Source organism: Aegilops tauschii, chromosome 7 (genome assembly GCF_002575655.3).
Source record: "Aegilops tauschii subsp. strangulata cultivar AL8/78 chromosome 7, Aet v6.0, whole genome shotgun sequence".
Classification (NCBI taxonomy): domain Eukaryota; kingdom Viridiplantae; phylum Streptophyta; class Magnoliopsida; order Poales; family Poaceae; genus Aegilops; species Aegilops tauschii.
In genome coordinates this window covers 225,865,237-226,009,415 of record NC_053041.3, presented here as the reverse complement: position 1 = coordinate 226,009,415, position 144,179 = coordinate 225,865,237, and the positions used below count along the sequence as shown (strand labels likewise).

General features: G+C 46.7%; 1 protein-coding gene and 1 pseudogene across 1 annotated transcript; both read right to left on the bottom strand.

Annotated features, from left to right (window-relative positions):
• Positions 1–53,194: 53,194 nt before the first annotated feature.
• LOC109746635 (uncharacterized) lies at positions 53,195–55,089 on the bottom strand. Its single transcript, XM_020305747.4, has 3 exons — positions 54,763–55,089; positions 53,757–53,831; positions 53,195–53,643 (listed from the first exon to the last, which is right to left on the bottom strand). The coding sequence occupies exons 1-3, from the start codon at positions 54,931–54,933 to the stop codon at positions 53,590–53,592; spliced, it is 300 nt and encodes a 99-aa protein (XP_020161336.1). The 5' UTR covers positions 54,934–55,089; the 3' UTR covers positions 53,195–53,589.
• A 2,538-nt stretch (positions 55,090–57,627) lies between these two features.
• Positions 57,628–113,169, bottom strand: LOC141027057 (uncharacterized; annotated as a pseudogene).
• Positions 113,170–144,179: the final 31,010 nt, after the last annotated feature.

Below are 144,179 nucleotides of genomic sequence, written 5' to 3'. Positions count from 1 at the left end.
CCATGTCTCGTGCCAGCGCTACGCAATGTGCGGCTGCCCAAGGATTTCAAGGGCACACGTAAGGTGCCGAATTATACTGCCGGTTTATCCCTGAGGCATGGGTTGAGAGTTATGAGATGGCGATGGAGATGCTGGAAGTAGATGATGCGGCATGTGCTAAATATTTCACCATGATGTTGGAAGGAACAGCTCGCACTTGGCTGAAGAACTTGTCAGCTAACTACATCGGATCATGGGTCGAGTTAAGAGCCCGGTTTATTCAGAACTTCAAAGACACGTGCAAGCAACCCATGTCAATTGTGGACTTAGCTGCATGTGTCCAGTAAGAAGGAGAATCAACAACCCATTGGGTGCGTCGGGTTTCGGAAATTTTGCATTCATCAGACCGCATCAACGCTGATACAGCAGTTTTAACGTTGGAAGGAAATTGCCGTTTTACACCTCTGAAGTTCAAGATGAGACGGCTCAAACGTCATTGCAATGACATGGGAACCCTTATGGCTGCTCTGGTGAAGTATGCCGACTCTGATAGTACCTAGGACCCCGAGTCTGACGATGACAAGACAGGGAAGGGAAAGAAGAGCGGCAACACCAAGGGGTAGCAGCATAACCCGGCGGGTCATGGAAACAGCGGTAAGCGTAAAGCGGATAACAGTTTAGATTTTGTGGCTAATACCAACACGCAGGACAAAGGCCAGCGTCGTAAGGGTAAACCGCCCCCGCGTGGCGGAGTGCCAAGTCCCAATCCGGAGTGCCTGTCTTATCTGTTAAACTAGCCTTGCCCGAGCACGGGTCACGGGATAAGCCGGCCACACACCTCTGGAAAGATTGTTATATTATGCAGGAGTTCAAAAATTCAGACTTTCGGTATGATCATGGACCGGGCGGCAGTTCAGGCCCCGGATCTCATGGGCCGGGTTATGGTGGAGGTAGTTCCGGTTCAGGTTTTCACGGTAATCAGAGCGGACAAGGCAATCAAGGTAATAAGGGCAACCAAGGTGGTTATAATCATCAGGGGAGTCAGCAGCAAAAGCAGCAGTCGGGTTACCAGAGCAACCCGAAGCAGTTGAATAGTGGACAGTACCATGTCTTCACCACGAGCCTGTGCAAACGCGATCAGAAGCTGCACAAAAGGGCAGTGAATTCGGTTGAACCGGCGGTGCCCCGTTACTTACGCTGGTCTGAACAGCCTATTGTATGGAGTCGAGAGGATCATCCACCTCGGGTTGATAATCCGGGTCATCTGGCATTAGTGGTGGCACGTCAGGTTGGAGGTTATAAGTTCACCAAGGTACTCATGGATGGGGGGAGTAGTATCAATATCCTTTATTATGAAACCTTCCATCGCATGGGGTTAACAGATAAAAATCTTAAACCGTCCAACACGGTCTTCCATGGTGTAGTGCCTGGTAAATCGGCATATCCTGTTGGTAAGACAGCTCTGGAGGTGGCTTTTGGAGATGAGCATGACTCGAGATCAGAGACATTGTCTTTTGAAGTGGTGAAAATCAAGAGCCCGTATCATGCCCTGTTTGGATGACCGGCTTATGCTAAGTTCATGGCGAGGCCCTGTTATGTCTATCTGCAGCTCAAGATGCCGGGCCCTAAGGGGACCATCACGGTGCATGGGAGCCGCAAGATAGATTTAGAATGTGAAGAAGGTGACGCGGTGTATGCTGAGTTGGTTTGTGCAACAGAGGAGTTGAAATTCTACAAGGACAATGTTGATCCGGCGGATATGACTTCTTTGAAAAAGCCAACTACAGAGCATGAACCGGCCTTGAAGTTTAAATCGGTTGATGAGACTAAGCTTGTTGATTTCGTTCCTGGCGATTCATCCAAGCAGTTTAGCATCAGCGCTAACTTGGATCCATAATAGGAAAGCGCGCTCATCGAGTTCATCCTTGAGAACCAGGACATCTTTGCGTGGAAGCCTTCTGACATGCCAGGTGTACCGAGGGAAGTCGCTGAGCACACACTTAATGTTGATCCCAAGTTTAAACCGGTCAAGCAGTTTCTTCACCGGTTCAATGAAGAAAGACGCAAGGCTATTGGTGAGGAGGTAGCCAGGCTCTTGGCGGCTGGGTTTATCATCGAAGTGTTTCATCCTGAGTGGTTGGCTAATCTGGTGCTGGTACTTAAGAAGAACGGCACTTGGCGTATGTGTGTGGACTACACAGATCTCAACAAGGCTTGTCCAGCAGATCCTTTTGCCCTCCCTCGTATTGATCAAATCATTGATGCCACGGTGGGTTGCGAGCGTTTGAGTTTTCTGGATGCGTATTCTGGTTACCATCAGATCAAAATGGCAGTTAAGGACCAGGAGAAGACAGCCTTCATAACTCCCTTTGGAGCCTTCTTCTATGTGTCTATGCCCTTTGGGCTCAAGAGTGCCCAGGCGACTTCTCAGCGTTGTGTGCAGAATTGTCTTCGTAATCAGATCAGCCGCAATGTTCATGCTTACGTGGATGATATTGTGGTAAAATCCAGAAAGGAGGAGACATTGATACATGACTTGAAGGAGACCTTTGATAACCTCCGGGTTTATAAAATGATGCTTAATCCGGCCAAGTGTGTCTTTGGTGTACTGGCAGGCAAGCTCTTGGGCTTTCTGGTGTCTAACAGAGGCATCGAAGCTAATCTGGAGAAAATCAAGGCTATAACTTCTTTGGCTAAACCGAAGTGTATCAATGATGTTCTACGCCTGGCAGGCCGGATTGCCGCGTTGAGCCGGTTTATCAGCCGCCTTGGGGAGAAGGCTATCCCCTTATATCAGATGCTGAAGAAGACGGATAACTTCGTCTGGAGCGACGCCGCCAATGAAGCGTTTGAAGACTTAAAGCGGCAGCTAGCCGAGCCGCCTGTCCTTGCTGCTCCTATTAATAAAGAGCCTTTGCTGTTATATGTGGCTGCTAATGCCCGAGCTGTCAGTGTGGCTATTGTGGTGGAGCGCAAGGAGGCCGGAAAGGAGTATCCGGTTTAATGGCTGGTTTATTACATCAGTGAAGTACTTATTGAGTCCAAGCAGAGGTACCCACATTGGCAGAAGCTGGTGTATGGAGTTTTCATGGCGAGCCGGAAGCTTAAGCAATATTTCCAGGGTCATCCCATCACTGTGGTCAGTTCTGCTCCTTTGGGAGATATAATCCAAAACAAGGAAGCAACTGGTCGGGTTGCCAAGTGGGCTATTGAGCTTGGGCCTCACGGGTTAAAATATGTGCCCCGGACGGCGGTCAAATCTCAGGCACTTGTGGACTTCATCAATCACTGGACAGAGTTACAGGGCCAGAAGAGAAGCCGGATCATACTTATTGGACTATTCATTTTGATGGGTCCAGGCAATTGGAAGGCTCGGGGGCTAGAGTCGTATTAACTTCCCCACGAGGTGATAAGTTTTGTTATGTTCTCCGTTTAATGTTCACTTGCACTAACAATGCAGCTGAATATGAGGCTCTACTCCACGGTCTTCAGATGGCTAAGGAGATGAACTTAACCCGGGTTAAGTGCTTCGGTGACTCGGACCTGGTGGTTCAACAAGTGTCTGGTACTTGGGATTCCAAGGACCCACTCATGGCAGCATATCGATGAGAGGTGGACATTGTTGCAGGTCACTTCAAGGGTTATCAGGTTGATCATGTGGACCGGCGGAAGAACGAAGCAGCGGACGCTTTAAGCCGTTTGGGTTCTCAACGTAAACCGGTTCCACCCAATGTTTTCCTGGATGTACTGCATAATCCGTCAGTCAGGCTCCCTACAGAGAAGGATTTGGCTGTTCCTGATCCAGAGGCTCAGTTGGTGGCGGCTCTCCATGTTATCCCGGATTGGACGATCCCATATTTGGCGTATATGAACCGGGGAGAGTTACCAGAGGATGAAACCTTGGTCAGACAGATAATTCGGCGATCAAAGTCCATGACTATTGTCAATGGCGAGTTACATCATTGCAGTGTAACAGGGGCGTTTCAGCGTTGCGTATCTCCTGAAGAAGGCCGTGAGATTTTGCGTGAGATCCACGAAGGGGATTGTGGTCATGACGCCGGTTCAAAGTCATTGGTAGCTAAAGCTTTTCGTCATGGCTTCCATTGGCTGACGGCTCATGCTGATGCGGAAGACTTGGTGAAAAAGTGCGACGACTGTCAGAAATTTTCACGCCGAGCTCATGTTCCGGCCCAGGAATTGAGGATGATTCCAATCACTTGGTCGTTTGCAACTTGGGGGCTGGATATGGTTGGGCCCTTTAAGCGATCCAAGGACAAGAAGACCCACCTTTTGGTGGCGGTTGATAAGTTCACTAAGTGGGTGGAGGCAGAACTAGTCAGTAAGTTTGATGCAGCTACGGCGGTTCAATTCATCAAAAAGGTGATTTTCTGGTTTGGCTTTCCACACAGCATTATAACTGATAATGGTACCAATCTGTCCAAAGGTGCTATGAAGGAGTTCTGTCAACGTGAGCACATCTGGCTTGACGTATCATCAGTGGCTCACCCCCAGTCTAATGGTCAAGCAGAGAGAGCCAATCAAGAGATCTTGAGAGGCATCAAGCCCCGGCTTATGGTTCCTTTGCAACGGACGCCAGGTTGTTGGGTGGAGGAGTTACCTTCTGTGTTATGGAGCATCAATACCACGCCCAACAGATCCACGGGTTACACACCTTTTTTCATGGTTTATGGAGCGGAGGCAGTTCTCCCTAGTGACATCTGTCATGACTCGCCTCGTGTGGCGGCGTATGTTGAAGCTGACAATGAGAAAGCACGACAGGAAGCACTTGACCTGTTGGATGAGGAGCGTGACATTGCAGCCGCCCGTTCGGCGATTTATCAGCAATATCTGCGTCGTTATCACAGCCGTCGGGTTAGAACCAGAACTTTTCAAGAAGGCGATCTGGTGCTCCGACTCATCCAGGATCAGACTGATATGCACAAGTTATCCCCGCCTTGGGAAGGACCCTTTGTGGTCAGCAAGAATCTGCATAACGGGTCATACTACCTTATAGATGTTCGAGAGCACAAAGACTCACGTAAATCGGAGGAGGAGACCCACCGGCCGTGGAATATCGCTCATCTTCGTCCTTACTATACTTGAGCCATAGGCTCTGCTTATGTACATAGTTATGACAATGTATATATTATGATCAATATAATAAATCAGAGCCTCAGCTAAAGCGGGGTATCTGTTGTTTTTCTTACATCATGTGTGGTTACATGGGGGCTTCTATTTCATAAAGCGGCGTCCGGTTTACCCCTTGATTCAGCTTATAAAAGCTTTATATAAAAATCACTTGGGGGCTTGGTCGTATTTGAACCATAGTCACACCTCTTGATCGGCTCAAAGCCAAATTACTTCGGGGCCAAAGAGAGTGTTGCAAAAGAACAACTCAAATAGAGGCACCCACTGAGCACAGCTCAAAATATTGCTTGGGGATTCTTTGCTATCGCAATGAACAAAGAATCTACACTTGTAATAGGCTATCAAGCCACGGCTTGGAAGCCTGGTGTATACACCTAAAACCCCGGGTTAGCCTGCCTTTTTAAGTAAGTCACTCCGTCCAGGTAAACCTGGTATGACCCGCCAAACTTTGACAAGTCAATCTCATAAGACCCTGAACTTGTCAAAGTTAAAACGATGATTGGTTAAGGATTGAGGACCATCTTGAAAGGCTTTGTGAAATGGTTTAACTCAGTGGCCTGGCAGCCCATGAAAAGCCTCGAATTTGGGGCTGGCAGCCCGTGAAAAGCCTCGACTACAAGTTTTTATATGCTTTTATTTGCCAAGTTTTTTCTCTTATTGATGACATTTATAATGTTTTGATAAAACGGCGTTCATTAACCCGGCTTGACTTTCAACTACAAGTTGTCGGCATATGATCAGTTATAATCCGGGGGTTATTAACCCGGTCTGGTTTCGGCTATAAGTCGCCAGAACTGAATATGGATAAACCGGTGTTTATCACAACCCGGAACGATTTTATCATAAACCGGTATAATATGACAGGAGTTATTATTGCTCCAGATTAGTGTTATCACCCTCACTACAACAGTTGGCCAGCCAACATTATGATTCAAGGTCACAGGTATCAATTATTTTCATATTTGATTATCTTTTCACAGCCTTGGTTATAAACCCCGGCTATATATCTGGGCATCATGAGCCGTCCAGCAGTAAACCGCCAGGACACTATCAACTTCTTGTGTGTAGGAATAGCTTGAATAAATCGCTACGGATTATGAACATCATATGTCTTAAGCATGGCGGATTAGCAAGTGTCAGGCACAAATAAATATGCACGATGGCATAGCAGACCAAGTGTTTTAACTAGCCTATTACAAGGCGTTTTAGTGCCCAAAAGGATAATTGTTTCTCGACAAGCATTGCAGCACGCGGAAGACTAAACTGGCCTCCAGATCATGATTCCTCACCAGCTTGACTTGACGGTTGCGGATCACCTTGCACCGGTTCATCATCCTCCTCTCTACCAAGTGGCTGGAAGTCAATGGTTGCCCAGTCGATCCCAGTTAGGGCTTGGAATACAGCTTCATTGCTTATAAGGGTGGACGGTTCAATGTCAGGGGCATAGGTGTGATTACGGATTGGCGGGATAAGATTTTGCGCTTCAGGGGTTGGTGCAGCAACCCATTTGTTTTTGTTGTCATAACTCGCCTGGTAATATGAGAGATCAGCTTCTTCAGCCAATTGACAAGCCAGTGGACGTACCTCCCGGTTTATGGCTCGGAGGTCGTCATTGCCAAATTCTGATCCGTCTTCTTTTAAGCTGGGATAGCCTTTAGCCACTTCCACCGGATCAATGTCAGGCACCCATGCTTTTGCCCGGGTTAGTGCGGTCAGAGCACCCGCCCTTGCAGCAGACCTCTTTAGCTCTTCTACCCGGGCAGGCAGCATAGACAACCTTTCTAAGGTTTCCTTGATTAAAGTGGGGGGAGGCTTGTTGTGTGAAGCGGTACAGATGATCCGTTGCCCGCCGGTATATAACTTCTCTATAAGAGTATAGGCAGCCTTCAGCTTCTTCTGTACGTCAGAGCCCAGATGACTAATGCGAGCCCCTGCATAATTACAAGCATCAGTAAACCGGCAACGTATGGGAAGATATGTTGAAAATGTGAAGCAAGGATGTTTACCAAACACAGCAGCCGTCATGGCATGTATCTGCCGCTTTACGCCAGTCAGCTCATCTAATACCGGTTTAAGAGCTGCTTTTGCGTCCTCGGCTCTTTTTTGCAAAGCAGATTTTTCTGTGTCCCAATCCGCCCACTCCTTGTTGAAACTCTCCTTCAGTTTTTCCATAGCAGCTAAAGCGCTGGTCAGCTCATCCTTGGCCTTGGAGGTTTCGGCTTGCTGGGACTTGATGTTTTCTTGAAGATCGGCGGTTTGAGTTTCCTTTTTGCTCAGTTCAGGCTATAAGAGACAGACATATCATGAGTTGACCGTACATATTTGAAGTACCAAGCACATAACAAGTTATGCACCTGATACTTGGGGGCTAATGCATATTTGCTTGTTCTCGGAAATTTCTACAAGTCCCAAGCACAATACAAGTATTACTCTTGGCACTTGGGGGCTAATGTATGTTTGCTCAAAGTAACGTTATGGGTATCCTTCTAAAAGTTCCGGTTCATCTTTATAACCGGACCTTGGGGACTACACTGGCGAAAGTTATAGTATTATAAAAGTACCGGTTTCATCTTAAAAAGATAACCCGACCCTTGGAGGCTAAAAATGCAAAGTCAAGATATTACAGAGTACCAGTTCAGATGAGTATCATAAACCGGCACTTGGGGGCTACTGGAGTTGATATTTGAATTGGACATAAGAGAGAAGCAGTTATGCGGTTACCTCATATCGATCCTTCATCGGATTTACCAAACCAGCATCATAGTCATGACTTGTATACAGACGGTTCAAGAAGCCAGAATGAATCTATTGAGCGCTGAGGTGGGCATAGCCTGATAAATCGGCATTCCACTTGCCTTTGCCGATAGCAGAAAGCTCGTCCTTGGCAGTGTGCTTTGATTAAGCGACAGGATTGCCAGGAGTGGTGTGGCCAATGCCAGTAATCATAATATCATCTTCTTCACCATCAGCGGCCTTCACGGGAGTCGATGGTTCGTCAGCGGCTTTCTCTGGACTTGCCGATTTATCAGTGTCGCGGACTGGGCTTGTCGGTTTATTGGACTGGCCCGTTGGATCAATTTCCACTTGATCAGCAACAAAGTCATGATCCTGCGGCGGCGGGCCATTAAGCATGGCGTCAGCGTTGGTATCTTCCGGATCTGGAGTCTTCTCCAGTTCAACAGCTGTATTGTCGTCAGCCGGTTTATTTAACCGGGCCTTCTTACTGGGTCTGGGTTTAGCACTGAGAAGAACAGATATAAAAGATCAGTACAGTATGCAAAAATAACACATCAAGGATAAAATCAAGTGCATAGCTCACCCAGGAACTGTCTTGAGGGTTGGAAGTTGTGTGGCCGTTGACTCGCCAGAGGATGAGTGAGGTGTTCCCTGATAATTCGAATCAGACGGATTAAGAGGCTGTCGGAAACAACCCGCCTTGGGGCAAGAAGTGTCAAGAGTATAAGAGACCTCTAATCGATGTTTCCGAACCGGAGTGTTCGGTAAACCGGCTGAGGTAACTACCTGGCCGCTGTGCCGGGTTGTGCGATGGGCCTCATGTTGCTTCTTCTTCAAAAGAAAGTTTGGGTCCAAATGAGCAAGGGGGTGAGAAAATTTTACTTTCCGGTTTGCTTGACGGATTGTCTGAGTTGGCAGAGGATCTGAACTGGAGGAAAGAATAATTACCTCTGCATCCTCGGCTTGGCTGCCTTCAGCGTCGTCCTGATAATAGTCATTGTCAATGAGGTGTATGAAAAATGAACCAAGGGAGTCAAGTTCTACCTCTGAGTCCGGATTAGCTAAGTCAGCATCAGCATTTGGTTCACAAGACGCAGTCGTCCTCTTCTTGGCAGGTTTCTTAGTAACCTTGGTCTTCTGGCGAAGTGTCTTTGCCGGTTTGTCTTGTGGTTTTGCCGGTTTATCCTGTGGTTTTTTCTTCCAGAACGGATCATTACCCTGGCAAAGATGAACAGAATTTTGAGAGAGTATTTCAAGGGATTAAGCTGAAAACAAAGGAATCATATGATTCTTACAGCTGGCGGTTTGTTGGAGGTGCAGAAAGGACTTAATCCGGTCTGGCTACAGACAGCCTCCGGTTCATTCAGTATCTTCTTCACAGCCTCAGTAACTTCAGCATCTGTAAGCTGAATATCAACGCGTCGTTGAGGGTCCTTCAAACTCCCAGTGTATTCACACATTAAACCGGGGCGTCGGCTTAAGGGAAATATGCTCCAAGTTATCCAACAATGAGCAAAGTCAAAACCTGTTAAACCATTTGCCATGAAGGCTCTAAGCTTTGACAGTTGTGGAGCATAGTTGGACCTTTCCTTTGTAGTTAATCTCTGAGGAAAGGGATGTGTATTGCTAAGACGGTGAGGGCGGTAACCTGGCAAAGGATTTTCATCAGTCGGAGATGTGTCTTTGCAATAAAACCAGGTCTGGTTCCACTCTTTAGGGTGACTGTGAAGCTTGGCGTGAGGGAAACTGACATCCTTCCTCTTTTGAATCGCCATTCCGCCGAGTTCAGTATTGGGTCCATCTGTGAACTCTGTGCGACGGTTTAAATAGAAGAAATCCCTAAACAATTCAGCTATGGGTTCCTCTTGAAGATAAGCCTCGCAAAAGACTTGGAAATGGCAGACCTTGGACACAGAGTTTGGATCGATATCTTGAGGGTGGAGCTGAAAACTGGCAAGCACATCTCGGAAAAACTTTGAACAGGGAGGGCTAAAGCCTCGACACAGATGGTCAACGAAAACAACTACTTCTTCGTCCTTGGGTTCAGGAGGATTTTCCGGACCAGGGGCCCTCCAGTGGATGACCTCTTTCTTGGCTAAAGCGCCAGTTGCGACACATCTGTCTAATTGTTCTTTAGTGACCCGGGAAGGAACCCAGTTGCACTCATAGACTTGTTTGGCCATTTCAATGGAAAGCTGAAACATGGTTATTGCCGGTTTAAGGTTTATGATGGACAAGTATAAAGCGGTGCAAGAGCAGAATAAAACAGAAATATGTACACATTGTTAAACCGGAATCAGACATGGGAGATGTACAAAGATAAAGCGGCTTGGCGGTTCAACAGGGGACTAATGGTACCTACCGGATCATCATTTTTCTATGAGATTAAACCGCCTACTCTGGTATAGAAGATACAGATCTAAGATGCATAAGTGAAGGAAAAACAAGTTTCACAGCCTGGCATGGTAATTTCAGATCTACAGTGCGTTGGAAAATCAAAATATATTCTGACCTAAAGCGCAGGTGCTTAAGCAGTTTCATAGTTCCAGATGAGTTTTTCTACCCAAAGCAGATGTTCTAATGAGGAAAAAGGAGTTTTAATTACAAAGGCACTGGAAAATATTAGATCTAACTCGCCATTTGTACTACTGAAGAGGAACAGGGAAGAACATCTCCAAGAACTTCGAAGAACTCCGATAAGTACAAACCCTAATGATAAGATCTAGGGTAGAAGACTTACCAATGTCAAAAGAACAGCGGATAGGCGCCGCGGCTTTCTGGTACGATCAGGTTGATGCAACGGCCGTTGTTGAGGCAGATGCGAAGATCTAAGGTGGCGGCAGAACTCGAAGGTTCGGCCGGCGCGAGGAAGAAGACGATGCGAAGAGGCACGGGGGGAGGGGGGATGGAAAAGACCCCCTGGTCCTATTTATAAAGTCAAAGGGATAAGTGACATGCGCGAGAATCGAGGAGCCCAAAAGTTAGATATATGGCAGAGCTGTCGCCTCGATTGTCGGAGGATCATTAAGGAAGGTGAGCTGTATGCAATTTTTAATAGCAGGTGACATCATGGTGGTTTATCATGATTCTGGAAGATGACATCATGGCGGTTTACAAGATTTCTGTGAAGATGATGATGCGTTGAAGATTGACATGAACCAGTTCAAATCAATCTGGGGCCTAATGTTGGGGATATTACTACTGGGCGTCAACCGGCCAGGAGAGGCCGGGTTATCCCCATAATGGATTATTGTATCTTAAGCCCATGAAGATAAAGACAGTGGCGCTTTATGAAGGCCCAGGGCCCAAAGACGGTTTAAGGTCTGTAGACGTAAATAGACATTGATTTGTAAACTTGTGTTGTAAGATAGAAAGAGAAGAGACCGAGCCGAACACGTTTATGAGCCGCCTCAGGATCCTGTAAACCGACGGGCGTTAACCCATGTATATAAGGGGACGACCCGGCGGCGGTTTAGGGACAACAAAGAACAACTCGAGAGCCAGGCATAGCGAATTCGCTCCCTGGTCATCGAAACCCTAGCAATTCCACTCCAACTGGACTAGGCCTTTACCTTCACCGCAAGGGGCCGAACCGGTATAAACTCTCTGCATCCCTTGTCCGCTTTAACCCCTTTAAGCTAACCCGTCGCGATGGCTCCACGACTAAGTCCTTTCTCTAGGACATCTGCCGTGACAAAACCACGACAGTTCTCCTAACAAATCTTTCAATGATGAGTTTGCCGCACTAATGACCGAGAAGTTTGAGATGTCTATGATGGGAGAGTTGAAGTTCTTTCTTGGGTTTGAAGTCAAGCAAAGAAGAGAAGGAACATTCATCAACCAAGCCAAGTATACCCAATAGATGCTCAAGAGATTCAAGCTAGATGATGTAAAGCCAGTCAAGTTTCCCATGCCCACCAAATGCAAGCTTGACAGTGATCCTAATGGTAAAGCGGTGGATCAAAAGGTATGTCATTCCATGATTGGATCCTTGCTTTACCTTTGTGCATCTAGAACAGATATCATGTTGAGTGTGGGAATTTGTGCATGGTTTCAAGCCGCACCTAAGGAAAGCCACTATGTGGCGGTCAAGCGAATCTTTCGATATTTGGCTCATACCCTAAACTTTGGCTTATGGTATCCCAAAGGAGCAAGCTTCAATCTCATGGTGAAAGCACAAGTGCTCCCTGGGTGACTTTGGTAATTAATGTCAACATATCTCTTGTTGGACTAATGTTTTCACCTAGTATATTTCAGATAAGTTCAACAATGGAGTGGCATGGACAAGAAGATGTGGAACCCCTTCAAGATGATAAGGACAAAGGATTGGCTCAAGCTCAAAGCTCAAGACTCTGCATTTTCTATTTTAGTGATCCAAGATCACATTGAGTCCATAGGAAAGCCAATACTATTAAGAGGGGGTGAGGTGTTGCTTAATGGCTTGCTTGCTCAAAGTGCTTAGTGATATGCTCCAAAGCCCTCAACCATTTTCTCACATCCACATATGTCCCAAACAAAAAGTCAAACTCGGCCCCACCGAAACTTTCTATCCGGTGCCACCGAGTTCTCTTGACATAGCCACTGCCAGAAACCCTAATCAATTCAGTCTCACCGATGGGATCTCGGTCTCACCGAGATGGGCTTGCAAACTCTCTGTTGCCTATTGCAATAATTTCGGTCTCACCAAGATATGCAATCGGTCCCACCGAGTTTGCTTGGCCAACTCTCTGTTTGCTTATTACCCAAATCGGTCCCACCGAGTTTGTGTAATCGATCAAACCGAGATTAGGCTTTACCCTAACCCTAGCACATCGGTCCCACCGAGTTGATCAATTCGGTCCCACCGAAATGCCTAACGGTCAAATTATGAACTATATCGGTCTGACCGAGTTCTCTGAATCGGACCCACCGAGTTTAGTAAATTGTGTGTAATGGTTAGATTTTGTGTGGAGGCTATATATACCCCTCCACCCACTCTTCATTCATGGAGAGAGCCATCAGAACATGCCTACACTTCCAACATACATTTTCTGAGAGAGAACCACCTACACTTGTGTTGAGGTCAAGATATTCCATTCCAACCACAAAAATCTTGGTCTCTAGCCTTCCCCAAGTTGCTTTCCACTCAAATCATCTTTCCACCAAATCCAATCCTATGAGAGAGAGTCGAGTGTTGGGGAGACTATCATCTGAAGCACAAGAGCAAGGAGTTCATTATCAACATACCAGTTATTACCTCTTGGAGAGTGGTGTCTCCTAGATTGGTTAGGTGTCACTTGGGAGCCTCCATCAATATTGTGGAGTTGAACCAAGGAGTTTGTAAGGGCAAGGAGATCGCCTACTTCATGAAGATCTACCCAAGTGAGGCAAGTCCTTCGTGGGCGACAGACATGGTGGGATAGACAAGGTTGCTTCTTCGTGGACCCTTCGTGAGTGGAGCCCTCCGTGGACTCGCGCAACCGTTACCCTTCGTGGGTTGAAGTCTCCATCAACGTGGATGTACGATAGCACCACCTATCGCAACCACGGATAAAAAATCTGCGTGTCTCCAAATTGCGTTTGCACACTCTAATCCCATCCCTTTACATTCTTGCAACTTGCATGCTTTACTTTCCGCTGCTCATATACTCTTATCATGCTTGCTTGATATGTATTGTGAATGTGTGAACTTGTGCTAAAACTCCACTTCAACTTAAAGAAATTAAAAACTGCAACTTTTCTTGCTAGGAGTCTATACACCCCCCTCTAGACACTTCTTCTCGTTCCTTTCAATTGGCATCAGAGCCTTGGTCTCCATTGCTTTGGTTTAAACACCTTTGGAGGAAGATGGATGTGTCTACATTGGGGAGTCTTAGACATAGAGTGCCTATTCTTGATGGAGAGTTCTTCCATGAGTGGAAAAATGAGATGCTTGAGATTTTCAATGAATATCATTTGAACAAATACATTACTAGCCCTTGTGCACCTCATATTGACCCTTTGCATCCCACACCCGATGAGGATCTTGATATGATTCGCAATCTTAGAACTATCAATCTTATCATTAGAGGATTGCCCAAAAATTTGATTACTAGCTTACCTACTCTTGATTGTGCCTACACTATATGGAGATTTCTTGAGGAACGATTCCCAAATTACTCCTTGAAAAATCTAGACGAAATTCTCCATAGGTCTGTAGCCTTGAGTAAGATGAGTACTAGTGATCCTAAGTTTGATGATTGTCTATTTGAGCTTCGTGATATCATGCGTGCTAAAGGAGATGTTGGAATTATTAGCAATATCATTTCCGAAGTCATTAGAATCCATAGAGATGAACATTGTTACGGTCATACTTCTAATGAATTACCCTCTCTAGGAGTTGATCAATCACAAGACGATATGGAACATGGATACTATGATGAGGATGATGATAGTGACTATGATCTTGATGATGCGATGAGACACTTTGGTCTTATGGCTAATCTTCGCGGCTACATGGCTGGAGGAAAGTAATGGGTCCTTGATAGTGGATGTACTGATCATATGACCGGAGACAAAGATATGTTTCGTGGGCTTGCTGAAAACGACGGCCCTCGAAAGTATGTCACTTTTGGTGATAACTCAAAGGGTAAGGTGGTTGGCCTTGGTAAGGTGTCCATCTCACACGATAGCTCCATACAAAATGTCATGCTCGTTCTCGCTGAATCTCTTGGGTACAATTTACTTTCAGTATCTAGACTTGCTGATTTCGGTTTCAATGTCCTATTTACTGAAGTAGACTGCCAAGTTTTTCAAAGAGACAATCATAAAATGGTCTTTACCGGTATACGTAGAGGTGATCTTTACATTGTTGATTTCACTAAAAATGCTCAACCTAGAACTTGCTTAATTGCTAAATCTTCTAAAGGCTGGTTGTGGCATAGAAGGCTAGGTCATGTGGGCATGCGAAATCTTGATAAGCTTATTAAAGGTGATCATATCCTTGGAGTAAAATATGTTATATTTGACAAGGATAGACTTTGTAGTGCTTGTCAAGAAGGAAAACAAGTTGGAGGAAGTCACCCCGTGAAGAACATCATGACCACGAGAAGACCACTCGATCTACTTCACATGGATCTCTTTGGTCCCAATGCCTACAAGAGTCTCGGTGGTAACTCATTTGGTCTAGTCATAGTCGATGATTTTTCAAGATTTACTTGGGTGTTCTTTCTTGATGATAAATCGCAGGTCCAAAAGATCTTCAAAAACTTCGCTAGGAAGGCCCAAAATCAACTTGAAGTGAAGATCAAGAAGGTTCGGAGCGACAACGGAGCAGAGTTCAAGAACGCAAATGTGGATACCTTTCTTGACGAAGAAGGGATTTCACACGAGTTCTCGGCTACGTACACGCCTCAACAAAATGGAGTTGTTGAGAGGAAGAACCGAACTCTTATTGAGATGGCAAGAACGATGCTTGATGAGTACAAGACTCCAAAACACTTTTGGGCGGAAATGGTTGAGACAGCTTGTCATGCAACAAATCGCTTGTATCTTCACAAGCTACTCGGCAAGACGGCATACGAGCTCCTCACCGGTAACAAACCCCAAGTTGGATACTTTCGAGTATTCGGCTCAAAGTGCTACATTCTTGATAAGCATCATCGTTCTAAATTTGCTCCTAAATCTCTTGAAGGTTTCATACTTGGTTATGGCTCAAACTCTCACACTTACCGTGTCTACAACAATTTCACACGAAAGGTTGAAGAGACGGTAGATGTGAAGTTTGATGAATCTAACGGCTCGCAAGTATAGCAATTGCCAATTGATGTAGGAGACAAAGACCCTTCGGAAGCAATCCAAGACTTGTCTATCGGCAAGATTCGTCCAACGGAGGTGAAGGAGAGTACCTCATCCGTCCAAGTGGAAGCTTCTACCTCACGACAAGGTGAACCAAGAGTTGACATGGAAGCATCCACGAGTGGGACACACCAAGACGAAGAAAACGAGGACGTACACCAAGATGAACCTCATCAACCTCCTTATCCACCACGACAAGAGAACGACAACGTCAACAATGAAGAAGGCCAAGAAGAAGAACAAGATGAAGAAGATGTTCCACCCCGACCCAAGCAAAAGCTCCCACGAGTTCGAGCAAGAGTCACCAAAGATCATCCCGTCGAGCAAATCTACAATGATATCCAAGCCGGGAGAATCACTCTCGCTAAAACTCATTTGGCTAATTTTTGTGAACATTATTCATTCATCTCTAGCATTGAACCTATGAAGGTTGAAGAAACATTAGAAGATCCGGATTGGATAAATGCCATGCATGAAGAGCTACACAACTTTGAGAGAAATCAAGTGTGGACATTGGTCGAGAAGCCCGACAACAACCACAACATCATCGGTACCAAATGGGTGTTTTGCAACAAGCAAGATGAAGATGGTCAAGTCGTCCGCAACAAAACTCGTCTAGTCGCCCAAGGCTACACTCAAGTCGAAGGTATGGACTATGGTGAGACATATGCCCCCGTTGCTAGACTTGAGTCCATTCACATCTTACTTGCTTATGCTAATCACCATGATATCACCTTGTACCAAATGGACATTAAAAGTGCTTTTCTAAATGGTGAAATTGAGGAGGAAGTTTATGTTAAGCAACCTCCTGGCTTTGTCAATCCTAAGAAACCTAATCATGTTTACAAACTTCACAAAGCTCTTTATGGTCTTAAACAAGCTCCTAGAGCGTGGTATAAATTCTTGACCAAGTTCCTTATTGAAAAAGGGTTTGAAATTGGAAAAATAGATTCTACTCTTTTTACTAAAAGGGTTAATGGAGAACTATTGTGTGCCAAATTTATGTTGATGATATTATATTTGGTTCGACTAACCCTCATTTTAGTGAGAAGTTTGGAAAGCTAATGTCGGAGAAGTTTCAGATGTCTATGATGAGTGAGCTCAAGTTCTTTCTTGGTTTGCAAATCAAGCAAACTAAGGAAGGCACCTTTGTTTCTCAAACGAAGTACACCAAGGACTTATTCAAGAAGTTCAATATGCAAGAATGCAAAGGTATGAATACACCCATGCCTACTAGTGGACATCTTGACTTGACTAAGGACGGTGAACCGGTTGACCAAAAAGTTTACCGCTCTATGATCGGTTCATTGTTATATCTATGTGCCTCTCGTCCCGATATTATGCTAAGTGTGTGCATGTGTGCACGATATCAAGGGGCCCCCAAAGAATGTCATCTTAAGGATGTGAAAAGGATAGTGAGATACTTAATACATACACCAAATTTTGGCATTTGGTATCCTAAGAGGTCTTCTTTTGATCTTGTTGGCTATTCCGAATCGGACTATGCCGGAGACAAGGTTGATAGAAAGTCCACTTCGGGTACTTGTCAATTTCTTGGTAGATCTCTTGTGTCTTGGTCCTCCAAGAAACAAAACTCGGTATCCTTATCCACCGCCGAAGGGGAATACATTGCCGCCAGTTCATGTTGTGCTCAATTACTTTGGATGACCCAAACTCTGAAAGATTATGGGATCAATGTGAAACATGTCCCATTGCTTTGTGACAATGAAAGTGTTATTAAGATTGCTCACAATCTCGTGCAACATTCTCGAACTAAGCATATTGAAGTTCGTCATCATTTCATTAGAGATCATGTTGCTAAAGTGGACATTGATCTTAAGCATGTTTGTTCCGATAAGCAATTGGCGGATATATTCACCAAACCGCTTGATGAGAAAGTATTTTGCCGTTTGAGAGGTGAATTGAACATCATTGATGCTTCAAACTTGGAGTAGAAACTCCATTTGGATACATGCAAGGCATGAATCTATGACCAATCCTTGATATTTCTTTCATGATGCTATTTACATGTCTTGGATATATTTGCACCCTTGTAGGTACTTGGATGAATCTAAATCTATGAGATTCCAACCCACTCACATCTTGAGCAATCTCTACATCACGACGTCTCTACAATACGGTGGTTGATGACAAGGAAGCATGAAACCCTTCAATATATCCTTTGACAAATTATATGTATAAAATTATGATTGTCATTTTGGATACACAAGTGCTCTTCCTTGCAAAACTAACCCATGTAGGTAGATGAACTCAAATTACAAGTGGTGCTCCCAACTCTTGATGAACTACATCAACCTTGAGCAACCCACACAAGTTCAACTACATGATCAAGATCAACACCACCACCCAAGGTATGTTATTCCATCTTAGAGAAGCTTTACCCCAAGACATGGGTCAAAGCAGCTCAACAAGATGTGAATACATCAAATGCTTAAACGAAAAATGGTAACCCCATTGTGAGCTTAAACGATGAGTATGACTTATAATCAAGTGCTCTCACTTGACTCCTTAGTCAGTATACTCTAACATAGGTGACTTTGTCACCGCCCAATTCTAGATGAAGTTCTGTAGTGTTTCTTTGAGTTTTTGCATTTTGTCCTTTGCATATTTATTCCCTTTTCTTTATCAAAAAAAAACTTCATCTAGATTTTATTTTCTTTGTTCTGTTCTGCATTCCCTGCATCCAATTCATTGCAAATCTTTCAGCTAATTCCTTACAAATCCTTGTGAAATCTTATTTGACTAGTGAGTTGAGGTGACAAGTGTTTTCTTTGTGATGAACTCGGTCACACCGGTTTGTTGTTTTCGGTCCAACCGAACCCTTTCGGTGCAACCGAAGCACACAACTTGGTGCCACCGATTTCACTACAGGAAAGACAACTTGCCACTTGTTCCTGCATTCTTTTTGCTCCATCTCCACTCAATGATTCTTGTCCTCTACCAGCATCACATTCGACTTGCTGCTTTGCTTTGTGACTCAAGGACCAAACCCATTTGTAACAAACATCCAGAAGAGCCCTTCTTGGAAATTGATGTCAAAGGGAGAGAGAGAGATCACATCAAAGCTTAATCATTTCTATAGGGGGAGAGAGAATACTCAGGGGGAGAGAGTTCTTCACAATGAGAAAGAAGTATCACATCAAAGACCCCAGATGCTTGGTGTTCAAGAGGAGAGAAGTCACATGTCTTTAAGAGGGGAAAGACATGTTCATATTTGATTGTTTGCATTTGCTCTTTTTTTTTCTTTGCTCTGATTTTCTGTTCCCTATCTTCTCCCAGTATCCCATGCAAGATTCAGGGGGAGCAAGACATCTAAGGGAAGGAAATCCTTGAATTCATTGCATATCTTTACCTTTGGGGACATGTCTATATCCAATAGAGTACTCTGTACTCACTCTCTACATGTCATCCCAATCTTGGTACTCTTGTGGTTTCTTTGTTTGCTCTGGCTAGTAGATGTAGCTGTGTTATCTAACCTTGTTTACTCAGGTTCATTCCTTCCTAAGCCAACTCAAGACCACAAGGTAAGTATATGCATCACACTCATGTGCATGAGGATTTCTTGCTGATGTACATACTGTTTGCAAGAAGGACTCATGAGCATGAAGGTACATTTCCTATACTCAGAACATTTGCTCTGATGCATATAGCCAAGATACATGTAACACATTGCTTACTCTGACATGCTTATGCATTCACATGCTCCTATATTCCATATTTACATGATTGAATACATGTAGGGGGAGCCTATGCATGTTACATGTCTTCCCAAAGCTTTACTTGTTATTCTCTATATCTTTATCTAAAGCTTTGATGTATGTTGTCATCAATTACCAAAAAGGGGGAGATTGAAAGCACAAGTGCTCCATGGGTGATTTTGGTAATTAATGTCAACATATCTCTTGTTGGACTAATGTTTTCACCTAGTATATTTCAGATAAGTTCAACAATGGAGTGGCGTGGACAAGAAGATGTGGAACCCCTTCAAGATGATAAGGACAAATGATTGGCTCAAGCTCAAAGCTCAAGGCTCTGCATTTTCTATTTTAGTGATCCAAGATCACATTGAGTCCATAGGAAAGCCAATACTATTAAGAGGGGGTGAGGTGTTGCTTAATGGCTTGCTTGCTCAAAGTGCTTAGTGATATGCTCCAAAGCCCTCAACCATTTTCTCACATCCACATATGTCCCAAACCAAAAGTCAAGCTCGGCCCCACCGAAACTTTCTATCCGGCGCCACTGAGTTCTCTTGACATAGCCACTGCCAGAAATCCTAATCAATTCGGTCTCACCGATGGGATCTCGGTCTCACCGAGATGGGCTTGCAAACTCTCTGTTGCCTATTGCAATAATTTCGGTCTCACCAAGATATGCAATCGATCCCACCGAGTTTGCTTGGCCAACTCTCTGTTTTGCTTATTACCCAAATCGTCCCACCGAGTTTGTGTAATCGGTCAAACCGAGATTAGCTTTACCCTAAACACATCAGTCCCACCGAGTTGATCAATTCGGTCCCACCGAAATGCCTAACGGTCACATTATGAACTAAATCGGTCTGACCGAGTTCTCTGAATCGGTCCCACCGAGTTTGGTAAATTGTGTATAACGGTTAGATTATGTGTGGAGGCTATATATACCCCTCCACCCACTCTTCATTCGTGGAGAGAGCCATCAGAACATGCCTACACTTCCAACATACATTTTCTGAGAGAGAACCACCTACACTTGTGTTGAGGTCAAGCTATTCCATTCCAACCACATAAATCTTGGTCTCTAGCCTTCCCCAAGTTGCTTTCCACTCAAATCATCTTTCCACCAAATCCAATCCTATGAGAGAGAGTTGAGTGTTGGGAAGACTATCATCTGAAGCACAAGAGCAAGGAGTTCATCATCAACACACCATTTATTACCTCTTGGAGAGTGGTGTCTCCTAGATTGGTTAGGTGTCACTTGGGAGCCTCCGTCAAGATTGTGGACTTGAACCAAGGAGTTTGTAAGGTCAAGGAGATCGCCGACTTCGTGAAGATCTACCCGAGTGAGGCAAGTCCTTCGTGGGCGACGGCCATGGTGAGATAGACAAGGTTGCTTCTTCGTGGACCCTTCATGGGTGGAGCCCTCCGTGGACTCGCGTAACCGTTACCCTTCATGGGTTGAAGTCTCCATCAACGTGGATGTACGATAGCACCACCTATCGGAACCATGGATAAAAAATCCGCGTGTCTCCAAATTGCGTTTGCACACTCCAATCCTATCCCTTTACATTCTTGCAACTTGCATGCTTTACTTTCCGCTACTCATATACTCTTATCATGCTTGCTTGATATGTATTGTGAATGGGTGAACTTGTGCTAAAACTCCACTTCAACTTAAAGAAATTAAAAACTGCAACTTTTCTTGCAAGGAGTCTTTTCACCCCCCCCCTCTAGAAACTTCTTCTCGATCCTTTCACATGGGTTTCTCGTACTCGGTTTGGGCGGGAGATTGTGTGGTGAGGAAGTCAACTTTCAGAGGGTGCCAATTTCTTGGTCGCTCTTTGGTGACTTGGTCTTCGAAGAAGCAAAATTGTGTGTCCCTCTCGTCCACCGAGGCCGAGTATGTAGCCACTGCAAGTTGTTGTGCACAATTGCTATGGATGAGGCAAACTTTAAAGGATTACGGTGTCACTTGTGACAAAGTGCCTCTTCTATGTGACAATGAAAGTGCTATCAAGATTTCCCACAATCCGCTGCAACATAGCAAGACGAAGCATATTGAGATTCGTCATTATTTCATTCGGGATCACATCAAGCGTGGAGATATTGATATCATATACGTCAACACTCGAGAGCAACTAGCGGATATTTTCACCAAGCCTCTAGATGAAGCAAGATTTCGCGAGTTAAGGCATGAGCTAAATATCATTGACTCGAGCAATGTGGTTGGATCTAGGCACACCCCACCACACTCATCATTATATCTTGTTCTAGATGTAGGCATGGACATAGGGGAGTGTTGTTCTAATGAACTCTCCCTCCCCCCCCCCCCATTATGCATAGATTGATCAAATCTTTCACATTAGCCATTTTTATGGTACTTGTGCTTCAAAGATGAGTTTTGGTCATGGGCTCAAGGTTAAAATCTTCGCGGTGCCATACCAATTGACTCAAACATAGGTGGCTTCGGCCACCACCCTCTCCTTGAGAGGTGTTTGGCTTTCTTTGTGTTTGTGCTTTGAGTCTCTCTAGGGGTGCTTCTCTTGTTTGGTTGTCTTTTGCTCTTGGAGTTGCTCCCTCTATTTGTTAGTGTTTCGTGTCTTCGTCTTTTGCCTTTCTCTCTTTTGTTGCATAATCCCTTTTCCTTTTTCTTGCTTAATTGCCGCTGGAGCGGCACTACCGCTGGGGCAAGGCGGTACTACCGCCGGTCCAGGCGGTACTGCCGCTCTAAGGCGGGGCGTGGGGGTATGAATCGGGCAGGGGGAGTTTCCAATCCCCATACCCGTTTGCTCTCTCCCACTTCTCTTCCTCTCTCTCTAGCGACAAACAAGCAGTGGTGGGGGTGCCACCGAGCCGCCGTCTCCGTGCCGTCTTCTGCGTTTCCGTCCGATGGGATCGTTCCCCACCTTATCCTCTTGCCATGGATACCGGTATTGCCTCTGCTTTCCTCTCCCTTGATTCTCTTCTTTGGATCTAGGCTTTAGGGAAATATTTTTGACATTCATTAATTTTTGGCCAAATCGAGGCTTGAGTAGGCATAGAAGTCTGCTAGACTAGGTGGATTGGAGATTGGTAGGAGAAATTTGAATTTGCACCCCCGGTAGTATCGGATCTAGCAGCGGCAGTGGTCAGACCTCTGTTCTCTGCCTCGGGTGGTACTACCACTCCCCTGGAGTGGTACTACCGCTTGTAGGCTGCAGTACCACTGCCTAGGAGCGTTACTACCGCTCGGGATGGATGCCGGCTTCCACTTTCCTCGTACTAATCTATGATTCTTTTTGCTTCTTTCTGCTGGCTTATGCAATGTTCTTCTTTTGCTTTCCTTGTTGTGTGTGGGTTCCAGGTGATGGCAATTCGGAGCAGCCAGCCCGGTGCATCAACCCCGGGCGTCCTGGAGGGTCAAAGCGCTATCACACTTCTGAGACGGCTGCTGCATCATCAAGTGCTCAACCAACGCAGCCCAAGCCTCCTTCCAAGCAAGTTGCGAGCAAGCCAAAGCCAAAGGTCAAGTCTGTGTCAGAGATGTCTGCTAAGGAGTTATGTGAGGCTCGTCGCCTCAATCCGTATTCCCAACCTCAAGAACCGGCTCTTGTCAACCGCCCCTTCTGGAACCGGCAGCAGTGGTCTATCTACTTTGATGTGCTCAAAGCAAAGAACTGCCTCTTTGTGAGTGTCCGTTCCATTGTCATTCCTTATTTGGAGAAGGATCGTGCCTACTTTGGAGAGGCTCTTGATATGTGTGCTCAGCTGAATATTGTCAAGCTCATGGAGTTCAACAAGGATTTTGATGCTGGCATGGTGGCTCAATTTATGCCACTGTTCACCTTGGCACTGATGAGGAGCGGACCTTGACTTGGATGACCAATGGTAGACTTCTCTCCGTCAAATGGAAGGCTTTCATGGAACTTTTGGGTTATGAAGATCAGGGGCTTGACAACCCGGTTGGCATTCGCCCCCACAAGGAGGCTACTTCTACTAACAAGTCTGCTCTTTGGTCCTATAGCACGGTAAAGGTTCATCCTTCACAAAGAAGACATATGAGCTGTTTCCCTTTCTGGATATTCTTCATCACATTTTCAGGCACACTCTTTTCCCTCGTATTGGGAACTTGGATCAGGTTCATTCCTATCTTGTGGATATGTTGCTCTTTTGCCAGTATGAGAAGGATGCAAACACAGGAGATTCTTTGGATGTTTCACATGTCATGTGGTCGGAGCTCCTCTCTGCCATCACTAAGCGCAAGTGCCCCATCTATGCCCCCTACCTGATGCTTCTTATTGAGAAGGCATGGGCATACACCTATCCGGATGTCAGATTAGAGACCGGTGACTTGGTCTCTCATGAGATTGTTCGACTGAGACAAAAGGAGCACTGGGGCACCCCTGTTCCAGAGACTGAGACTCCCTTGGGAGATGATTATGCTGAGGCCGATGATGATGATGATTATGAGCCCTCTAGAGTGGAGCCATCTTGGGCTAAGAGGCTCAAGCTGAAGATGAAGAAGTTGTTCTGTATGGAGGCTCACGGACAGTATATGGTGCATGTGTCAGAGAAGAAGTCTCGCAGCCATCAGAAGGTTCTTTTGTGTCAGCTGGGCGCAGAAGTTGCCAGTGGGTCAGAGGACAAGATCACTGACAAGGAGGAGTGAGTCTCTCAGCATTGTCCATGGACGGATTCAGACACCGATCAGCCTGCTACCACTGCCGATGATGGAGGCGCGGGCGACCACGCGGAGCTGTGATGATGGGGATCTTCAGCATTGCTATCACTTGTGACCGTAGTAGCACTGTAGGCGTCCTGGGAACGGGGGTACCCAGACTTGCCTGTCTGCAGCTCGTGGCGTGGCTCCATCAACGGCCCGGTACGGCCCAGCTTCAGCAGCAAGAACTCAAGACCCTCGCGAGGGGCCAAGCCTCGCGAGGCGGACGACACCAAGACCTCCCTGTGGGCGGCCTCACTAGGCTGGCTCCAGAGGAGTGGAGATATCTATGCAAGGAGCACCTCGCGAGGTTCACATGACATGAGCCATGACGACCAAGGCCAGGCGGGCGCGAGCGGGCGCAGCGTACCAGTTTCCCCTTTGGTGCCAAGGAGGCAAGCGCAGGCGCGGAGTCCCAAGGTACCAAGGAAAGGTTTCCTTATCGGTGCAACAAGACCAGCAGGACGGCAGGACGGAGGTCATCGTGGAGCCCACGGCAGCGTCACCACCAGAGCCTTTGGCAGGCGGAGACTACTTTTGTTAGGATAGCTTGTACTAGTTGCCTCCCTTCAAATTTGGCCGTTGTGGGATCCCTTCCCGCCTACATTTTGGAAGAGGACCAGGGCCTCTATAAATAGGACATAGCCACCACTGTAGAGGGGGATCTGATCATCTGATCTGGGATCGGAGCCATTCCATCCGAACCACCTCACCATCTCATCGAGCTCAAGAACACCTCACTTCCTGAGGTTGTTCCATCCACTGTACTAGTTTGCCCTTAGCCCCTCGAGGAAATCCACCACAAAACTGGAGTAGGGTATTACACCGCAAGGTGGCCCGAACCAGTATAAACCTCCGTGTCTCTTGCTCTTTGGGTTCATCGAGCTAGGTTGTGGAATCATTGGGTAGGCAGGCTGGGGAGAGAGAGTTCTTCGTGCGCACCCCAGAGTTCGAACCTCTCAAGGGTCTGCGGAACCCCGAATCCGACATTTGACGCGCCAGGTAGGGGTGCGCCGAAGCTTTTCCTCTGTCAATCCATGCACCACTGCTCCACCGCTTCCATGGTTGATGCTTGTAGAGCCCGTGCTGAGCGCCGAGCCGCTCTCAACGCTCGCGTCGCCCAGACGGTGCCCGTCGGCGGGCCTCCCCATCGCTCTCCATCACCCGCTGCCAACGCCGCCACCGGCCCGACGGGGAACGAGCAATAGGCTTCGTCGCTGCACCCCTCTGTGCAGCGGGATGGACGCACCGCCACCTCGTCGCTGACTCCGGCCGGCTCGTTGTCCCACACTCGCCGCGGGCCCGCGGACGCGCAGGCTGCGCTTCTCATGGCGCGCGAGCTCCTGCGCAACCGCCCCGTCGACGACCTCTACGAGGACTGGCTGGACCGCATCGCCGAGCTCGTCAGCGCCGCTGGGGGCTCTCCTGCACCGTCCCTCTCGCTGCCTCACCTGCCTCCTGTAGCGGGCGATGTTGCCCATGGAGCATCTCCGCCACCTCCGTGTCAAGACGTCGATGTCGCCCAAGACGCGCGGCCCCGCGGCGCGACCCACCGTGCATGGCGCCCGCACGTGAAGAAGGAAGCTGCCAGGAGGTCCCTCGGACGCAAGAAGATGCTCCTGCACTCCAAGCACCACCACGTCAAGACCGCGCGCCGCCTGCGGTGGCGGCGCGTGGGTACCAAGACCAAGCTCCGCCTCCACGATGGGCTCCAGTGACTATAGCGGGCTATCGTGCCTTCACCCCTGAGCTGCACAGCGTCGTCTGGCCCGGGAAGTTCAAGCCTGACCTGCCTCCGCGCTACGACGGCACCCCCGACCCTGCTGAGTTCCTGCAGCTCTACGAGCTAAGCATCGAGGCGGCCAACGGCGACGAGAAAGTCATGGCAAACTGGTTTCCCATGGCTCTCAAAGACGGCGCGCGCTCGTGGCTCCTGAACCTGCCTGTGGGATCGATCTTCTCCTGGGGTGAGATGCGTGAGCTTTTTGTTGCCAACTTCCAAGGCACTCGCGACCGCCCGCCTGCCGTGGGTGACCTACGGCGCATCAAGCAGCAGCCAGGGGAAACCTTGCAGAAGTACATCCAGCGCTTCAACAGCGTTCGCCTCAAGATTCCCAAGGTGACGGACGAGGCCATCATCTCAGCATTTATTGACGACGTCCGTGATGTCAAGATGAAGGAGGAGCTTGCCATACACGAGGACTTGTGCACGGTGAGGGAGTCCTGGACTAGGGGGTCCTCGGGCGTCCGACCTGTTAGACATGGGCCGGACTGATGGGCTGTGAACATACAAAGACCAAAGACTCTCTCCCGTGTCCGGATGGGACTCTCCTTGGCGTGGAAGGCAAGCTTGGCGTCCAAATATGATGATTCCTTTCTTTGTAACTGACTTTGTACAACCCTAGTCCCCTCCGGTGTCTATATAAACCGGAGGGCTTAGTCCGTAGAGGATAGATAATCATAGTCATACAGGCTAGACTTCTAGGGTTTTAGCCATTGCGATCTCGTGGTAGATCAACTCTTGTAACACTCATATTCATCAAGATCAATCAAGCAAGAAGTAGGGTATTACCTCCATAGAGAGGGCTCGAACCTGGGTAAACATCATGTCCCATGTCTCTTGTTACCATCGACCTTAGACGCACAGTTCGGGACCCCCTACCCGAGATATGGCGGTTTTGACACCGACATTGGTGCTTTCATTGAGAGTTCCACTGTGACGTCGAAAAAAGGGTTGATGGCTCGCCTTGTCGTCAAGGAAAATATCACCTCCGGAGGAGCCCTGGCCCCAGGCCAAACCATCCGGCTGGGCGGCTTCATCATGACCGCCTGTTCGGCCGTTAAGCCAACGATGACCTCTCGAGTCATCGAAAACCGCCTTCGTGTTGACTCCGAACACTCCAAACGGATGGTTCCGACGGAGTTATCGTCTTTAAACGAACTCCTAGATCGCATCGCCGCCTTGGGGGTCGCTGTTGGGATCTACCGTAGGGTGCGTTGACTGCAAATTAAAATTTTCCTACGCGCAGAACAACCAAGAACATGCTACGGGAGATGGATCACAGTTCGTTACCACTAGACGCGCAGTGCCGTGTAGCGGAAGAAGAGTTGGGGCAGCGCGTCCGTGTGGATCGTCTCCTCCTCGTCCGATCTCCCTCGAACAGCCAATCGTCGGATCCCACGTACAAGTTCGCCAGAGCGGCGTAGGTGCACTGCCTCTAATGGTATCCGCGCACACACCGTGTGGCGGACTGCTTGGTCCGATCACACAGTTGGCGACGAGTGGAGGTGTCTATTCGCAACACATGCAAACCCTAGTGACAGCGCCGAAACGATCAATCAAATGAGTGTGCCGCACCTCCACTATATATAGGCATCTGTCGCGGGCTCAACTCTTAGGCCTCGCACAGATCCTAAAGCCCATAAGTCTACTCGGCCTCAATCCGAATACATCTCGGATCTCATCCGATCAGTGTCCTCGTATCCGGCCTCGTAGGTTCCTTCCCTTAAGCGCGCGACCCCTTAGGTTCAAGCCGGCTTGGTCGCAGTTCGGATCACTTCCGAACTACGGTTGGTAGCGGCCTCTAGCAAGGCATGCCGAACACCAAGCAGACTATGAAGCTGGTTAGCGAACATGTACATCACACTTCCATTCCTTTTGCCACACGATATATGTTGTCGAGCTCAAGGCGAGTCTGTCATCCTTGTGCTAGCCCGGCCTCTTTCTCGTTCTAGTGATGTCGACCACTATCCGGATTATCTCATAATCCTTGTCGCATGGCCATGCTTATCCTGGTCGGATCACACGAGGGGCCCAGAGTATATCTCTCCTGGTCGGAGGGGAAAATCCCATCTTGCTCGACAATGTCTCGCAGCATAGGTCTGGACAAGCCTGAAACCTACCTTTGTAACTACCTAGTCACGGAGTAGCGTTTGGTCGGCCCAAAGCAAGTCTGTCACCATCCCGAGTATATGTGCCAGCTCAGGTCTTAGGACATAGAACGTATGTTGTACTAGAGACTCACAGATGACATATCGCTGCGTCCCATAGTTGGGTCTGTCCGACTCGGACCTTATGTCGACTCGGATCCGACTATGTCGAATCCGACCAGACCTTTCCAAGCCCATATTATCCGGTTAGCATCCAATGCTCCATGGCTAGTGATACCAAGCCATCAACCGTGTCATATGCTAGTCTAGTTGGCTGCGCGTCCACACAGCCCTTTCGACTAGGGACCTTTTAGGACAGTTATCATACAATGCATAGTCCCACAAACAAGTCACGTACTTGCTGATACACATCATTGGTAATGTCCAAGGACTATCTTTATTCATAAACACATAGGAAATATCATCATACATGATTGCCTCTAGGGCATATCTTCAACAGTCGCTACAGACTATGATCGGATTGGGCTTAAACCCGACGAGAGAGAAATTAAAACTCCACCGATCACCCACCAGATAGTGGTAGTTGAGGAGCAAGACGACAACTCCTCCTCTATACTGAGGACGAACTGTGTTCGGATCTCCGAGCTCGAGGAGCCGGACACCTGCCTCCGGAAAGACATAGCCCGCCCTCCGAACCTAGAATCGGACGACGGGCCTGAAAAACTAGTTAATATCCCGGAGCCCGAGCTATTAAGTTCGGAAGTTCTTCAAACTCCGGATTCCAAATTGGGTCGGGGTTCGGATTTAAAGCCACCCACCCACCCAGATAGACGCGATCTCACGTACATACGGCAGTAGTCTCAGGAAACAGTCCATGACTTTTGGGCCAGATTCCTCCTTGGCAAAGACAAGATTAAAGATTGCCGCGACGAAGACACAATCTCCGCATTCCGCAATAATTGCACGGATGAAGGACTCCTCAACGCCATCAATCGCTGTCGCGTATTACACTTCGCTGACTTGGCAACCATTGTACAGAAGTACTGCACAATGGAAAGCGCCTGGAAAACTCAGGCAGCTCTCTGGGAACCACCGGTCTCCACTCAACCCTTCGTCCGGACAAAAAGGGTGCACCCTCGCGGTGCACCAGATCCAATAGTAAAGAAATCTAAGCACATCACGGGGCGCGGAACCGTTCTAGAGGGATGGCTCGACAGGCCATGTAAAATACATGCAACACCGGACACCATACCAACCCACAGCCTTAGAGCATGTTGGATACTCCGGCAAGTGGCCAAGAGCGGCGAGGATCTCCTCACCAAAAATACCCCAGAACAACACCCCCCGGAGGATGACGACCTCAGAGTTTTAACGGTCTTCGAAACTTTTGCTTCAAAAAATCAGCGCAAAAGGGCACTCCGCGACCTTGCCGAAGTCTGCCAAGTCACGGCAATAAACCCCTGGAATGACACGGCCATAACTTTCAATGCCGGTGATGAACCAAAATTCAGGACAGTCCGGGCACCAGCCGCCTTGGTCCTCAGTCCAATTGTCGACGGATTTCGGCTCACCAAAGTGCTCATGGACGGCAGCAGCGGATTAAACCTCATCTATGAGGACACGCTTAACAAAATGGAAATAGACAGGAGCCGCATCGAGCAAAGTAGCACGACCTTCCGAGGAATTATTCCCAGTCGGGAGGCACGATGCACCGGAAAAATCACACTCGATGTGGTATTCGGCACGCCGGAGAATTATCGGTCCGAAGAAATAACCTTCCAAGTGGCCCCTTTCAACAGTGGATATCATGCCCTATTAGGGCGAGATGCATTTACACGCTTCCAAGCTATACCTCACTACGGGTACATGAAGCTCAAGATGCCCGGGCCCAATGGTATAATCACTCTTGCCAGTGATCCAGGCATAGCACTCCGCGCTGAAAATAAAACCGCATCCTTGGCCCTCGAGGCACTATCTAAAATACTCGCGGCCGAAGAGCTAACCGCGCTATGCTCTACAGTGGATAAGGATGACGTAATCTTGGACAAACGACCCAAATACACCTCCTTTAAACCAACAGATGAAATAGTCAAATTTGAAGTGCACCCGACGGACCCCAAGAAGACAGCATCCATCGGGGCACAACTCGACCCGACGGTCGATGCCGCGCTACGAGAGTTCCTGCATGAGAACTGGGACATATTCACCTGGCACCCTTCTGATATGCCAGGAAGCCCACGCAGGTTGGCTGAACATAGCCTCAATATATTAAAGGGATATAAACCGGTCAAGCAAACACTGCGGCGTTTTTCCGAACCTAAACGACAAGCCATGGGAGAGGAGCTAGCCAAGTTACTGGAGGCCGGATTCTTCAGAGAAATAAAACACCCAGACTGGCTAGCAAACTTGGTGGTGGTACCAAAGAAGGATAAATCCTGGCGCCTGTGCGTCGATTTCAAAGACCTCAACAAGGCCTGCCCTAAGGATCCCTTCCCCCTCCCTCGCATTGATCAGATTATTGATGCAACCGTAGGACACGACTCACTGTGCTTCCTCGACGCATACTCCGGATACCATCAAGTCAAGATGAAGGAGTCCGATCAAGCCGTAACGGCATTCATTACCCCATATGGGCCTTTCTGCTTCAACACTATGCCTTTCGGGCTCAAAAACGCTGGCGCCACCTACCAACGCATGATTCAAACATGCCTGGAGAAACAGATCGGCAAGACAGTTGAAGCATACGTGGATGTCGTCGTCATAAAAACCAGGCACGTCGAGTCATTGATAGATGATCTGCGTCTCACATTCGACAACCTCCGTACATGTGACATCAAGCTCAATCCGGAAAAGTGTGTTTTCGGCGTCCCCGCTGGAAAACTGCTAGGCTTCATCGTTTCCAATAGAGGAATTGAGGCAAATACAGCCAAAATCTGAGCTTTGTCACAATTGGCTACGCCAACAGACCTTAAATAGGTCCAAAAACTCGCGGGATGCGTGGCAGCTTTAAGCCGCTTTATCTCCAGATTGGGAGAAAAAGCATTGCCACTCTATCGCCTTCTCCGACGCACCGACCACTTCGAGTGGACGGACGCGGCAACGGCCGGACTGGAGGAAATAAAGGCCCTTTTAGCGAACAACCCAATCCTGGCCGCGCCGAACGTCGGCGGGCCCATGTTATTATACATATAGGCAACACACCAGGTGGTGAGCGCCGTGCTCGTCGTTGAGCGAGAGCAGGACGGACACAAATTCCCGTATCCACTGTCCTCACACCATGCAAATCCCGATACCCTCACTACCAAAAGCTAGCATACTCGGTCTTCATGGCATCCCGGAAGCCGCGACACTACTTTCAAGAGTGCTCGATTACGGTGGCTTCCGAAGTACCACTCAACGACATAATAAACAACCGTGATGCCATGGGCCGGATTGCTAAGTGGGCCATTGAGCTCCTTCCATTCGACATAAGATACAAACCACGCCGCGCCATTAAATCCCAAGTACTGGCTGACTTCATCGCCGAATGGACAGAGGCCGAACTCCCTAAAGAGTACGACACGTATTCCAACTGGGTTATGTACTTTGATGGTTCCAAAATTTTGGCGGGGTTAGGGGCGGGCGTTGTCTTAACGTCCCCCACGGGAGACATAGTTCAGTACGTACTCCAAATATTATACACAGACTCCAACAATGCAGCCGAATATGAGGCCTTGTTGCATGGGCTTCGGATGGCTGTCTCCATGGCATACAATGCCTGGAAGTGCGCGGGGACTCAAACCTCGCAATATCTCAAATAAATGGAGATTTCGATTCCAAAGATCCGAAAATGGCGGCTTACCGCAACGCCGTTCTTAAAATCTCGGCCCGTTTCGAGGGGCTCGGGTTTCATCATGTGGCTCGAGAAAGTAATCAAGCGGCGGACGTCCTTGCTCGCATCGGCACCAAGCGCGACCCCATCCCACCTAACATCTTTCCGGAAAGGCTTTCCAAGCTGTCTGTGGTGTGGCAAGGGGAGAGCGGCAACAACAATCCAGACCCGACTATAACCTCAGATGCTGAACACACCGATATCATCGGGGGCTCAGCCACCGAAATAACACCGTCGGCCCATCTCATAATGGCAGTCATTGCCCCATGGACCGAACCCTTCTTGGCCTACCTTAATAGGCGAGAACTCCCTGAGGATCAGAATGAGGCTCGCCGCATTGTCCGGCGCTCGAAAGCCTACAAGGTTCACGATGGAGAACTCTACAAGAAAAGCGCTACCGGAGTACTCCAAAGATGTATCTCCGAGGAAGAGGGGCGGCAGCTCTTGGCTAAAATTCATGCCGGTTTCGGTGGTCACCACGCCGCGGCTCGTGCCCTTGTAAGCAAGGCCTTCCGTACATGTTTCTATTGGCCGACGGCCCGAGCAGACGCACAGGACCTTGTCCAACATTGCGTCGGATGCCAGCTTTTCGCCAACCAGAGCCATATGCCACCTACCGCTCTACAAACAATCCCCATCACTTGGCCTTTTGCGGTCTGGGGGCTTGATATGGTTGGACCCCCTTAAAGGAGGAAGCCATAAGAAAAAATATCTGCTGGTCATGGTTGATAAATTCACTAAGTGGATAGAGGCCAAACCAGTTAAAACGGCCGAAGCCGGACCAGTGATAGACTTTATATCCGGCGTTGTACACCGTTATGGTGTCCCACACAGCATCATCACCGATAACGACTCCAATTTCACAGCCGATGAGGTGAAAAACTGGTGCGCCACTCTGGGCATTAAGCTCGATTACGCCTCCGTCTATCACCCGCAAACAAACAGTCAAGTCGAACGAGCCAATGGTCTTATTATGAGCGGCATCAAGCCTAGACTAGTGCGGTCTTTGAAAGAATCAGAAAAGCACTGGGTTGAGGAGCTCGACTCCGTACTCTGGGGGCTGCGGACCACGCCCAATCGCACTACCGGATATACACCTTTCTTCATGGTGTACGGCGCAGAGGCTGTGTTACCCTGCGACATTATTCATGACTCACCTCGAGTGCGCATGTACGAAGAGAGAGAGGCCGAGCTTGATTGGCAGGATGGCTTAGATGCCCCGGAGGAGGAGCGCGACATTGCAAAAGCCCGTTCCGCATTTTATCAACAGCAGACTCGCAGGTATCAAAGCAGAGAAGTGCGGGCCAAGACTTATAATGTTGGCGAACTTGTTCTACGCCTGCCGGAGAAGAAAAAGGACAAACTCAAGCCCAAGTGGGAGGGTCCCTTCATCATTGACGAAGTTCTCACCGGAGGAGTGTACCGCCTGCGTGATGCGTCAGACAATTGCCTAGAGCCGAACCCCTGGAATGCGGCCAGACTCCAAAGATTCTATGCCTAGCGCCGAACTCTTTGTTCGTCTCCTTCTCCCTATTGTTTCCATTTCTTTTTCCTCTCTTTTTGCTTTTTCCTTTTTAGCCTTAAAGCTTTTCGTGCGGCTAAACCGTGCACCTGTGACATACACATCCTCAAATATGTACGTCAATTATACCTGGGGGCTTCTTTGACAGAAGCTTATTATTGTTATTTTCGAGCATCAAGCTCATCACATATGCGTGTTTTCCCCATATGTACCTTTTCTTCGCCATTATATGCATCGATATGACTTAAGTTTTGGCCAAGCTGGGTTGCCTAGCTCCTGTGCTTATGCCCTACATTCCCGTTAGTTCGGCTAGGGCATAAAGGGAGCACCTCTGCGATTGTTACTGCCGGGTCATCCGGATGTGTGCCTCAGACTGGGTGAAGCTGAAAGCTAGCGTTCTTAAGGGAATATTCGGTCGGCAAACTAAAGATGTTTTTACATTCATTAAAATATGAACCCCCAGATGTTGAATATACTGCGATTTTTTCAGTCACAGTTCGGACATGCACATTAACGCATGTACACCCGGGGAAAGGAACCCTTAACGGAACTATTCTCTCAGGAAGATGTTTCTTACAATCACAATGTAATATAACATAGCTAGCCGGATACAACTTGTCTATTCAAGCAACTATGACCCCTATGCCTGGTTTCCACGCATACCCTGGTCTATTTTGCTGTATTCGGAAACACTCTGCACCTTCGGGTCCAGAGGTCGAAGCGAAAAGGTCTGCCATGACAATCGTTTTACAATCCGGCTAGGGACAAATACGTCAAGGAAAGTACATAGTCACTTGGACTCATAAATTTCCTCCTCCATACCGTCCAACAGGTTGTCTAACTTAATCCTGTTGGGAATATCTGGTGGCTACTTCTACTTAGTCATATACTAAATTCACGGGAATTTCTTTCCCACCTGACCCTAGAGGTCCGACCCGGGCCATATGATTTGGATCAAGCTTGGTATATCGTGTTTTCACCATGGCCCAGGCTTCTCATGCACCTTCCCGGAAGGCCGATATCTTCCATAATCGGAAGCGCCGCCGTGCTCCCTTGAATAGTTGTATAAGCTCCTCCATCCTTCCTGGAGGGGAGGCGGATGGCCATAAAGCCTTGGCAACACTTCACATCGCCTGCCGAGCTTGCTCGTGCATTTGCGACAGCTCTTGTAGCAGATCGCCCGAGATTCCGGACATCTCCTCTTCGGGACGGTCGGTCAGCATACCTACAGATATAATTCTGTCAGTCCCTTTCATATCCGAGCTACACGGAGGTAAGGGTGATCACATACCAAATATGCCGCCGTGCAGCCTCTTATTTTCCTTCACGGAATCAGCCAGCTGGGCCCGTACATCTTTCAGTTCTTCGCCCAGCTGGGTGTGGGCATCCTGCAGCTTGTTTTTCTCAGCTCTGTCTCGTGTCAGCACACGTTTGCCCGCGGCCAGCAGTCTTTTGGCTTCTTGTTCTTCCGCTTGGGCGGCTTTCAGTTGCTCCTTCAGTTGATCTGACGATCCTACCATAAGATGAGAAACAGTGTTAGCATTGCCGGTATATGATTATGTTTTCTCGGGAGGGGAACATTACCAGGTGATGCCTTCTTGGATTTCTCCAGTTCGGCAGTAGCAGCAGTTAGCTGGGTCCGACACTTTTCTAGTTCCTGAGACAACAGGTTGTTCTTTTCCGTCAACACCTAGTTATACAATGATCCTTAAATCAGTTGTATCAACTGTTTCAAGTCTCAGGGGCTACTGGTATATAATTATCAGTTTTGTACAATAAACTTACTGATACGTCTCCAACGTATCTATAATTTTTGATTGTTCCATGCTATTATATTATCCATCTAGGATGTTTTATATGCATTTATATGCTATTTTATATGATTTTTGGGATTAACCTATTAACCTAGAGCCCAGTGCCAGTTTCTGTTTTTTTCCTTGTTTTTGAGTATCGCAGAAAAGGAAAACCAAACGTAGTCCAATTGACCTGAAAATTGACGGAGATTATTTTTGGACCAGAAGAAGCCCACGGAGCATCGGATATGGACCAGAAGAGTCACGAGGCACCCACGAGGGTGGGGGGTGTGCCCCACCCCCTGGGCGCGCCCCCTACCTCGTGGCCGCCTCGGAAACCCCCCTGACTTGTTCTCAACGCCAAAACCAATTATATATACAGAAACCCCCAGAACATAACCTAGATCGAGAGTTCCGCCGCCGCAAGCCTCTGTAGCCACCGAAAACCAATCTAGACCCATTCCGGCACCCTGCCAGGGGGGGAATCCCTCTCCGGTGGCCATCTTCATCATCCCGGCGCTCTCCATGACAAGGAGGGAGTAGTTCACCCTCGGGGCTGAGGGTATGTACTAGTAGCTATGTGTTTTATCTCTCTCTCTCTCGTGTTCTTGATTTGGCACGATCTTGATATATCGCAAGCTTTGCTATTATAGTTGGATCTTATAATGTTTCTCCCCATGTACTCTCTTGTAATGGATTGAGTTTTCCCATTGAAGTTATCTTATTGGATTAAGTCTTTAAGGATTTGAGAACACTTGATGTATGTCTTGCATGTGCTTATCTGTGGTGACAATGCCATATTCACATGATCTACTTGATGTATGTTTTGGTGATCAACTTGCGGGTTCCGTAACATTGTGAACTTATGCATAGGGGTTGGCACACGTTTTCGTCTTGACTCTCTGGTAGAAACTTTGGCGCACTCTTTGAAGTACTTTGTGTTGGTTTGAATAGATGAATCTGAGATTGTGTGATGCATATCGTATAATCATACCCACGGATACTTGAGGTGACATTGGAGTATCTAGGTGACATTAGGGTTTTGGTTGATATGTGTCTTAAGGTGTTATTCTAGTACGAACTCTTGATTAGATCGATCCGAAAGAATAACTTTGAGGTGGTTTCGTACCCTACAATAATCTCTTCGTTTGTTCTCCGCTATTAGTGACTTTGGAGTGACTCTTTGTTGCATGTTGAAGGATAGTTATATGATCCAATTATGTTATTATTGTTGAGAGAACTTGCACTAGTGAAAGTATGAACCCTAGGCCTTGTTTCCTAGCATTGCAATACCATTTACGCTCACTTTTATCGCTTGCTACCTTGCTGTTTTCATATTTTCAGATTACAAATACTCATATCTACCATCCATATTGCACTTGTATCACCATCTCTTGACCAAACTAGTGCACCTATACAACTAACCATTGTATTGGGTGTGTTGGGGACACAAGAGACTCTTTGTTATTCTGTTGCAGGGTTGCTTGAGAGAGACCATCTTCATCCTACGCCTCCCACGGATTGATAAACCTTAGGTCATCCACTTGAGGGAAATTTGCTACTATCCTACAAACCTCTGCACTTGGAGGCCCAACAACGTCTACAAGAAGAAGGTTGCGTATTAGACATCAAGCTCTTTTCTGGCGCCGTTGCCGGGGAGGTGAGTGCTTGAAGGTATATCTTTAGATCTTGCAATCGAATCTTTTAGTTTCTTGTTTTATCACTAGTTTAGTTTATCAAACAAAACTACAAAAAAATGGAATTGAGGGTGCCTCATATGCTTCATCTTTTTAATATCTTTTATGAGAATAAGGATTCCGATAATTGTGCTCAATTGCTAGAGGAAGAATGCATTAAAATTTTTGGCACTAAATCTTTGAATGATGAGCATGATTGCAATGTTGTTAGTATGAACTCTTTGAGTATCCATAGTACTAATGATGATTGCACTAGTCATGATGAAAATGTCTCTTATAAGCATGTCAACTTTTGTGGAGTGCATAGAGTTTGCAAGTACACACCAAATAGGGAAGATAGATTTTGCAAGAGGCATAAGTATTTAGAAACTAAATGGTTGCAAGAAAGGATAGATATTTGTGCTGAAAATTTAAAATTTCTTTGCCATCCTTGTGAACTTTGCAATGAACGTGATCACTTAAATCTCCAATGCAAATTGTTTCGTGATCAAATCGTGTCCAAAAATAGTGATGACTTGATTTCCCTTGCACATCATAATGAACTTACTTTGCTTTTGGGTTATGAAGAAATGAAACGTATAACTAAGGATATGCCAGAATTTGTCCTTGATAAAGTTCTTGATTTTGATCTAGAAGAAATTTTTATGTATTGTGCGGTGAATTGCATTGAAAATCCTTATATTGCCAATTACATAAAGAAAAGAAAAGAAAAGAAATAGAAGATGAAGAGAATACTAATGAAAGGGAATAGACTTCCCAATATCCTCCTATTATTTCTTATGATGAATCAGGTAACGAGGAGGAGCTTTCTATTCAACCAATCTCATTAATAAGGAGCTCAAAAAAGAGGGTTAAACCCACACATGATGTGAAGAAGAAAAAGAAAAGATGGAGAAGCAAAGGTAGAAAGGTATCCCTCCCAAATTATGTTGCTCCTATTACTCATTGTGATGATGATAATTGCTATACTATTGGTGCTATCCATACTATTAATGATGAGAGTGATTATGCTTATGATATGAAAAGGCCCAAGCTTGGGGATGCTATGTTTGATGAGAATGACATGTTTGAGAATATATTTGCTGCAATTAATGTTTGTCCCAAGCTTGGGGATGCTATGTTTAATGAAGATGATATTTTTAGCCTCCCAAGTTTTGATGAGCAAATTTATCATGATGATAGCATGCCTCCTATTTATGATGATTATTGTGATGACACTTATGCTATAAAAAGTAGTGATGATTATATTTATAAAACTTGTCATGATTATGATTACCCATTTTCTGAACATTACTCTTTTAATGTGGAAACAATTTATAGTATTCGAGTCTCTTATGATACTCCCACTATTCCGAATGAGAAGAATTTTGCTTATGTGGAGAGTAATAAAATTTCTATGCTTGTAGATCATGAAAAGAATGCTTTAGGGGATGGTTATATTGTTGAAATTATTCATGATGGTACTGAAAATTATTATGAGGGAGGAATATATGCTTGTAAGAATTGCAATAATATCAAGTTTCCTCTCTATGTGCTTAAAATCCTGAAGTTATGCTTGGTTTGCTTTCCTATGCTAGTAGATTCTTGTTCCCATAAGTTGTTTGCTCACAAAATCCCTATGCATAGGAAGTGGGTTAGACTTAAACGTGCTAGTCATATTCTTCATGATGCTCCCTTTATGTTTCAATTCTTATCTTTTATGTGAGCATCATTGAAATCATCATGCCTAGCTAGGGGCATTAAAACGTTAGCGCTTGTTGGGAGGCAACCCAATTTTATTTTTGTTCTTTGTTTTTGCTCCTGTTTAGTAATAAATAATTCATCTAGCCTCTGGTTAGATGTGGTTTTATGTTTTAATTAGTGTTTGTGCCAAGTAGAACCTTTGGGAAGACTTGGGTGAAGTCTTTATGATCTTGCTGTGAAAAACAGAAACTTTAGCGCTCACGAGATTAGCTGCCATTTTTTACTGGAGAGTGATTTTAGGTTGATTCTTTTTGAAGATGATTAATAGACAAATTCCTCAGGTCCACCAATTTATTTAAGAATTTTTGGAGTTACAGAAGTATTCAAATGATACAGATTACTACAGACTGTTCTGTTTTTGACAGATTCTGTTTTCTATGTGTTGTTTGCTTATTTTGATGAATCAAGGAGTAGTATTGGAGGGTATGAACCATAGAGAAGTTGGAATACAGTAGATATTACACCAATATGAATTTAGAATGAGTTCACAACAGTACCTAAGTGGTGATTTATTTTCTTATACTAACGGAGCTTACGAGTTTTCTGTTAAGTTTTGTGTTGTGAAGTTTTCAAGTTTTGGGTAAAGATTCAATGGACTATGGAATAAGGAGTGGCAAGAGCCTAAGATTGGGGATGCCCAAGGCACCCCAAGGTAATATTCAAGGACAACCAAGAGCCTAAGCTTGGGGATGCCCCAGATGGCATCCCCTCTTTCGTCTTTGTTCATCGGTAACTTTACTTGGAGCTATATTTTTATTAACCACATGATATGTGTTTTGCTTGGAGCGTCATTTTATTTTATTTTGTTTTGCTTGATGTTTGAATAAAATACCAAGATCTGAAATTATTAAATGTTAGAGAGTCTTCACATAGTTACATAATTATTTAACTACTCATTGATCTTCACTTATATCTTTTGGAGTAGTTTGTCATTGGCTCTAGTGCTTCACTTATATCTTTTTAGAGCACGACGGTGGTTTTATTTTGAAGAAATAGATGAAACCTCATGCTTCACTTATATTATTTTGAGAGTCTTAAACAGCATGGTAATTTGCTTGGGTTATAAATTTAGTCCTAATATGATGGGCATCCAAGAGGGATATAATAAAAACTTTCATATAAAGTGCATTGAATACTATGACAAGTTTGATTCCTTATGATTGTTTTGAGATATGAAGATGGTGATATTAGAGTCATGCTAGTTGAGTAGTTGTGAATTTTAGAGATACTTGTGTCAAAGTTTGTGATTCCCGTAGCATGCACGTATGGTGAACCGTTATGTGATGAAGTCGGAGCATGATTTATTTATTGATTGTCTTCCTTATGAGTGGCGGTCGGGGACGAGCGATGGTCTTTTCCTACCAATCTATCCCCCTAGGAGCATGCATGTAGTACTTCATTTCGATAATTAATAGATTTTTGCAATAAGTATGTGAGTTCTTTATGACTAATGTTGAGTCCATGGATTATACGCACTCTCACCCTTCCACCATTGCTAGCCTCTCTAGTATCGCGCAACTTTCGTTGGTACCATACACCCACCATTAGCTTCCTCAAAGAAGCCACCATACCTACCTATTATGGCATTTCCATAGCCATTCCGAGATATATTGTCATGCAACTTTCCACCGTTCCGTTTATTATGACACGCTTCATCATTGTCATATTGCTTTGCATGATCATGTAGTTGACATCGTATTTGTGGCAAAGCCACCTTGATAATTCTTTCATACATGTCACTCTTGATTCATTGCATATCCCGGTACACCGCCGGAGGCATTCATATAGAGTCATATTATCGAGTTGTAATTCATGAGTTGTAAGTAAATAAAAGTGTGATGATCATCATTATTAGAGCATTGTCCCAGTGAGGAAAGGATGATGGAGACTATGATTCCCCCACAAGTCGGGATGAGACTCCGGACGAAAAAAAGGGAGAAAAAAGAGTCCATCAAAAAAGAGAAGGCCCAAAAAGACAAAAAAACAAAAAAATGAATGAGAGCAAAAGAGAGAAGGGACAATGCTACTATCCTTTTACCACACTTGTGCTTCAAAGTAGCACCATGATCTTCATGATAGAGAGTCTCCTATGTTGTCACTTTCATATACTAGTGGGAATTTTTCATTATAGAACTTGGCTTGTATATTCCAATGATGGGCTTCCTCAAAATGCCCTAGGACTTCGTGAGCAAGCGAGTTGGATGCACGCCCACTTAGTTTCTTTTTGAGCTTTCATACACTTATAGCTCTAGTGCATCCGTTGCATGGCAATCCCTACTCACTCACATTGATATCAATTGATGGGCATCTCCATAGCCCGTCGATACGCCTAGTTGATGTGAGACTATCTTCTCCTTTTTGTCTTCTCCACAACCACCATTTTATTCCACCTATAGTGCTATGTCCATGGCTCACGCTCATGTATTGCGTGAAGATTAAAAAAGTTTGAGAACATCAAAAGTATGAAACAGTTGCTTGGCTTGTCATCGGGGTTGTGCATGATTTACATATTTTGTGTGATGAAGATAGAGCATAGCCAGACTATATGATTTTGTAGGGATAACTTTCTTTGGCCATGTTATTTCGAGAAGACATGATTGCTTTGTTAGTATGCTTGAAATATTATTGTTTTTATGTCAATATTAAACTTTTGTCTTGAATCTTTCGGATCTGAATATTTATGCCACAATAAAGAAAATTACATTGAAAATTATGTTAGGTAGCATTCCACATCAAAAATTCTGTTTTTTATCATTTACCTACTCGAGGACGAGCAGGAATTAAGCTTGGGGATGCTGATACGTCTCCAACGTATCTATAATTTTTTATTGTTCCATGCTATTATATTATCCATCTAGGATGTCTTATATGCATTTATATGCTATTTTATATGAATTTTAGGACTAACCTATTAACCTAGAGCCCAGTGCCAGTTTCTGTTTTTCCTTGTTTTTGAGTATCGCAGAAAAGGAAAACCAAACGGAGTCCAATTGACCTGAAAATTGACGAAGATTATTTTTGGACCAGAAGAAGCCCACGGAGCATCGGATATGGACCAGAAGAGTCCCGAGGCAACCACGAGGGTGGGGGCACGCCCCCTACCTCGTGGCCGCCTCAGAGACCCCCCTGACTTGTTCCCGAAGCCAAAACCTCTTATATATATACAGAAACCCCCAGAACATAACCTAGGTCGGGAGTTCCGCCGCCGCAAGCCTCTGTAGCCACCAAAAACCAATCTAGACCCGTTCCGGCACCCTGCCAGAGGGGGAATCCCTCTCCGGTGGCCATCTTCATCATCCCGGCGCTCTCCATGACTAGGAGGGAGTAGTTCACCCTTGAGGCTGAGGGTATGTACCAGTAGCTATGTGTTTGATCTCTCTCTCTCGTGTTCTTGATTTGGCACGATCTTGACGTATCGCGAGCTTTGCTATTATAGTTGGATCTTATAATGTTTCTCCCCCTCTACTCTCTTGTAATGGATTGAGTTTTCCCTTTGAAGTTATCTTATCGGATTGAGTCTTTATGGATTTGAGAACACTTGATGTATGTATTGCATGTGCTTATCTGTGGCGACAATGGGATATTCACGTGATCTACTTGATGTATGTTTTGGTGATCAACTTGCGGGTTCCGTAACATTGTGAACTTATGCATAGGGGTTGGCACACGTTTTCATCTTGATTCTCTGGTAGAAACTTTGGGGCACTCCTTGAAGTACTTTGTGTTGGTTTGAATAGATGAATCTGAGATTGTGTGATGCATATCGTATAATCATACCCACGGATAGTTGAGGTGACATTGGAGTATCTAGGTGACATTAGGGTTTTTTGTTGATATGTTTCTTAAGTTGTTATTCTAGTACGAACTCTTGATTAGATCGATCCGAAAGAATAACTTTGAGGTGGTTTCGTACCCTACAATAATCTCTTCGTTTGTTCTCCGCTATTAGTGACTTTGGGGTGACTCTTTGTTGCATGTTGAGGAATAGTTATATGATCAAATTATGTTATTATTGTTGAGAGAACTTGCACTAGTGAAAGTATGAACCCTAGGCCATGTTTCCTAGCATTGTAATACCGTTTACGCTCCCTTTTATCGCTTGCTACCTTGCTGTTTTTATATTTTCATATTACAAATACTCATATCTACCATCCATATTGCACTTGTATCACCATCTCTTCGCCGAACAAGTGCACCTATACAACTAACCATTGTATTGGGTGTGTTGGGGACACAAGAGGCTCTTTGTTATTTGGTTGCAGGGTTGCTTGAGAGAGACCATCTTCATCCTACGCCTCCCACGGATTGATAAACCTGAGTTTATCCACTTGAGGGAAATTTGCTACTGTCCTACAAACCTCTGCACTTGGAGGCCCAACAACGTCTACAAGAAGAAGGTTGCGTAGTAGACATCACTTACCCGCATATCTTTCAAATGCTGGTCTGCGGCTCTGGTAAGCCCGTCTCAAGCAGGTCGGATGTATGCATCCGCCGAGCTAAAGGCATCGAAGGCCTGTTTTGTAAAACTGGGGTCGTGAAGAACGTCCCTCCGGCGCCGATGACCCATGGCGCTCTCCACTTCCGAGTTGGTGACGGATGCATCGTCCGAATCCTCGGCCAAAGGACAATCCGGTGTCGCTCCCATATCAGCCCCCGTCTTTACGGCAGGGTCTGGAACCTGGCGGTTGGGAGTGTGACCGGCCGGACCCCCGGACATAGTCCGACGAACGCTTTTCTTGATAAGTCATAGTTGGATGTGACTGCCAAGGGGCATATTTATGAAACCATACCTCTTCAGTGAGGGTTCGGTCGTATCTTCGTTTGCTTTCCTCTTCGAAGGCTTGCCCGACGTGGGCATCGTCCTCTTTGAAGTTGCCTCTGGTACAGCATGACGCGCCGAGCACCTCCCCTTTGGAGCACGAGACAGTGCGGTGGGTGAGGCAGAACGAGGAAGCTCTTTTGGGGATGTCTCCTGGTTACTTACGTGGGAGGCAGGGAGAAGACCGGGGTAGTCGGTGGTGATGGCCACTTTCGTGCCGTCATAGCTCGCCTGGTAGAACACCCCATCCTCGAGCACCACGAATATGTCTGGATCCTCTTCGAATATGGGGTCAAGGTCCTGGTTGTGGTCCTCTGGCTGTGGGGCGGGGCAATATAGCCCCTTGGTGATCTTTCGTCATTCTTGTTACAAATGGACGGATTAATGTTCATTAAAATTGACCCAGGGAGTAAAATGAGGGGTGCAGCGGGGTTGGAACTCACCCAACTAGGAGGATTGTACATGGAGAATCCATCTCTGCGCTTGATACGAATAAATTCCTCTTCCTCCCCTTTGAACAGCTCGGTCAATATTTTTGCCAAAGCGGCGGGGGTGTCCGGACCCTTCCGGCCGCAGCGGGAGGCGTCGTCTTCCCCATTATAGTGCCACATGGGAAGCCCTCTGTATTGGAGCGGTTGGATCCCCCACACTATGGAAGTCACCATTACCTCGACTATTGGTAATCCGGACTGGGCAAGCGTCTTTATCTTGCTCACCAGTTGGCGGACTTCCGCACTATCTTCCTCCTCGAGGCTCCGAGGGCGCCAGCTGTGGTGTTTCTTCAATGGAACACTTGCGAATTCGGGAAGACCCATTCGGACTGGGTCTGGAAGGGCGACGTCCTCAATATAGAACCATTCGGAAGGCCACTCTTCGGATGCCTTCTTTGGTGTGCCGGACAAGTATCCGGTCCCGGCGATGCGCCATACCTCGGCTCCGCCCACTTCAAATATTGATCCCTCTTGGTTATGAGGGATGAGGCAGAATAGCCTCCTCCACAATTCAAAATGGGCCTCACAACCCAGGAATAGCTCACAAAAAGTGACATAACCCGCGATGTGCAGAATGGAGGCAGGAGTGAAATTGTGAAGTTGAAGACCATAATACTCCAGAAGTCCTCGAAGGAACAGATGAATTGGAAAACCGACACCTCTTAGCAGGTAGGGAACGAAGCACACTCGTTCCCCCCTAGATGGATTGGGGAAATTCTCAGCTTGAGCCCCGCCGTTGAAGGAAGTCAATCCTGCTCGAACGGGGACTAGATCCGAGGGGGGAAGAAATCCCTGTGTTTGCAGCTTCATGTGGCACCCCGATCCGCATGGAGCAGGGGGCCTTCGCACGTCAGCCCAGGATAACACCTGCGCACGACAGGTCCATGATACAGCATTCCAAGTACAAGAATATTCATCAAATACATGTGTATATGATTACATCATTGATGAATACAATTATCTAGCATAGCCCTAATGCTATTTAAATGGTAGCGGAAATCTATTTAAATGGCGGTGGAAGTCTTGGTTTGACAGCATAACAACTCTGGCTGGGCTCCATAACTCACAGCACTGGCAAGATTACGGCCTAGCGCAACGGAACAAGCGAACAATCCAGGCAGGGCCTACAAAACTGGCATGACACGCCAGGTCAGTACATTGAATGTACTTGCAAGACAACCAAATACATAGCATCCAAACAAGCCGATGACAAAGCAAGAACCAAGCGCATGCAACAATCTATCTCATATCAATTACTAAACACGGCATGATATAGATCAACTAAGCATGAACAACATCATAGCCTCTACTAACATGGCATATCAAAACAGGCTTCTAACATAGCAGTAGCAAAACGTAGCATATCATCTCCCTCATGGCATAATCTAGCATATCAATCAAGCATGGCATGGCATCATGAAACTATGCTGAATATAAACTACCGGTCATATCCAATGCAGACATAGCATGTTAACTTTATGCAACTATCTCCTGTTCTGCCATGGTTCTTTAAATGCAAACATATTACTCATGCAATGCAACCAAACTTGTGCACCGAGTCCCTCGGACTCTCTTACCAATGGGTTGCCTCGCAAACGAACTGTGATCATGACGAATCACAAACGGAACCATACTCGGTTCAACGGGTTACCTCGTAACCAAACGGTGATCACTCACGGATCACAAATGGAACCATACTTGGTTCAACACTCACCGAGACCTCGTCTCGTGATCATATCAAAACATCGCCGTGACTTCTCACGACTATCCCATAGTCCAAGTCACCACATTCTTGTTATCACATATTTATTTATCAACTTAGTTATTTCAGGTTTATCCTCCATTTCGACCAAGACCTGATAGTGTGACCTACTACGAACTATGTGGCTATCGATAGACTTTATAAACACTCTGCAGTGGTAGCGCACTGTACCCACACCACGGAACCCATGGCCTCGTCATCCCATTCGGGTGGACCAACGACATTCCGACAAAACCGACCTACTGCCATGACACTCTCCCGGCCACTCCGATCAACACCCCTTTTGGGTTCAGTCCTCGGTGGCCCCGTGCCTACCAAAGACACCAACGGCCACCGTCCTGGCAAAACATAAACGGTCCCAAACAGGGACATGAGCTCAAAAACAAACCCGGGCACACAAGGCTTATGTCCGCCTAGCTGATCAGGGTAGCGCGCGCCCATAACCTTCCATCGTAGGAGGCACCGGCGAGAGGCACGACAATAGATCGCATTAAGGCCTTCCCACAAAGGCAAATGTGGCTGCACTGAAGAAGTTCGATTTGGTGGCACTACGACTCGATCCCATCGATGACGGAGGAGGTTTGTTATTATTAAGTCATCTTATTAACTTCTCAATCATCATGAGCATATTTAACATGAATGCAACAATGAGCATGCAGCATACAAATGCATGGACAAAATGTCAAACTTCTCAAGTGCACAACTATAGCATAAAGAACATGACAATACCAAGTACTAGCATATCAACGGTGCATTACAATCATCATAGCATTTTATAACGATGACATGAAAATAAAGTAGAGTAGTGACATGGCATTAACAATAACAACATTCTAATTAGCATGGCAAAAGATATCGTGAAAACACAAGCATGCATGATAAGCATAACGAAATAACTGTAGACGAAAACGATAAGAAACAACTGCAACTACACACACACAAGGTGCAAGCAAAGTCAACATGCAAGTTCGGGGCTCATGATAAGAGGTTGGCTTGCCTGGGGGTCAAGAAATACTCCGGGAAAAAGTGTGGAACGATCGCGGAAAGATTTGCCGGAAACAATTCTCTCTCGGAGGGGGCTGTTTACGGGCAAGGGCAAAATGGTAATTTTCACTATGTGAAAACATTAGGAAAATGGTACCAACGAAAAGAGCTCGGCGAACAGAGAACATGAGCATTGGAATCACCTCAATCGGAGTTACGAGTGGAAAGTTGTGGCCATTCACTTTTTAGGCAGAAAAGAGGCTTAAACAGTGAATGTTCACAAAATAAGCATTTCGGCGGGCGGGCTGAAAAATAGAAAGCGCATTCTTAGAAATACGCCTTTGGATAAGTGAAAACGCATTTTGATCTAAAGAAGCACGAGAATACGCTTTCGGACAACTGAAGACGTAATCCAGAGGATTACGCCTCCACTTATCCACGTCAGCGTACCTGGTCAACGCCGCTATTAGACTGGCGGGTGGGGTCCGCGCGAGGTGGGGCCCGCCTGGCCCTGGCTTCTTCTTCCTCCCGCTCGGGATCGAGCGTGGCCGAGGGAGGAGATCGCCTCGACGGCGATTGCCGGCGCGTCCGGCCACGATAGCGGACGGGCGACCTACCCAGGAGATCAGCAGAGAGAGGCGCATCTCCGGGTGGTGGTCACTGCCGTTGAGGAGCGCCGGAGAAGGGGCTGTAGGGCCCGCGGCGGAGAGGAGCTTCGGCCATCGGTGAATAGGGTGCTCCGGTGTGGGAGAGGGGAGGCCGAGGCTACGGGGCGGCTCGTCGGAGCATGGGGGATGCGGTGGTGGTGAGGAAACGGAGAGGAGGGCTCGGGGGTGACGGAATCGATGGAGGCCCGAGGCGGCGACCATGGCGATGGTGGTGGTCGGGGAGCGACTCCGGGGAGAAATGAGGAGCGTGGGGAGGCGTAGAGGAGGGTGGGGAAGCTACTGAAGAGCTCGAGGGGGTCGCAGGCTCCTAAAATAGCCGGGGTGAAGTTTGACCGAGCCGAGTGCCGCCGGGCAAGTCCGGCCAATGCCCTGGCGGCCACAGCGGTCACGGGGATGCACGGGAAGGCGACGAGGGGGAAGCGGACGAGCGCCAGAGGCTCACGGAGACAAGTGACACTCAGAGACGAAAGGAGGAAGAGGACAGGGGTGGGGAAGAAGACGAGCTCACGGGCACGCACTGCTCGGTCGTTGGCACGGCTCGCCGGAGAATAAAACAGAGGGGGAGAGGGATCCAGGGGGAAGACGACGTCGAGGGGGAGCTGTTGGGCATCAAGGAGGAGGCCAGAGCCGGTCGGAGCAGCGCTGCCGACGAGAACAGTGGCAAGACCACTGTTTTGGCTGGCTGCCCACGTGGTCACCACGGACAAGGCGCGCTCTGGAGTTTTTACTGATGCCAGCTCATGTCTACCGCGTAGTCCATCGAAGATAGAGTGTTATTACGGTAAAGAAACGGGCAGAGACAAATGGAGCTGAGTAAACTAAGCTTCACAAGTTTGCTGTTGCAATCTTGACCACATTCTAGAGATAAAACCAGAGAGGTTAAAACGTAAAATTGATGTCTGGTAGGCTTAGGGTAGCAAGGACTACGGTTCTGGGAATTATGAGGTTATTAGGACAAAGATTTAACATAGTTGCAGTACAAATGCCAAATCTGGTCCAGAAATCAAATGATGAAGAAGCACTCACTAGGAGTGATGGATTGAGCTAGAACTTGGCAAAGCTTTATTATTAGGTCATATGTAGATGCTGCAAAAAGATCATACCAAATGGAGTTGCCAAATTGGTACTTGTTTCACAAGCATCTCTTCTGTCCAGAAACTTGAGAAAAATCCTCAGGGCAAATGGCTAACTCAAATGAGCCAAAATTTGTTGGAGCTAGGTTATAGGAGTAGGAGAAGGCTTGGGAATATTTTCAGCCATAATGGAGCAAGATAAAATACACTTGCTTCACAAACTGAAAAATTGGACAGAAAGCAAGAATTGCTCCTGTGCTCACATAGTTCAATGAAATGAACTGAATTTAGGTGGAGGCTAACGATTTGAGATACTTGAGAAGATGGAAAAGTTTCATCCCATTTGGAAACTCTATGAAGGTACTTCCTTCACAAAGTTACAATCTGGTCAGAAACTTTGAAAAATTGCACAGGGAGCTAGGAGGAAGGGATTGAGCTCATCTTTGGTATACATGGGTGACTTATCAATGTTAATCACCCTGCCAAATTTCAGCTCAATTGGAATTAGGAATAAAGCACTTCCTTTACAAAATTTCGGAGAAGGCAGAAACTTGCATTGGATCATGTGCCCAATTTTTGAACTGAGGAACATAAGATGAGGATGGAACTAGTGATTATATAGCAAGTACAAGCTCCACAATTTATGTGGGAATTTTCTATGCTATAGAAATAGTAGTTCCTTTAGAAAATGGCAGGATTGAAATATTGGCATAAAATAAGAAAAGGCAATTTTCCTTATTTAATTATGGCCAATATGTTTGCCAGAGCTTGGATTAGGCATAAATATCAACTCCACCCATTTTCATGAATTTAGGAGATGGCTAGCTATGCATTTGGATTTTATTCCTCGGAAATGCAAGAAAAGGAATAAATCATAATTCAAAATATTGCATGGGACTTAGCAATATTTTTGCATATCCAGGGTTTACAAGGATAGGAGGGTCTCTGGGAACAGATGGGATGATCAACAGCTCAAGGAAAATGATAGCTCCTTTGTAATCACAAAGGCCATATTCAGATTCCAACAATTTGGAATTAGGGTTTGAGAGGATTTGAGGTGATACAAATGAGGTCTTGCCCACTGACAAAGACATGAGCAAGGTTTTGCAAGGTTGGAAAATGACAAGAATTCTTAGAGTCATCCAACAAACTCAGGAGAAAGATTTTGAAAATGAGTGCCAGGAGAGAATAACAGCACAAAAATTGATAACCCAATTTTGGGGCTGTTACACTTCACTAGCTGACCGTGGGATACGGAACATCTCTCCCAATCGCCTTTTTCAGGGCCGTGGGGATGGGAGGAAGAACTGGGAGCACTAGCCATGTTGGAATGGTCTCTCCTAGCAAACTCGGAGAATTTTCCGCGTCATGTGAAGCGGATCTGAGATCCAATCCCTTTAAATAGACGCTTTCCTTACATGGCAAGGGTGTTATACGCAAAATGTACCCTGACCTCTCATATTCGCTCGACACGTGGAAGCTAAAGCAATGGATGCACAGAAGCCGAGGGGTATGACATTAAATGAAAGGCCGAATACAGCTCTTTGAAGTCATCGAAGGAGGAACCTGCCTTGCAATGCCGAAGACGATCTGCGCGCCGGACACCCCGTCATTGAAGCCTGGTTCAGGGGCTACTGAGGGAGTCCTGGACTAGGGGGTCCTCGGGCGTCCGACCTGTTAGACATGGGCCGGACTGATGGGCTGTGAAGATACGAAGACCGAAGACTCTCTCCCGTGTCCGGATGGGACTCTCCTTGGCGTGGAAGGCAAGCTTGGCGTCCAAATATGAAGATTCCTTTCTATGTAACCGACTTTGTACAACCCTAGTCCCCTCCGGTGTCTATATAAACCGGAGGGCTTAGTCCATAGAGGATAGATGATCATAGTCATACAGACTAGACTTCTAGGGTTTTAGCCATTACAATCTCGTGGTAGATCAACTCTTGTAACACTCATATTAATCAAGATCAATCAAGCAAGAAGTAGGGTATTACCTCCATAGAGAATGCCCGAACCTGGGTAAACATCGTGTCCCCTGTCTCCTGTTACCATCGACCTTAGACGCACAGTTCGGGACCCCCTACCCGAGATCCGCCGGTTTTGACACCGACACACGGCTCTGGAGATGTTCAACATGGCGACCAAGTGTGCGAGAGCTGAGGAAGGACGCCTCTCCCTCCTCGAGCTCCCAGCTGCCGACCCAGAAGACAAGAAGGCTAAGACCAAGGATGTGAAGCACAAGGGAGCGGACGTGCTCGCGGCTGAACCAGAGATGAAGCGCGGCTGCGACCACCCGGAGTCGTCCAAGGGCAGCCGCCCGTTCTGCGCCTTCCACAACGTACACAGCCACAACACCAATGACTGACAGGAGCTCAGGGCCATCCGCGACGGGCGCTTCGGTCGACGCCCTGAGTGCAATGACCGAGGCTACGGCCATGGAGGAGGATGGAGTGGAGGACGCTGGGACGACCGCGGCCCCTGCCAGGAGTGGCGCGACCAGCCTCGTGAGGACCGCTAGCAGGACTAGCCTCGCAAGGGCGCCTGGAGGGACCAGCCTCGTGAGGACCGTCCTCAAGGAAAAGCTGGCCTCCCTCCGCTGCCACCACCACCAAGGAGGAATGACGATCATCATCAGGACGAGGGGGCTGGGGGCTTCCAGGAGCCGCGAACCATCGCTTGCATCTTGGGCGACGCGCAGGCCCCAGCCTCTCAGCGCATCATCAAGCAGTTCGCCCGTGAGGTGAATGCGGCCCTTCCCAGGCTCGAGGCCACGCGTCCGCTCAGGTGGTCCAAGTGCACCATTACCTTCAGCTCCTCTGACCAGCTCAAGTGCGCGGCAACTACCGGCGCCCTCCCGATGCTCTGCTCGCCCATCATCAGCAACGTCCTTGTCACCAAGACCCTCATCGACGGCAGCGCAGGGCTCAATGTTCTTTCCATCGATACGTCTGACCGCCTCCGAGTGCCATATGATCAGCTGCAGCCGACCAAGCCCTTCTCAGGAGTGACCGATGGCTCCACCACCCCGATAGGGCAGATCCGCCTCCCTATCACCTTCGGCAAGCACAACAACTATCGCACTGATTTTCTTACTCTCCATGTGTAGTGTGTTTCACTAGTCTTGGTGATAACGCTTGTAGGACATGAGCACCCAAGACTATAGCAAGACCATTGTCTTGTCCCAGAACTTCTCTGAGTCCTATGTCGAGGACTCCTAGCCTCCAACCAATGAGCACATGCCTTCAGATTCAGATATCTTTGAGTGGCATTCTAGGCATCAACATTTTGTGCTGGCGATGCCTAATGTTACTGCTACACATAAGGCAGTCCTCAAGGCCGGGAAGGAAAATATGTCTGGTAGGAGGAACACAATGAAATGGCAACTATTTATGTCCAACTTTGTGCTTAGCAAGATGTGTGAGCTCATATCTAGTGGGATGAGGACCGGCAAGGGCTTTAAGGAGGTGCACTTGATTTTTTTTGTGAAGCAGGTGTTCAAGTTCTTTGGCCAAGAGGTCACCTCGACCCAGGTTACAACCACCATAGAAAGTGTAAAGCTAGATGGATCCAAGTGTCCAGGCTGAGAGACCTTAGTGGCGCACAATGGGATTAGGACACCTACAATTTTCTTGGAGTCAGAGCACTACCAAGGCCACACTACTCTTAGCTCATATACCACTTGTTTAACTTTCTCTAACATGCCAATCACAAACTAACCATACAATGTTTCTTTGTTAGGACCACCCTAAGGACACAAAGTTCCTCAACATTCCCATCCAGAACTACTCGTAGATGCAACGAATATTCTCATATGGGATGCCTACCGGCAAACATACCATGGGCTCCAACGAGCCTCTCGGTTCGCCTATGCCTGAGTATCCAGACACCAGGAGTCAGAGATCATCGTCCTTGATGGTCTTGAGAAGACTGTTGATCACGTTCCTATGATTGATAGGAAGAAGAGGAGAGGTATGATGGACAAGAAGGACCATCGTCCTTGATGGTCTTGAGAAGACTGTTGATCACGTTCCTATGATTGATAGGAAGAAGAGGAGAGGTATGATGGACAAGAAGGACCATCGTCCTTGATGGTCTTGAGAAGACTGTTGATCACATTCCTATGATTGATAGGAAGAAGAGGAGAGGTATGATGGACAAGAAGCTCAGCATCTTTCGCAACATGAATTGATAGGAAGAGGAAGAGGAGAGGTACGATTGACAAGAAGCTCAACATCGTTCACAGCATGAATGAGGCCGTCAAGGAGGTGGCAACTGCCATTAGGGAGAGCAAGCATGTCGACGTCCACCCTTCCCTATACAATGTCATCATGGAGCTAAGGTGGCTTCAGTCATGAGGTTCTGATGACGGCTCTTTAGCCACCGCTGGACAATAGTGCACAAGGCCTTGGATTTGTTGGCTTGGGGGACGACCATTGAGTGCTCTGGCTTAGGACTTGTCTGGCAAACACTACTACTAGTGATGAAGGCGCACATGATGATGACATCTGATGATGTACATTTTGTGGTAGCTAGGGCTTGAAAATTGTGCTGACTTGCATATTTTGATGAGGCGGTATATGCTAACTGTAGGGGAATCGTGCTACGCAACAAAAAAATAATTGTAGCTCAGCCTTTGAAAGATGCTCATAAGAACAGTGTATCTGGGTATGTGTACATTCCATCTCTCTCTAAACACACTTGAAGCACCTAATGCAGAGATGCATCAAAAGAAAATACAGATTTCTTCCGGCACTTCTGTAATCGAGCAGTATCATGCTACACACAAACAATTGCACTCCCATCATAGACAGTGGATTTATTATTTAGCATGTTGGAAACACTAGCACAGTAGCAGTAGCAGTGACGGTCACAATGCACGGATTGTAGCGTCTCCATACACCGATTTCTGAACATCTAGCACTTACACATTTACATTTCCAGTATGATTCCTCGTGTCTAACAAAACGGTATCCGTCCAAACAAGCAGGAAACTCGAAAGATGAACACTAAATTACTCAAAACGAAGAGACTCGCGACAACAAGACCTGGCTTGCTAGCATGAGGAAGCAACCTTTTTGACGGTATATGCTTATCATGTGGTAGCAATCAGGCTTGCAGAAATCCCATATTGGGACGTTGCCAGTCAAACGGACGCCGCATTTGTTACAGGATGTTCCCAGATGAACTAGTTGTCAGACTTCGGAGGATCCTTCTTCTTCCCGTAAGTTAGGCTAGTGTCCTGGTGACATTACATGCAGTAGTAGATAAGGAATCAACTTGCAGAGCCAGTGAATGGAATAGCTTGTTGTCTGGGTCTCAGGGATCTAGTGAAAGTGAAGATACAAAGGTTACCTGGGGGTCAGGAATTGGCTTCCGTTTCTCGACATAACGGTATGGATCGGAGGCAGCAGCTAAAGCAGCTCGTTCCTGTGAAAAAAGGCATATACTACTATCAACAGAGTGGAAAGAAAAATCACCAGATTAAACATAATAGCAAGAGTGGAGAAGCGTGAAATATTAACATAACACTGCAACAATTTGAAGTAATTTGGTGCAAAAACATAGGTGGATGAAATGGAACGAAAACAGACAACTCTTATCAAAGAAAAATTCAGATAAAGAAAAGTAATAAGTAATAACTGCTTATCAGGATAGATGAGACATGAGTAACCGCTAGAACATTTGGTTCTTTTACCTGTAGATAAACAAGGGTGTCTTACAGGAGGATGAAATTCCTAAATCATGCTTTTGAATAGAACAAGTGACTGTTTAAACAGGACAACACACAGCAAGTGGCAATTCAGATTATCATTTTCAATATGACACAAGAGCTGAACATAGCTGTCCCACTTTTATAAGAGGATGCCATTTATTCGCTCTATTTGGTTTGACACTAATAATATTTCCATGAACGAAGTGTTTATCAAAATACATCATCAAATTATTCTTGTTGGAAGGACATATTAAGATTCACAAGTTTAACTCCCCAAGCAACAATAGCTCAACCATGTAAAATGTCATGACAGACACTAGCCGGCTGTAATTTCAATGGTGTTTCCTATGGTTTAAGTTTGGCAGACAAAATGAAGTTGACAAATAGTCGGTCCCTACCAAAAGCAAGACAGCAGCATCAATTCCAAGCAAGCCAACGCACAGTTCCTGCTAGTTAAACGAAAGCTCTTGAAGACAGTATACACGCATCATTTCGACAATTTCCTGGAATTAACTAAACGGGCATGTAGAGATGTGGGCAACTGCATCTTACGGCGATCTCATCCCAGAAAGCGACATGCCCAGACTGATCCATCCAATAGAAGACAATCACAGCGGTAATAAGAATTAGCAAGGGGAAATCAACCTGCTGCTCCTTCTGGAGCTGGCGCGCGGGTCGGACCCAGAGGTAGTAGGCGAGGGTCCCGGCGACGGCCCAGGAGGCGACGTTGGTCCAACCGCGCACGCCGCCCAGCGCGTTCCCCACGAACGACCGCGCGCTCCCGACCCTCCGGCTCCACCCCTTCGCCGGCACCATCTGTAACGCTCTCCGAGACCCTCACCGGCGGGCGGCGGCCTATCCCCGACCGCTTCCTCGTGCGTCGCCGCCGACTCCCGAATCTCTGACCCCTCTCGATCGCCTCTGTGTCTCGTATTGGCCCGCAAGAAAGGGAACGGAATGCTACTGCGCGATGTAACAGAGTGGACGGCCCATTTGATCTACGAAGAACTAGTTGGTCTAGAATTTACCAGACAAAGTCCATGAGAAGCCCAACTCGAGGGCTCATACTGGGCCTGAGCCCATTGTGAAGGTATTTATTTGTGTCTGTCAGCAACTCAAGGGCGATGGACGGTATGGGAGCTCCTAACCGTTTCGCGTTCTGGCGCTGAAGCGTCGCGCTACTGGGCCGGCCCAGGTGAGCTTCGACTGAACACAGTAACCACGACGCGAAAAAAGTGAACGTGAAGAAAAAGCGCGATAGCTAGGTTTTGAACTCAGGATCGCAGGCATTTTTCTCCAAAACCTAACGCGAGAACCACTACACCAATCAGGTTCTGCTGTTCTGTAACTTGGAAAAAGTTCTACTTAACCGTTATTTAGTGAAACATTAACGTAAATCTGAAAATTAGTTGAAAAGTTCATTGATTTTGAAAAAACAAGTTCATCAATTTTGAAAACTAGTTCACCATTTTTTTAAAGTTCACAAAATTTTAAAACCTTTCATCGATTTTGAAAAAAAGTTCAGCAGTTTTGAAAAAAGTTCATAGAATTTTAAAAAAAGTTCATCGATTTAGAAAAAAGTTCATGGTATTTGAAAAAAGCTCATCAAAATTAGAAAAAGTTCATTGAATTTCAAAAAATTTCATCGGATTTGAAAAACGTTCATCGATTTGAAAAAATAGTTCATTGATTTAGAAAAATAGTTCATGGAATTTAAAAAAAAATTATCAAATTTGAAAAATGTTCATCAAAATTGGAAAAAGTTCATTGAATTTGAAAAAAGTTCATCGGATTTGAAAAAATAGTTCATCGGATTTGAAAAAATAGTTCACCAAATTTGAAAAAAAGTTCATCGATTTTGATAAAAGTTCATCGAATTTGAAAAAAAGTTTACGAATTTGATAAAAAGTTTGCGCGTTTAAGGAAAGAAAAAAGGAAATGAGAAAAGAAAATGAAAAAAGAACAAGAAAAAAAAACACCCAGAAACTGACCAGCGAACGACCTAGATAAAGATTAAAAGAATGTTAAGAAGTTACTGGGCACAAGCGTGTCGTTATCCTGGTGGTTTGTGCGCTGCACTCTCAATCGATCGATGCAAGGTTCGATACCTCGGTTGCGCACCTTTTTTTTTGCCTCGAATAATATTATTCAGAAACGGGCCGGCCCAGGTGGCGCGGGGGTGTGCGCCCGTTTGTGCCGTTGCCCGGGCGCAACGGGCGCCGTTTAGGAAATGCCGGACGGCATGGTCCCATCATTAGAGAGATCTCCTCTCGTTGTTCCTCTCTTAATTGTAACATCACTTTGAAGGTAGAGCAGTAAATATAGATGCCGATAGACTAGCAAATTTTTCATACTCTCTGGATCAAGGGCGACTCGTGTGGTTGCTCCACCCTCATGATCCTTTTTATCCCACAACATGTGGTTTTCGTGTAATAAAGTTGGTTTAACCCCTAAAGAAAGCAACTCAAGGGCGAGAAGCGATGAAATACTACGGGAGCAAGCAGCAACGTCTACAAGCAGGCCGAACAACCAAGCAAAAAGGGGTGGGCCGAGGCCCAGGCGCATCCAGAAGGCCCATGCCCGTGTTGCAGGCCCGGAATGGGTTCGGTAGGCCACCAATTATATAGCTCACCGCCGGCAGAAGACCTTGGCGGAGAAGGAACGGCCTCGAGCGAGGAGAGAGGAGAGGATAGGTGTGGCTGAGAGGGAGCTAGTGTGTGTGTGTGTGTGTGTGTGTGTGTGTGTGTGTGTGTGTTCTGTCGTCCTCTTTCTCCGTTCAAATTCGTATATGTAATCGAATTGAGTACACTGATGCCATATGAATCAATAGATAGATCCTCACAATTGGCACCAGAGCCATAGATCCTGGCGTCGCTCCTTCCTCAACACCGCACAACACCCGTCTCGCTGACCGCCACCGTCGGGAATTCATGGAGAACCTGTCACCGTCGACGAAGTCCGTCTACGAGTTCCTCAAGGCCGACCTCGTTGTATCACTGGATGCGCGATTCAAGCGTCAAGATGAGGAGGTGGTGCAATCAGTGTGATCGATCGTCGGTGAGCTCACGACCAGGTTCGATGACCTCAAGCTGTCGATCGGAGTGGATCTCGACGAGCTACGCTCTGGTATGGACCGTGGCTCCCCCGAAGTGCCTCCAACTTGAGAAGGACCAGCAGCGACCTCACCCACAGCTTCGGGAAGCGGCGAGTCAGGCCCCGATGGGCACCAGATTGCGACGGCAAATAGAGGAAAGGATTACGTTCCCTATGTTCCTCCCCCAGCGCGAGGTATGAGATCCGGCCAAAACTCCATCACTGCTTTGTGTATTGCTGAAATTCCCCGAGAATCTGCTGATCCGTTTGGTCATGGGCCGCGCATCAATCTTCCTCATTTTGACGGCTCCAACCCGCGGTTGTGGCAATCCCGCTGCGAGGACTACTTCAAGTTGTGCGGCACACATAAGTCGCTATGGATTCAATTTGCAACTACCTTGTTTGAAGGGCCAGCAGCTAGGTGGCTGCAAGCAGTTCAACGGCGAGCTCCGAATGCATCATGGGAAGAGTTCTGCCGGCTGTTACAGTGTCGATTCGGCAGGAATCAGCATCAAGCATTGGTTTGTAAGCTGCACTCGATCTCTCAGACTGGTACAGTAGAGGATTATGTCGAGTGATATGTCTTCAACGTATCTATAATTTATGAAGTATTCATGCTGTTATATTATCTATCTTGGATGTTTAATGGGCTTTATTATACACTTTTATATGATTTTAGGGACTAACCTATTAACCTAGAGCCCAGCGCCAGTTTCTGTTTTCTCCTTGTTTTAGAGTATCGCAGAAAAGGAAAACCAAACGGAGTCCAATTGACGTGCAACTTGACGGAGATCATTTTTGGACCAGAAGAAGCCCACGGAGTACCGGAAGTATGCCAGAAGAGTCCCGGGCTGCCCACGAGGGTGGGGGCGCGCCCCCTGCCTCGTGGACAGCCCGGAAACCCCCCGACGTGAAATCAACGCCAACACCTCTCATATATACCCAAACTTCCAGAAAGAAACCTAGATCGGAAGTTCCGCCGCCGCAAGCCTCTGTAGCCACGAGAAATCAATCTAGGCCCTCTCCGGCACCCTGCCGGAGGGGGCCATCATCACCGGTGGCCATGGAGGAGTATCCCGGAGAGGCCATCATCGCCATGAAGGCCAAGGACCAGAGGGAGAACCTTTCCCCATCTAGGGGGGAGGCCATGGAGGAGGAAGCACAAGGGGGAGAACCTCTCCTCCTCTCTTCCGGTGGCGCCGGAGTGCCATCGGGAGGGGAATCATCGCCACGGTGATCGTCTTCATCAACATCACCATCATCATCACCATCCTCATCTCTTTTACGCGGTCCACTCTCCCGCACCCCGCTATAATCCCTACTTGAACATGGTGCTTTATGCTACATATTATGATCCAATGATGTGTTGCCATCCTATGATGTTTTGAGTAGATATCTTTTGTCCTTGGGTTGATTGATGATATAGATTGGTACGAGTTGTATGTTTTATTTTGGTGCTGTCCTATGGTGCCCTCCGTGTCGCGCAAGCGTGAGGGATTCCCGCTGTAGGGTGTTGCAATACGTTCATGATTCGTTTATAGTGGGTTGGTGAGTGACTGAAACACAAACCCGAGTAAGAGGGGTTGTTGAGTATGGGAATAAAGAGGACTTGATGCTTTAATGCTATGGTTGGGTTTTACCTTAATGATCTTTAGTAGTTGGATGCTTGCTAGAGTTCCAATCATAAGTGCATATGATCCAAGTAGAGAAAGTATGTTAGCTTATGCCTCTCCCTCATATGAAATTGCAATGACGACTACCGGTCTTGTTAATAATTGCCTAGGACAATTCCGCACACCGATCCACCATTATTCCACACTCGCTATTTATAATATTTAGTAATATATTCTAACTTTATGATAACAACACCTACTTTTATATTTTAGCTCTCCGATATCATACAAAGTTATCCTCTTCATACCCACAACGTAGTTTTATTTCTCATTGCTAGTTGGAAGCAAACGTTCGGTGTACGTAGAGTCGTATCAGTGGCAGATAGGGCTTGAGAGAATACTGATCTTACCTTTAGCTACTTGTGGGTTCGACACTCCATACTTATCACTTTCGCCTTTGGAAATTGCTACGATGATTCCCTGCACTTGGGGATTATCATCGAGCAGTTTGCAGAACTATATGATCAGCTCACCGCATATGAAGCTACTCCTCTGACGGTGCATTATGTGACCAGATTTGTAGATAAATTACAGCCACAGGTCCGGATGCAAGTAGCCCTACAGCAACCATCAGACTTGGATGCTACCTATGAGCTTGCTTTGCTTCATGAGTCAATCACTAACAGCACTCCAACAAACAGCTCAGTGACAACGCCGCTCAATTTTCTCGCATTCGGTCTCGACAACCAAGCCAACTCCCTCGATGTCGACTGAAGATCGCCGATCTAGTTCTGAAAATGTCAAGCAAGGAGTTCCTAAGGACAAGTGGAGTGCTCTGCATACTTACAGAAGGGCCAAGGGACTGTGTTTTGTCTGTGGAAAAAAAATGGGGTAAAGGATCGTCAATGCAAATAGTCAGTGTCCTTACATGTTGTTCATGAGATGGTTGAGTTTTATCAGTGCACAGCTAAAGAAATCGCTGATACTGATAGTGAAGAAGAGGTTAATCTCATGGCACTTTCTGATGCAACCCAAGGCAGATCAGCCCACAGCAAGGCCTTCCAATTCACTGTAGTTTTGCAAGGCCAGCCGAAGAATTTCCTCATTGATTCCGGCAGTACCCATTCATTCTTGGACACCAACACTATGGTCACTGTATCTGGAGCTCAACCTTGCACTCTTCTTAAGGTCAAGGTGGCCAATGGAGCTATACTAAGCTGTGCTAGCTACATTCCTGATTGCCAATGGTTTATTGAAGGCACTCAGTTGATACGTCTCCAACATATCTATAATTTTTTATTGTTCCATGTTGTTATATTATCATTCTTGGATGTTTTACAATCATTTTATAGCAACTTTATATCATTTTTTGGGACTAACCTACTAACATAGTGCCCAGTGCCAGTTGCTGTTTTTTGCTTATTTTTTACTTCGCAGAAAATCAATACCAAACGGAGTCCAAACGCAGCAAAACTTTTTGGAGATTTTTTCTGGACCTGAAGACACCTGTTGGGCCAAAGAAGTACTAGAGGGGGATCCGAGGGGAGCATAACCCACCAGGGCACGCATGGGGGCCCAGGCGCGCCCGGGTGGGTTGTGCGCACCTCGGCTGCCTCCTGCACCACCTCTTTGCTCTATAAATACCCTGGAAATCCAAAAACCCTAGGGGAGTCGCCGAAACACATTTCTAGCCACCGCAAGTTCCAGAAACACTAGATCCAATCTAGACACCATCACGGAGGGGTTCATCATCCTCATTGGTGCCTCTCCGATGATGCATGAGTAGTTCATTGTAGACCTACGGGTCCTTAGTTAGTGCTAGATGGCTTCCTCTCTCTCTTTTGATTCTCAATACAATGGTCTCTTGGAGATCTATTTGATGTAAATCTTTTTGCGGTGTGTATGTTGGGATCCTATGAACTTTGAGTTTATGATCAGATCTATCTTTTTATCCATGAAAGTTATTTGAGTCTCTTTGATCTCTTATATGCATGATTACTTATAGTCTCATATTTCTTCTTCGAATCTTTGATTTAGTTAGGCCGACTAGATCGATTTTTCTCGCCATGGGAAGAGGTGCTTTGTGATGGGTTCGATCTTATGGTGCTCAATCCCAGTGACAGAAGGGGACATGAAACGTATGTATCGTTGCTATTAAGAATAACAAGATGGGGTCTATTCCTACATGAATAGATCCTGTCTACATCATGTCATCATTCTTATTGCATTACTCCGTTTCTCCATGAACTTAATACACTACATGCATGTTGGATAGCGGTCGATGTGAGGCAAACTTACGATGCTGACAAGCTGGTTAGGTGCCGAGTTGGATTAGACAACGCAGGTTTCAGTTTAAGAATTGGGAAGAGGTTAAGAACCTAGTGGAATCCACTACAAGGGGAAGTACTAAAGTGAAGAAAAGCCCCAATTTTGGAGAAGCAATGGAAAGAAGCAGATGGTTAAGCTAATGCAGCAAGAAAAAGGATGCAGCAAGTGTCCAAAAATCGGATATGCCCGGTGAAAATTATAAACAAGGCTGAGGAAGGACAAGGTTGGGAGCTAGGACTTCGGAGGTGAACAGTCCCTCAAAGTAACCCTGTATCAGAGATGCTAACTGGTCATTACCTTCGATCCTGTTACCGTTTGAGTCATTCAGAAACTTTATAAGTAAGATGCCGGAGAAGCGACGAAATATACGAGATCACAAACGTAGATTGTTTATCGGGATTCATTCTAACCAGAGTGAGCTCACGGACCACCTTCGAATGAAAGTGAACTCTCTTCCTCCGATCTCTATAATGGGTCTCCAACTGGCTCAGAGATTGCATTTGCCCTTAACCGGTAACCTCCTTTGAATCCTTCGCTCCCGGCTGTGGGTTCTTCACAATTAGCAGGGCCCCATTTTTGGGCGGCTCTGACCGAAACCCATCTTTGCCATCGGCGTCTTGACATCCCACTTTGTTTTTTCGGTTGGTGCTTTCTTTTCAATGAGGGAATGGCTGGCGGAATTTTGACCCAGGCGCCCTAGTGTTGCCTAAGGTGCAGACTTCATTCTTTGTTTCCTTCATCCTCTACCATTACGTTTTGCTTTTTAGGACTACCTAAAGGAAAGGAATAGAATGATCCATAGTCGTACCTACTTGAGGGCACCGAATGTACCGCAGGCAAGCTCTCCTCTATCTCTGTATGCTTGGGTGAATGCCATAAGCGGATTTATGCTTTTTATATGGAAAACAGTTTGAAAGGGTCGAGTCAAGCGATTGTAAACTCCTTATTTAGGCTAGCTACTTTGCTGATTAACAAGATTATCGCATTGGAGCTGTGATGGTAGGTATTTTTAGCCTTTAAGTAGTAGTCCTGTTCGAAAGATAGTTATCATAGTGAAGTGAGTTATTACAGTTTTTCTAGTTTCTTGAAGGCCAGGCAGTCAGCCAAGGAAGGAAGTTATGGTCTGGTTCTTCTCCCTGGCAGGGGCGGACTCTACGTTGGTAGATTGAACTTTCATTTCTTCCTTTCTTTCATGTGTTCAAGTAGTCTCCTTTTCAAGTTTATACGCTTTGATACCAGACTGGTGTGCATTCTATGCTTACCCAATGAGCGAAGGAGCGAGCCAATTCCTCCGTTCCGTTGAGGGAGGGCTGAACACGATGTACTGAAGGGTTCACTTTCGCTGATCGGCGCCAGTCTTTCCTGCTGTGAATTTCCCAGGTCGGGAGGTGCCCTTTCCCCTTAAACTTCCGTGCTTGGTGGAAAAGAAGCGAACAAAGGTACGCTCGCTTGCTGTCTTGTTCTCTGCCGCGGACTGGGATCGCTCGCCAGCTAGGCCCTCTAGAAAAAAGTTGGAGAAACATTGTATGAGAACATATTACCCATCTTCGGGGACAAGGGGCGGAACGACCTCTCGATCTACTTACATTTCATTCTTTCTGGAATGCAAAGGATTAAAGTACCCGAGCCCCCATCATGGTGAACCTCTCCTTGTGATCGGGATGAGGTAGATGCCTCCCACCCAGGGGGGGATCGAATAGGAGTTTCCTTAGGTAACCACCGACCTAGAGTTCTCCTTAAACTTCTGTGCTTGGTGGAAAAGAAGCGAACAAAGGTACGTGGAGGGCCAACCACCAAATGAACAACGATCTCTCGGCCCCACTTGATTCCTGGGGCAAAGGGAGTCTTTGAGAAGGTTCCGCTTTTCTGAAGAGAGAGAAGATCAATAGAGCAGTCTGGCAGCTGTTCGGGGGTCAGCTTTGGGATTTGCGCTTGACTATAAAGTAAAGAGCGACTAATGAGAGATTGCTTGAGTAGGCTCAGTAAGGGATTACCCGCGGGCAGGGTGAAAGAGCTTTCATTAGTTGTAGCCTACATAACCTACCTACGCAGAACAAGGGAAGAAGGTATCAGATCACTGTAGTTCTAGACCCCTTTTTTCAAATAAAGAAAGTGACAACGTTTTCCCAAAGAGGTTGAATCAATAGTAAGAATATACCACCCAGGCTTTAGCTGCTCGTCTCACAATTAAGTTGGTGGGTGCCGAACTAGTCCGGAGTTTTCAGAGATTATGCCCAGCATCACATGACACCACCTCATTGTATGCAGCACGAGGAACCGATCAAGACCCGAGAAGAATAGATATGATATGGAAACACTCTTATTCGACGAGGCGTAGAGCATTTCTTACATAAGATCTCGGAAGAGCCGATGTTTCCTTCCGTTCCCGGTAAATAGGAATTCTATATCCTCTAGCTCTTCGTGACATTCCCTAGAAAATCAACCAGATTCTCCCTCCTCTTATGGCTCAAAGGTTCAACCTGGCTAGTAAGTCAACATAGGAGAGGAGGGTTTCACGATTTGGCTCAGATAGGGGTAAAGAGGGGGAGTAGGGTGTAAGTGATTATGCTAGAAGGGCCAAGTGGAGATGCTAGTGTTTCATCTCTTCCTATGCTTTTTCCATACTTTTCTTGCAGTACTTCAGTAAAGCTACCCCATTTTAATAGCTAAGTCGACACCCTGAGGTAGCAACTCAACTCTTCGTTCAAATCTTGGATTCCAAACCAGAAAGAAGGATCGCACACAAGAAAATAGAGTTGGAATGAAAGATGGGGTAAAGATGAACTTTATTCTCCTAGCTGCTACCACAAGATTTTTCAACAACATGACATATTGAGAAAAATCTATAGATGGAGTAATAGTAGTAGATGCAGGCAGGAGTCGGTCTACTAATCTTGGACGTGATACCTATATAATGATCATTGCCTGGATATCGTCATGATTATTTGAAGTTCTATCAATTGCCCAACAGTAATTTGTTTACCCACCGTATGCTATTTTCTCGAGAGAAGCCACTAGTGAAATCTACGACTCAGGGGTCTATTCTACATCATATTTGCCTTCGAGATCTATTTTTATTCGCTTTTGTTTTCAGATCTATTAATCCAAAAACCCAAAAATACCTTGCTGTAATTTTTTATTATTTATTTTATTTCATGTTTCCGTGAGATCTATTCATCCAATCTACTACAAATTTATCTATCTTTTTACCAGGGAGGGATTGACAGCCCTCTTACCGTTGGGTTGCAAGTATTTATTCTTTGTGTGTAGGTATCATTTACATAGTGTTGTGTGGTTCTCCTACTGGTTCGATAACCTTGTCTCATCACTAAGGGAATACCTACCGTAGCTGTGCTGCATCATCCCTTCCTCTTTGGGGAATACCGACATAGTTCAAGCGACATCAAAAGGAATTTCTGGCACCGTTGCCGGGGAGACATCATCAACATCTATCAGGTTCCTAATCACAAATTTCAACTCCTTGCAATTTACATTATTTGTCATTTGCCTCTCATTTCCATCTCCCCCACTTCACAAAAATTTGCCGTTTTATTCGCCCCTCTTTTTCGTTCGCCGTTTTCTCGTCAGATCTCTTATTTTCTTGAACTTGTCACAATGAGTGACTTTGGTATGGCAGAAACAGGTGATGGCCTGAATCCTAAAATTGGACGATCTGGCAATCTGGATGTCAAAACTTTTGTTTTGGGGCAAGGGAACGTTATGGGAAATGAACATATCCAAGAATTTTTTTAATTGTGTTGGGAATTTGACTCTTGATGATGCTCCTATACTTAAAAGAACTAAATCTTATGCGGAAGCTATTTCAGCACTGGTTCTGAAACTTAAAAAAAAGATTTATCCGCACCCATCCTACCTTGCAAAGATTGTTTCATGAGCTTCCATCCATAAAGAATCCTAAAGCTAAAAATATAGCTACCCACGTTCTTATGAATGAATTTGATTACATAATAGGGGAAGCTAGGGAAATCTTTGATTTTTATGGTATGAGCCATGAAAAACCAGTAATAGATGAGATCCTTTACAATAGTGATTATATGTTGAGACATTTGCTTGGAAATGATCAAATATTTGATGAGAATCTTAAAAAGGAAATTCCCGTTTTAGATATAATCCAACAAGTTTTTAATGATGTCAATCAACAATATTCTTGGATTGTTGCCGAAAATCAGAGGGGGTATGCAGATGGGCAACTTGATAATGCTAAAAGTACTATGGATAATGTGTTTCAAGTTATTTTTTGCAAAAACCCCTGACAAAAACACATCTACGGAGAACAAGAAAAAAGTGGACAATACTTGAATCTATGCGTTATGCCTAGCTAGGGGCGTAAAACGATAGCACTTGTTGGGAGGCAACCCAGTGAATAAAATTTATTTTTGCCTTTTTCTTTCTATTCTTGAGTGTTTGCACAATTATGCTACTGTTATGATTGTGTTTTTATGTTTTAATTAGTGTTTGGGCCAAGCAAAGCCTTTGGGATCATGTGGAGTGATAGTTGATTTGATCTTGTTGAAAAATAGAAACTATTGCGTCCAGTAAAATAATTTTGCAAAATCACAGAACAGACAAAAATTCTGAAATTTTAACACAAAATTGATATACAAATTACCCACATTGTCCTAATTGTTCAGAATTTTTGGAGTTACAGAAGTATTCGAAATTTTCAAATTGCTACAGACTATTCTGTTTTTGACAGATTCTGTTTTCTTTGCGTTGTTGCCTTATTTTAATGAATTTATGGTTATTATTGGGGGGTATGAGCCAGAGTAAAGTTGGAATACAATATATATAATGCAAAAATAAAATATGAATGGGTTTGCAACAGTACCTATAGTAGTGATTTGCTTTCTTATACTAACGGATCTCACGAAGGTTTTGTTAAGTTTTGTGTGATTGAAATTTTCAAGTTTTGGGTGAGATCACGATGGATGAAGGAATAAGGAGTAAGAAGAGCCTAAGCTTGGGGATGCTACCGCACCCCAAGGTAATATCCAAAGATGAACAAGCAACTAAGCTTAGGGACGCCCCAAGTGGCATCCCCTCTTTCTTCTAACGACCATCGGTGTTTTACCTGGAGCTATATTTTTATTCGTCACATATCATGAGTTTTGCTTGGAGCGTCTTGTATGATATGAGTCTTTGCTTGTTTTGCTTTTTATTTTGTGTCAAGTATCCTTGCTGAACACACCTATTTGGGAGAGCCAAAATTATGCTATGATTTGTTAGAATTGCTCTTAAGCTTCACTAATTTTTTTGAGCTATGGAATTGCTCTAGTGCTTCACTTATATCTTTTGGAGCATGGTGTGCTTTACTAATTTTGAAGAAATGCTCTCATGCTTCACTTAGATTTATTTGAGAGTTAGTAATTTTTGAAGAAACTCTCTCATGCTTCACTTATATTATTTTGAGAGATGTAAATTTTATGCTCATGTTCTTCACTTAGATTTGTTTGAGCTATTAAAAGCAACATATAAACTAGTCCCAAAGTGATAGATATTCAAGAAGGATATAATAAAAACTTTCATAAAGACCACTGGACAAAATAAACTTGGTTCTTTGTAATGGTTTTGAGATATGTTGATAATGATATGTGAGTCATGTTAATGAGTAATTATGGCTTAGTAAGAATATTGGTGTTAAGGTTTGTGATTCCCTATGCAAGCACGAAAGTCAATAGTTATGCAATGAAATTACATCGTACTTGTGGTGCTTTATTCGGTGTTATTATGCTTAATGCTCGCTTATGTGATTTTTCGTTTCTTGGTTGGATGCTTCTCAATATTTTTGCTAGCCTTCACTTGTACTAAGTAGGAATACTACTTGTGCATCCAAAATCCTTAAACCCGGTTTTGCCATATGAGTCCACCATACCTACCTATATGCACTATTTCCGTGCCGTTCTAAGCAAATTTGTATGTGGCATCTCTAAATTTTCAAAATAAATTTCCTTTTTCTGTGCTCGTACCGCTCATGAAGCGTCAGGGGGTGGCCAATATTTTCCATGCTAGATGTGTTATTCTCAAGATGAATGTTTATTAACTTGTCATTGCACGAGAGTACGACAAAGGTATCACGGATGCCCAGTCCCGAAATGAAAAATGGAGTCACTTTATGTTGTCAAATAATAAATTCCTTGGAAAGTGCTGGTATGGAGGGCACCCGTCGATACGACTAGCCATGGATTGTGAAAGAATGGTGGAAAAAGGAATAAACTTTATTTTCTGTTTGGGAACCGCCTATGATATATCTAGCATTGAAAGTGTTGGGAATTACTCAGTCGTTCTCATTGACGGGAAAAGTATGCCGCCCAAAATGTTTTATCTCTTAATTCTCGCTTCGAGCTCTGGCACCTCTACAAATCCCTACTTCCCTCTGCGAAGGGCCTTTCTATTTACTTTACGCAATTTTTATTTTTATTTGAGTATCAATCTTCTCTTATAAAGCACCAACTAAGGGGCACTATGATCGTACTTGAGCATTGGGTGTAGCTAATATGCGAGTGTGTTTCATGAATGGATCAATGATTGCGCATAATGGGATAACTTGCTTTAGCATTGATATTTGGAAAGACATGGTTGTTTGTTGGTATGCTTGAGTATTTAAATCTTCATGTCAAAACTAGACTATTGCTTTGAACCATATAAAAGTCCATATGTCCATGCTACAAAAGAAAATAATGTGATGAACATGATAGGCAGCATTCCACATCAAAAAATATGTTTTTATCATTTACCTACTCGAGGACGAGCAGGAATTAAGCTTGGGGATGCTGATACGTCTCCAACGTATCTATAATTTTTTATTGTTCCATGCTGTTATATTATCATTCTTGTATGTTTTACAATCATTTTCTGGCAACTTTATATCATTTTTTGGGACTAACTATTGACATAGTTCCCAATGCCAGTTGCTTTTTTGCTTGTTTTTTACTTCGTAAAAAATCAATACCAAACGGAGTCCAAATGCAGAAAAACTTGTTAGAGATTTTTTCTGGACCAGAAGACACCTGTTGGGCAAAAGAAATACCAGAGGGGGGCTCCGAGGGGAGCACAACCCACCAGGGCGCGCCTGGGGGCCCAGGCACGCCCAGGTGGGTTATGCCCACCTCGGCGGCCTCCCGCACCGCCTCTTTGCTCTATAAATACCCTAGAAATCCAAAAACCCTAGGGGAGTCGACGAAACACAATTTCAGCTGCCGCAAGTTCCGGAAACACCAGATCCAATCTAGACACCATCACGGAGGGGTTCATCATCCTCATTGGTGCCTCTCCGATGATGCGTGACTAGTTCATTGTAGACCTACGTGTCCGTAGTTAGTAGCTAGATGGCTTCCTCCCTCGCTTTTGATTCTCAATACAATGGTCTCCTGGAGATCTATTTGATGTAACTCTTTTTGCAGTGTGTTTGTTGGGATCCAATGAACTTTGAGTTTATGATCAGATCTATCTTTTTTCCATGAAAGTTATTTGAGTCTCTTTGATCTCTTATATGCATGATTACTTGTAGCCTCGTATTTCTTCTTCGAATCTTTGGTTTAGTTAGGCCGACTAGATCGATTTTTCTTGCCATGGGAAGAGGTGCTTCGTGATGGGTTCGACCTTACGGTGCTAAATCCCAGTGACAGAAGGGGACATGACACATATGTATCATTGCTATTAAGGATAACAAGATGGGGTCTATTCCTACATGAATAGATCTTGTCTACATCATGTCATCGTTCTTATTGCATTACTTCATTTCTCCATGAACTTAATACACTAGATGCATGCTGGATAGCGGTCGATGTGTGGAGTAATAGTAGTAGATGCAGGCAGGAGTCGGTCTACTAATCTTGGACGTGATGCCTAAATAATGGTCATTTCCCTGATATCGTCATGGTTATTTGAAGTTCTATCATTTGCCCAACAGTAATTTGTTTACCCATCGTATGCTATTTTGTCGAGAGAAGCCACTAGTGAAATCTACGACCCCGGGTCTATTCTCCATCATTTTTTCCTTCGAGATCTATTTTTATTCGCTTTTATTTTCAGATCTATTAGTCCAAAAATCCAAAAATACCTTGTTTTCAGATCTATTAGTCCAAACGCACCACCTCTTTGCTCTATAAATACCCCAATATTCCAGAAACCCTAGGGGAGTCGACGAAAATCAATTCGAGCCGCCGCAAGTTCGAGAACCACCAGATCCAATCTAGACACCATCACGGATGGGTTCATCATGTCCATTGGTGCCTCTCCGATGATGCGTGAGTAGTTCTTTGTAGACCTATATGGGTCCGTAGTTAGTATCTAGATGGCTTCCTTTTTCTCTTTTGATTCTAAATACAATGGTCTCTTGGAGATCCATATGATGTAACTCTTTTTGCGGTGTGTTTGTTGGGATCCGATGAACTTTGAGTTTATGATCAGATATATCTTTTTATCCATGAAAGTTATTTGAGTCTTCTTTGATCTCTTATATGCATGATTTCTTATAGCCTCGTATTTCTTCTCCGATATTTGGGTTTTGTTTGTCCAACTTTATCTATTTATCTTGCAATGGGAAGAGGTGCTTTGTAATGGGTTTGATCTTACGGTGCTTGATCCCAGTGACAGAAGGGGAACTGACACGTATGTATCGTTGCTATTAAGGATGAAAAGATGAGGTTTATTTCTACAGAAATAGATATTGTCTACATCATGTCATCGTTCGTATTGCATTACTCCATTTCTCCATGAACTTAATACACTAGATGCATGCTGGATAGCGGTCGATGTGTGGAGTAATAGTAGTAGATGCAGGCAGGAGTCGGTCTACTAATCTTGGACGTGATGCCTATATAATGATCATTGCCTGGATATCGTCATGATTATTTGAAGTTCTATCAATTACCCAACAGTAATTCGTTTACCCACCGTTTGCTATTTTTCTCGAGAGAAGCCACTAGTGAAATCTATGGCCCCCGAGTCTCTTCTTTATTATATTTGCCTTTGCGATCTATTTTATTTGCTTTTATTTTCAGATCTATTAAACCAAAAATAAAAAGATATCTTTCTGCACTTTATTTGATTTGCGATCTATTTATCCAATCTATTACAACTTTACCCCGCCCTCTTGCCAATTTCTGGCGCCGTTACCTGAAAGGGATTGACAACCCCTTTAACACGTCGGGTTGCGAGTATTTGTTATTTTTGTGCAGGTGCTGTATATGTAGTGCTGCGTGGTTCTCCTAATGGTTCGATAACCTTGGTCGCATCACTGAGGGAAATACCTACCGTTGCTGTGCTGCATCATCCATTCCTCTTTGGGGAAATACCGATGTAGTTCTAGCAGACATCAAAAGGAATTTCTAGCACCGTTGCCGGGGAGACATCATCAACATCTACCAGGTTCCTAATCACAAATACCATCTCCTTGCAATTTACATTATTTGCTATTTGCCTCTCGTTTTCCTCTCCCCCACATCACAAAAATTTGTCGTTTTATTCGTCCTCTTTTTCGTTCGCCGTATTCTCGTCAGATCTATCCTTTGCTTGCAATCATGAGTGATTTCGGTATCGCAGAAACAGATGATGGCCTAACTCCTAATATTGGACGTACGGTCAATCTAGATGCTAAAACTTTTATCGTGGGGCAAGGGAATGTTATGGGGAAAGAACGTATCCAAGAATTTTTCAATTGTCTTAGAAATATAAGTCTTGATTATGCTCCTATACTTAGAAGGACTAGATCTTATGTGGAAGCTATTTCAACACTAGTTCTAAAACTTGAAAGTAAATTTATCTGTACTCATCCTACTTTGCAAAGATTTTTTTTGAGCTTCCCGTTATAAAGAATCCTATAGCTAAAAAGTTGGCCACTCTCGTTCTTATGAATGAATTTGACTACATAATACAAGAAGCTAGGGAAATCTTTGATTTTTATGGTATGAATCGTGAAAAGCCCATGATAGATGAAATTCTTTACAATAGTGATTACGCGTTAAGACATTTGCTTAGGGATAATCAAATCTTTGATGAGAATCTTAAAAAGGAAGTCCCCATTTTAGATGTAATCCAACAAGTTTTCAACAATGTTGATCAACATTACTCTTGGGTTGTTCCCGGAAATCAAAGGGGTTATGATGATAAGCAACTTAATAGTGCTAAAGTTTCTATCGATAATATATTTTATGTTGTTTTTACAAAACCTCATTACAAAAATTTCTCTAAGGAAATTAAGGAGAAGTATAGCAAAATGTAGATCGTTGCTTTATGCCTAGTTAGGGGTATAAAACGATAGCGCTTGTTGGGAGGCAACCCAATGAATAAAATTTATTTTTTTCTTTTGCTTTCTGTTCTTGAGGGTTTGCACAATTATGCTACTGCTATATTGTGTTTTTTGTGTTTTAATTAGTGTTTGTGCCAATCAAAGCCTTTAGGATCATGTTGGGTGATAGTTGATTTGATCTTGCTGAAAACAAAAACTTTTACGCTCACAAAAATAATTCTCATTTTTAACAGAAGCGTGATAAAATACCAATTATTTTTGCAGAAGTTTAATATAAAAATTTCTCATGTTGTCCTAATTTTTTAGAATTTTTGGAGTTTCAGAAGTATTCGAAATACCCAGATTGCTACAGACTGTTCTGTTTTTGACAGATTCTGTTTGCTTTGCGTTGTGTGCTTGTTTTGATGATTCTATGGTTTTCTTTGAAGAGTTTTTGCCATAGAAAAGTTGGAATACATTAGATATAATGCAAAAAATAAAATATGAATTGGTTTGCTACAATACTTATAGTAGTGATTTGTTTTCTTATACTAACGGATCTCACAAAGGTTTTGTTGAGTTTTGTGTGATTGAAGTTTTCAAGTTTTGGGTGATTTTATGATGGATGAAGGAATAAGGAGTAAGAAGAGCCTAAGCTTGGGGATGCCCATGGCATCCCAAGCTATTATCCAAAGAGAAGCAAGCAACTAAGCTTGTTGGATACCCGAGTGGCATCCTCTCTTTCTTCTAACGGCCATCGGTATTTTACTCAGAACTATATTTTTATTCATCACATACTATGAGTTTTGCTTGGAGCGTCTTGTATGATATGAGTCTTTGCTTGTTTTGCTTTTTGTTTTGAGTCATGAATCCTTGCTGGACACACCTATTTGAGAGAGCCAAAATTATGCCATGACTTGTTAGAATTTCTCTCTATGCTTCACTTAAATCTTTATGAGCTATGGAATCGCTCTAGTGCTTCACTTATATCTTTTAGAGCACGGTGTGTGCTTTAGCTTTTTTTTAAGAAATTCTCTATTGCTTCACTTAGATTAATTTGAGAGAAAGAAATATTATGCTCATGATCTCCACTTATATTTGTTTGAGCTTATCAAAAGCAACACATGAAAATTAGTCCCAAAGTGATAGATATCGAAGAAGGATATAATAAAAACTTTCATGAAGATCATTGGACAAAATAAACTTGATTCCTTGTAATAGTTTTGAGATATGATGATGTGATATGCGAGTCATGTTGGTGAGTAATTATGCTTTAGTAATAATATTGGTGTTAAGGTTTGTGATTCCCTATGCAAGCACGAAAGTCAATAGTTATGCAATGAAATTACATCCTACTTGTGGTGCATTATTCGGTGTTAGTTATGCTTGATGCTCCTTATGAGATTTTTTGTTTCTTGGTTGGTCGCTTCTCAATCTTTTTCTAGCCTTCATTTTGCACTAAGTATGATCACTACTTGTGCATCCAAAATCCTTTAAACCAGTTTTGCCACATGAGTCCACCAAACCTACCTATATGCGGTATTATTTTGCCGTTGTAAGCAAATTTGTATGTGCCATCTCTAATTTTCAAAATGAATTTCTCTTTTGTGTGCTCGTACCGCTCATGAAATGGTAGGGGGTGGCTAATATATTTCCATGCTAGATATGTTATTCTCACGATGAGTGTTTATTCACTTGTCATTGCACGAGAGTAAGGCAAAGTTATTAGGGATGCCCAGTCCTGAAATGAAAAATGAATTTACTTTATGTTGTCAAATAATAAATTCCTTGGAAAGTGTTGGTATGGAAGGCACCCGTGGATACGGCTAGCCATGGAAAGTGAAAGTATGGTTGAAAAAGGAATAAACTTTAATTTCTGTTTGGGAACCGCCTATGATATATCTAGCATGGAAAGTATTGGGAACTACTCGATCATTCTCGTTGACAGGAAAAGCATGCCTCCCAAAGTGTTTTATCTATCTTTTTCGCTTTGAGCTCTGGCACCTCTACAAATCCCTACTCCCCTCTGCGAAGGGCCCTTCTTTTACTTTATGCAAATTTTTATTTTTAATTTGAGTCCCCGTCTTCTCTTATAAAGCACCAACTAAGGGGCACTATGATCGTACTTGAGCATTGGGTGTAGCTAATATGCGAGTGTGTTTCATGGATGGATCAATGATTGAGCATGATGGGCTAGGGATAACTTATTCTAGCGTTGATATTTTGAAAGACATGGTTGCTTGTTGATATGCTTGAGTATTTAAGTTATCATGTCAAAACTAGACTATTGCTTTAAACCATATAAAAGTCCAAATGTCCATGCTACAAAGAAAATAATATGTGATGAATATGTTAGGCAGCATTCCACATCAAAAATTCTGTTTTTATCATTTACCTACTCGAGGACGAGCAAGAATTAAGCTTGGGGATGCTGATACGTCTCCAACGTATCTATAATTTTTGATTGTTCCATGCTGTTATATTATCATTCTTGGATGTTTTACAATCATTTTCATAGTCATTTTATATCATTTTTTGGTACTAACCTATTGACATAGTGCCCAATGTCAGTTGCTGTTTTCTGCATGTTTTTTACATCGCAGGAAATCAATACCAAACAGAGTCCAAATGCAGCGAAACTTTTTGTGGATTTTTTTGGACCAGAAGACATCCAATGGGCTGGAGAAGCACCAGGGGGTGCCCCGAGGGTGGCACAACCCACCAGGGCATGCCTGGAGGCCCAGGCGCGCCCAGGTGGGTTGTACCCACCTCGGTGGCCTCCCGCACCGCCTCTTTGCTCTATAAATACCCCAATATTCCAGAAACCCTAGGGGAGTCGACGAGAATCAATTCCAGCCGCCGCAAGTTCCAGAACCACCAGATCCAATCTAGCCACCATCACAGAGGGGTTCCTCATGTCCATTGGTGCCTCTCCAATGATGCGTGAGTAGTTCTTTGTAGACCTACGGGTGTAGTTAGTAGCTAGATGGCTTCCTCTCTCTCTCTCTCTCTCTCTCTCTCTCTCTCTTTTTATTCTCAATACAATGGTCTCTTGGATATCCATATGATGTAACTCTTTTTGCGGTGTGTTTGTTGGGATCTGATGAACTTTGAGTTTATGATCAGATCTATCTTTTTATCCATGAAAGTTATTTGAACCTCCTTTGATCTCTTATATGCATGAGTGCTTATAGCCTCGTATTTCTTCTCCGATATTTGGGTTTTGTTTGGCCAACTTGTTCTATTTATCTTGCAATGGGAAGAGGTGCTTTGTAATGGGTTCGATCTTACTGTGCTTGATCCCAGTGACAGAAAGGAAACCGACATGTATGTATCGTTGCTATTAAGGATAACAAAATGGGGTCTGTTTCTACATAAATAGATCTTGTCTACATCATGTCATTGTTCTTATTGCATTACTCTGTTTCTCCATGAACTTAATACACTAGATGCATGCTGGATAGCGGTCGATGTGTGGAGTAATAGTAGTAGATGCAGGCAGGAGTCGGTCTACTAATCTTGGACGTGATGCCTATAAATGATCATTGCCTGGATATCGTCATGATTATTTGAAGTTCTATAATTGCCCAACAGTAATTCGTTTACCCACCGTTTGCTATTTTTCTTGAGAGAAGCCACTAGTGAAATCTACGCCCCCCGGGTCTCTTCTTTATTATATTTGCTTTTGCGATCTATTTTATTTGCTTTTATTTTCAGATATATTAAACCAAAAATACAAAAATACCTTGCTGCACTTTATTTGCTTTGCGATCTATTTATCCAATCTATTACAACTTTACCCCGTCCTCTTGCCAATTTCTGGCGCCGTTACCCGAAAGGGATTAACAACCCCTTTAACACATCGGGTTGCGAGTATTTGTTATTTGTGTGCAGGTGTTGCTTACGTAGTGTTGCTTGGTTCTCCTACTGGTTCAAGAACCTTGGACTCATCACTGAGGGAAATACCTACCGTTGTTGTGTTGCATCATCCCTTCCTCTTTTAGGAAATACAGACGTAGTTCTAGCAGACATCCATGTTTTGATGTGATATGGTCAAGACGTGATGTGATATACGTTGTTGTATGAGATTATCATGTTTTGTAATATCGACAACCGGCAGGAGCCATAGGATTGTCTCTTAATTATTGTATGAAATGCAAGAGCCATGTAATTGCTTTACTTTATCGCTATGTGTTAGCAATAGTTGTAGAAGCAATAGTTGGCAAGACGACCCCGACGCAACGATGGAGATCAAGGTGTCGAGCCGGTGACAATGGAGATCATGACGATGCTTTGGAGATGAAGATCAAAAGCACAAGATGATGATGGCCATATCATGTCACATATTTTTGGTTGCATGTGATGTTTATCCTTTATGAATCTTATTTTGCTTAGAATGGCGGTAGCATTATGAGATGATCCCTTCACTAAATTACAAGATAAAAGTGTTCTCCCCGAGTATGCACCGTTGCCAAAGTTCATCGTTTCGAAGCACTTTGTGATGATCGGGTGTGATAGACTCCACGTTCACATACAACGGGTGTAAGACAGTTTTGCACATGCAGAATACTTGGGTTAAACTTAGCAAGCCTAGCATGTATAGACATGGTCTCGAAACACTAGAGACCGAAAGGTCGATCATGAGTCATATAGTAGATATGATCAACATAGGGATGTTCACCATTCATGACTACCCCATCTCACGTGATGATTGAACATGGGCTAGTTGATTTGGATCATGTATCACTTGGATAACTTGAGGGATGTTTATTTAAGTGGGAGTTCATTAGTAATTTGATTAATTGAACTTAATTTATGATGAACTTAGTCCTGATAGTATTTGCATATCTATGTTGTAGAGCAATGGCCCGTGCTACCATTCCCCTGAATTTTAATGCGTTCCTAGAGAAAGATAAGTTGAAAGATGATGGTAGCAACTACACGGACTGGGTCCGTAACTTGAGGATTATCCTCATTGCTGTACAGAAGTATTATGTCCTTGATGCACCGCTAGGTGACAGACCTGCTGCAGGAGCTACTGCAGATGTTATGAACGTCTAGCAGGCTCGATCAGATGACTACTCGATAGTTCAGTGTGCCATGCTTTACGGCTTAGAACCGGGACTTCAAAGACCTTTTTAACGTCATGGAGCATATGAGATGTTCCAAGAGTTGAAGTTGATATTTCAAGCAAATGCCTGGGTTGAGAGATATGAAGTCTCCAACAAGTTCTATAGCTGCAAGATGTAGGAGAATAGTTCTGTCAGTGAACACATACTCAAAATGTCTGGGTACCGTAACCATTTGACTCAGTGGGAGTTGATCTTCCAGTTGATAGTGTTATTGACAGAGTTCTTCAATCACTGCCACCAAGCTACAAAGGCATCATGATGAACTATAATATGAAAGGGATGAATAAAACGATTCATGGGCTCTTCGCAATGCTTAAGGCCGCGGAGGTAGAAATCAAGAAGGAGCATCAAGTGTTGATGGTTAACAAGACTACTAGTTTCAAGAAAAAGGGCAAGGGAAAGAAAGGGAACTTCAAGAAGAATGGCAAGCAAGTTTACACTCCCAGGAAGAAACCCAAAGCTGGACCCAAGCCTAAAACTGAGTGCTTGTACTACAAAGGGAATGGTCACTGGAAGCGGAACTGCCCCAAATACTTGGCGTATAAGAAGGATGGCAAAGTGAACAAAGGTATATTTGATATACATGTTATTGATGTGTACCTTACTAATGCTCATAGTAGCGCCTGGATATTTGATACTAGTTCTGTTGCTCATATTTGTAACTCGAAACATGAGCTACGGAATAAACCAAGATTGGCTAAGGACGAGGTGACGATGCGTGTCGGGAATGGTTCCAAGGTCGATGTGATCGCTGTCGGCGCGCTACCTCTACATCCACCTTCGGGATTAGTTTTAGACCTCAATAATTGTTATTTGGTGCCAGTGTTGAGCATGAACATTATATCTGGATCTTGTTTATTGCGAGACGGTTATTCATTTAAGTCAGAGAATAATGGTTGTCTATTTATATGAGTAATATCTTTTATGGTCATGCACCCTTTATGAATGGTCTATTCTTGTTGAATCTCGATCATAGTGATACACATAGTCATAATATTGATGCCAAAAAATGCAAAGTTGATAGTGATAGTGCAACATACTTGTGGCACTGCCGTTAGGTCATATTGGTGTAAAGCGCATGAAGAAACTCCATGTCGATGGACTTTTGGAGTCACTTGATTCTGAATCATTTGATACTTGCGAACCATGCCTCATGGGCAAGATGACTAAAACTCCGTTCTCCGGAACAATGGAGCGAGCTAATGACTTATTGGAAATAATACATACCCGATGTATGCGGTCCGATGAGTATAGAGGCACGCAGCGGGTATCATTATTTTCTAACCTTTACAGATGATTTGAGTAGGTATGGGTATATCTACTTAATAAAACACAAATCTGAAACATTTGAAAAGTTCAAAGAATTTCAGAGTGAAGTAGAGAATCATCGTAACAAGAAAATAAAGTTTCTATGATCTGATCGTGGAGGTGAATATTTGAGTTACAAGTTTGGCCTTCATTTAAAACAATGTGGAATTGTTTCACAACTCACGCCACCTGGAACACCACAGCGTAATGGTGTGTCCAAATGTCATAACCGTACTTTATTAGATATGGTGCGTTCTATGATGTCTCTTACCGATTTACCACTATTGTTTTGGGGTTATGCATTAGAGACAGCCGCATTCAAGTTAAATAGGGCACCGTCTAAATCCGTTGAGATGACACCGTATGAACTATGGTTTGGCAAGAAACCTAAGCTGTCATTTCTTAAAGTTTGGGGATGCGACGCTTATGTCAAAAGGCTTCAGCCTGATAAGCTCGAACCTAAATTGGAGAAGTGCGTCTTCATAGGATACCCTAAGGAAACCATTGGGTACACCTTCTACCACAGATCTGAAGGCAAGATCTTTGTTGCCAGGAATGGGTCCTTTCTAGAGAAGGAGTTTCTCTCGATAGAAGTGAGTGGGAGGAAAGTAGAACTCGATGAGGTAATTGTACCTTCTCTCGAATTAGAAAGTAGCACATCACAAAAAACCGTTCCCGTGATGTCTACACCAACTAGAGAGGAAGCAAATGATGATGATCATGAAACTTCAGATCAAGTTACTACTGAACCTCGTAGGTCGACCAGAGCACGTTCCACACCAGAGTGGTACGGTATTCCTGTCCTGGAAGTCATGTTATTAGACCATGGCGAACCTACGAACTATGAAGAAGCTATGATGAGCCCAGATTCCAATAAATGGCATGAGGAATCTGACATTGGATCCATGTATGAGAACAAAGTGTGGACTTTGGTGGACTTGCCCGATGATCGGCAAGCCATAGAGAATAAATGGATCGTCAAGAAGAAGACTGACGCTGATGGTAATGTTACTGTCTACAAAGCTCGACTTGTCGCAAAAGGTTTTTGACAAGTTCAGGGGGTTGACTAAGATGAGACTTTCTCACCCATAGCGATGCTTAAGTCTGTCCGAATCATGTTAGCAATTGCCGCATTTTATGATTATGAAATCTGCCAAATGGACGTCAAAACTGCATTCCTAAATGGATTTCTTAAAGAAGAGTTATATATGATGCAACCAGAAGGTTTTGTCGATCCTAAAGGTGCTGACAAAGTGTGCAAGCTCCAGCGATCCATCTATGGACTGGTGCAAGCATCTCGGAGTTGGAATATACACTTTGATGAGGTGATCAAAGCATATGGTTTTATACAGACTTACGGTGAAGCCTGTATTTACAAGAAAGAGTGAGTGGGAGCTCTATAGCATTTCTGATATTATATGTGGATGACATATTGTTGATTGGAAATGATATAGAATTTTTGGATAGCATAAAAGGATACTTGAATAAGAATTTTTCAATGAAAGACCTCGGTGCAACTGCTTATATATTGGGCATCAAGATCTATAGGGATAGATTGAGACGCTTAATAGGACTTCCACAAAGCACATACCTTGACAAAGTTTTGAAGAAGTTCAAAATAGATCAGTCAAAGAAAGGGTTCTTGCATGTGTTACAAGGTGTGAAATTGAGTCAGACTCAAAGCCCAATCACTGCAGAAGATAGAGAGAAAACGAAAGTCATTCCCTATGCCTCAGCCATAGGTTCTATCATGTATGCTATGCCGTGTACCAGACCTGATGTGTGGCTTGGCATAAGTTTGGCAGAGAGGTACCAAAGTAATCCAGGAGTGGATCACTGGACAGCGGTCAAGAACATCCTGAAGTACCTGAAAAGGACCAAGGATATGTTTCTCGTTTATGGAGGTGACGAAGAGCTTGTTGTGAATGGTTACGTCGATGATAGCTTCGACACTAATCCGGATGACTCTAAGTCACAAACCAGATACATATTTATATTGAATGGTGGAGCTGTCAGTTGGTCCAGTTCCAAGCAGAGCGTCGTGGCGGGATCTACGTGTGAAGCGGAGTACATAACTGCTTCGGAAGCAGCACATGAAGGAGTCTAGATGAAGGAGTTCATATCCGATCTGGGTGTAATACCCAGTGCATCGGGTCCAATGAAAATCTTTTGTGACAACACTGGAGCAATTGCCTTGGCGAAGGAATCCAGGTTTCACAAGAGAACTAAACACATCAAGAGACGCTTCTTGAACTCCATTCGTGAAGCCAAGGATGGAGACATAGAGATTTGCAAAATACATAAGGATCTGAATGTAGCAGACCCGTTGACTAAGCCTCTTCCGCGAGCAAAACCTGATCAGCACCAAGACTCCATGGGTGTTAGATTCATTACAATGTAATCTAGATTATTGACTCTAGTGCAAGAGGGAGACAGAAGGAAATATGCCCTAGAGGCAATAATAAAGTTGTTATTTTTACATTTTCTTATTCATGATAAAGGTTTATTATTCATGCTAGAATTTTATTGATTGGAAAATTAAATACATGTGTGGATACATAAACAAATACCGTGTCCCTAGTGAGCCTCTACTAGACTAGCTCGTTGATCAAAGATGGTTAGGGTTTCCTAACCATAAACATGTGTTTTCACTTGATAACGGGATCACATCATTAGGAGAATGATGTGATGGACAAGACCCATCCGTTAGCTTAGCATATGATCGCTCAGTTTATTGATATTGCTTTCTTAGTGTCAAATACATATTCCTTCGACTATGAGATCATGCAACTCCCGGATACCGGAGGAATACCTTGTGTGCTATCAAACGTCACAACATAACTGGGTGATCATAAAGGTGATCTACAGGTATCTCCGAAGGTGTCTGTTGAGTTGGCATGGATCGAGATTAGGGTTTGTCACTCCGTGTATCGGAGAGGTATCTCTGGGCCCTCTGGGTAATACACATCACAAGAAGCTTGCAAGAAAAATGACTAAGGAGTTAGTTACGAGATGATGTATTACGCAACAAGTAAAGAGACTTGTCGGTAACGGGATTGAACAAGGTATAGAGATACTGACGATCGAATCTCGGGCAAGTAACATACCGACAGACAAAGGGAATTACATATGTTGTCATAAGGTTCGAATGATAAAGATCTTCATAGAATATGTAGGAACCAATATGGGCAGCTAGGTTCCGCTATTGGTTATTGACCGGAGAGGTGTCTCGGTCATGTCAACATAGTTCTCGAACCCGTAGGGTCCGCACGCTTAACGTTCGTTGATGATATAGTGTTATATGAGTTATATGATTTGATGACAGAATGTTGTTCAGAGTCTCGGATGAGATCACGGACATGACGAGGAGCTCCGGAATGGTCCGGAGGTAAAGATTGATATATATGATGATGATATTTGGACATCGGAAGAGTTTCGGGAGGTAACAGGTAGTCATCGGATCACCAGAAGGGGTTCCGGGAAGCCCCAGGAGGCTATATGGGCTTAATGGGCCAAAGGGGGAACACACCAGCCCACAAGGGGCTAGTGCGCCCCTCTCCCTGGCCGCCGGCCCTAGGGGAAGGAAAGGGGGGGATTGGCCCCTCCTGCCTTTCCCTCTCCATGAGAGAAAGGAAGGGGTGGCGCCACCTCCCCCGACCTTCCTCCCGCGCACATACAAGGAAACGGGGGGAGCGGCCAAGGGCACGAGCCCAAGGGGGATTCGGCCACCCTTGGGGCACCTCCTGGCTGCCTCCCCTCTCCCCCACCTATATATATGAGGGAGGGGGCGCCACGCAAGGCCACGACAATCTCTTAGCCGTGTGCGGCGCCCCTCTCCACAGTTTTGTCCCTCGGTCATATTTTCGGAGTGCTTAGGCGAAGCCCTGCGAAGATAGCATCACCACCACCGTCACCACGCCTTCGTGCTGCCGAAGCTCATCCACTACTTCGCCAGTCTTGCTGGATCAAGAAGGCGAGGACGTCACCGAGCTGAACGTGTGCTGAACGCGGAGGTGCCGTATGTTCGGTACTTGATTGGTTGGATCGCGAAGAAGTTCGACTACATCAACCGCGTTAATAAACGCTTCCGCTTATGGTCTAAGAGGGTACATAGACACACTCTCCCCTCTTGTTGCTATGCATCTCCATGGATAGATCTTGCATGTGCATAGAATTTTTTTCCATGCAACATTTCTCAACACGTATATGCTCTATGTATCGGTGAAGCTGCTTATATATTGGGCATCAAGATCTATAGGGATAGATCAAGACGCTTAATAGGACTTTCACAAAACACATACCTTAACAAAGTTTTGAAGAAGTTCAAAATGGATCAGTCATCCTGAAGTACCTGAAAAGGACCAAGGATATGTTTCTCGTTTATGGAGGTGACGAAGAGCTCGTCGTAAATGGTTACGTCAATGCTAGCTTCGACACTAATCCGGATGACTCTAAGTCACAAACCGGATACGCATTTATATTGAATGCTGCAGCTATCAGTTGGTGCAGTTCCAAGCAGAGCGTCGTGGCGGGATCGACGTGTGAAGCGGAGTACATAGCTGCTTCGGAAGCATCACATGAAGGAGTCTGGATGAAGGAGTTCATATCCAATCTGGGTGTAATACCTAGTGCATCGGGTCCAATGAAAATCTTTTGTGACAACACTGGAGCAATTGCCTTGGCGAAGGAATCCAGGTTTCACAAGAGAACCAAACACATCAAGAGACGCTTCTCGAACTCCATTCGTGAAGCCAGGGATGGAGACATAGATATTTGCAAAATACATAAGGATCTGAATGTAGCAGACCCGTTGACTAAGCCTCTTCCGCGAGCAAAACATGATCAACACCAAGACTCCATGGGTGTTAGATTCATTACAATGTAATCTAGATTATTGACTCTAGTGCAAGTGGGAGACTGAAGGAAATATGCGCTACAGGCAATAATAAAGTTGTTATTTTATATTTCCTTATTAATGTTAAAGGTTTATTATTCATGCTAAAATTGTATCGATCGGAAACTTAAATACATGTGTGAATACATAAACAAATACCGTGTCCCTAGTGAGCCTCTACTAGACTAGCTCGTCGATCAAAGATGGTTAAGGTTTCCTAACCATGGACATGTGTTGTCATTTGATAATGGGATCACATCATTAGGAGAATGATGTGATGGACAAGACCCATCCGTTAGCTTAGCATATGATCGTTCAGTTTATTGCTACTGCTTTCTTGAATGTCAAATACATGTTCCTTCGACCATGAGATCATGCAACTCCCGAATACCGGAGGAATACCTTGTGTGCTATCAAACGTCACAACGTAACTGGGTGATCATAAAGAGTTCATCGGATCCCAACAAACACACCGCAAAAAGAGTTACATCAAATAGATCTCGAAGAGACCATTGTATTGAGAATCAAAAGAGAGAGAGGAAGCCATCTAGCTACTAACTATGGACCCGTAGTGTCGGGGATATACCCCGCGGTATGACCCAGCCAGAGTTATAACCCAGCTGGGACTTGATAACCCGGCAGGTGTTAAGTCAGATGATAACCCGGCAGGTGTTAAGTTATATGATAAACCGGCATGTGTTAAGTCAGATGATAACCCGGCAGGTGTTAAGTCATAATCCGGCAGACAATCATAACCCGGCAGACAATCATAAACCGGTAGGAAGTCATAACCCGGCAGACCATCATAAACCGGCAGACCATCATAAACCGGCAGACAGTCATAACCCGGCAGACAGTGATAACTCGGTTGACAGTCATAACCCGGCAGACAGAGTCACCTGGGGTTATGAAACCCGAGACGTTATGAAGCCCACGACGTTATGAAGCCCAAGACGTTAAGAAGCCCATGAAGAGAAGTTAGAATAGTTTAAGACTTAATCCGAGTTGGACTCTACATGTAACCCGCCCCTTCAACATGTATAAGGAGGGGCAGGGCACCCCAAGAGGGGGGGGGAAGATAATCTTAAGGGTTAGACATAACTAGGAGAGCCGGTTTACGGTGACTCCCTGACGATGATAATGAGACCTAGCCACAAACAACATGTAGGTTTGTTACCGGGTGATGTTTCCCGGGGCCGGAAGCTGTCTAAACCCTTGTCTTGTGTTGTGTTTCTCGATTCCGCTCAACCCCTCTCAAGCTACCACATAGATGCGTTGGCCTCACGACTAAGTCCTCACACTAGGACATCTGCCGTGACAATTCCACGACACGTAGGTCTACAATGAACTACTCACACATCATCGGAGAGGCACCAATGAGGATGAGGAACCCCTCCGTGATGGTGTCTAGATTGGATATGTGGTTTCTGGAACTTGCGGCGGTTGGAATTTTTTTTGTCGCCTTCCCTAGGGTTTCTGGAATATTGGGGTATTTATAGAGCGAAGAGGCGGTGTAGGAGGCCACCGAGGTGGGCACAACCCACCAAGGCACAACCCATCAGGGCGCACAGGTGGGTTGTGCTCCCCTCGGAGCCCCCCTCTAGTACTTATTTGGCCCAACAGGTGTCTTCTAGTCTAGAAAAAATCACCAAAAAGTTTCGCTTCGTTTGGACTCCGTTTGGTAGTGATTTCCTGCAAAGTAAAAAACAAGCAAAAACAACAAGTGGCACTGGGCACTATGTCAATAGGTTAGTCCCAAAAAATGATATAAAGTTGCTATAAAATGATTGTAAAACATCCAAGAATGATAATATAACAGCATGGAACAATAAAAAATTATAGATACGTTGGAGACGTATCAGCATCCCCAAGCTTAATTCCTGCTCGTCCTCGAGTAGGTAAATGATAAAAACAGAATTTTTGATGTGGAATGCTGCCTAACATGTTCATCACATAATATTTCCTTTGTAGAATGGACATTTGGACTTTTATATGATTCAAAGCAATACTCTAGTTTTAACATGAAGATTTCAATACTTAAGCATGTCAACAAGCAACTATGTCTTTTCAAAATATCAATGCTAAAGCAAGTTATCCCTAGCCCATTATGCTCAATCATTGATCCATTCATGAAACACACTCGCATATTAGCTACACCCAATGCTCAAGTACGATCATAGTGCCCCTTAGTTGGTGCTTTATAAGAGAAGATGGAGAGTCAAATAAAAATAAAATTGCATAAAGTAAATAGTAAGGCCCTTCGCATAGGGAAGTAGGGATCTGTAGCGGTGCCAGAGCTCAAAGCAAAAAAGATAGAGATAGAACATTTTGGGTGGCATGCCTTTCCTGTCAACGAAAACGATCGAGTAGTTCCCAATACTTTCCATGCTAGATATATCATAGGCGGTTCCCAAACAGAAAATAATGTTTATTCCTTTTTCAAACCATACTTTCACATTCCACAGCTAACCGAGTCCACGGGTGCCATCCATACCAACACTTTCCAAGGAATTTATTATTTGACAACATAAAGTAAATTCATTTTTCACTTCGGGACTGGGCATCCCTAATACCATTGCCGTACTCTCGTGCAATGACAAGTGAATAAGCACTCATCTTGAGAATAACACATCTAGCATGGAAAAATATCAGCCACCCCCTACCGTTTCATGAGCGGTATGAGCACACAAAAAGGAAATTTATTTTGAAAATTGGAGATGGCACATACAAATTTGTTTAGAACGGCATGGAAATATCGCATATAGGTAGATATAGTGGACTCTTATGGCAAAACTGGGTTTAAGTATTTTTGATGCACAAGTAGTGATCATACTTAGTGCAAGTGAAGGCTAGCAAAAGATTGGGAAGCATCCAACCAAGATACAAAAAATCTCATAAGCGAGCATTAAGCATAACTAACACCGAATAATGCACCACAAGTAGGATATAATTTCATTGCATAACTATTGACTTTCGTGCGTGCTTAGGGAATCACAAACCTTAACACCAATATTCTTACTAAAACATAATTACTCATTAACATGACTCACATATCACTATCAACATATCACAAAAATATTACAAAGAATCAAGTTTATTTTGTCCAATGATCTTCATGAAAGTTTTTATTATATCCCTCTTGAATATCTATCACTTTGGGACTAATTTCATATGTTGCTATTGATAGCTCAAACAAATATAAGTGAAGAATGTGAGCATAAAAAATTTCTTCTCTCAAAATAATTTAAGTGAAGCATGAGAGAATTTCTAAAAAAAATTACTAACTCTCAAATAAATCTAAGTGAAGCATGAGAGTATTTCTTCAAAAATAATAAAGCACACCATGCTCAAAAGATATAAGTGAAGCACTAGAGGAATTCCATAGCTCATAAAGATTTAAGTGAAGCAAAGAGAGAAATTCTAACAAGTCATAGCATAATTTTGGCTGCCTGAAATAGGTGTGTCCAGCAAGGATGGATGACACAAAATAAAATGCAAAAGAAGCAAAGACTCATATCATACAAGATGCTCCAAGAAAAACTCATGATATGTGACGAATAAAAATATAGTTCCAAGTAAAATACCGATGGTCGTTAGAAGAAAGAGGGGATGCCACTCGGGCATCCCCAAGCTTAGTTGCTTGCTTCTCTTTTAGATAATAGCTTGGGATTCCATGGGGCATCCCCAAGCTTAGTTGCTTGATTCTCTTTTAGATAATAGCTTGGGATTCCATGGGGCGTCCCCAATCTTAGGCTCTTCTTACTCCTTATTCCTTCATCCATCGTGATCTCACCCAAAACTTGAAAACTTCAATCACACAAAACTCAACAAAACCTTCGTGAGATCGGTTAGTATAACAAAGCAAATCACTACTCTAATTACTGTTGCAAACCCATTCATATTTTATTCTTGCATTATATCTACTATATTCCAACTTTACTATAGCTTATACCCTCCAATACAAACCATAGATTCATCGAAATAAGCACAAACGCAAAGAAAACAGAATCTGTCAAAAACAGAATAGTCTGTAGTAATCAGGGAACTTTGTATACTTCTGTAACTCCAAAAATTATGAAAATTAGGACAACATGGGAAATTAGAATATCAATCTCGTGTAAAAAATTCAGAGCAAAAGCACGTTTCTGTGATTTATGAAAATTATTTTACTGAGCGTAAAAGTTTCTGTTTTTCAACAAGATCAAATCAACTATCACCCAACATGATCCCAAATGCTTCGCTTGGCACAAACACTAATTAAAACACAAAAAACACAATCATAACAGAGGCATAATTGTGCAAACACTCAAGAACAGAAAGAAAAATACAAAAATAAATTTTATTCATTGGGTTGCCTCCCAACAAGCGCTATCGTTTTACGCCCCTAGCTAGGCATAAGGCAAAGATCTAAGTGTTGTCATCTTTGTTTCCACTTCCCTTGGAAGTGTTTTTGTCAGATGGTTTTGCAAAGACAACATAAAACACCTCATCCATAGAGACTTTAGCACTATTAAGTTGCTTATCATCGTATCCCCTTTTATTTCCAGCAACAATCCAAGAATTGTGTTGATTAACAACATTGAAAGCTTGTTGGATTATGTCTAAAACAGGGACTTCCTTTTTAAGATTCTCATAAAAAATTGATTATTTCCAAGCAAGTGTCTTAACATATAATCACTATTATAAAGGATCTCATCTATTACTGGTTTTTCACGGTTCATACCATAAAAATCAAAGATCTCCCGAGATTCCAGTATTATATAGTCTGATTCAATCATAAGAACAAGGGCAGCCAACTTTTTAGCTTTGGGATTCTTTATAACAGGTAACTCATAAAACAATCTTTGCAAGGTAGGATGAGTACACATGAACTTATTCTCAAGTTTCAGAACTAGTGCTGAAATAGCTTCTGCATACGATTGGTGTTCTTTTCTCATGGTGACAAAAATGGGAGATCTGACGAGAAAACGACGAATGAAAAAGAGGATGATGCAGCACAGCAACGGTAGGTATTTCCCTCAGTGATGAGACCAAGGTTATCGAACCAGTAGGAGAACCATGCAACACTACGTAAATGGTACCTGCACACAGAGAACAAATACTTGCAACCCGACGTGTTAAAGGGGTTGTCAATCCCGTTCGGGTAACGGTGCCAGAAATTGTCAAGTTGACAAGATAAAATTGTAGTAGACTGATAGATGCAAATAAAAGCAAATAAAATTCAGCGAGGTATTTCTGGGTTTTTGATAATATAGACCTAAAAATAAAAGTTGCAAATAAATAAAAAGGTAAATACCAAAATATATCCGAAAGTATATGATGTGAAAATAGACCCGGGGGCCGTAGATTTCACTAGTGGCTTCTCTCGAGAAAAATAACGTGCGGTGGGTAAACAAATTACTATTGGGCAATTTATAGAACTTCAAATAATTATGACGATATCCAGGCAATGATCATTATATAGGCATCGCGTCCAAGATTAGTAGACCGATTCCTGCCTGCATCTACTACTATTACTCCACACATTGACCGCTATCCAGCATGCATCTAGTGTATTAAGTTCATGGAGAAACGGAGTAATGCAATAAGAACGATGACATGATGTAGACAAGATCTACTCATATAGGAATAGACCCCATCTTGTCATCCTTAATAGCAACGATACATACATGTCGGTTCCCCTTTTGTCATTGGGATCGAGCACCGGAAGATCGAACCCATCACAAAGCACCTCATCCCATGGCAAGAAAAATCGATCTAGTCGGCCTAACTAAGCCAAAGATTCGAAGAAGAAATACGAGGCTATAAGTAATCATGCATATAAGAGATCAAAAGACTCAAATAACTTTCATGGATAAAAACATAGATCTGATCATAAACTCAAAGTTCATCGGATCCCAACAAACCCACCGCGAAAAAGAGTTACATCAAATAGATCTCCAAGAGACCATTGTATTGAGAATCGAAAGAGAGAGAGGAAGCCATCTAGATACTAACTACGGACCCGTAGGTCTACAATGAACTACTCACGCATCATCGGAGAGGCACCAATGAGGATGATGAACCCCTCCGTGATGGTGTCTAGATTGGATCTGTGGTTTCTGGAACTTGCGGCGGCTGGAATTGTTTTTTGTCGCCTTCCCTAGGGTTTCTGGAATATTAGGGTATTTATAGAGCAAAGAGGCGGTGCGGGAGGCAGCTGAGGTGGGTACAACCCACCAGGGCACGCCTAGGCCCCCAGGCGCATCCAGGTTGGTTGCGGTGCCCTTGGAGCCCCCCTCTGGTACTCTTGGGCCCAACAGTTTTCTTTTGGTCCAGAAAAAATCACCAAAAAGTTTCGCTGCGTTTGGACTGTGTTTGGAATTGACTTCCTGTGAAGTAAAAAACAAGCAAAAATCAGCAACTGGCACTCGGCACTATGGCAATAGGTTAGTCCCAAAAAATGATATAAAGTTGCTATAAATGATTGTAAAACATCCAAGAACTATAATATAACAGCATGGAACAATAAAAAAATTATAGATACATTGGAGACGTATCAGCCCTCTCGGTAATACACATCATAATAAGCTTGCAAGCAAATGACTAAGGAGTTAGTTATGAGATGATGTATTACGGAACGAGTAAAGAGACTTGCTGGTAATGAGATTGAACTAGGTATAGAGATACCGATGATCGAATCTCGGGCAAGTAACATACCGACAGACAAAGGGAATTACGTATGTTGTCATAACGGTTCGACCGATAAAGGTCTTCGTAGAATATGTAGGAACCAATATGGGCATCCAGGTTCCTCTATTGGTTATTGACCGGAGAGGTGTCTCAGTTATGTCTACATAGTTCTCGAAACCGTAGGGTCCGCACGCTTAACGTTCGTTGACGATATAGTGTTATATGAGTTATATGATTTGGTGACCGAATGTTGTTCAGAGTCCCGGATGAGAACATGGACATGATCCGGAATGGTCCGGAGGTAAAGATTGATATATAGGACAATGATATTCGGACACCGGAAGAGTTTCGGAGTGCACCGGGTAGTCATCGGGTCACCGGAAGGGGTTCCGGACACCCCCGGGAGGTCTATGGGCCTAATGGGCCAAGGGGAGAGACACACCAGCCCATAAGGGGGGCGGCGCGCCTCTCTCCTTGGCCGCCGGCCCCAGGGAAAGAAAAGCGGGGGTTAGCCCCTCCTGCCTTCCCCTCCACATGGGAGAAAGGAAGGGGGCGCCACCCTCCCCTGCCTTTCCCCGCGCGCCTAGAAAGGTAGGGGCGCGGCAAGGGGCAGGACCCCAAGTGGGATTCGGCCCCGCTTGGGGCGCCTCCTTGGCTGCTGATACGTCTCCATCATATCTACTTTTCCAAACTCTTTTGCCCTTGTTTTGGACTCTAATTTGCATGATTTGAATGGAACTAACCCGGACTGACGTTGTTTTCAACAGAATTGCCATGGTGTTATTTTTGTGCAGAAATAAAAGTTCTCGGGATGACCTGAAACTTCATGGAGATTATTTTTGAAATAAATAAAAAATATTGGCGAAAGAATCAACCAAAGGGGACCCACACCCTATCCACAAGGGTGGAGGGCGCGCCCTCTGGTCTTGTGGGTCCCGCAGACCTCCACCGACCTCAACTCCAACTCCATATATTCACGTTTGGGGAGAAAAAAATCAAAGAGAAGGATTCATCACGTTTTACGATACGGAGCCGCCGCCACCTTCTGTTCTTCCTCGGGAGGGCAGATCTGGAGTCCGTTTTGGGCTCCGGAGAGGTGAAATCGTCGTCATTGTCATCATCAGCCATCCTCCATCACCAATTTCATGATGCTCACCGCCCTGCGTGAGTAATTCCATCATAGGCTTGATGGACGGTGATGGGTTGGATGAGATTTACCATGTAATTGAGTTAGTTTTGTTAGGGTTTTATCCCTAGTATACACTATGTTCTAAGATTGATGTTGCTATGACTTTGCTATGCTTAATGCTTGTCACTAGGGCCCGAGTGCCATGATTTCGGATCTGAACCTACTATGTTTTCATGAATATATTTGTGTTCTTGATCCTATCTTGCAAGTTATAGTCACCTACTACGTGTTATGGTCTGGCAACCCCGAAGTGACAATAGTCGGGACACTTCCCGGTGATGACCGTAGTTTGAGGAGTTCATGTATTACATGCCTACATTATATTGATGAATTGGAGCTAGTTCTGTGTCACCCTATGTTATAACTGTTGCATGATGAATGCCATCCGACATAATTATCCATCATTGATCCATTGCCTACGAGCTCGTTTCATATTGATCTTTGCTAAGTTACTTTTCCGTTGCCGTTGTTACGATTGCTACAAAACTGCTACTGTTACTTTTGCCACTATTACCGTTACTTCCATACTACTTTGCTACTAAATACTTTGTTGCAGATATTAAAGTCTTTCAGGTGTGGTTGAATTGACAACTCAGCTGCTAATACTTGAGAATATTCTTTGGCTCCCCTTGTGTCGAATCAATAAATTTGGGTTGAATACTCTACCTACGAAAACTGTTGCGATCCCCTATACTTGTGGGTTATCAAGACCTTTTTCTGGCGCCGTTGCCGGGGACCATAGCTCTATTCTCTGAGTCACTTGGGATTTATATCTGTTGATCACTATGAGTAATTTGAAAGATCAAAGAACCAAGATTTTTTCCTCAACTACGAGGGGAGGTAAGGAATTGCCATCTAGCTCTGCACTTGACTCTCCTTCTGTTTTGAGTAAACTTGCGACACCTACACCTGCTATTGATTCCGATATGTCGCATGTTATTGATGATGCCACTTCTGCTATGCATGATGCTTATGATGAAACTACTTCTCTGCTTGATAATACTGTGCCACTTGGTGAATTTCTTGATGAACAACTTGCTAGGGTTAGAGAGAATGGAATTACTGAAACTGATGATATTATTGAAACTAAAGATTATGATTCTCCCCCTAGATATGAATTGCATGTTGTACCTGAGGGTTATATTATGGATGAGGAAACTGTTAGAGACTTTCCTGCTTGTAATGATAGAGATGATCTTAAGAAACTGTTAGCTAAGCTGAAAGAAAAGTCTTTGAATGCTAGAATGCAATATGACCCCATGTTTGCTACTTCACCTATCTTTGTTACTGATAAGGATTATGAATTCTCTGTCGATCCTGAGTTAATTACTTTGGTTGAATCTGATCCTTTCTATGGCTATGAATCTGAAACTGTTGTGGCACATCTTACTAAATTGAATAATATAGCCACCCTATTTGCTCATGAGGGAAAATTTTGCTATTACTATATTCTTAAGTTGTTTCCTTTCTCGTTAAAGGGTGATGCTAAGTTATGGTTTAATTCTCTTGCTCCTGGTTGTGTGCGTAGTCCCCAGGATATGATTTACTACTTCTCTGAAAAATATTTTCCTGCTCATAAGAAACAAGCTGCTTTAAAGGAAATATTTAACTTTGTGCAATTTGAAGAAGAGAGTCTCCCACAAGCTTGTGGGAGGCTTCTCTAATTACTTAATGCTTTGCCTGATCATCCTCTCAAGAAAAATGAAATACTTGATATCTTTTATAATGGACTAACCGATGCTTCCAGAGACCACCTGGATAGTTGTGCTGGTTGTGTTTTCATGGAATGAACTATTGAGCAAACTGAATTGCTATTGAATAATATATTGAGTAATGATGATGAGTGGAAACTTCCTGAACCAACTCCTAAGCCAACTTCGGAGAAAATGGGTATTCTATTTCTCAGTCTTGAAGATATGCAAGAGGCAAAGAAATCTACGAAAGAAAAAGGTGTTCAAGCTGAAGATGTTAAGAATCTACCACCTATTGAAGAAATACATGGTCTTGATAACCCGACATAGGTAGTAGAGGTAAACTCCCTCTATAGATTTGATGAAGGTGATATTCCTCATAATAAGTCCGCTAGTCAATGCTTGGATGAGTTTGATAATTTTATTGTTAAACAAGAAAATTTCAATGCTTATGTTAGTAGACAATTGAAACGTGATGCTTACATGCTTGACCACTTGGGTGATTATATAAGTAGAACTGTTAATGATCTTAAGCTTATTAGTAAGTATGATTCCATGGTTACAACTCAAGTAGAACAAGTACTTAAGGCACAAGATGATTTGCTTAATGAGTTGAATAGTAAGAACAATGATAATGTTGTTAGGGTCATGACTAGAGGTGGTAAGATGACTCATGAACCTTTGTATCGTGAGGGCCATGCTAAGAGAGTTTAGCAAGATTCTCAGAGAGTTAATACTGATGCACCTAGTCCTTCTAATAAAAACAAAAAGAAAACTGATACGACTTTGCATGCTGCTAGTGAACCTGCTATAGACACACCTAAGAATCCCAATGATATTTCTGTTTCTGATGCTGAGACACAATCCAGTGATGAACATGAACCTAGTGATAATGTTAATAATGAATTTCATGTTGATGCTCAACCAAGTAATGATAATGATGTAGAGATTGAACCTCCTGTTGATCTTGATAACCCACAATCAAAGAATCAACGTTATGATAGGAGAGACTTTGTTGCTAGGAAACATGGTAAAGAAAGAGAACCATGGGTTCAGAAAACAATGCCCTTTCCTCCAAAACCATCCAAGAAAAAGGTGATGAGGATTTTGAGCGCTTTGCTGAAATGATTAGACCTATCTTTTTGCGTATACGTTTGACTGATATGCTTAAAATGCCTCCTTATGCTAAGTATATGAAAGATATTTTTACAAATAAAAGAAAGATACCGGAAGCTGAAATTTCCACCATGCTTGCTAATTATACTTTTAAGGGTGGAATACCAAATAAACTTGAAGATCCAGGAGTACATGCTCTATTAAAAGAAACTATATTAAAACTACTTTATGTGATCTTGGAGCCGGTGTTAGTGTTATGCCTTTCTCTTTATATCATAGACTTGAATTGAATAAGTTGACACCTACTGAAATCTCTTTGCAAATGGCTGATAAATCAACTGCTATACCCATCGGCATTTGTGAGGATGTGCCTGTTGTGGTTGCAAATGTTACTATCTTAACGGACTTTGTTATTCTTGATATTCCCGAGGACGACAGTATGTCGATCATCCTTGGTAGACCCTTTTTGAATACTGTAGGGGCTGTTATTGATTGCAACAAAGGCAATGTCACTTTTAATGTTAATGTTAATGAGCATACAGTACACTTTCCAAAGAAACAACCTCAAGTTCATAGTATCAGTTCTATTGGGAAAATTTCAACTATTACTATTGGAGGTTTTGAATTCCCTCTTCCTAGTATCAAAAAGAAATATGATATTCTTATTGTTGGGGACATGCATATCCCCGTTGAGGTAAGCTAGTGTTATTCGAAAATTCTCCGGTTTCATGTCATTCGGAAGAAGATTTTTAATAAGGCTTGATCAACCTTGTTAATGGATTCCTTTTGATGAGCATGAGACGGATGAATTTAGAAGGCACAACTTTCTGCACCTATCTTTTACTTTCTGTAATTTAGATTAAATAAAGAAAAAACAGTATTTTCTGTCTGTTTTCTGAATTATCCGTGCAATCAAAAATGTCCCGAAAATAAAAGTTCTCCAAATGCCCTGAAAATTTAGTATGATTTTTATAGAATATTTGAGAAATTTTGGCATTGAGAACACACCAGGGGCCTCACCAGTGGGCCACAAGGGTGGAGGGCGCGCCCTACCCCCCTGGGCGCGCCCCCCTATCTTGTGGGTCCCACGTGGGTCCCCTCCACTTATTCCAGCACCCATCCGCTTCGTCTTCCTCCACAAAAAATCATCCCGTAGCTCAAACCCGTGTTCTTGCTCATTTTGCTGCCATTTTCGATCTCCTTGCTCAAAGGTCCATTCGCAAAACCGCATTGGGGGATTGTTCTTCGGTATGTGACTCCTCCAATGGTCCAATTAGTTTTTGTTCTAGTCCTTTATTTATTGCAATTTTTTGCTGCTGTGGTGACCTTGTTCTTGAGCTTGCATGTCAAATTTATATGGTCCAAAGTAGTTTTGATGCATGATATAGCCTCTAGGCACTTGTAGGAGTAGTTGCTATCAATCTTGTTGAGTTTGGTTCACTTTTATTTTGAGTCACTAAAAATTTCAGAAACTTTTCAGAAGAAGAAAAATGTCTAGGAAAATGTACCAAGGTGGTTCTTCGAGGAAGCAAGCACCGAGGCTCGCGATACATGAGTCGGACCTTGAACCACCAAGGGAAGCTCAAGTGCGGCCTTGTGAATGGCCGTCAGATGAATTCATGGTTCATGCAGGTTTCATGGATGAGTTTTATGCATACGTACAAAATGCCGGCCTTGAGAACTTCGTATCAGATAAGTGCCAACAATACTATTACCTCATTGACTCCTTTGTGTGGAGGTTTGAATTTTCATCCAAGCGCAATACCCATACTATTTTATTTGATCTTTATGATGAATCATATACCATGGACCTTGAAGATTTTAATACTGCTTGCAAAATCCCACGGTGGGGCATTCATAGCGAGCCTCACAAATCTGAATACAACGATTTCCTTGCTAGCATCACTGTGGGAGAAACTAGAAATATCACACAAGCTACCATAGGGAGCATTTACTTTCCTGCCATACATTACTTTGCTCTGTTTATAGGTAGGTGCATTAACGGTAAACATGATCATTGCCACCTTTGCGTTCCGGATCTTTGTGTCTTCAAGTGTGTGGTGTTAGGTGAATAAGCGATATAACTTGGGGGCTATTATTGCGAGGAGGTTACATCTTAATGCGAAAGAGGTAGATTTATTTGGTGGGATTTATGCAACTCGTTTAGCTAATTATCTTGGTGTGCCCATAAGAGGGAATGACATAGAGTCGCCACCTGCTTTTCTAGATTATAATGCTATGGTACGCTATTAGTTTCTTGAGAGGAACGAACAGTCCCTCCGGTACTGACTAATCTTTGATAGGCGACATGCTGTCCATGTTACCCTTCCTGCTCCTGCCTTCTTTAACTTTCAGGTAAAAGGGAGATATTTTATAACCAGAGAGGGGGAAAACGAGTATGAGAGAGAGATGGAGGCCGCTTGCCTCCATGAAGCTGCTCGCCAAGCGGTAGCTACTGCAGCAATGTACAACCCCAACTACGATTTCAGATATCATCCGGGCCAGTCGTGGCCGTAGACCAACTTAGGCCAAAAGCCTAAGCTTGGGGGAGTACGTATTTCTCACCGACATTACATTCATGTTCACACACTCATTCTAGTTGTCGGTGTTCATACTTTTTCATTGTATTATCCATGCTACTTCATTTTCTTTCCCTCGCTTTCTTCTTGTGTGTTTGAAAAACTTTGAGAAAAACCAAAAAAATTAGTTGTAGTTTATTTCCTTTCTATAAATGCTTAGTAGTAGTATTAAAAGAAAACCCAAAAATATTTCTCGTTCTTCTTTTGCTTGTTGGAGCTTTCCCGTGTAAATAGTTTTTCTCGTTCTTGTTTTACTTCCTTCAGAAAAACAAAAACTAAAAAAAATATTTCAGTGTGTTTCTTTGAAATTCTTTTCTTTTCTTTGGGGGTCGAGAGGAGAAGACCATGATGAAAATGTTGAGTGGCTCTCATATGTGTTATTGTTGATCTAACAGAGAGTCCATATTACCTTGTCTTCTCCTTTGAAATAATTGTTTGCAGATTCCAGCTTAGTCCAATGCACGTGCACTATTATTATTATTCACACCATTCGGTCATGCAAGTGAAAGGCAATAATGATGATATATGATGAAATGATTGAGATGAGGAAAAGCTGGTATGAACTCGACCTATCTTGTTTTTGTAAATATGATTAGTTCATCGTTCCTGATTCAGACCATTATGAATGAAACATGTTTGCAATGACAATTAGAGATTATAGTTACTCATGCCATGTTTAATTAGCTAGGACTTTATAATGGCTTACCTTGCATGCCAACATGCTTTTAAATGGTTGTGATGTAGTATGATAGGATGGTATCCTCCTTTGAATGATTTGGGTGGCTTGACTTGGCACATGTTCACGCATGTAGTTGAAACAAAATCAACATAGCCTCCATGATATTTATGTTCATGGTGATTTATATCCTACTCATGCTTGCACTCAATGTTGGTTAATCTCAATGCATGTTTATGACTGTTGTCGCTCTCTAGTTGGTCGCTCCCCAGTCTCTTTCTAGCCTTCACTTGTACTAAGCGGGAATATTGCTTGTGCATCCACTTCCATAAACCCAAAGTTGTTCCATATGAGTCCACCATACCTTCCTCACTACAAAAAAATACACTTCGGTGATGATACGTGTTTGTCACAGTAGGTCACCTTTTCTGTCATGTATGTACATCCATGACGATTTTATGACAGAATCAAGATAGTCATACCTATGCTGTCATAGAAGTGTTCCATGACAATACCAAAATTATCATCACGGAAGTGTTCACTTCCATGACGATAAATGATGCGTCATGGAAGTGCTTTCGTCAAGGGTAACCGACACGTGGCACCCACCATAACGGGTCGCCATTAAGCTATCGGGTCCGATTTTGGATCCGATAACCCGTTAACAGCCCGGACCAATGGCAATTCTCCACGTGTAAAATTCTCATTGGCCGAAGGAAACACGTGTCAGAAAGTCATTGGGTCAGATAGGCACCTATGATATGTTGACACGTGCGACAACCCACCACTGGCCCATTTAGCTTACAAAGGCCGGCCCGTTTGACTTGGTCAAAAGTTAGCGGGCCGGCCCATGAAAAGCTTATTAACGGTTTGTTCGCAAATAGCCCATTTTACGGCCCGGTAACTCACGGCTTGTTAGGGCCTTCCGAAATCGGCCCAACAGCGTCATGTGGGCCGTCGAATATAACACCAGCCCATTTCACTTTCGGCCCATGTATGGCCCACGACGTCTTTTGGCCCATATGAGGCCTTTCGTATCTTTAGGCCCTTTAGTGGCCCACGGTGACTCTAGCCCATAATGTACAGTAAATTTCTTTGTACCCATTAATGGCCCATGATTCACATGGGCCGTATCTAGCCCGTTTTAGCTTTTGGCCTACTGACGGCCCATACGTTCTTGGGTTCCTTTCCGGCCCGTTACCGGCCTATTCCCCTAACGGGCCAAATTCGGCCCATGGCTAGAATCGGCCCGTTTGTGGCATGTTAACCCGTCGCGCCGTTTCCAGCCCGTCCTATATTCTGGCCCATTAACGACCCGTTATGCCTGTGACAGAATTAAGCCTTTGCTGTCTTCTGGCCTGTTAACGACCCGTTACCGTGCTGGCCCGATACCAATTACGCCCGTTTATGGCCCATGTGGACCCATTTATCCGACGGCCCGAGGCCCACCCATTATATGGCCCGTTGGATGCCCATTTATCCGACGACCCGTAGGAGGCCCATGGATCCTACGGCCAGTAGCAGGGTCAAGGTTACCATGGTCCGTATATGGCCCATGGTTGTTGCGGCCACTAGCAAACCAGGGAAAAAGAAGACTAGGAAATAAATAAGCCCGAAACTAATGTTAGGCTATTAAGGAGATTGCACAGATTACATCCACTGGGCATCAAAGTTCGCCACCAGTGCAAATATAGGGAACACCCTACACTATACAAAAATGGCTTGCTGTTTTCTTCAGTCGGTGGCTGCACGTTAAGAACAAATTTTGTATCGCAACAAAACAAATTACAACCATAAAACAAAAGGAAGGTTGGCATAAAAGTTAACAGTCTGGTAGATAAATGCACCACCAGAAGTTTAGAAGCTCAATTCATTTGACCTGACTGTTACGTTTTCATGTTGTATTGCCCGATGGAGCACAATAACCTTCGCCTTCATTTCTCCTAGGCTCCTGAACAACATAGCAAATGTTTGATAGTCTGGTTTCAAAACCATGCATATCTTGATGACATCGAACAATGGTTGTCCTTGTTTCACAAAGGGTCTCTGCTAGGGAATGGGCTTGTGTTTGGAGCGCAGATATAACATTGTTTTGAGCTTGCATATCTTGATCATGAGGCAGTTTGGACGAGATTGCCTTAACAACCAACCCAGTATTATGCAGGAATGTGCTTTTGGCACTATTAGTGGACAGGTACTGACCCACTGCAGCAAGAGGTGACATTGCGGTTATAGTTGCCTCGTCACCTTCAGAAGGTGGCAGTTCCACTATTTTTTCCATAGCTTGCTGAAAAGTTGAGTTTTTACATTCGTAGTACCAGAACAGAAGATATTAAGGAGGCAGCAAAACCAAACAAAATAGCTTTGGTCTATATACAGAACTTATTCTGGTGAACCCGTGTAAAATATTAGTTGTATTTTACTGCAAAGTACATAATAAAACCAGGTTCCAAAGATATGACCATGTACCATGGCTAATGTATTGTTTATTTATTCACATCGTATTGACAGCTAAGGATAAAGAGACAAAGTTTACAATACGATAAGCATAGTATGACATCATTCATATCACAAAACAACCGAGAACAGACAAACAGGCAATTGTAATGTTGTGTGGACAAGTCCAGCACGGAACTAGATTATAGATCAAGATCAAAGGAACATCACTCTCTCTTTTAAACCTTGTAAGGTGCAATGATACGCTAAGACAATTGTGTATAAAATTGAAAAGAGTAATAGACATTAGCTGCAAACCATGTAGTTCAATGCACAAGTCAGAGTAAGTAGTAGTTAAAAGGCATGAGGATTAAGGACTTACAACAACGGCTTTGACTGGTGTATTCATGCCCTTCGTCTTGCTGGTGTGACAGTCCTTGAAGATTTCCACAACATTTGGTTCAGGTACTTTTTGGTCCTTGTGGGCTTTCCTCTGCATTTGGAACAAGTCAATATAGATCTGATAATATGGCACAGCGAAAAGAGTGAAACAACAGCTAATTACAAGAGCCTCGCAGTGTGCAATATAGCTACGAGATCCTGTCGTCTGTTGGAATTTCACTTTCGTATGGTTGGCCTTGTTCTTTGAATAGTTCACCTACAAGAAGATAGATTTGTGAGGCACATGCGTAAATAGGAGTTCAACATGTGATCTAATCACATACATATAACGTACCTGATACTTTGGATCATACCAGTGTTTAACTGTAACATCCCAAATTTTCAATTTGGAATGTTATACATAGATCATCATTGCATATCATGTTTTGTTGCATTTTGACAAATCCTCGATAAATCCTAAGCAACTCAAGGACCCTCGGAGAGAGTTGGGGATTTTCTCGAATTTTTCAAATTAATTTTCCAACGAGGATTTTGGTTTTAATTATTTTTCTCTTCGGAAAAATATTTCATTTTAAAATAAACGAGAGGAGAAAATATGGCTTCTCCAAAACAATTGAAATACTGGAGGAAAAATGTTAAAATCATTATTTGAAATTTATTTGGATTTTATTTGCAATTTTTATTGCATTAAAAATATTGCATGTTTTAAAAATATTTATTTTTGATTATAAAAATGTTCACCCTATTCTAGATTTTCTAACTAGACAGGAAAAATTTATTTCATATTTTTCTTATTTTTATTTATTTTTCTACGCAATATTTTCCGCGGAACTTTAAAAAAAAACCCTTTGTTTAAAAAAAACCCCTAGATCGGTTTTTTTTCGGTTTTATTATTTTGCGAGCGTTCACTGAACCGTTCGTTTTAACGAACGCGTTCGTCGGTTTTTCTCTGTTAACGAACGTCCGTTCTTTAACCGTTCGTCCGTTTTTCTTTTTGTCGGATTTTCTCGTTATTTTCTCAGATTCGATTTCTGATCGAATCTTCAACTCAGTTTAACTTCTCGCTCGTTTATCGGAATCAGGTGATTCAAGCGCCTAGAGTTTCGTCTCGAAATTCTCTTTCCGTTTAACCTACTCAAACAAGTTTTTGCTACAGTAAAATTTGACCTAGATCTAGATTAGCAAACGAAGTTTCTTTCTTTCGCCGTTTGACTTTCATTGCTTCTTTCGAGTTGATTCTTTTTGCAAACCGGAGTTCTTAAGTTGAACTTTCTGGTTGGATCTTTCATTCGAGTTTTACCTGTGCATTAGTTGAGTACTGATTGTATGCTTGTTTGTTTGCGATAGAGTAACCGGAGTGTGCCGCTTGTTACTTCGACTCGTTAGGTTTTGTGGATCATCAGCAAGGCAAGTAACACTTTGATCATATTCCGTTCATACCCAGTTTTTTTGCATTAGATCTATTTCCTCAAGCACATTGCATGATTAGGATCTAATTAAACTGTGGGTACTGGGAAGTAGTTGAGGTAGTACCTATTACCTGTTTTACTTTATCAAACCCTTGGAAGTTACTTCTACGTTGCTTTATCAATGCCATGCTATGCGTAGACGTGGATTGGGTTTGAGAGATATTCATGACAGATGTGAGATTGTTAATAATGGTTCAACTTAAGGTGGCAACTAAAACTCACATCTGGGTGGATTGAGGCACCTGGAGAACCCAGTGTTGCCTGTATGTATAAGGTCCGCCACCCAGGCTCAAAGGGATCATAAGATTATTCATGCTAGAAACTTCCGTGTGCAGCCACAAGCTATTATGGGCTCTAGCATAGATGAGTAGGTTACAGGATCTCTTGAAGAGGTGGACTAGCAGATGTAGGGGAAAGTAGGTGTACCGGTCCATCCAGAGTAAAGAGTGATTGTTTCTGAAAGACTGTGTCTCGGTCATCCGTTTCTCAAACATCATGCAGTGCGAGAATCAAGCGGAGGCGATCGAGTCTTGTGGGGAAAAGTGAGCAAACCTCTGCAGAGTGTACAAACTGATCATGATTAGCCGTGTCCCCGGTTATGGACAACTTGAGTATCTAGTACCTGGATTATCATTTGAATCTCATCACCGTGATACTTATAATTAATTTTGTTGGGTTAATGAAGATACTTAATTGGGATTGAGTTGGAGGTACCTTCTCAATGTTTCAACCACCATGATAGCTAAATAAAATTTATTCCTTTTGAAGTTGGATAAAATTGGCTTTTCGCAAAAACTGTAACCATAGAGCTTTCCACCAGCCATAAATGCATGTAGTATAGCATTATTATTGTTCATTGTTCTCTATGTGTTACATTGCCAGCATATTCTATGTGCTGACCCGTTTTCGGGCTGCAACGTTTCATGTTGCAGACTTTTCAGACGACGAGTAAGGTGCCTTAGGTCGTGGTCTTATACTCAGTGATGCCGCTGGAGTTGATGGACTCACTTATCTTCCAAGTCTTCCGCTGTTATCATTATTAGATGGCCTTAAGCCATGTTTTCATACTTGAACTCTTCGGAGTCATTCGATGTAATAAGTGTGTGATTGCTACTCTGTTATAAATCCTCCATTTGTACTGTGCGTGTCAGCATTACTGATCCAGGGATGACACTGGTGCACAGCAGCACAGGCCATTTGAGGTCTGGTCGCTACAAAGTTGGTATCATAGCACACGCTGACTATAGGACACGACCACTAAGCTTAAGCCTTAGAAAAATTCTCTCTTCTCATTTCTGACCCCTCTCCACTTTCTACTCTTTTAGGAATGGCGAATGCAAGGAGCAAGTTCATGCAACCAGATGAAGACACGCCGTTTGGACGATATTTGAAGGAAGTCACCAAGTACTTGAACATAGGAATACCAAGCGTCACCGGAACCTACAACGCCACATTACCTGAAGAGGAGAGCTGGAAGATTCAAGTCATCATTCCAGGAAGGATGTTTAGTGCCATGAGATTGGTTTTCAAAGCACCAACTTGGAGTTTAGGGAAGAGCATGGCCGCACACATCGCCATGGGACGCATCGGAGAAGTCTACCACCAGGAGCTTAAGGATACAATTTATCAAATTTGTGGACGTCGAGACGCGCAATGGGAGATGATCAAGACCAAGAAGGATGGATCAATTGCAGCTTTCATCCAGGAGCAGAACCAACATATTCGACGCCAGGAGAATCAAATGTGCACGGACAAGGAAGAACTGAAGAAGGCATTCACGAAGATCAAGGAACTCCAAGAAGAACTCAAGACTACACGCGAAGATTATTTGGAGGAAATCAATGCACTAGTAGGGAAGATTGACGACCTGGAGAATAAGATTGGAGCATTCGTGGGAAATCCAGTGCCAAAAGCAGAAGTCGACGAATGCACTTGTCCGGATAACTACATCATCATCGACGACACCGACTCGGAACCAAGTGAAGACGAATGGATTGATGAAGCTGGAGCAGACATCATGGAGTCTTCAACGGATCAGAATTTCTAGTAGACCACCATATCAGTAGTAGTTTTTCCCCCATTTAATAGTATAGTTCAAGCACTTTGTAACGCTAGTTAGATCGATTGTTTTGCCTTGTTTGGATTGATTGAGTGATATTGATTGAATTCGTCTCATGAGCATATGGGTAGTGTTTTCTCTCTAGACCTCATTCTATTCTAAACTCTCATCTTTTCTAAACCTATCAGATGCCTCCGAGACGCGACACCGGATTTGTTTTCCCGCCAGAGATCACCCAGTTGATTCAGCAACAGAATGCCCTGATGCAAGTGTTAGTTCAGAACCAAGGCAACAACAACAACAACAACCCACCGCCACCACCACCTGTTGATCACTTAGCCCGTTTCTTAAGGCTAAACCCGCCGGTGTTTTCCAGTAGCACCGAGCCGATTGTAGCAGATGATTGGCTCCGCAAAGTTGGAAGGGAGTTGACCACTGCAGGATGCACAGATGCAGAAAGAGTGCGTTTTGCCGCACATCAGCTTGATGGACCCGCAACATCATGGTGGGAGAATTACACAGCCACGCATCCTATTGACACTGTCACATGGGACCAGTTTCAGCAAGCTTTCCGTACAGCTCATGTTTCAGCAGGAGCTATGGCTATGAAGAAGCGTGAGTTTCGCAACCTACGCCAAGGAGGACGCACCGTAGGCCAGTATGTGGAGGATTTCAGTAAGTTAGCACGTTATGCACCAGATGACGTTGCTACAGATGCAGGCAAGCAGGAGAAGTTTCTGGAAGGATTGAATGATGAGATGAGTATGCAGTTGATGGTAGCAACTTTCAACAACTATCACGAGCTGGTAGATAGAGCTCTCATGATTGAAGGGAAGCAACAACAGATTGAAAACCGTAAGAGGAAGTATGGACAAGGGAAGTACAATTCTGGAGCCCAACAGAAGCCCCGTTTTACCCCGAAGCCGGGAGGACAGTTTCAGCATACCCATGGAGGAGGTAGTTCGCACAACCATAATGGCTCCAAGAATGGTAATGGGAAGGGAGGAGGAAACGGACAGAACCGCACCAACCCATCCACCCCAACCAAGAGAGATCTAAGTCATATTACTTGTTTCAAGTGCCAGAAGACGGGACATTATGCTACTGATTGTCCCGAAGCCCAAAATGGAAATGGCAATGGAAGCTCTGGGAAGAAGCCGAACCCGTTCAACAAAGGACATGTGAACCACGTGAGCGTGGAGGAGGTTGAAGCTCAGCCTGATGCAGTAATAGGTAAGTTTTTGGTTAAGTCATTTACTGCCACCGTTCTTTTCGATACTGGTGCATCGCATTCATACATATCAAGGGGATTCGTAAACAAGTTTAAGATGTCCACTCAAGTTCTCAAAACCCCTATGTTAGTAACCTCGCCAGGAGCAGAGTATATGGCCACCCAAGGATGTTTTCAGATACCGTTGGCCATTGGTAGGCATGTTTTCCCCTCAGACCTCATTGTTTTGGAATCGCAAGGTTTGGACGTGATTTTGGGAATGGATTGGCTATCGTTGTATGGAGGAAACATCGATTGCGCCAGCAAGACGATTTTGCTTACCACCCCGGAAGGAAAAAGGATCAAGTATGTATCCCGGCATATGCCGAAGAGGACTCAAGTGAATTCCTTATCAGGAGTTGTACAGGAGGAAGTACCAGTGGTGAAGGATTATCCGGATGTATTTCCAGAAGAGTTGCCAGGCATGCCACCAGATAGAGACATTGAGTTTTTGATTGAACTTTTGCCAGGCACAGGGCCAATATCTAAGAGACCGTACAGGATGCCCGCAAAGGATTTGGAGGAAATTAAGAAGCAGATCAAGGAGTTACTGGATAAAGGCTATATTCGCCCAAGTTCGTCACCTTGGGGATCACCAGTACTTCTAGTGGAGAAGAAAGATGGATCGCTGAGGATGGTTGTTGATTACCGAGGATTGAATGAAGTGACCATCAAAAACAAGTACCCACTGCCGATGATAAATGATTTGTTTGACCGCCTGCAAGGAGCTAAAGTATTTTCCAAGATCGATCTACGATCAGGGTACCACCAGTTAAAGATTCGAGAGCAGGATATACCCAAGACGACATTTACCACCAGATATGGATTGTATGAGTATACCGTTATGTCATTTGGACTGACTAACGCACCTGCCTATTTCATGAACCTGATGAACAAAGTGTTTATGGAGTTTTTCGATAAGTTCGCCGTGGTGTTCATTGATGATATTTTAATCTTTTCCAAGGATGAAGAGGAGCATGAGGAGCATTTACGATTGGTACTTGAGAAGCTCAGAGAACATCAGTTATATGCCAAGTTCAGCAAAGGTGAGTTTTGGCTGAAGGAAGTTGGATTCCTTGGACATGTTATTTCTGGAGAAGGAATAGCAGTAGACCCTGCCAAGGTTGACATAGTGACAAGTTGGGAATCACCCACGACAGTTGGAGAAATCCGGAGTTTTCTTGGACTTGCAGGATACTACCGGAGATTTATCGAGAATTTCTCAAGGATTGCTAAGCCCATGACTGAGCTATTGAAGAAGGACACCAAATTCAATTGGACTGAGGAATGTGAAGCTTGTTTCCAAGAGTTGAAGAAACGATTGGTTACATCACCAGTGTTGATTCTGCCAGATCAGCGCAAGGATTATGAAGTTTATTGCGACGCTTCTCGTCGAGGACTTGGAGCAGTGCTTATGCAGGAAGGAAGAGTTGTGTCGTATGCTTCACGACAACTTAAACCCCATGAGAATAATTATGCTACGCATGATTTGGAATTAGCAGCCGTGGTGCATGCATTGAAGACATGGAGACATTTTCTCATCGGAAACCATTGTGAGGTGTACACGGATCACAAGAGTTTGAAGTACATTTTCACGCAGAAGGAGTTAAACCTCAGACAGAGGAGATGGTTGGAGCTCATTAAAGATTATGATATGAGATTGCATTATCACCCTGGAAAGGCTAACGTAGTAGCAGACGCGTTGAGCCGCAAGAGTCATGTCAACGCCCTCATGACAGGAGAGTTACCTCAGGAGTTAGCCGAGGACCTTCGCGAGCTATGTTTGGAGATAGTCCCAAGAGGCTATTTAGCGATATTGGAGATTCAGTCTACCTTGATGGAAAGGATCAGAGAAGCTCAGAAGACAGACAAAGAGATTGAAGAGATAAAGGAGAAGATGAGCAAAGGAAAAGCCAAGGGATTTCGTGAGGATGAGCACGATACCTTATGGTTCGAAGACCGCGTATATGTGCCAAATGATCCGGAGATCAGGAAGTTGATTTTGCAGGAAGCCCATGATTCACCATACTCGATTCACCCAGGGAATACCAAGATGTATTTGGATTTGAAGAATACTTTCTGGTGGACCGGAATGAAGAAGGATATTGCGGAGTATGTAGCAGTTTGTGATGTATGTCAGAGAGTGAAGGCAGAGCATCAGAAGCCAGCAGGATTGCTGCAGCCATTGCCGATACCCGAATGGAAGTGGGATAAAATAGGCATGGATTTTATCACGGGATTACCCAGGACTCGTTCAGGCTATGACTCGATATGGGTTGTAGTCGACCGTTTGACAAAAGTGGCTCATTTCATTCCAGTGAAGACCACTTACACCAGTGCTAAGTTGGCTAAGATATACATGACCAGGATAGTATGTTTGCATGGAGTTCCGAGGACCATTGTATCAGACAAAGGAACCCAATTTACCTCGAAGTTTTGGAAGCAGTTACATGAAACGTTGGGAACCAGGCTGGAATTTAGTACAGCTTTCCACCCACAGACAGATGGACAGACCGAGAGAGTCAACCAGATTTTGGAGGACATGTTGAGAGCATGTGCACTAGATTATGGATCTAGTTGGGACGACAATTTGCCATATGCGGAGTTTTCGTATAACAACAGTTATCAAACCAGTTTGAAGATGGCCCCTTTCGAAGCTTTGTACGGAAGGAGGTGTAGAACATCGTTGTTATGGGACGAAGTTGGAGATCGTCAGTTGTTTGGACCAGATTTGATTAAGGAGTCTGAACAGAAAGTGAGGTTGATTCGCGATAGGCTCAAGGTAGCCCAGTCCAGGCAGAAGAGTTATGCCGATTCTAAACGAAAGGAGACAGTTCACGAAGTCGGAGACAGAGTGTATCTTCGAGTATCACCACTTCGAGGAGTGAAGCGCTTTGGAGTTAAAGGAAAATTAGCGCCCCGTTTTATCGGACCATACAGAGTGTTGGAACGTATGGGAGAAGTTGCCTACAAGCTGGAATTGCCCGAAGGATTGTCTGGAGTACATGATGTATTTCATGTTTCGCAGTTGAAGAAGTGCCACGCAGAGATGGCTAAGATACCACTGAGAGATACTGTGCCACTGGAAGCGATACAGTTGGAAAGTGATTTGACCTATGAGGAGAAGCCAGTTAAGATTCTCGAATATGCCAGCGAGTTACCCGCAGCAAGGTTATCAAGTTTTGCAAAGTCCAGTGGAGTCACCACACGGAGGATGAAGCCACCTGGGAGCGAGAGGAAGATCTACGGAAAAAACCACTCCCACCTGTTTTCTAGCCAACCCGAATCTCGAGGGCGAGATTCATCTTAAGGGGTGTAGGTTTGTAACATCCCAAATTTTCAATTTGGAATGTTATACATAGATCATCATTGCATATCATGTTTTGTTGCATTTTGACAAATCCTCGATAAATCCTAAGCAACTCAAGGACCCTCGGAGAGAGTTGGGGATTTTCTCGAATTTTTCAAATTAATTTTCCAACGAGGATTTTGGTTTTAATTATTTTTCTCTCATATTTCATTTTAAAATAAACGAGAGGAGAAAATATGACTTCTCCAAAACAATTGAAATACTGGAGGAAAAATGTTAAAATCATTATTTGAAATTTATTTGGATTTTATTTGCAATTTTTATTGCATTAAAAATATTGAATGTTTTCAAAATATTTATTTTTGATTATAAAAATGTTCACCCTATTCTAGATTTTCTAACTAGACGGGGAAAATTTATTTCATATTTTTCTGATTTTTATTTATTGTTTTAAGCAATAGTTTCCGTGGAACTTTTTTTTTTTTAAAAAACCCCTTTGTTTAAAAAAAACCCTAGATCGGTTTTTTTTCGGTTTTATTATTTTGCGAGCGTTCACTGAACCGTTCGTTTTCATGAACGCGTTCGTCGGTTTTTCTCTGTTAACGAACGTCCGTTCTTTAACCGTTCGTCCGTTTTTCTTTTTCGTCGGATTTTCTCGTTATTTTCTCAGATTCGATTTCTGATCGAATCTTCAACTCAGTTTAACTTCTCGCTCGTTTATCGGAATCAGGTGATTCAAGCGCCTAGAGTTTCGTCTCAAAATTCTCTTTCCGTTTAACCTACTCAAACAAGTTTTTGCTACAGTAAAATTTGACCAAGATCCAGATTAGCAAACGAAGTTTCTTTCTTTCGCCGTTTGACTTTCGTTGCTTCTTTCGAGTTGATTCTTTTTGCAAACCGGAGTTCTTAAGTTGAACTTTCTGGTTGGATCTTTCATTCGAGTTTTACCTGTGCATTAGTTGAGTACTGATTGTATGCTTGTTTGTTTGCGATAGAGTAACCGGAGTGTGCCGCTTGTTACTTCGACTCGTTAGGTTTTGCGGATCATCAGCAAGGCAAGTAACACTTTGATCATATTCCGTTCATACCCAGTTTTTTTGCATTAGATCTATTTCCTCAAGCACATTGCATGATTAGGATCTAATTAAACTGTGGGTACTGGGAAGTAGTTGAGGTAGTACCTATTACCTGTTTTACTTTATCAAACCCTTGGGAGTTACTTCTACGTTGCTTTATCAATGCCATGCTATGCGTAGACGTGGATTGGGTTTGAGAGATATTCATGACAGATGTGAGATTGTTAATAATGGTTCAACTTAAGGTGGCAACTAAAACTCACATCTGGGTGGATTGAGGCACCTGGAGAACCCAGTGTTGCCTGTATGTATAAGGTCCGCCACCCAGGCTCAAAGGGATCATAAGATTATTCATGCTAGAAACTTCCGTGTGCAGCCACAAGCTATTATGGGCTCTAGCATAGCTGAGTAGGTTACAGGATCTCTTGAAGAGGTGGACTAGCAGATGTAGGGGAAAGTAGGTGTACCGGTCCATCCAGAGTAAAGAGTGATTGTTTCTGAAAGACTGTGTCTCGGTCATCCGTTTCTCAAACATCATGCAGTGCGAGAATCAAGCGGAGGCGATCGAGTCTTGTGGGGAAAAGTGCGCAAACCTCTGCAGAGTGTACAAACTGATCATGATTAGCCATGTCCCCGGTTATGGACAACTTGAGTATCTAGTACCTGGATTATCATTTGAATCTCATCACCGTGATACTTATAATTAATTTTGTTGGGTTAATGAAGATACTTAATTGGGATTGAGTTGGAGGTACCTTCTCAATGTTTCAACCACCATGATAGCTAAATAAAATTTATTCCTTTTGAAGTAGGATAAAATTGGCTTTTCGCAAAAACTTTAACCATAGAGCTTTCCACCAGCCATAAATGCATGTAGTATAGCATTATTATTGTTCATTGTTCTCTATGTGTTACATTGCCAGCATATTCTATGTGCTGACCCGTTTTCGGGCTGCAACGTTTCATGTTGCAGACTTTTCAGACGACGAGTAAGGTGCCTTAGGTCGTGGTCTTATACTCAGTGATGCCGCTGGAGTTGATGGACTCACTTATCTTCCAAGTCTTCCGCTATTATCATTATTAGATGGCCTTAAGCCATGTTTTCATACTTAAACTCTTCGGAGTCATTCGATGTAATAAGTGTGTGATTGCTACTCTGTTATAAATCCTCCATTTGTACTGTGCGTGTCAGCATTACTGATCCAGGGATGACACTGGTGCACAGCAGCACAGGCCATTTGAGGTCTGGTCGCTACATTAACAAGGCCTCTCGAGTATTCATCCGATATATTTTCCACTTGAGATGTTTGGGCAAGTTCACTGTTAGCCTTGCCTTCAAAGTGAGTTTTCCTCAAGTTATACCGATATTGTCGCAGAGCAGACTTGAAACATGGGTGCAAGTTTGTCTGGTTGCATCATCTTGGCTATCCAATTTGAACCTCATTTGTAGAAAATTATGGGAGTCTCATTATCAGCAACCTAGAAAGTATGGGACAGAGCAAGACGATGTTACTATTATCCATACATAACCATACTTACAGATAAATGGTTGAGGAAGGTGTTGAACTGGGTTTCGTCTTTGTCATTCCTATACTGAATTCATGTTGGGAGGATACGTGCATGACACCTAACGGCAACCGCTGCCTTTGATACTAACTTGGCTGACTCTGTAGCATCACGTGGCCTTTTTAAACTTGCCTCAAAACAGATCTACATTCTTCCTCCTCTATATTTAGTTAACCTATCGAGCATTATCCCTGATGTTTGTTTCCTCTTGCGCCTTGGTGCTAGTCCAACAACGAACATAGGAAGTGTTAGTGTACATCAAACTGTGAGACTACATATAAAGAAGCATGCAACTGTAACTTGACTCCAGCAACTACCTTCTTGCTGTTGAATCTCACAAGGTTCATCTGATCTTGCCAACTCGTCTTGTGTCAAGAGTGCTTCGTAAGTAGTGTCAGGTGGCAAGGGAGCTTGGGAACGTGCTGCTAGCTGAGTTGACAAACGAGTAACTCGTGCAGCTGGTGGTACTGTGGAAGGTGTTGCAACAACTAGGGCTGTCTCTACTTGTTTGGTGGCAGCTACTAGTTTCTATTTGGCTTGTTTTGAAGCTCGTGTAGCATGGGATACCCCGTTTGTACAATTTTTCGCTGAACTTTGACCTTCTATTGCACCATCAGTACCAACAGAATCTGCAGGATTCTTCCACTTCCCTTTCTGTGTGTCCTTAGTACTAACACCATCCCCTATCATTCTGTGTTCCTTCCTCTTTCTCTATGCCATGTTAAGTCAAGCCGACAAGAAAAAGGAATAACAATTTAGTTCTTCAGAACAATTGATGCGTGATACAGACGAACTGAACTTTGATGTTAGACAACCACATGATAGGAGGATGTAATATGTACGAAAAACAGGACGACATGAGATAATCAGAACTATGATGTGTAAACTAAGTAGAGGACATTTCACTAAAATTAGAAGCAATGCAATGGAAGGTAGACACCATATGAAAGATGCTACAAATATCGCTCTGCCAAGTTAACAGTGTGGTCGGCCGTCGCAGTGGCGCGGCGAATGTCGGCGAAGAGACCGAACGTCGGCCCGGAGCGGATGCACAGGGCCGCCCCGGCGGACTCATCGGTGGAGGAAGAAAGGTCGGAGTCGCGACGGGACAGCGCGTCGGCCACGATGTTAAGACGGCCCGGCCGATACTCGACGGAGAAGTCGAAGCCGAAGAGCTTGCTGATCCACTGGTGCTGCGGCACGGTCGACAACCGTTGGTCCAGCAAGAACTTCAGGCTGTAGTGGTCCGTGCGAATGTGGAAGGACCGTCCCCACAAGTACGGCCGCCAATGACGAACGGCCTGTACAAGGCCAATGAGCACCCGCTCGTATGCCGCCAGCTTAAGATGGCGTGGAGCGAAAGGCCGACTGAAGAAAGCGAGGGGCCCATCGCCCTGATGAAGCACGGCGCCGAACCCGGCGCCCGAGGCGTCACAGTCCACCACGAACGGGCGGTCGAAGTCGGGCATCTGGAGGATGGGGCCCGTCGTGAGGGCCCCCTTGAGGGCCTCGAACGCCGTCGTCGCCTCGTCGTCCTAGGCAAAAGCGTCGCGGCGAAGCAACCGCGTGAGGGGCGCAGCGATGAGCCCGAACTCCCGGATAAATTTCCGGTAGTAGCCGGCGAGGCCGAGGAACCCGCGGAGAGCCCGCGGCGAGTGAGGCGTCGGCCATGCAGAGACGGCCGCCACCTTGTCGGCGTCCATAGCCACCCCGTCGGCCGAGATGACATGGCCGAGGTAGGCGACGGTAGGTGTCCCGAACGAGCACTTCGAGCGCTTAAGGTGGAGGTGGTGCGCCCGAAGCTCGTTGAAGACGATGGCGATGTGCTGGAGGTGCTCGGCCCAGGTGGCGCTGTAGATAAGAATGTCATCAAAGAAAACAAGCACAAACCGCCGTAAGTAGGGTCGAAGGACGTCGTTCATCAGGGCCTGGAAAGTCGCCGGGGCGTTGGCGAGGCCGAAGGGCATCACCAAGAACTCGAAGTGGCCATGGTGGGTGCGAACCGCCGTCTTGGCGATGTCGTCTGGATGCATGCGCACCTGATGATAGCCCGACCGGAGATCGAGCTTGGTGAAGAAGCGCGCCCCATGCAGCTCATCCAAGAGCTCGTCGACCACCGGTATAGGGAACTTGTCCTTGAGCGTGAGCGCGTTAAGGGCGCGTTAGTCGATGCAGAAACGCCACGTGCCGTCCGACTTACGGACGAGAAGCACCGGCGCGGAGAAGGGCGACGTGGAGATCCGGATGATGCCTGCCGCGAGCATAAGGGCACACTGTCGCTCCAACTCATCCTTCTGCAGCTGAGGGTAGCGGTAGGGCCGAACCGCCACGGGGGTGGAGCCCGGTACGAGGTGAATATGATGGTCGTACACCCGGGCGGGTGGAAGACCCCGTGGCTCGTCGAAGAGGTCGTTGTGCTGCTGCAGAAGGGGATCTAGAAGGGGGTGCTCGGCCTCCTGGGACGCGGCGGCTAGCTGGAGGTGTGGCACGGCTGGCACGGCGCCCCCAAGGCCGTCCCACCGGATGCGGCGGCCCAGCCGCCAGAACGTCATTGAGAGTGCGTCGAAGTCCCACAGGATGGGCCCGAGGGTCCGGAGAAAATCCACCCCGAGGATGAAGTCGAAGCAGCCGAGGTCGATGCCTGCACATGTAATGGAGAAGTGCTCGCCACCGATGGAGATGGGAACGTCGCGGGCGAGCCCATGGCACCGGAGGCGATCGCCGTTTGCCACCGTGATCCGCAGGCGCTCCCCGCCCGTGGTCGGCAGTGCTAGCCGACGCATGGTCGCCGCGGGCAGGAAGTTATGGGTGGAGCCAGTATCCAGCAGGGCCACCAGCCGCTCGCCATGGACCGTCACCGGTAACAACATGGTCCGCTCGCCACGGATGCCGGTGAGAGCGTGGAGGGAGACGAAGCACGCCATCGTCGTGGAATCCGCGGGCGTGCCGCGGCCGCCGCGGGTGGTGGCTCGTCGGTCGAGTCATCCGCCTCGTGTAGTCGACCGTCTCCAAGTAAAATAGGCGGGGGCAGACATGGGTCGGCGTGTAGGGCTCATCATAGTTGAAGCAGAGGCCCTGACGGCGACGCTCCTGCTGCTTGGCCGGTGACAACCGACGGAAGGTCCGGGTGGTGGCCGGAGGTGCGGTCGTCGTGGCTGGAGGAAGCCGGCCCGGTGATTGTGGAGTCGGCACTGGTCGACTGGGATGGCGGCCGCCCCGGCCGGCCGGTTGCTGCAGCGCCTGAGCCCGCTGTTCGAAGGGCCGGGCATAGTACATGGCCGTCTCGAGGTCGGGGGGATCCCGGAGCTCGACGTCCACGCGAATATGGTCCGGTAATCCGCCCACAAATAACTCGGCGCGCTGAGTCGCGGAGACGCCCGGCGCATGGCATGCCAGGGCCTGGAAACGATCGGCGTAGTCCTGCACCGTGGAAGTGAAAGGCAAGTGGCCGAGGGCCGCCAGTCGGCTCCCGCGGATAGGAGGCCCGAACCGGAGGAGACAAAGCTCCCGGAAGCGCTCCCATGGTGGCATGCCGCCCTCGTCCTGCTCGAGGGCGTAGTACCAAGTCTGCGCCGCGCCTCGGAGATGATAGGACGCGAGCCAGGTATGATCCGAAGCGAGCGTCCGCTGCCCTCGAAAGAACTGCTCGCACTGGTTGAGCCAGTTAAGGGGGTCCTCCGTGCCGTCGTAAGTTGCAAAGTCCAGTTTGGCGAAGCGAGGGGGTGTCGGGCCACCGTGCCCGGGAGCTGCAGTCAACGGTAGTGCGTGTGCCGGGTCGGGGATCTCTGGGGCGTAGTTCGCCGAGCTGGAGGGACGGTCAAATCGGAGGGAGGGCATCGGGTGTTCCGGCGCCGTAGTATACACCGGGTCCAGAGACGAGCCGGCCGCCCACGCGGGAATCGGCGATGGCGAGGGCGGAAATTGCACCTGGTGAAGGGGCCGGCCAGTAGGTCGGGACGCGGGTGGTGGTGCTGTCGATGGCGGCGGCGCCTGGTGGTGCTGCTGCACCGTCGCCTGCGTCGTGGGGGCCGGCGGTGGCGCTGGGAGGAACTGCTGAGGCGGGCCCCCAGCGATGCGGTGGCGGTCGGCCACGCTGGCCAAGGCGTTCCCGCGGCCGGGTAGTGCGGCAGCAGGAGCGGCGGCGGAGGCGCCCCTCCGTAGGGCGCCTGGAAGGCCGGGGCGGGCCACTGTAGCGGTGGCGGCCCATAGGCGGTGGTGGCGGCGCTCGGCGGCGGGGGCTGGTTCCCAGCGAGGTAGAGGGTGATGCCCCGGACGGCTTGGACGAGCTCTCGCAGGGTGCCCGACACCTCTTCGGGCGTCAGGAGCGGGGGCGGATCCGCCATGGTGGTGGTTTTCACTGGCGCGGTGGTGGTGATGGTCCCGGACGTGATCGCCGTCATCGGCGAGGAGGTGGCCAGCGGCAGCGGTGGTGGGGCGGAGGTGGATGGCAGCGGCGGCGGTGATGGAGGAAGCGACATGATCGCCCTGGTGTCTCTGGATACCAAATTGGTAGGACTAGGGTTCCTACCGGGACTCCGGCGTAGATTGTATGGACAAGGGGGAGGAGGACGAGGGCTGGAGCGGGCGCGCCGGCGATGAGGCGCCGTCGCGGCTAGGGTTAGGTGCGGCGGCTAGGGTTCCGGCTCCTTGAGGAGCCGGGCAACAGAAGATTATAATATCTTTATTGCTTGCCTCAAACGGTGTCTTACAACTAGTATTTATAACTTTAGCCTAAGATAACTTGCCTAATATAACTTGCCTAAGATAACTTGTGGGTCAAGCCCCTAATACTAATGCCCGGTGGGCCTCTTTCTGGTATAGACCAAACCGGTCATAACACAGTGTCTCGTCATAACTGGCGTTTAAACAAATGTGAAGCAGTACAAGAAATAAATCATATGCAAGATGCAAACAACATCACACTACCAAGTTAAAGGTCTCTCGTCATTAGTGCCATTGCATATTCACAACTTAGAGCATGGTTAATAATATAGCTAGCTGCTGGCTATATAGACATACCATGTCATCAAGAGTTAGCACTATTAATTACTCACACAATAGAGTTGGCTATAAGATTGGCTATAAGTTCACAACTTCTTTTCATTTTCTCTCTATCTCTTTCTTCTCATTAAATGTCTTTGCCTAGAAGCACACATAGAGGCGGGCTATTGCATGAGAGCCCACTCCTCCACTTTTTCCCTGTCTCTCTCCTCCACATAGGCAAAAATGCCATGTAAGCGGGCTTATAGCCCACTATTGTACTTGCTCTTATGATGTGTAAACTAAGCATAAGGCATTTCAATAAATTAGAAGCAATGAAAGCTAGACACCATATGAAAGATGCAACTAATATCACTCTACCAAGTTAAAACTGTCTTGTCATCAGTGCCATTTCAACAAATTAGAAGTAGTACAAGCTAGAAAAGAATGCGAGATGTAACCTATATCACACTCCCAAGTCAAACGTGTCTTATGATAAGTGATTGTTGTAGGTTACACAACAGTAGTACTTTGATGTAAGAAGATGGTGTGATAGACAGATATTGTATGTTCTAGAAACAGGAACACGTGTCTTATTCACAAGTATAATGTGTAAAGTAAGCAGATGGAATTCAACAAAATTAGAAGCAATACAAGCTAGACATCATACATAACATGCAACCACATATAACAGTGCCAAGTTAGAGGGAGCACCTGTGGTGGTGCACTAGGGGAGATGTGCTCATCATCAACACAGCTACGTTGAGTGTCTATGCATGTGTTGTCTTGCAAATCTTCTTCGGGGGGGTGGCGGAGTAGAATCTGTAGAGGCCCTCCGTTTGGAAGGAGCACCTTTATCCGCTGCCTTGCTAATTTCCTTCCGCTTTATTGATTTTTAATTGTCAAGTAAAACCGACAAGAAAAAGCAATAAAATTCACTCTTCAGAATTCATTCGTGCATGATACTGACAATCACGACTTTGATGTAAGGCAAACACATGATACCATGATGGAATATGTATGAAAAACAGGACGGCATGGCATATTCACAACTGTTTGTGTAAACTAAGCAGAAGCCATTTCGACAAATTAGAAGCAATGCAAGCTAGACACCACATGAAAGATGCAACCAATATGACTCTGCCAAGTTAAAAGCGTCCCATCATAAATGGCGTTTCAACAAATTAGAAGCAGCGCATGCTATAAATCATATGAAAGATGCAACTAATATCACACTGCATATACTGAAGGTGTCTCATCATATTGATTGACGTGGGATACAAAAAGAACAATAGTTTTATGTAAGTACATGCTTAATAGACATATGTACTATGTACTAAAAACAGGAAGCCATGTCACATTAACAGGTATAATGTATAAACTAAGCATAATAGCACATGCAATTTAACCAGATTGGAAGAATTACAATCTAGACACCATATGCAACATGCAACCACATATCACGCTACCAAGTTAGAGCAAGCACCTGCGATGCTGGTGTAGGGGAAATGTGGTCATCAACTACAGAGCTATGTTCACTATCTTCATCTAGGCTTTCTGTTTCTTAAGAATCATGTGGGGAGGCTGACGCTGCATTCTTTAAAAGAGCATATTTTGTCACAGTAACCCGCTGGGGTGACTGTCTCATCATAAGTGATTGATGAGGGATACACAAGAACATTAGTTTGATGTAAGAACATGGTTAATAGACAGATGTACTAGTATCTACCAAAAACAGGAAGGCCTGTCATGTTCAAAGGTATAATGTGTAAGCTAAGCAGATGCAATTTAACCAAATTGGAAGCAATACAAGCTAGACATTCGGCTGGAGTAGTGAGCATGATCATCGAGGACCTGAGAGCCTGGTGAGAGGCGGGCTGCTTCGCCACCATCATGCTTTTTATTTGGCTTCCAGGTGATGACTGTCTGTGCTGGGCTTGTCACTGGCTCGGCCAGTGCCCTAACTAGCTATTTGTCTTCTGGTGCTCCTGGATGGTGGTTCATGTAAAAAATATCTTTCCTTATCTTAATAAAGACTGACTTCGGCCTTTCGAATACAAGCTAGACACCATATGCAACATGCAACCACATATGACACCGTGAAGTTAAAGCAAGCACCTCGGATGGTGGTTCATGGCGAGCGAGATCATCAACTCCAGAGCTACGTTTATCGTCTCCATCTGTTGAACATCCAACTTTTAAAGCTTGGAAACGTGTCTTGCCTGCCCGCGAAGCAAGCAGGAGCGACTTCTCTCTTTTCTTTTGTGCTTCTGTCAAGGCAGAGTCTGAAATACCCTTGCATAAAAACACAATAGTGAGAGTATGGGTGACGTGTGTGCAGAACTAGTGCACTCTAAAAGTAGCAGATAGCAGGTGACTGAAAAATAAATGACAGGCTACAACGTTGCATGACAAACAAAATTAGATTCTACTCCGTATGGTTTTGTAATATATGAGCATAGGGATGGCTGGGAAATGCAGGTACTCCTCCAGCACACCACCACATGTGGTCCTATCAAAATAACAGTCGACTAAAAATAAATAGGTCAATCGATTTTTTTATGAATCGTCCGATCTATAAGGAACGGGCAGATGGCCTTCGTCTACCTCCTGCCAGTCACTGTTGACGGTCTTTCTCGAACCGCCAGTGACCACCGGCCCAGACCCCTACCTCTGTCGCCCCGTCCTCCCCTCGACCTCACACCAGCGTCGTGCTTGGCAGCGCCCCCCAGCCATCCCTTTAATCCCGGCCGACCTCCAGATTGGGCGCCAGCAGCTCCTAGGCCCCACACACCCCTAAGATAAACACCGAGGCGCTGCTTCCCCGGCGTAATAGGCGGACTAGTGCCTGTTACGCCAGGGAATGCGAGTTGCTAGGAACATCTAGTATCAGGAAGAAGCGGTCAACTAGTGTCTTCTGTGGGATGAATACCGTGCAAGCAGACACGTAAGATTTGCACGAATAAGGGAAGAGGAGTACCATTTCCGGTTGCCAGTGTTGTGTCCTTCGGATGTCCCACCGATTTTCTTGTTTTTTCCAGCAGAACCGATATTTTGGAGGAGAGTGGAGCCTTGGACGAACCCATGGCCAAATTGTTGACTGTGTTGTGGTGGTCGCCTGTCGGCGGAGGGGAAGCAGATCCAAGGCAGCGAAGGACGGCGTAGCGGGAACAACTCCGGTGCGGTGGACGGTGGCAAAGTTGGAGCGGCAGCGGTGAGGCGCAGGACGACATGGTTGAACTAGCTCGGGTACGGACAGCTCGGCCTCGGATTCAACTACTAGCCGTGGAGGGCGTTGCGGTTGCGGTTGCGGTGGACGATGACGTCGGGATATCGGCTCTGGCGTGATGGAGGAGGGCGGCAGTTGATGGGTGGGATGGGGTGGCGGACGGAGGACGCCGGGGTTTTGCGGCTGGTGGAGAGGTAGTTTTGGCGCCCACGGAGTATGAATGGGGAATCAGACGGGGGGACGGGGGGCGGGGTGAGCTAAGGGAGAACCATGTTTCGGTCTGGGACGCGCTTGTTTTTGTTTTTTGTTTTGAACAGATGGGATGCGCTTGTTTAAAATTTGGGGAAAGTACAAACTTTTCCCCCTCTCAAATTTCGGACCTACTGCGGGTCGGGGGTAGGATGGTAATCCCAGGTGTCCCAAATAGTGGACGGGAGCGATTTTGGCCGCGTGCATGTGTGCTTAAGCGGCCATTGTGTATGGATGTTTTTCGGAGGCGGTTGCGTGGCGTCTAGATGAAGCTACAAACCTACCACGGTTTAGACCTTTGGACGTCGGGCCGGTAGGTTTCACGGGTCGGACTTAGAAAAGTAATTTCCTTCTACCAAACATTGATCTCACGCGGTTTCGGGCGAGTAGAGGCTCTTTTGGCGCTTCGTTCAAAATTTTGAAACAGAAGCATTCACGTTTAGAGTACTCTTGAACTTTGAGGATGGACCTAAATAGACAACATTAAATTTGACCTTGTATGTTTGAAAACCTCATTAAATTATGCGCTTCTTTTTGAAATTTTGACACTTGAAAATCCTATAACTACGATTATTTTGGAATGGAGGAGGTAAATTTGAATCTATTTTGTACACGACTATATATGCTATTATGTACAAAATCAGAGCAAAGATTGGTGCCCCCATAATTTAGGTATGATTTACAAATGCCATGATATCGAATTCAAATAATTGAATGGACTTCATGTTGAATTCAAATTTTTTAAACCACCTTAAGTTGAATTCAAATGTATGCTAGTTCATAGCTAGCTATTTATAATGTTCATTGTGTAACTTTTGTATGTATAATGTGCTTTACACACACAACATGAACTATACTCATGTTTATATTCGATTGCTAAAGCGATGCATTGTCTGGAGTTCAAAATACTAACTATGTGGATCAATTATGTCGAATAATAACATAGACATGCTCAAATTCGATAGAATATAGATGTCTGATGGATCAATGACCGTTCCTTACGCGAATTGCAAATATCATGATCCCATCCTAATATTTGGATACAATTTATATTTTTAGTCGATGTGTACATTAGTCTTTTATGTGTAGTTTCACTCTCCATTGGTGGTCTCTCACACATGCTCACACACTCTCTCCCGAGGTGTCTTTCTCGCAGACATGCTCTCGATATAACCCTCCCTCCCTCTCGTAACCATTTACAATTGTTTTCACTAACATTTATCACAAGCACTCTTCCTCTCACAAGCATACACACGCACAATCCCCACCGACCCTTTCTATATACATAGACATGCCTACGTGTCTCCCGCACTCACATTATCTTTAGGCCTGTCTCTCACGCATTGTCTCCACCTCTCTTCCTAATTGGCGAGTATGATTCTAGCAGAGCATTCTGTAGGATGCCCCTTAAAGTTAGGTTGGATGAATAGTAATATCAGAGATAAGGGCTTACCTTAGTCCGAGGACCTAGGGTTACAAATCCTAGCCGGCTTTGTTAGTGGACACAGAGTCCTTCATGACTCTGCTATCTTTGTATTGTACGACTAGTCCTCCATGGGTCTCCCTAAATGCGTCACGAGCCGACCAATGTGGCACAGGACGGAACCAAACCAAGGGCCTCACCTCGGCCCACCGGACCTCACGCGGTGACACACCCTCTTCCCCCAGGTCTTGTTATCTTCTCACACCCACACATACCAACACAGACACCACACAAAAAAATAATATCCTCGTGCCTCTATCCCCTCCCCCCTTGCATATACACACTCAAGGGCATCTCTCGCCATGACATCATATTCGTCTCCCTCTCTCTAGACGTCTCTCATTTCTCGTGCTATCTATCCCACGTCCCGCCCCCCTGACGGCCCCTCTATCCATGCCTCTCTCGAATACGTAATACACACACATACCTCTCTAGGCCCTGCCAAATACATCAACTACACATTCACACATGTTACATTACGTACTCCATTGATCTAAAAAGCCCTCTCTTCACGTTTATTTCACATACAACATTCCTTTTGAATAAAACCACACAAAGTGTGGCCAAAAAATTATTTTAGAATTTCTACATATATACAACATTACAAAGTTATATGGAGGAGTATGAACGTTAATTTGCATTGCATGGTGCCCACAATGATATTTATTCCGCACTGTAAATTTTTATATTTTTATACTATATATAAAGTTATTCATAATAAAGAGAAACGAAGAGCATCTCTCTCTCCATCGCATACACCCCCTCTATGCCCCTTTCACGTACGCACACAAACTATCTCTGGGTCCTCTAAAAGTATGCCCCCAGCACATTCACGCATGTTTCATCTTTCTCTCGCGATATATACAGTGAAGATCATTGTATTTGAAGCGAAAGCACGATACGTACATTGGACTTCAGAATCCACTCATTACGGTCACCATTTATGTTTTGTGGTTATTATACAGTCACGGGCTCACCGTACTATCGGCGTTCTGGGAACGGGGGTCCCCAGACTTGCCTGTCTGCGGCCCACGGCGTGGCTAAGCCAGCAGGGCGTATGGCCCATCTTCATCAACAAGGCATCCAAGACCCTTGCGAGGAGCCAAGCCTCGCGAGGGGGACGACGCAAGACCTCCTCAGGAGCGGCCTAGTCAGGCAGGCTCACGAGGAGCGGAGATATCAAGGCGGGGCAAACCTCACGAGGCTCTCGTGACATGAGCCATGACGATCGACACCAGGCGGGCGCCAGCGTGCGCAGTGTCCTTGTTTCCTCTTTGGTGCTAAGGAGGCCAGCACAGGCGCGGAGTACCGAGGCATCAGGCAAAGGTTGCTATATCGGTGCAACGAGACCAAGACCAGGAGGACGGCAAGACGGAGGTCATCGTGGAGCCCAAGACGGCGTCACCACCACAGCCTTTTGCAGGCGAAGACCACCTTTGTCTGGATAGCTTGTACTAGCTGTCTCCCTTCAAATTTGCCCGCTGTTGTTGGCTCCCTTCCCGCTCAATATTTGGGAAGAGGACCAGGGCCTATATAAGTGGAACTAGCCACCACCGTAGGGGGATCGGGCAGTTCACCCAGCTCTCACCTGCTAGGTCACCAAGCACAACAACACCTCAACCTCAGGAGGCTGTTCTTCCCTCTATACTGTTCATCATCAGCCCAAGAGGCAATCCACCACCACCACACTGGAGTAGGGTATTACACCACAATGGTGGCCCGAACCAGTATAAACCCCGTGTCTCTTTGTGTTGTGAGTTCGTCGAGTTCGTCCGCGAGATCTTAGCGAGCTAGGGCGTAGACCGGTAGGAGGGAAAGACTTCGCGCGCACCCCAGTGTTCGAACCTTAAGGGTTTGCCGGAACCCCACATCCGACATTTGGCGCGCCAGGTAGGGGTGTGCCGGAGCTCCTCTCCGCCAACCTGCGCCCCGCGCCGCCGGACTTTGCCCCCATGGTAGGTGCCCCGCCATCCACCTCTGCGGCCGACACCAACAGCGGGGCGTCTGGGTACCGAACCCTAGCCCCCGCCCTACGGCGAGTGCGGTAGCTGACCAAGTTCAAGCTAGAGATGCCACCGCGTTACGACGGCGCGACAGACCCGACGCCGTTCCTGCTGGCGTACGAGGAGGCTGTCCTCGAAGCCGGAGGCGACGACAAGATCATGGCCAACTGGTTCCCCATGGTCCTCGCCGGCGAGCCCCGCGCCTGGCTGCTCAACCTCCCGGGATCCACGGTGGCCTCCTGGGAGGAACTCCGCCACCTCTTCACCGCTCGCTACGTGGTGCCGGCGCACCACGCAGTCGCGGCCCTGCTGGGCGGCTCTCAAGCACCACCTTCAGACTGCCACGTCAAGCCGTTCCTCCGTCAGATCGGGGCCACATCCAAGCACCCGAGGGCTCTGCCGGGTTGGGCCGCGCCAGAGGCCAACCTCACCTTCGGGTCAGAAGACCACCCCGACTCCACCGCCGGCTCCAGAATGCTCCCGATGCTCTGCACGCCCACCATCTGCAACGTGGCTGTTACGAAGACCCTCATCGACGGCGGTGCTGGCCTCAACTTGCTCTCCGTAGAAGCCTTTAGCCTTCTTCATGTACCGCTTGAGCGGCTCGGCCTCAGCAAGCCCTTCTCGGGAGTGGGTGGTGGAGCTGCTCACTCTCTGGGGCAGATCCGCCTCCCTGTCACCTTCGCCACACGCGACAACTACCGCACCGAGCTGGTGGACTTCGACATCACCCGCATCGGTCTCCCGTACAACGCCATCCTCGGGTACCCGGCTCTCGCTCAGTTCATGGCGGCGACTCACCCGGCCTACAACCTCATGAAGATGCCAGGAAGCAAGGGCGTCCTCACCATCAAGGGGGACACTAAGGAGGCCGTGATGGCGCTCAGGCTCGCCTTCAAGACCGCGGCAGCAGCACAGCCCGCCGGTGCCGGTACCCCCGAGGCCAAGGAGGCCGCGCCTACCAAGAAGAAGCAACTGTTCACCCAAGACAAGGCGGAAACCAAGCAGGTGCCGGTCAAGGAGGACAGGTCTTCAGGAGCCACCTTTACCATAGGAGCCGGCCTCGACCCGGGACAAGAAGAAGCCTTGGTGAGGTTCTTGCGCGCGAACAAGGAGATGTTCACGTGGGAGCCTAATCAGCTGGTAGGGGTCCCGAGGGAGGTGATCCAGCATCATCTAAGGGTGTGCCCCAATATACGCCCTGTGAAGCAGCGAGCAAGATGGCAGTCCACTCTCAAAGAGATGCAGAAGCTAGCAGGGCGGGTGACCGCGTTAGGGTGTTTCATCTCCAAACTGGGAGAGCACGCCTTGCCCTTCTTCAAGCTCATGAAGAAGAAGGGCCCGTTCGAATGGACCTCGGAGGCCGACCAGGCCTTCCAAGACCTCAAGAAATACCTCACCAGCCCCCGGTGGTGGTGGCACCACGGCCTCTCGAGCCTCTGGTACTCTACCTTGCCGCCACCCCGTACTCCACCAGCGCGGCGCTGGTGGCGGTTCGGGAGGAGCACCAAGCCAAGGGCGCGCTGCGCCGAGCCGGAGCTGAAGTGGCGCAGGGTCAGGAAGGCGCAGCAAAGGCATCAGCGGTGGAAGACCAAGCTCAGCAGGGCAACATCACAGAAGCTCCTGAGGACAGTCAGGTCTCAGGAACCCCTCCACCTCAGGATATGCCCCGGTCTCCGCAGGACCCGAGCCTCGACAGTGTGCCAGCCCTCGTCGAGCACCCGGTGTACTTCGTCAGCACCGTACTGCGGGACGCGAGGGCACGCTACCCCATGCCCCAGAAACTCCTGCTCGCACTCCTGGTGGCCTCACGCAAGCTGTGACACTACTTCCAGGGCCACCCCATCAAGGTTGTCTCAGCCTACCCATTGGAGAGGGTACTCAGGAGCCCTAACTCAGCCAGAAGGGTCGCTGAGTGGAACATCGAGTTGCAAGCATTCCAGTTGGAGTTCAGCACTACCAGGGTCATCAAGGGGGCCGCGCTCGCTGAGTTTGTGGCAGAATGGACAGATGCCCCGACACTTGAGGAAGGAGAAGACCGGTCCACCTCCCCAGGAAGCGAGGCTCCAAACGGCTGGGTCATGTATTTCGATGGCGCCTTCGCGCACCAGGGCGCGGGGGCTGGAGCAGTGCTCATCTCGCCCACTCAGGACAAGCTCTACTACACCGTGCAGCTCAGCTTTCAGCACGGCGAGAAGGTCTCCAACAATATCGCAGAATACGAAGGCCTCATAGCTGGCCTGAAGGCTGCGGCGGCTCTAGGGGTGAAGTGCCTCACCGTCAGAGGCGACTCGCAACTCCTCGTCAACTTCTCCAACAAGGTGTACGAGCCGAAGGACGAGCATATGGAGGCCTACCTCGCGGAGGTGCGCAAGATGGAGAAGCAGTTCTCGGGCCTGGAGCTGCAGCACGTGCCCCGGGGCACCAACAAGGAAGCCGACGACATCGCCAGGAGAGCGTCCAAGCGGCAGCCGCAGGAGCCCGGTGTCTTTGAGGAGCGGCTCTTCAAGCCATCAGCTACACCACCTCTTTCAAGCATGACTCAGCCTCGGGAGGAGCTCCCACAGCCTCTGGCCACGGGAGCCCCAGCCTGTGGCCCGACCTCAGGAGCACGGCTGCTCTTGGCGCTCGAGCCCCAGGAGGAATGTTGGACCAAGGAATTCAAGGAGTACCTGACGCACGGGACGCAGCCGGACAAGGAAGAGGACGCAGAGCGCGTGGCCCGGCAAGCCACGGCATACTGTATCCAAGACGGCGAGTTATACAGGAAACGACCGAACGATGTCACGTTGCGCTGCATCTCCAGCGATCAAGGAAGGGAGTTGCTGATTGACATACACGGCGGGGACTGCGGAAACCACTCGTCGTCACGAACCCTCATCGGCAAGGTGTTCCGCAGTGGATTCTACTGGCCTACAACACTCAACGACGCAGCCGAGCTGGTGAAGTCCTGCGAAGCTTGCCAATTCCACGCCAAGCAAATCCATCAGCCTGCTCAGGGCCTCCAAACCATCCCGCTCACATGGCCGTTCGCGGTCTGGGGGCTGGACATCCTAGGCCCGTTCCCTCGGGTGCTAGGGGGCTACCGCTATCTCTACGTCGCCATCGACAAGTTCACCAAGTGGGCGGAAGTGGAAGCCATCCGTACCATCCCAGCCGGCTCTGCTGTCAAGTTCATCAAGGGCCTCGTGAGCCACTTCGGGGTCCCCAACCGCATCATCACAGATAACGACTCGCAGTTTACTAGTAACCTTTTCAAAACCTACTGTGCTAACCTTGGAACGCAGATCTGCTACGCTTCGGTAGCACACCCTAGGAGCAATGGCCAGGCCGAACGCGCCAAAGCGGAGGTCCTAAGGGGCCTCAAGACCAGGACCATCAAGAAGAAGCTGGAGGCCTGCGGCAGGGGCTAGCACGATGAGCTCCAGTCCGTGCTGTGGTCCATCCGCACCACCGCCACCAAGCCAACGGGCGAGACTCCATTCTTCCTCGTCTACGGAGCTGAAGCAGTCCTCCCTCACGAGGTCAAGCATCGCTCCGCACGGGTCCTGGCGTTCGACGAAACGCAGCAGGACGCCACGCGGGGGATGGATCTCGTGCTGGGGGAGGAACGCCGTCGTGAAGCTGCATTAAGGGCGGCAAGGTACCAACAAGCGCTGTGGCGATACCACTGCCGCAACGTCCGCTCCAGGAAGCTCGAGGTGGGCGACCTCGTCCTGAGGCGGGTCCTCTCCAGGGAAGGGTTGCATAAGCTTTCACCAATGTGGGAGGGCCCGTTCAAGGTCGTCCACATCTCCAGGCCTGGCGCCGTGCGCCTGGAGACACAAGATGGGGTACCTATCCAAAACGCCTGGAACATCCAGCACCTCCGGAAGTTCTACCCATGAAGCAAGGCCCGGAGCCTGTGAAGAAAGGCCCAGATCCTGTGAAGAAGGCCCGGTGCCTGTGAAGAATCGCCGCCTATGACACTCTCACGTAATAATGAGTTGGGGCTGTACACGCCCCGGAGTCTCAGGAGCGCCGGCCTCAGGCCCTGGGGCTCCCGCCCACACCTAGTTGCAGCACTTAGCTCCGCGCTGGTGAGAAGACTTGAAGACTAGATTAGGTGCCGGACACGGCTTTTCATTTGCTTTCCGTAGTTGGCTCGCTTTCCTTAATCGAAGTTTGCTTTTGGTGTTCCTTGCTGATTTGATTCCCTCGCCTCTTACCGCATTTTCCGGCTCTGGTTTGCTCGTGTTCTCTCTCTCGCATACCTCGTGAGGGGGCTAGGCAGGTGCCCTCGCGAGCATTTTTCTCCTCTCTGGCTTCTCGCGAGCCACCCTCGTTCGAGCACAAAAGCTAGCGCACCTCTCCTAGTCCGTGCCCCTTGGGTACCGCGATACAAAGCGCCAGATCAGGGCCAGGGTGGATGGCAAATCTTTTAACGCACTTCCTAACGAGTTTTTGTAGTTCCTGAGCGAGTGCAGGCCACCAAGGCAAGATGGACACGAGGAAATAAGCGCCTCGTAAGGAAGAGGGCGTCCTGAACACACCAGGTTAAGTTATCTTTGCGCAAAATAACAACACGGCACTGGAATAACGCGCACAGTGCAATAACCAAGGAACCACAGTTCGATACACGCCCCTCTGGGCCCATACTGGTTTCATTTTTTGGATGCAGGAAAAAAGAGCAAAACAAAGTGGCGTTGCGGCGATCCGCGGAGGCAGGCCCCTAGAGACGCCCCGAGCCTAGCCAAACCCTTCCTCGTGCTTCACGGAGGCGCGGCGACGAGATGACCCGCTGCCGCCTTCGAAGCGGGCGCGGTGGTGCGGCGGCTGGTCGTAGCCACCACCGTTGGAGCTTTCGCAGGAGGAAGAGCCGCCGTAGCTGGAAGAGACACGGTCGCCGCCGATGGCACGCTCGCCCTCGTCCTCGTCGCGACCGTCACCAAGGCCGAGCACCTCCTCACCGTCATTCGTCTTGAGGCAGCACCCGGCGCGGCAACGATCTTCCCGAAACTCCCTCACATAGAGGGTCGATCCACCATCGTACTTGAAGTGGAGGGTGCACCGCCTGCCAAGGCCGCGCGCGCGGGCGAACGTATGCCAGCCGCGGGCCAGGACTATGTTGCCCGCGGCGAAAGTCTCGACCACGACCCAAGAGGGCTTGCTGCAGCAACCATCCACCTGCAACCAGAGTCCGCCTGGACCAGGGGCCGGTAGTTCGTCGACGAAGAAGCGCAGAAGCTGGAGCCAGTTGCCGGCCGGGTTCTCCGACCAGACGACGAACTCCAGCAACACCTCCGCTCAATGGAAGCGCGGACGGGGAGGCCGCGCCACCATAGCACACCTCCCCTCGTCAACTGGACCACCATGACTAGGACGACCCCCTCCGCGTGCCGCGGCGCCGCCTCGACAGTGGGCCACGGCGGGGGACGCGGCGCGCTTGCGCGAACGGCCGCGTCCGCGCTTGGGCGCCGGGGAGCCGGGTCCCTCGCGAGGGGCCTTTCCCTTCTCGGCGGCGGAGAACTTCCTTCGTGGCGCCATTGGTGGCACTGCAAGCAATGGAGCGAGGAAGAAGAAGCAAGCAAGCGAGGAAGAGATGGGCGACGGGGGCTCTGCGCCCTCCCCATTTATAGCAAGAGAAGGCCAACCAGCGCCTCCCACGATCGCAGGTAATGATTGTTTTACTTGCATGTCGCAGGGACTTGTCAAGTCAAGCAGTTGCCGAGGCAGCATGGGGAAGCGGAGACGCCCACGTCCAATCAACCGCCATGCGTCAACCGAGGCCGCATGCTTTTGGGGCCCGCGGTGCTCCATACTTGACCCTTGGCTTCGCCGTGAAGCCAAGCCCGAGCGCACCTTGGGCCCGGGGGCTACTGTCGGCGTTCTGGGAACGGGGGTCCCCAAACTTGCCTGCCTGCGGCCCACGGCGTGGCTAAGCCAGCAGGCCGTACGGCCCATCTTCATCAACAAGGCATCCAAGACCCTCGCGAGGAGCCAAGCCTCGCGAGGGGGACGACGCAAGACCTCCTCAGGAGCGGCCTAGTCAGGCAGGCTCACGAGGAGCGGAGATATCAAGGTGGGGCAAACCTCACGAGGCTTTCGTGAAGTGAGCCATGACGATCGACACCAGGCGGGCGCCAGCGCGCGCAGTGTCCTTGTTTCCTCTTTGGTGCTAAGGAGGCCAGCGCAGGTGCGGAGTACCGAGGCATCAGGTAAAGGTTGCTATATCGGTGCAACGAGACCAAGACCAGGAGGATAAAATTATCATCATAAAAGTGTCATAAGCATGACAGATAAAATTTCATTCGGCCCAAAATGTCACGGATGTGTCTTTTTTTGTAGTGAGAGCTCGTCGTGAGGCGGCAGTAGCGGCCCAACAGGGGGCGTATCAGCAACCTCCGGGTGACCCTTCAACCTTAGTAGGGGCTGGGACGATTTCCAGGACAGTTGGAGTGCTGTGTTTGGTACTGGCCTTGCGTAATGAACGTCTGCCTAAGGATTTCAAGGGCCCTCGTAAGGTGCCTAATTATACGGTTGATCTCCCTCCTGAAGGTTGGATTGAAAGTTATGAGTTAGCCATGTAGATGTTGGATGTCAATGATGCAGTCTGTGCCAAGTACTTTACTATGATGTTGGATGGGCCAGCCCGTACATGGTTAAAAAGTTTGCCTGCTAATTCCATCAACTCATGGGCAGAGTTGAAGGCACTTTTATCAAAAACTTTCAAGGGACATGCAAGCAGCCTCTGACGATTATCGATCTGGATAATTGCGTGCAGCGTGAGGATGATTCGGCCCACCATTGGGTCCGGCGGGTCTCTGCTATCATTCACTCCTTAGGTAGTATCACATCGAGTCAGTCGGTTTTGGTCTTGGAGAAGAACTGTCACTTTACCCCTCTTAAGCAGAAGCTAGGGCGGCTTAAGCGTTACTGCACGGACATGGGTGAGCTCATGGCGGCTCTCATTAAATATGCTACTCTGATAACACAAAAGACCCTGGATCTGATGACGAGAAGTCCAACAAGGGTAAGAAGAATGTCAATGGTAAGGGTCTGCAGCAGAATGTGGTAGGGCATAATGGAAATAACCAAGGCAACGGTGGTAAGCGCAGACACCCCGATGGCGGGTCGGGTCTAGTAGCTAACACCAACACTGGGTATAAAAACCAACACCGCAATGGTAATGGCAAGCCGCCCTTTGGCGGTGCAAAGCCTTTTAATCTTGAGGTGGCGCTTAATGACCCGTGCCCGAAGCACAGTCTTCCCAACAAGCCGTCCACTCACGCCTGGAAGGATTGTTGGGTTATGCGAGAGTTCAGGAATTACAGCCTCAATCAGAATCATGGTAATAATAATGGGCCGCCCGGCGGGTCAGAATCCGGCTCTCAGGGGCTAGGCTTTGGCGGTGGCGGCTCAAGCTCTGGCTATCCAGGTCAAGGTAACCAGGGTGGTTATAACCAACAGTCTGGTCAGGGCAAGCGTCAGCAAGGTAATCAGTCAGGGTATCAGAGTAATCCAAAGCAGTTAAATGGTGGCCAATACCATGTTTTCACCACAAGTATTTGCAAACGAGATCATAAGGTGCCTCGTGGAGGCGTTTAGACTTTTCATTTGATATCATGAGGACAATGTGTTTGTAATATTTGCTTCGAGATTTTGCGATTTCCTTCCTATTTGCTTTGCGTTCTGCGTCGGCAGAGCCCGGCCCCGCGCATACCTCAACCGCCATTGGGCCAACCGGAGACCAGGACAGGCCAAGGAGTGAGGGGCTACGTGACCAGTTAGGCTCCTGAGTTGCGATGCTCAGGAGTCCCCCTTGACGCGCAAACAGCTTATAGGGAGAGTTCGCGAGGATAGATTAATGTTCTACGTCGGCAGAGCCCGGCCCCGCGCATACCTCAACCACCATTGGGACGACCGGAGACCAGGATGGACCAAGGAGTGAGGGGCTACGTGACCAGTTAGGCTCCTGAGTCGCGATGCTCAGGAGTCCCCCTTGATGTGCAAACAATTTCCATACCTGCCCTCGTCGAGGCCTCGGGAGGGGGGCGCGACGCCCAGGTCCGGGAGACCTGGTTGGGTGGTGTGCGCTTGGGTGTGACCCGAGCGCAGCCCCCGTGCCCAGCCCCCTCGCGTGGCTCTCCTGAGGGGAGGCATTGCGGTGAGGCTGGACGCTGAGCTCTGGGCTCCTTGAGGTTGGTACGACCGTGGGGCCGCCTCAGTTGTTTATCACCAGCGCGGAGCATAGTGCTTCCGCTTGTGCACGGGCATAGCCGCTCCTCGGCAGTGTCGACGGCCAGCGCGGAGCATGGTGCTTCCACTTGTGCGTGGGATGGGGGCCCCCTCCGGGAGGAGCCCCCAGGGCGTGTACAACCCCGCCTTGACATGTGGCTTGCACGGCAGGGCTGCGAGGTGTATCTGGCCACTCGTGAGCCAGCGCGGGACTCATGAGGCCCTACCTCAAGGCGGGTTGCGCCTGGTCTTGAGTCTTGGTGATTGTGTGTTCCTGCATGGCGGTTAGATGCAAGCACTCTACGTCCTCAGGTCCTGGCCCTCGAGCGAGCTCAGCCGCCGCTGGTATGCCAGGTCGCGATGCCGTGGTCAAGGCCAGGGGTGAGGGCTGGAGAGCCAGTAAGAGCTCCTAAGTCGCGATCCTCAGGAGCCCCCCTTTTAACGCGCAAGCGAATTGCATAGGATGAATAGACCCGTGGCGGGCGGCGATCGAGCAGGCGATAGCTGTGGGCAGGTTAAGCATGGAAAGCAGATCAGCTTAGGTAAATGCAGGAAGATACATGCCACTGGGTCCGGCCCGAGCGGCTTGGGGATGATGCAGCCCGAAGGGCGCCCCCAACAAGGTAAGCTAAAGACATAAGCAAAGGGATACATGCCACAGGGACGGACTCATGTGGCCTGGGAATGATGCAGCCCGAGGGGCGCTCCCAGCTAAACGAGCTTGGAAGATGTCACCTGGTTCTGTAGACGAAGTAGAGTTGGTGCAGCTGAAAGCGTGCGTGGAAGGAGTGACTCTTCATGAGCCACCGGAGCCCTGAGCCTCGGGAGGCTCTGGGGGCTCGGGAGGTTCCCTGAAGACCGTCTCCATTTCCTCCAGGACGACGTGGTACCTGGCCTCCTGAGCCGCCAGGACACGCCGCATGTTGTGGTGATAGGCTGACGCCACCCTCGGCAAGCCGAAGGGCATGCGAACATAGCTGTGTGGCGAGCTATCGCAGCGGCCCACACGCGAAGGCCAGAAGCGCTCCTAAGATGCGGCCCTGTTGAGCCCGGGGACGTCGATGCAGACACGCAGCCCAGCATCCTCGCCAGGATGGGGAGCTGCGCCTCGTGAGCGGCTGTCGCCACGCATGGCTCTTGCGTCTTGCAGTTCCTGAGTGGTCTTGGTGATGAACTCTTGAGTGGTGGGCACTCCTTGCCCTGAGCTCTCCTGAGGGACACGTGCCGCGAAGCACGCCTCCAAGTGGTGCCCAAACGCCTCCCTCGTGAGGTTGGCAAGGTCTGAGGCCCTCCAGAAGAGAGCCCCCGAGCCCTGTCCGAGGAGGGCGCCGGGCACGCCTTCCTATGCGATGGAGGGAGGCGCCCCTGGGACGGACGCTGATCCTGATGAGGCTCCTGCCGCGTCACCATCCTCCTGAGGTCCTGTGCGGCGCAGCTGCTTATTCTTGGGGATGGCCTCTGGAGGGCCCTCACTTCTGCTGTCGGGGTCGTCGATTGCTGCAGCTTGGAAGGCGCGCTCAAGGGAGCACACCGCATCTCTCTCTTCACATGGGACCGTGATGATTCCTCCGCTTCCCGGCATCTTGAGGACGTTGTAGCCGTGGTGGGTGACTGCCATGAACTTGGCCAGGGCCGGATACCTGAGGATGGCGTTGTACGGCAGGCGGATGTGCGCGACGTCGAAGTCGATGAGCTCGGTGCGGTAATTCTTGCACTCTCCGAAGGCGACACGCAGGCGGACCTGCCCTATCGGCGTGGTGGAACCGTCGGTCACTCCTGAGAAAGGTTTGGTAGGCTGGAGCTGCTCATACGACACTTGGAGGTTGTCGAACGTGTCGACGGACAGGACGTTCAGCCCTGCGCCGCCGTCGATGAGGGTCTTGGTAACCTGCACATTGCTGATGACTGGGGAACACAACATCGGGAGGGCACCGGCGGTGGCCGCGCACTTGAGCTGATCTGCCGAGTCGAAGGTGATGGCGCATTGGGACCACTTGAGCGGGCGCGTGGCCTCGAGCTTGGGGAGCACCGCGTTCACCTTGTGAGCGAACTGTTTGAAGATGCGTTGAGAGGCTGGGGCCTGGATGCCGCCCAAGATGTATGCGATTGCACGCGGCTCCTGGAAGCCCCCAGCCCCCTCGTCCTGATGGTGGTCGTCGTTCCTTCTTGGCGGCGGCAGCGGGGGAAGACTGGCGTTGCCTTGGGGGCGATCCTCACGAGGCTGGTCCCTCCAGGCACCCTCGCGAGGATGGTCTTGCCAGCGGTCCTCACGAGGCCTGTCACGCCATTCCTGGCGCGGGCCACGGTCGTCCCAGCGTCCGCCTCCACGTCCTCCTCCACGGCCCTAGCCCCGGTCGCTGCGAACGGGGCTCCGACCGAAGCATCCTTCTCATATGGCTCTGAGCTCTTAACAGTCGCTGGTGTTGTGGGTGTTCAGGTTGTGGAAGGCGCAGAACGGTCGGCTGTTCTTGGATGACTCGGGCTGATCTCTGCCCCGCTTGGTGTCGGGCTCCGCTGCTAGCACTACTGCTTCCTTGCGCTTCACGTCCTTGGCCTTGGCCTTCTTCTCCTCCACTCCTGCAGCTGGCAGCTCGAGGAGAGAGAGGCGCCCCTCCTCAGCTCTTGCGCACTTGGTCGCCAGGTTGTACAGCTCCTGAGATGTGCAGAGCTCCTCATGGATAGCGAGCTCTTCCTTCATCTTGACGTCACAGACACCGTCTGAGAACGCGGTGATGATGGCCTCGTCCGTGACCTTGGGGATCTTGAGGCGGGTGTTGTTGAAGCGCTCGATGGAGGGTCTCTCCTGGTTGTTGCTTGATGCGGCGAAGGTCACCCGCGGCCGGGGGGCGGTCGCGAGTGCCCTGGAAGTTGGCGACGAAGCGGTCGCGCATCTCGTCCCAGGAGGAGATCGAGCCGTGCTACAGGTTAAGAAGCCAGGAGCGGGCTCCATCCTTGAGAGCCATGGGGAACCAGTTCGCCATGACTTTCTCATCGCCGTTGGCCGCTTCGATGCTCAGGTCATAGAGCTGCAGGAACTCCGCGGGGTCGGCGGTGCCGTCGTAGCGAGGAGGCAGATCCGGCTTGAACTTGCCTGGCCAGGCGACGCTACGCAGCTCGGGGGTGAAGGCGCGACAGCCGTCCATGGTTGCTGGGGCCCGCTTCAGAGGTGGAGCTTGGTCTCGATGAGGTCCGCGTGGCGCTGCCGCGGGCGGTGCACGGTCTTGACAAGGTGGCACGGGAAGCGCGGGTGCAGCTTCTCGCGGCCGAGGGATTTCTTGGCAGCTTCCCTCTTCACGCGCGGGCACCGGGTGTGGCGGATCACGCTGTGGGGCCGCGCGCCTTGGTGCCGAGGCACCGTCTTGGGGCAGAGGTGGTGGAGGCGCGCCATGAGCCTCATCGGCCGTGGCTGGCTGAGGGTGAGATAGAGAGAGGGACGGCGCCAGGGAGCCCCCTGCGGCGCGGACGAGCTCGGCGACGCGGTCGAGCCACTCCTCATAGAGGTCGTCGACTAGGCGGTAGCGCAGGAGTTCGTTTGCGGCGAGGAGTGCGGCCCGCGCCTCCATGGGAGCACGGCGTGCGTGAGACGAGGAACCGGCCGGGGTCAGCGATGGAGTGGCGGTGCGGCCGTCCTGCCGCACCGAAGGATGCAGCGAGGACGCCTGCTGCTCGTTCCCCGCCGGGCCGGTGGCAGCGTTGGCGGCAGGAGACGGAGAACAACGAGGTGGCCCGCCGACGGGAGCTGTCTGAGCAACGCGGGCGGTGAGGGCAGCCCGACGCTCAGCTCGAGCACGGCGAGCGTCCGCCATGGAGACGACGGAGCGACGGGGCGACGAACTGATGGAAAGGAAGCTACGGCGCACCCCTACCCGGCGCGCCAAGTAGGTCACCCGTTAGGTCACCAAGCACAAGAACACCTCAACCTCAGGAGGCTGTTCTTCCCTTTGTACTGTTCATCATCAGCCCAAGAGGCAATCCACCACCACCACACTGGAGTAGGGTATTACACCACAACGGTGGCCCGAACCAGTATAAACTCCGTGTCTCTTTGTCTTGTGAGTTCGTCGAGTTCGTCCGCGAGATCTTAGCGAGCTAGGGCGTAGATCGGTAGGAAGGAAAGACTTCGCGCGCACCCCAGTGTTCGAACCTTAAGGGTTTGCCGGAACCCCACATCCGACATTTGCCGGAACCTCACGAGCTCGGCTGCTCTTGGCGCACGAGCCCCAGGAGGAATGATGGACCAAGGAATTCAAGGAGTACCTGACGCATGGGACGCTGCCGGAGAAGGAAGAGGACGCGGAGCGTGTGGCCCGGCAAGCCACGGCATACTGTATCCAAGACGACGAGTTATACAGGAAACAACCGAACGATGTCACGCTGCGCTGCATCTCCAGCGATCAAGGAAGGGAGTTGCTGATTGACATACACGGCGGGGACTGCGGACACCACTCGTCGTCACGGACCCTCGTCGGCAAGGTGTTCCGCGTGGATTCTACTGGCCTAGATCACTCAACGACGTAGCCGAGCTGGTGAAGTCCTGTGAAGCTTGCCAATTCCACGCCAAGCAAATCCATCGGCCTGCTCAGGGCCTCCAAACCATCCCGCTCACATGGCCGTTCGCAGTCTGGGGGCTGGACATCCTAGGCCTGTTCCCTCGGGCGCCAGGGGGCTACCGCTATCTCTACGTCGCCATCGACAAGTTCACCAAGTGGGCGGAAGTGGAAGCCGTCCGTACCATCCCAGCCGGCTCTGCTGTCAAGTTCATCAAGGGCCTCATGAGCCGCTTCGGGGTCCCCAACCGCATCATCACAGATAACGGCTCACAGTTTACTAGTAACCTTTTCAAAACCTACTGTGCTAACCTTGGAACGCAGATCTACTACGCTTCGGTAGCGCACCCCAGGAGCAATGGCCAGGCCGAACGCGCCAACGCGGAGGTCCCGAGGGGCCTCAAGACTAGGACCTTCAAGAAGAAGCTAGAGGCCTGCGGCAGGGGCTGGCACGATGAGCTCCAGTCCGTGCTATGGTCCATCCGCACCACCGCCACCAAGCCAACGGGCAAGACTCCATTCTTCCTCGTCTATAGAGCTGAAGCAGTCCTCCCTCACGAGGTCAAGCATCCCTCCGCACGGGTCCTGGCGTTCGACGAAACGCAGCAGGACGCCACGCGGGGGATGGATCTCGTGCTGGGGGAGGAACGCCGTCGCGAAGCTGCATTAAGGGCGGCAAGGTACCAACAAGCGCTGCGGCGATACCACTGCCGCAACGTCCGCCCCAGGACGCTCGAGGTGGGCGACCTCGTCCTGAGGCGGGTCCTCTCAAGGGAAGGGCTGCAAAAGCTTTCACCAATGTGGGAGGGCCTGTTCAAGGTCGTCCACATCTCCAGGCCTGGCGCTGTGCGCCTGGAGACACAAGATGGGGTACCTATCCAAAACGCCTGGAACATCCAGCACTTCCGGAAGTTCTACCCATGAAGCAAGGCCCGGAGCCTGTGAAGAAAGGCCCAGAGCCTGTGAAGAAGGCCCGGTGCCTGTGAAGAATCGCCGCCCGTGACACTCTCACGTAATAATGAGTTGGGGCTGTACACGCCCCGGAGTCTCAGGAGCGCCGGCCTCAGGCCCTGGATCTCCCGCCCACGCCTAGTGGCAGCACTTAGCTCCGCGCTGGTGAGAAGACTAGATTAGGTGCCGGACGCGGCTTTTCATTTGCTTTCCGTAGTTGGCTCGCTTTTCCTTAATCGAAGTTTGCTTTTTGTGTTCCTTGCTGATTTGATTCCCTCGCCTCTTACCGCATTTTCCGGCTCTGGTTTGCTCGTGTTCTCTCTCTCGCATACCTCGTGAGGGGGCTAGGCAGGTGCCCTCGCGAGCATTTTTCTCCTCTCTGCCTTCTCGCGAGCCACCCTCGTTCGAGCCCAAAAGCTGGCGCACCTCTCCTAGTCCGTGCCCCTCGGGTACCGCGATACAAAGCGCCAGATCAGGGCTAGGGTGGACGGCAAATCTTTTAACGCACTTCCTAATGAGTTTTTGCAGTTCCTGAGCGAGTGCAGGCCACCAAGGCAAGATGGACACGAGGAAATAAGCGCCTCATAAGGAAGAGGGCGCCTTAATGCACCAGGTTAAGTTATCTTTGCGCAAAATAACAACACGGCACGGGAATAACGTGCACAGTGCAATAACCAAGGAACCACAGTTCGATACACGCCCCTCTGGGCCCATACTGGTTTCATTTTTTGGATGCAGGAAAAAAGAGCAAAACAAAGTGGCGTTGCGGCGATCCGCGGAGGCAGGCCCCTAGCGACGCCCCGAGCCTAGCCAGACCCTTCCTCGCGCTTAACGGAGGCGCGGGGACGAGATGACCCGCTGCCGCCTTCGAAGCGGGCGCGGCGGCTGGTCGTAGCCACCACTGCTGGAGCTATCACCGAAGGAAGAGCTGCCGTAGCTAGAAGAGACACGGTCTCCGTCGAGGGCAGGCTCGCCCTTGTCCTCGTCGCGACCGTCACCAAGGTCGAGCACCTCCTCACCGTCGTTCATCTCGGGGCAGCACCCGGCGCGGCGATCATCTTCCCCAAACACCCTCACATACAGGGTCGATCCACCATCGTACTTGAAGTGGAGAGTGCACCGCCTGCCCAGGCCGCGCGCGCGGGCGAACATCTGCCAACCACGGGCCAGGACTATGTTGGCCGCGGCGGAAGTCTCGACCGCGACCCAAGAGGCCTTGCTGCAGCAACCATCCGCCTGCAACCAGAGTCCGCCTGGACCAGGGGCCGGCAGTTCATCGACGAAGAAGGGCGGAAGCTGGAGCCAGTTGCCGGCCGGGTTCTCCGACCAGACGACGAACTCCGGCAACACCTCCGCTGAATGGAAGCGCAGACGGGGAGGCCGGGCCACCATAGCATGCCTCCCCTCGTCAACTGGACCGCCATGACTAGGACGACCCCCTCCGGGTCCCTCGCGAGGGGCCTTTCCCTTCTCGGCGGCGGAGAACTTCCTTCGTGGTGCCATTGGTGGCACTGCAAGCAATGGAGCGAGGAAGAAGAAGCAAGCAAGCGAGGAAGAGATGGGCGACGGGGGCTCCGCCCCCTCCCCATTTATAGCAAGAGAAGGCCAACCGGCGCCTCCCACGATCGCAGGTAATGATGGTTTTCCTTGCATGTCGCAGGGACTTGTCAAGTCGAGCAGTTGCCGAGGCATCGTGGGGAAGCGGAGACGCCCACGTCCAATCAACCGCCACGCGTCAAACGAGGCCGCATGCTTTTGGGGCCCGCGGTGCTCCGTACTTGACCCTTGGCTTCGCCGCGAAGCCAAGCCCGAGCGCACCTTGGGCCTGCGGGCTACTGTCGGCGTTCTGGGAACGGGAGTCCCCAGACTTGCCTGCCTGCGGCCCACGGCGTGGCTAAGCCAGCAGGCCATATGTAACACCCCTGATGTAACTTTCCATATTTGTAACTCCAACTCTTGCCATTTTCGGCTATGTGCTATGATATTCCATTAGTGGTTGGGTTTTGATTTTCATTTTGCTTTTTGTTCATGTCATGCATTCCATATCATGTCATCATGTGCATCTCATTTGCATACGTGTTCGTCTCATGCATCCGAGCATTTTCCCCGTTGTCCGTTTTGCAATCCGGCACTCCCACTTCCTCCGGCGCACCCCTCTTGTTTTCTTTTCATGAGCGGGTGTTAAACATTCTCGGAATGGACCGAGGCTTGTCAAGTGGCCTTGGGATACCACCGGTAGACCACCTGTCAAGTTTCGTTCCATTTGGAGGTCGTTTGATGCTCCAACGGTTAACCGGGTAACCGCAAAGTCCTTTTGTGTGTTGCAGCAAAACCCCTCTCTAAACAGCCCAAAACCACTCTAAGTGATCTCCATGCTCTAGGTCGTTCGATCACAATCGTGTGGGCGAAAACCATGCTCAATTTGGACTCTCCTAGCTCCCTCTACCTATATATACACCTCCCCCTCCGAAATTCGGGCGAAACCCTAGATCATTTTCCCCTCCGCGCCGCCGGACGCGTCTTCCTCAGCGCCGGACACGTCCGCCGCCGCGCCCGGCCTCTCCCGTGCTGACACGTGGCCCCCCGCCGCCGTCCGCCGCTGGCCCGCGCGCGCCTCTCGCCGCCCGACGCCGGCGCCTCCTTCCGCCGCCGCCTGGCCCGAGCGCCGCCCCGCCATCGCCGGCGCTCCCCATCGGTGACCGCGCCGCCGCCTCCTCCTCCGACCGCGCCGTCGCCGTCCTTCTCCGTCGCCGCCCTCCGTAGCCGCCGTCTCCCTCTCCCTCCTCTCCGCCGGCACCGCCCCTCTCCATCTCCGGCAGCTGCTCCGGCCGGCTCCATCGCCGGCGAGAACCCTAGCCCGATCCAGATCGGGTCAACGCCGAAGGTTGACTCTCCCCTTCCCCCGAAATTTCTCCAAGTCCCATGCATCTTACAATATGTGCACATGTTCATCGCATCATAACTCTCCGCATATAGCTCCGTTTCGTGCGTGTAATATATCGAAATGTTCGTCTCGAGATGCTCTTCATTTTGTTCCATTCACCATGTCCATTTGGGTCCATCTTGATGCCCAAATCCCTGGTGCAAGAGTGCTAGTTGCTGTTATCTGCTGTTACTTATCAGATCTTGGTGACTTGTTATTTTTGTTGCTATTGATGTGTGCATCTTATGGGCATGAGCTCTACATGTGTTTTGATGTATGCCATGCCATCTTTACAGAGGTGTATGCCATGTATTTTTGTGATCTCTGTGGTGACTAGCACAAGCATGCAAACTAGGCCTCTTGATGTTTCTGATTTCCGGGACTTGAGTGATTTCTGTCTTTGTCTGCTGTTATTTTGTTGCTATGTATCCATGTGGCTACAGAGAGATCTATGCTCCTTTTGGAGATTTTCAGTAAGGATGTTTTGTAGATATTGTTGTAATTGATCCATTCATGCCCTTGTTTGCAATTATGGAGTGCCATAGCATGACTCAATCTTGCTCTACTTTTGCTATAAAATATTCTGGCAGATTGTTAACATGATATTCAATTTTGCCAAGCTTGTTGTAGTTGTTTCATACAGGCTATGTACTTTCTCTTGCTATGGATAGCTTCATAAACATGCCATCTTGCTGTAGTTATGCTTGTTTTGTCATGCATTGCTTGGTGGTGAGTGCTTCAAGCTCACCAAGATGCCTTCATATTACTGATTCTGCCATGCTCTGTTTTCTGCTAAGTCTGAAACCTGTTAACGAAACTTGCTATGTTTACATGGGTGCCATCATATCTTCTGGTCCTTTTTGACTTGTGGTCACTAAGGGACTTTTGTTCTATGCATTTAGTAGATTCATGCCATGCCTTATTTTGCCATGTTAAGTTCCTGTAGCATGTTGATTTCATTCTCAGAACATTGCTTCCTGATGCTGTTTCAGGCATGTCCAGTAATTTCACCAAGTCTGTGAACCTGATATCTTTTGCACTTTTGCCATGCTTGTTTGAGCCTGTTATGTTGTGATCTAGCCATAGCTCAGTGTTCATCTTTTGTCAAGCATCTCCTGTAGATTACTTTCAAATGCTTTGTTGCTATGTTGGAGTGCTGTAGCATTGTTACTTGTTGCATTCTAAGTGCTAACATGCTGTTAATCGCAGATTCGTGCCATTCTTGTTTTGCTTGCCATTTGCAAACCGTGCATCCGTTTCCCGTGATCTTTATATCGATTTCAACCAAAATCATCTCATCTTTCCAGTGGCATGCTTGGTTTGCCAAGTTACTGCCTTGTTCATCATTTTTCTTCCGGAGCACGCATACGCATCGCATATCATTCATGTTTTGCATCATGTTGCTTGTGCATTTCCCGTGATTGATTGTGGTTCCGTTGCTTGTGTTCTTGTTTTGGGTAGAGCCGGGAGACGAGTTCGTGAACGAGGAACCTGTTGATTACGCTTACGAGGATCAAGCTTTCGACAACTCTGAGAACTTTGCAGGCAAGATGACCATACCCTCGAAACCACTTCTATCTTTGCTTTGCTAGTTGTTCGTTCTATTGCCATGTTGCGCTACCTACCACTTGCTATATCATGCCTCCCATATTGCCATGACAGCCTCTAACCATCTTTCCTAGCAAACCGTTGTTTGGCTAAGTTACCGCTTTTGCTCAGCCCTTCTTATAGCGTTGTTAGATGCAGGTGAAGTTGGAGTTTGTTCCATGTTGGAACATGGATATGTTGGGATATCACATTATCTCTTATTATATTAATGCATCTATATATTTTAGTAAAGGGTGGAAGGCTCGGCCTTATGCCTGGTGTTTTGTTCCACTCTTGCCGCCCTAGTTTCCGTCATACCGGTATTATGTTCCTTGAGTTTGCGTTCCTTACGCGGTTGGGTGATTTATGGGACCCCCTTGACAGTTCGCCTTGAATAAAACTCCGCCAGCAAGGCCCAACTTTGGTTTTACCATTTGCCACCTAAGCCTTTTCCCCCGGGTTTTCGCGAGCCCGAGGGTCATCTTTATTTTAAACCCCCGGACCAGTGCTCCTTCGAGTGCTGGCCCAAACTGGGCGATGTCCGGCGCCCCCTGGGCAACCAGGGTCTCTGCCAACCCGACGTCTTGCCCATCCGGTGTGCCCTGAGAACGAGATATGTGCAGCTCCTATCGGGATTTGTCGGCACATTCGGGTGGTTTTGCTGGACTTGTTTTACCATTGTCGAAATGTCTTGTAAACCGGGATTCCGAGACTGATCGGGTCTTCTCGGGAGAAGGTTTATCCTTCGTTGACCGTGAGAGCTTATAATGGGCTAAGTTGGGACACCCCTGCAGGGTATTATCTTTCGAAAGCCGTGCCCGCGGTTATGAGGCAGATGGGAATTTGTTAATGCCCGGTTGTAGAGAACTTGTCACTTGACTTAATTAAAATACATCAACCGTGTGTGTAGCCGTGATGGTCTCTTCTCGGCGGAGTCCGAGAAGTGAACACGGTTTGAGTTATGCATGAACGTAAGTAGTTTCAGGATCACTTCTTGATCATTTCTAGCTTCGCGACCGTTGCGTTGCTCCTCTTCTCGCTCTCTTTTGCGTATGTTAGCCACCATATATGCTTATTGCCTGCTGCAGCTCCACCTCATTACACCATCTTTTCCTATAAGCTTAAATAGTTTTGATCTCGCGGGTGTGAGATTGCTAAGTCCCCGTGACTCACAGATTCTACCAAAACAGTTGCAGGTGCCGACGATGCCAGTGCAGATGATGAGATCGACCTCAACTGGGAGTTCGATGAGGAACGTGGTCGTTACTATGTGTCTTTTCCTGATGATCAGTAGTGGAGCCCAGTTGGGACGATCGGGGATCTAGCATTTGGGGTTATCTTATTTTCATTTGGATCTTGACCATAGTCGGCCTATGTGTGTATTTTGGATGATGTATGGATTATATTTATGTATTGTGTGAAGTGGCGATTGTAAGCCGACTCTCTTTATCCCATTCTTGTTCATTACATGGGATTGTGTGAAGATGACCCTTCTTGCGACAAAACCACAATGCGGTTATGCCTCTAAGTCGTGCCCCAACACTTGGGAGATATAGCCGCATCGTGGGCGTTACACCATACGACCCATCTTCATCAACAAGGCATCCAAGACCCTCACGAGGAGCCAAGCCTCGCGAGGGAGACGACGAAAGACCTCCTCAGGAGCGGCCTAGTCAGGCAGGCTCACGAGAAGCAGAGATATCAAGGCGGGGCAAACCTCACGAGGCTCTCGTGACGTGAGCCATGACGATCGACACCAGGCGGGCGCCAGCGCGCGCAGCGTCCTTGTTTCCTCTTTGGTGCTAAGGAGGCCAGCGCAGGCGCGGAGTACCGAGGCATCAGGCAAAGGTTGCTATATCGGTGCAACGAGACCAAGACCAGGAGGATGGCAAGACGGAGGTCATCATGGAGCCCAAGACGGCGTCACCACCAGAGCCTTTTGCAGGCGAAGACCTCCTTTGTCAGGATAGCTTGTACTAGTTGTCCCCCTTCAAATTTGCCCGCCGTTGTTGGCTCCCTTCCCGCTCAATATTTGGGAAGAGGACCAGGGCCTATATAAGTGGAACTAGCCACCACCATAGGGGGATCGGGCAGTTCACCCAGCTCTTACCCGCTAGGTCACCAAGCACAAGAACACCTCAACCTCAGGAGGCTGTTCTTCCCTCTGTACTGTTCATCATCAGCCCAAGAGGCAATCCACCACCACCACACTAGAGTAGGGTATTACACCACAACGGTGGCCCGAACCAGTATAAACCCCGTGTCTCTTTGTGTTGTGAGTTCGTCGAGTTCGTCCGCGAGATCTTAGCGAGCTAGGGCGTAGATCGATAGGAGGGAAAGACTTCGCGCGCACCCCAGTGTTTGAACCTTAAGGGTTTGTCGTAACCCCACATCCGACACGTACAACTCTGTATTTGCTCACGACATGACTAATTGACCAGTTAAATGCTCCATGTGGCACCTCTAGTGTTGTATCACATTATCTCACTACCATTGGGCCCACCTTTCGGCGTGTATCTACTCTACTCTTATAAAAACAGAGTTGGTGATGATGGTGTGCCTGCCATCCTACAATATAGGCCGTCTGATTTATATCTGACGGATAGGAAGGAAACTATGGCAATTTTGCAAAAAGGTACCCACACCCCTCTCCACATTTGCAAATAAGGCCTTCTCTCGTTCATCCTTTTCTCTCACAAGATAAACTACTCATACAAATGCATTTGATGTTACGTGCAACGCACGGGCATCTTGCTAGTAAGAATGAAAACAAACGATAAAAATATATTGGATGGTGGTTCGAAGTCATGACAGCGGGCACAGCTGACAAGGTGGCCTTATATTGGTATGCTGAGTCATCTATTTTAACACACAGGAGCTGGTGTGGTGATTATACACACACGCACGCATGCACACGAGCTGCATGCACGCAACACTCACACGAACACATGCAGCCACACACGCATGCAACACTCACACGTACACACACAGCCACGCACGCACGCAACACTCACACGCACACACGCACGCATGCATGCACACACCACACGACCAACACACACTCTCACGCTCAAGTGCTCAACCCACACGTGCATGCGCACACATCAGGCCCTGACAGACACATACACAACCAGGTGGTTCCCGTGCACGGGTTGGAGTCTTGTCGCGCCTGCGTAAATTTGTGTTTATCTGACATTTTTCCTATGCAAACTGACAGGTGGGACCCACAAGGAACGTGGTCAATTTAACTAGTCAACATAGTGCCACGCAGACTATTTGGCCGGTCAACAGAGTGCAATCTGATGTTGAACGGTGAGAAAGTGACCGTATAATCACCGCAAAACATATATAGTGACTGTAATGAGCGTATTCTGAAGTCCGTCGTATTGCGCTTTTCTTTCTGTAGGCCCACCAAAACTACATCTCTACACGTTCTCGCATGTTACATGCAACAACTATGCAATACAACACTACTACTACACTCTAACACAATAAATCATATGTGTTTTTAGTTTTACTAAATCTCATATTGTTACTTAATTATTCAGTTTGCATACATTAAAATTGCCTTTGAAATGTATGGCCAGTATCATCTATCGCTCGGGAAAAATCCCGCCCTTTCCTGTCTAATCAGGTTTGTATCGATGGATCGTGCGAAACAGCAAAACTATAGTAGTACTACAGCACAAGTAATAGTTCATTGGGCCGCCTTGTTGTGTGTACTCCTCTGTCGTAAGAGTGGAGTGCTCGCTTTCATAAATGTTC

What these genes read in the sequence shown, in the direction of transcription:
- LOC109746635 (XM_020305747.4), bottom strand. Translation starts at nt 54,933, where the DNA reads ATGGTGCCGGCGAAGGGGTGGAGCCGGAGGGTCGGGAGCGCGCGGTCG. An exon ending in AGCTCCAGAAGGAGCAGCAG is followed by an intron (nt 53,832 to 54,762) that starts GTTGATTTCCCC and finishes CTTTTTTCACAG; the next exon opens with GAACGAGCTGCTTTAGCTGC. An exon ending in AGCCAATTCCTGACCCCCAG is followed by an intron (nt 53,644 to 53,756) that starts GTAACCTTTGTA and finishes TAATGTCACCAG; the next exon opens with GACACTAGCCTAACTTACGG.